A 144,179-nucleotide genomic window follows, 5' to 3' on the forward strand; every position below is an offset into this window, starting at 1 on the left:
GACCTTTATTTGTATTATTCTAGAAGCTCGTGCACTTGTGACTCTAGTTCTGGGATGGTATTTAGGCATCTCTATTATTATGGATTATACACTACATTTCAGACTTTACTTCCGCAATTATTTCTTTGTTATTAATTAATTTAAAATTATTTTTAAATGGATAATATTATTCTAACATTGGCTTGCCTAGCAAGTGAAATGTTAGGCGCCATCACGGTCCCGAAGGTGGAAATTTCGGGTCGTAACACCTTGACCTGACCTCGTTACTACTCTACCGAGGTTAGGCTTGGCACTTATTGGGTACCGTTGTGGTGTACTCATGCTACTCTTCTGTACATCTTTTTATATAGATCTAGGTACTTCCTATCAGCCCAGGCATTAGCTGGGATTCTGCTGCGGAGACTTCAAGGTATACCTACCGGCATCTGCAGGCCTCGGAGTCTCCTCCCTCTAGATCTCTTTATGCATTATCTTTTCAAATATAGACATTGATGTATAGGATTATCCAGTATTTCTACTTAGAATTTGTGACTTGTAATTCGTCGGGTCTCGGGATTTGTATATGATGAGTTATAACGTTTGCTTTATATGGCTGGTGAGTTTGAGACTTAATTATTGTTTCAGTTAATTCCGCATGTTTGTTAGTCTTACCTAGTCTTAGAGATTAGGTACCGTCACGATCAGAGCCCTTGATGCTCATTAATTCCCATCTAATCTTGGGCGTCGCTTCTATTTAGCTATTTACTACTCCTACTAACTAATTCAAAAATTTAAATAGTAATGGTTCATGACAATTCCTTCCCATAAATTACAATCCTTGACCTCAAGGATTAAGAATCGAAATCTGGAAATGTATCTTTAAGGAATTGGTAGTCTTCCCAAGTGGCATCTTCAGGTGAAAGGTTAAACCATTGAACTAACACCTTAACAACAGTGATATTGTTCTTCTTGACCATCTGCCTCTGTAGAATAGCTATGGGCTTAGCCTGGAACTGACCACTTTCACCCGTGAAAGGCAGAGTAATTTGAGCTACCACTTTATTGCCTTTCTTCTTCTTAAGGAATGACACACGGAATACAGGATGCACCTTTGATTTAGAGGGCAATTCCAGCTTATAAGCTACATTGCCAATCCTAACAATGATTTTTTAAGGGCCATAATGTTTAGAACATAGCATCAATTTCTTTCTAAGAGCAATAGATGTTTGCCTGTAAGGCTGTAGTTTCAAGTAGACCATGTAGCTTCAAAGGGAGTGCACTGTAATCCTGCGTGGAAGTTTGTGTTGTCCCACCACTTTGCTGAGGAAAGCCATTGTTTCCACTGAGTAGGCTTGCTAGCATAGATGCATATAAGGTAATTCTCAATGCATCTATTCATCGTCTCAATCTGCCCATCATTCTGAGGATGATAAGCAATGCTATAATTCATTCGAGTGCCCAATAATTTAAACAATCAATGCCAAAAGTTACTCATATGTCAGCGACAATGGATTCTGGGGTGCCATGCAAACTGTGGATCCTCTTCCAAAACTTGTCAGCTACTATTGTAGTAGTAAAGGGATGGGTGAGGGCTACGAAGTGAGCATACTTTGACATCGTATCCACCACCACAAGTATAACATCCTTGTTTTTGGGATTTGGGTAAGCCTTCAATAAAATCCATGCTGAAATGGCTCCAAACTTTGTTAGGAATAGGTAGAGGTTATAAAAGTTCAAGATATGCCACATTTTCCTCTTTGTTTATGTGACACGCATCATAACTAGTCACATGCTGCACCACTATTTGTTTCATTCTTGGCCAATATAACAGTGAATCCAACCTCTTAAAGGTTCCCAATTGTCCAGAGTGTCCTCCAATAGAGGAGTCATGAAAAGCGGATACTAGTTGTTGTCTTAGTCTTCCAGTCGCTCCCACATAGATCTTATCCTTTTCTTCTTAGAATCCCAGAGGAGGAGTGCCATATGTTAGGACCATTCAAGTCCATTATTAGTTGAACAATGAGCCCTTGAGCTTGTGCAATATCTACATAGCTAGCTCATATTTCCTGCATCTATATAGGAACTAAGACACTGATAGTTAGCAATTGTCCAGTGCCATGATCTGTGTAATCATCTGGCTTCTCATGCTGCCTAAAGAGTGCATCAGCCACTATGTTCTTATCCCCCCTCTTGTATTGGACTTCATAATCTAGCCTTAGCAATTTAGTTAGACCTTTTTTGTTGAATAACTGAAGTTACCTTTTGCTCCAAGAGGTATTTTAAATTATGGTGATCTGTTCTCACCACAAAATGTTTGAACTGCAATAGTGTCTCCATTTGTCAATTGCATTTGATAAGTCCATGTATTCCTGCTCATATATGGATTTTCCCATGTATTTCTATGCTAATACCTTGCTAAAATAAGCAATAAGCATACCTTCTTGTATTAGGACAACCCCAATACCGCTGTGACTTGCATAAGTCCCAACTATGAATTCCTTAGAATAGTCAGGTAGTGCTAATAATGGAGTGGAGGTCTTGGCTGTTTTGAGCGACGAAAATGCCATATCAGTTCCAGTATTCCACTTGAAGGAGTCCTTTTTAGCAGATCAGTGAGAGGCCTGCATATAGTGCCATAATTTGCCACATATTTTTTATAGTAACCTGTTAAACCTACGAACCCTCTGAGAGCCTTAACTGAATTAGGCCTAGTCCAATCCATCATAGCTTGAATTTTGACAGGGTTAGTGGAAACTCTATCCTTAGTGATACTATGCCCCAGGTATTCCACCTTAGGTTGTGCAAAGGAGCACTTTGACCTTTTTGCAAATAAAGAATGTTTCCTCAGTGTGCCAAACACAATAGTGAGATGCTGAGTGTGCTCGTCTAGTGATAAGCTGTAAATGAGTATGTCATCAAAGAAAACTAGGAGAAATTTCCTAATTAAGGGTTGAAAAACCCGATTCATCGATGCTTGGAATGTTGCAGGTGCATTGGCTAGCCCAAATGGCATCACCTTGAACTCATAATGACCCAAGTGAGTTCTAAAAGCATTCTTGTGCACATCCTCAACCCTCATTCTGATATGATGATATCCAGCCCTTAAATCCACTTTTGTAAATACCACAGAGCCATAAAGTTCATCCAACAAGTCATCCACAATAGGAATTGGGTACTTGTCTTTAATAGTGATGTTATTTAAACCTCTGTAATCTACATAAAACCTCCAAGTGCCATCTTTCTTTTTAACAAGCAAAGTTGGAGATGAAAAAGGAGATCGACTTTGCTGAATTGTGCCATTAGTAAGCATTTCCTTAACCTACTTCTCTAACTTCTCTTTCTGTTAATAGTTGTGTCTGTAAGGCCTCAAACTAACAGGCATTGATCCAGGTTTGAGTAGAATTTCATGGTCCAAAGACCTGACAGTAGGCAATGATGTAGGCTCAGCAAAAATATCTGTATACTAATCTAACACCCTTGTAACAGCTTCTGCTACTGGTTCTTGATTGCTCACTGAACATGTCTTCAGCATGAATAAGTGAGAAATGATAGCATGACCTTTCTTGATCATTCTTCCCAATGAACCACTTGAAATGATGCTCATCCTTCCTTCTTTGGGAATGCCATAAAGTGCCAGTTTGTTACCCTTCCTCCCAATGGTAACACACTTCCTTTCACGATCAAATTTGGTTGGGTTATGCTTCTTCATCCAATCATTCCCTAAGATAGTATCGCAACCACCAAGTAGAATGATAAGCAAATCTTCTTAAAAGGACTTGCCTTGCATCTTCCACAAGAACCCTTTGCAAATGGAAGTGCACATAACATAGTTACCATCAGCTACAGTAACTCTTACTGGGGGCAATAGCTGGATTGATAACCTGTCTCTTTGATAGTGTTTTCATCGATGAAACTATGCGTGCTACCTGAATCTATCAACACAGTCAGGTTCATATTCTTCATATTTCCCTTGACCAGTATAAAGCTCACTCCTGGATTACTAACAGATAGTGCACTCATACATACAACTTCCTGAACTTCCTGCTCAATTTCCCCTTCTATGACTATCTCAGTTAGTGCTTCAGTAGTATCGATACTAGTCTCGATTTCTCCCACCAAGCAATTAAGTTGCTTCTTCTAGCACTGGTGGCCTGGTATATATTTCTCGCCACACCTGAAACATAAGTGATGTCACGACCCAATTTCTCTCATAGGCCGTGATGACACCCAACGTTACTGCTAGGCAAGCTAAAAGTGAACTAACTCTATGATCAATTCTTTTAGAAATTTGAAATAGATGATTTTTAGTTTGTGCATAAATAAGAAGTAAGAATTTAATAAAAATGAGAGATCAAAATTTTGAAAGCAAGTGAGATTAGTAAAATAACCCAAAACCATCAAGTCTACTAGCATAAATCTCCAAGACCAGGTGTCACAAGTGTATGAGCTACTAGTAGAATATACAAAAGAATACTACACGACTATCTGAAATGAAATAGACAGAAAATAAAGCAAAAGAAAGACTTCGGCTACTGCAAAATGGGTTCGGAAGGCAGCTCACCGCTAAGTCTTATAGTAGTCAAGAATGCGTGCCGGACTGATATCCAGATGCACCTACCTCAGATCCTGCACGATTAGTCCATAAGTGTAGCATGAGTACATAAATAACATGTACCGAGTAAGTATCCAATCTAACCTCAAAGAACTAGTAATGAGGGGTGAAGTATCTAAGATGAGCCTTCCTGTTGTAGTATCATTCAATGGTTTGCTTCTGTGCTGCCATCCTTATTATAGCTGCTTCTCTTCTTTGCTCGAGTAAATCCAAGGTCGTTCTTAACTCTTCATCATTTGATTCTTCTGTTGCTTGTGTGAATCTCGTACTTGGCTCTCCTATTTCAACTGGGATTAAGGCTTCTGAACTATAAACAAGTGAAAATGGTGTTTCTCCCGTGCCTGTGTTTGTTGTTGTTCGATAAGCCCATAATACTCCTGGTAACACCTCGGGCCAATTGCCTTTTGATTCTTCTAATCTTTTCTTCAAATTATTAATAATAATCTTGTTTGTTGACTCAGCTTGTCCATTTGCCACAAGATGATAAGGTGAGGAAGTTATTCGTTTGATTTGCCAAATTTGAAAAAATTTAGTGACTTTCGAGCCTATAAACTGTGGGCCATTATCACATATGATTTCTTTTGGCACTCCGAATCGGCATATAACATTCTGCCAAATAAAATCCATTACTTTCTTTTCTCACACTTGTTTGAAAGCATCCACTAATAGTAAGTCCCAATTAATTTCCATCATTTAACAGATTAATCTCTCAAGCCAATGAAACAATATCAATTATAGTTGGGCTTCAAGAATTACTAAATACAATTATGCCGAGGTCGTACGACCCGATCCAACATACAAATATATAAATTGTGCACTACCGAGAGTCGGACGACATGAACCATAGATGCATCTATTTTATTACTAAGTTGTTCGGCCCGCTCCACAAGAAGGAAAAATAATTTATAAATAACCAATTCAAGAATTATTAAGAGGCTAATGTTCAAGTAAACATCAATTCTCATTAACGGTCAAGTAACCCATCCACAACTCAAGTAAATAAAATTAAACCTTTTATAATTCCTTTATCAAGTTCCGATATGAATTAATCATTTAAGTTAGCAAGTAGAGTGCAACTTTTCGCAAAATTCACATGATTTGGGTCCTAAACTACCAGAACATAAGCATAATTAGTAGCTACGCATGGACTCTCATCAACTCGTGCGCACGTAGCCCCCACAAATAGGAGCACATATTAAATCAATTCACCTATAGGGTTAATTCCCTCTTACAAGGTTAGAAAAGAGACTTACCTCGTCTCAAGCTTACTTTCCGGTCCAAGATTGTGCTTAAACCCTCAATTCGGTGCCAAACGACTCGAAACTAGTCAAATGTTATATAAAATAGTCAATATATGTTCAAAAGTTCATATCCTAACTATTAAAGTGATTAACCAACCCCAATTGAAGAATTCCTAAAATTCACCCCGGGCCCACGTGCCCGGATTTCTGAATTTTTCAAAAAATGTTGTTACCCATAACCTCATGAATTTAAATATATGATTTTCACTAAATTCCATAATCATTTTTGTGGTTAAATCCCATTTTTATCAAAAACTTAGATTTTCATCTAAACCCATGATTTCACAAATTTTACATGTTAAATCAACCCACAATCTATGTATTTAACTCACATTATGTAGAAATTACTTACCTCAAAGTGTTAGGTGAAAATCCCTCTCCAAGAGCTCCAAACAAATCCCAAGGAATGCAATAAATGAGCTCAAAATGCCTAAGTAACGATTAAATGAAGGTTCTGCCTTTTGTGATTTTCGCATCTGCGGTTAGTGGGCTGCATATGCGGTACCGCTTCTGCGGCACCAGGCCCATTTATGTGGCTTCTCATCGCAGAAGCGGGGTCGCTTCTGCGCACACCCCTTCGCTTCTGCGAACCATGACCAAACGCTCCAAGTCGCTTTTGAGGCCAAAATCCAGCATCTGCGGGCTCACACCTACGGCCAAAAGCTAGCAGGTGTGGGCACACCAGAACTGGTGTACCATCGTCCGAATGGAATCCGGGCCTCCCCCTCCCCCGAGGCCCCGTCCAAACATACCAACAAGTTTGAAATCGTAAAACTGTTACACCATGTGCGTCCCAAGGTGACGTAATGAATATTAAACTTGTTAATCATTATTTAGGTAATTTTAAAGTCATAATATGGCTATATATGATTTTTGGATAGAAAATATGAAGTTTGGGAAAAATCGGATTAAAGTTGCGGAAAAACCAACTAAGGATTTGTCCTGTAATAAAGCTTTTTGAGAAATATATTTCATGTGCTATATGAGGTATTTTTGGGACATATTATATACCAAATTGAAGTTCTTGGAATGTAGTTTTCAATGCTCTTAACCGTTCGTTCATACGATATCCGGATAAAAATATATAAGCGTCGGAAGGTGGGCGAATGAGAGGGTGCCAAGCTAGCACCTCTTTGACTTTTCAAAAGTTGATATATATGTCTTAATTCGTCTCTTTCTTCATTTTCACATAGAACCTGACCATAGAACACCATAGAACCTGTCTTTGAGCTCTCTAATAGTGTTTCAAAGAATAGTATCATCCCGACACGAAATCAAGAAGCGATAACATTAAAACAATCCCTACGACGTAAGTATCGCTATATCGCCTCTTTTTTTTTGTAGTTTGAGTTTTGGAAGGTACTTCATAGTTAAGAAAACATGTACTTTCTGTATTTAAGCTATAAAATATCAATGAAGGTTGATAAATTCGCTTCCTAATAGTTAGAACTCACGGGACGGTGATCGGAAGCCGTGAGTTCGAGTTATTTGACTTGTAGTGGACTGTTTTGTGGGTTGTTTTGTGTTGCCTTTGGGTTGTATATTTTTTTACTGTTTAATGTAGTTTTGGAGGATAAATGGTGTGTATAAACACCACATAATGACGGAATGGTGGGCTGGTCGTTCGTCGTTACATTTTTTAAAGTTGTTTGACACTACTTTGGTTGTCGTTTTATGTATGAAGTGATTAGGGTGTGCAGGCTGTTTTGTGGTATATTGTGATGGAGATAAGGTTGGAAAATGATGCTTACATGTTGTTACTTTTGTGTTTTTTGTTGTTGTTGGTATATGGTATTGGAGGAGAGCCTAGTTGTAGGGGAGATGCTGCCCAAATTTACGTAAACGAGCTACTAGTTTAAGTTGCGGACTTAGCCTTTACTCAACACTGATTTTGAATATCCTTATAATGTGGTAGATTTAATTGAATTGTTTGAATAATTTCTTAGAAGGTATTAAGGACTCAACGGAATTAAGGTATGTTAAGGCTATCACTTCTTTCTTTTTGGCATGATCCAAATGATACAAACGAAATGAGCAAAATACGCAAATTTTATAAATGACTCTATTCATAGAAATACTAGGGGTGTCTATATTCTTGATTCCCCATGCGAATTATTATTATATCCTCTATTCATGGGTCTCAGAAAAATATGTATTTGATAAAGTTTGTCCGAAAGGCATATTGATTTTATGATATTCGAGAAATCTTATTAACGTATTTCTTATGCATTTCATGCATTTATACATGTACATTGACCCATGACCAGAAGGTATTATATACGCGTATATTATATGTATATTGGATATGGGAAAAGGTTACAGCATTATATACGCACCACCACCTGATCAGCTGGTATACGTTGATGATTTGCCCATAGTGGCCGAGATGATATGATGGGATGTTCTCAGAGGTTTGATGATATTATGAACGTATATACCTATGCATGGTATGACATTTATACGCATATGCATGACATTATAATATTAATAATTCACAGAGTTGTTCAGACTTACATGTTGAGTCTTTTACTCCATGTTTCTCTCATATCTATTATTTATTGATTTTCATTCCTTACATACTCGGTACATTATTTGTGCTGACATCCCTTTTGCCTGGAGACGCTGTGTTCCATGCCCGTAGGTCCCGATAGGCATGTAGAGAGTCCTCCAAGTGGGCTATCAACTCAGCGGAAGATGTTGGTGCACTCCATTTACTCCGAAGTTACCTATTTGGTCAGTATGATTCGGGCGTGTATTGTTTAGTATGGCGGGGCCCTGTACCGACCTTTATGATATTTATCTACTCTTAGAGGCTTGTAGACATATGCTATGTACGTAAAAGATTATATGGCCTTGTCGGCCTACATTTAGTGTATGAGTGATCATTTTGGTCTTATAGGCCCAAGTTGGTATTACATGTTTTATTCTAGTTTCCTACGACAGCCTTTCCGTCTCATTTACCCATGATAGCATGATACAAGAAGATACATTATGTTGTTATTCGGTTGAGTAAGGTACCGGGTGTCCGTCGTAGCCCATCGGTTTGGGTCGTGACAGAAGTGGTATCAGAGCAGTTCCGTCCTAAGGAGTCTACAAGCCGTGTCTAGTAGAGCCTTGTTTATGGGTGTGATGTGCACCACACTTATAAGCAGGAGGCTACAGGGCATTTAGAACTGTTACTCTTTCTTCTTACTCTAGATCGTGTGGTAGATCTCAGCTGTAAGAAATTCAAATTCCTAAATTCTATTTTATTTGTTATACAACGACATCTACATCCAGAAAGACTGTTGGTAAGAGATTGAATGTGGCTGTGGAAGAGTTGAGTCAGAGGAACTCGATTTTGCATCATGCTTATGATGAATAAATGTAAGGCCTTCAGTAGATGTGTGTGTACTACGACGTGTGAGCCTCTTGATAAGGAGCCCTAAGGCATGAATATCTATCTACCCCTATGGTAAAAAGCAATAAGAGAATCAGAAGGTAGATATAAGTTTCAACAAGTAAAAGAAGCTAGGTGAAGAAGGATACGAGGTACCCAGTTAGTGAAGAATATCTGTATTTATAATTCAGGCAGAGAAATATAAGCATTCTGAGTTACTTTCAACAATAACAAAGATATATTTACTTGACAACACCCATTTCAGTTATGCCCCGTGGGAGCTAACAAATATAATTTAAGAGAAGGATGGGATATCAGCATCCAGCTGGGGTTAGAGTAACCCAAAATTGTGGATGGATTGTTATCATTAGCTCACATTTCCGAGGGATATTGCAAACGTGGTAATGATTCTCCTTGTGAGACACCCAGATGGTGCACTCTAGAATAGTACAATCAGATATGAATACTAGAATGTTCAGAAATTTCAGAAGATTGGCATTGAAATCCTAGAAGGGATAAATATTTACCTTTGTATGGCTCTCATCCCTAGTAAAGAGAGAGTGTTAGGCGACCCGAAAAGCCAGTGAGTTGAATCAAGGGGGACTAAAAGTGAAAGAATGTTTTGAAGAAGTTTTCATAATAAGGTGATATACATAAATATTAGCAGGAGAATAAGAAGAAAGCAAATGAAGCATTATGAGTAAGATGTGATAAATTGATGATAACGGTAAATCAAAATATGACAGGACTACAGATTCTATAGTCAAGTGAAGGAAAAGACAAGAAGTTACATGCCTTGAGGCAATAAAATAGTATAAGCCATAAAGTCATGTCCCCATTTCGAGAAATGAGTTGGTGACTCATACGTAATTACCAGAAGGAAAAGTTAGACCCCCGGAGTAAAAAGAATTAGTATGGGCTAGTGAATAAGATAAACTGAACATGAATTCGGGACCGAAGGATTTGATAATAGTTGACATCGTGAGAATTTCAGAGATCGCGTTCCGGGCGATAATTGAATGGACAACAGAAGAATAATTTTTAAAGGTCATTCAGGAAGACGTTTCCCTAAAACAAGTGCTGTGAGCAGAGTTAAGCTTAAGGGACTAAGTGTACCAGTTACACTAGGTGTCACCTTTATGTGTAAGAAATTAAATTATCCCCGGTACAGAAGGGTTACCGCAAGACAAGTAAGAGCCCGTGAAGATGTGAAAAGACGCCAAATATGAAGAGGTAAAACATTTATAGGTAAATATCCATAGCAATAAATGTTAGTACTCCCCTAAAGGGGGGAAGATGGTGTGATATGGTATTAAGTCGGAGTTATGTGGTTAAGGTAACTATGGAATAGTAAAAGAAGAATGTGGTAGAAAGGCGAAAGGAATGAGATTACATTTATTCAAATCCTACGGATATGATACGACTATAGACCACTATGTAAGCATGACGACGGGGAGAGGCAGTAAGGGTTCCATCACTAGATGTTATTGATAAATAAGTGCAAATGAACACTGGATACATAAGGAGCCAGTATGCGGGGTAAGTTAAGACAAAGGATATAACCCATGAGAGATTACGCAGAATATAGATATGATAATGGACTAATGTGTAGTTAGTACTTGATTCAGGAAGAGCATAGCCATGGCTAAACAAGAGGGTACCGACAAATCAGCAGGTTGTGCAAGATAAACATAGCGAAACCCAACATAGGGAATTCAGTCTCACAAATAATATCATTATAATCCTTGAGAAATATTCAGATAGGAGTTGGGTTGTTAAAGGTACCGTATAAGTGTTACGGAAATAAGAGAGAGTGCCACTAAGGAGACAATCAAACTTTGAGTTCAGAAGTAACCCTACGAGCACAAGGTCACAGATGTATGTAACTAAGGATATTTGTAGGCGAGTAAGAACATCAAAAAAAATTCTTTCAGGTATACGATGTAATAAGCTCGCAGCTTTACAGAAGTCAAAGGGTCTCTCTTAAGTACTACAAAGAAAGAATTGCTGAAGGAATAAGGAAGAAGCCTTCAACTTAAGCATAGTGACATAAGGAAGAATTGGTCTTGTAACAACAGTCTCACAACAACATTGTATGCACTCCATAAGAAACTGGCACCTATCGTGGCTAATGAACAGGAAAAAAAATTAAAATATGATATTTGAGATCATATGAGTTACATAAAATTCCAGTATTTGTGGGCAATGAGATAAGCCATGTATTCATGCAACAAGCGGCAGAATGAGCATGCAAAATAATTACTTATGTTTAAAGATAACTAAGAAAGCACGAGAAGAATTACCCGACCCACGATTTAGAGTTAGCCGCGATGATTCATGCACTAAAGATGTGGAGGCACTATTTGTATGGCATTCATGTTGATATCTATACGGATCATAAAAGCCTTCAATATATACTCAAGCAAAATGAATTGAATTTACGCCAAAGGAGATGGTTGGAGCTACTGAAAGACTACGACGTTGATATTTTATACCATCCGGGGAAGGCGAATGTAGTAGTCGATGCCCTCAGCTGTAGATCTATGGGTAGCCTATCATATTTACAGCCAGAGAAGTGTGGAATAGCCCATGAGATTCATCAGCTAGCTAGTCTTGAAGTTCGATTACTGGACTCAGATGATATTGGAGTTACTATTCAGGACATGGCAACATCCTCTTTAGTAACTGAAGTGAAGGAATGCCAGTATGAGGATCCTATGCTAGCTCATTATAGAGATACATCCCCTCAAAAGGAGAATACACCATTTGAAATTACAGGAGATGGAGTCCTAAGATATCGAGGTCGATTATGTGTTCTAATGTGATAGGGTTGCACCAGCAGGTTATGGGAGAAGCTCACTATTCTCGTTATTCTATTTATCCAGGAGCTACGAAGATGTATTATGATATCAGGGGAATATACTGGTGGGACGAAATGAAGAAGGATATACTAGAGTTTGTTTCTCAATACCCAAATTGTCAGCAGGTTAAGATTGAGCATCAGAAACCCGGTGGATATTTATAGGCTATAGAGATTCCGACTTGGAAATGGGAAGTGATTAATATGGATTTCATCATAGGCTTACCTCGTACCCAACGTAAGTTCGATTCTATATGGTTTATTGTCAGTAGACTTACAAAATCAACCCATTTTTTGCCTGTCAGGACTACTTATTCAGTAGAGGATTATGCAAGGCTTTATATTAGGGAGATGGTACGACTTCATGATGTACCTATATCTATTATCTCGGATATAGGTGCTCAGTTTACAGCTAATTTCTGGAGGTCCTTCCAAAAAGGATTAGGGACTCTGGTAAGTCTTAGTACAACATTTCATCCCCAGACAGAAGGTCAAGCTGAACGTACTATTCAGACACTGGAGGATATGCTACGGGCTTGTGTGATGGACTTCAGGGGTAGTTGGGATGATCATCTTCCACTTATTGAGTTTGCATATAATAATAGTTATCATTCCTGCATTCAGATGGCTCCATACAAAGCTCTTTACAGACAGAAGTGTAGGTCATCTATCGGATGGTTCGAGGTTGGGAAAACTAAGTTAGTTGGACCAGAGTCGGTATAACAGGCAGTTGAGAAAATTAAGCTTATACGAGAAAGGCTATTAGCAGCTCAGAGTCGTCAGAAGTCCTATGCAGATAATCGACGACGAGACTTGGAGTTTCAGGTAGATGACTGGGTATTCCTAAAGGTATCACCGATGAAAGGCGTTATGAGATTTGGTAAGAAAGGAAAGCTTAGCCCTCGGTACATTGGACCTTATAAGATTATATGCTGAGTAGGCCAAGTAGCATATGAGTTGGACTTGCCTTCCAAATTGGAGTCTGTACATCTAGTATTTCATGTGTCTATGCTCCGTATGTGTATTGGAGATCCCTCTAAAGTCATTCCAATTGACGATGTTCAGGTTACAGAGCAACTATTATATGAGGAAGCTCACATTGCTATACTAGATAGACAAGTTCGGAGATTAAGAACTAAAGATGTAGCTTCGGTTAAAGTACTTTGGATTAACAATAATGTGGAGGAAATGACTTGGGAATCTGAAGAAGAAATAAAGACTAGGTATCCTTACTTGTTTCCACTTCCAGAGGATGATCAGACTAAGACATCACAGCCTTTAGGTACGCATATGGTACTTGATTCTTATGTTAGTTATTGTTATTGGTAGTGTGAGGCCATTGGTGTTATTGATGATTGTGGCCCTGTGTGGCTTTGTATTGTTGGGTTTACTATGTGAAAGGTTGATAGTATTACCGTTACAGAGGAGACTCTGCCAAAATTTCTATAAATTTCTAGGAGTTTAACATTCGAGGACGAATGTTTCTAAGGGGGGGAGATTGTTACACCCTATGCGTCCCAATGTGACGTAATGAATATTAGACTTGTTAATTATTATTTAGGTAATTTTAAAGTCATAATATGGCTATATATGATATTTGGATAGAAAATATGAAGTTTGGAAAAAATCGGATTAAAGTTGCGAAAAAATCAACTAAGGATTTGCCCTGTAACAGAGCTTTTTGAGAAATAAATTTCATGTGTATATGAGGTATTTTTGGGACATATTATATACTAAATTGAAGGTCTTGAAATTTAATTTTCAACGCTCTTAACCGTTCATTCATACGACATCTGGATAAAAATATATAAGCGTCGAAAGATGGATGAATGAGAGGGTGCCAAGCTAGCACCTCTTTGACTTTTCAAAAGTTGATATATATGTCTTAATTCGTCTCTCTCTTCATTTTCATAGAACCTGTCTTTGAGCTCTCTACTAGTGTTTCAAAGAATAGTATCATCCCGGGTACGGAATCAAGAAGCGATAACATTAAAACGATCCCTATTCTGGTGAGTGTTCCAAATACCACGTTTAGTCCATTCTTTTCCTTTATGCCTTATTCTCTGTCATCTGAGAGTCCCTCATTCTGGTGAGTGTTCTTCTTCTCCCTCTTTTTATATTTCATCTTATTTTTTGCTGGTTTTTTCTTTCTTTGTTGATTTCTTTTCGTCTCGACTCTTTTGTTTTATTTTTACTTGTTTGCATTCTTGAAGTGCTTGCCTTTTACTTTCATTAAGAAGTTTGAAATTTAAACATATGGTTTGAAATTGAATTTTAAGATATCAATCGAACTCTAATTTCAGTTATGGAACGATATTATAAGTGAAGGTTTTTGGTCGTCCAAGGGTATTCCTGTAATTGAGTCCATTCTAATGTCTTGTAAATACTCTGAGATTAGTACGTGTCAAATTCCAAATACCACGTTTAGTCCATTCTTTTTCTTTATGCCTTATACTCTGTCATCTGAGAGTCCCTCATTCTGGTGAGTGTTCTTCTTCTCCCTCTTTTCATATTTCATCTTATTTTTTGCTGGTTTTTTCTTTCTTTGTTGATTTCTTTTTGTCTCGATTCTTTGTTTTATTTTTACTTGTTTGCATTCTTGAAGTGCCTTCCTTTTACTTTCATTAAGAATTTTGAAATTTAAACATATGGTTTGAAATTGGATTTTAAGATATCAATCGAACTCTAATTTCAGTTATGGAACTATATTATAAGTGAAGGTTTTTGGTCGTCCAAGGGTATTCCTGTAATTGAGTCCATTCTAATGTCTTGTAAATACTCTAAGATTAGTACGTGTCAAATTTCAAACACCACGTTTAGTCCATTCTTTTCCTTTATGCCTTATTCTCTGTCATTTGAGAGTCCCTCATTCTGGTGAGTGTTCTTCTTCTCCCTCTTTTCATATTTCATCTTGTTTTTTGCTGGTTTTTCCTTTTTTTGTTGATTTTTTTTCGTCTCGGTTCTTTTGTTTTACTTTTACTTGTTTGCATTCTTGAAGTGCCTGCCTTTTACTTTCATTAAGAAGTTTGAAATTTAAACATATGGTTTGAAATTGGATTTTAAGATATCAATCGAACTCTAATTTCAGTTATGGAACTATATTATAAGTGAAGGTTTTTGGTCGTCCAAGGGTATTCCTTTAATTGAGTCCATTCTAATGTCTTGTAAATACTCTGAGATTAGTACGTGTCAAATTCCAAACACCATGTTTAGTCCATTCTTTTCCTTTATGCCTTATACTCTGTCATTTGAGAGTCCCTCATTTTGGTGAGTGTTCTTCTTCTTCCTCTTTTCATATTTCATCTTGTTTTTTGCTGGTTTTTCCTTTCTTTGTAGATTTCTTTTCGTCTCGGTTCTTTGTTTTATTTTTACTTGTTTATATTCTTGAAGTGTCTGACTTTGAAGTTTGAAATTTAAACATATGGTTTGAAATTGGATTTTAAGATATCAATCGAACTCTAATTTCAGTTATGGACCAAAGAACTAAAAGGTTCCAACACAAAAAGTTTGTGGAGTTCAAGGGGTATACACGAAGAGAACTGCATTAAAGCTGTTTGATACTGATCTGTCTGTGCCTAATACTGAGAGGTAAGAAAAGAAATTTTCAAATCTTGAGAAAACTATTAAAAATCTTATGTGGTTATTCAAATTCACATCAATGGTCATGAGTTAGTAACTTCGTCTTGGGTTCTTAAGAAATATTCTATTTTCTATATCTGGGGAATTTAAGTCTACGCAAATTGGTGACAAATAAGAACGTACATGTCCGAAATGTGTATCAGAAATGTTGTGTCTTGGTCGCCGAGGCTGCCACTTCCGTGATTGCTATTCACCTTGACTTTGCCGGTGTAAGTCCAATTTGGTGTACCAGTTTGTTGAAATCATATTTCTAGATTCTTGGGAAATGGTATCTTCTTTTACATTCCGGATTAATTATGAGTTATGGTTTGTTAAATTTTAGTATCTGATCATCAATTTCTTAAATTTAAATAAGAATTAAGATAAGTAGGGTAAAAAGTTACTAAAGAATGAAAAAAAAGTATACTTTTGGTTTGGTCGTATAGTTTACAACTTCATCTTAGCTATATCTTTTTATGAATAAAATTTTAAAGGAAAAAAATAAAAAGATAAACAGAGTAAAGAATTAATTCCGTGAAGAGTGCAAAATATTCACTATCACCTCCTCCACCGTCTATTATATTATATAACAAATTAAAGTTTCTGTTGAAATTTATATTAGAAAAAGTTGTATGGTGTTTTCATCATCCATTTGTTCAAATATCCTTAAATTGCAATTGCCTGCAAGGATTACTCTATAATTTTTAACAAGAACACACAAACAAACAAAAAAAATACTTGTACATCAATGTCAGTGAGATCAGGATTGAAGTATGTAATACATATTCAAATTCTTTTAAAAGAAAGAGCTTTATCATTTGTAAAAATTTATTGCAGGTAAATGTGAACTGAATGTAATATGAGATTTTAATTAATACCGTGATGAAGTTTAGAATAAGGAATGCGAAGACGACAAGGAGACGCGCATTGCATCTTTTCTTGAACTTTTGTCCTTCTAATTTTATCTGCTGAAGAAAACTTCTTTCACTATATCAGCCTTGGTGTATTTGCTCCAACGGAGGATGGTTCAAGGATGGTAAGAACATTTTCCTTCCTTCTCATTCCTTCTAACATTTGTTTTTCCATTTCGAAAAATGATATTACTATAATTTTTGGGTGTGTGAAATTACTGATTACTGAGGTACCGATCTTGAATTATATCATGAAGGTGAGCTTTACTCTCTCTGCAAATTTTGGAACTTTCTTTTTTCACCTTGTAGTAATACAATTTTTTATTGGCGTTTCATTTGCGTTTGAATTATTCACCTAAGCATGCTAACTGTTTTCAATTACATTGTGGCTTTAGAGCGTGACTCTTGGTACTAAATATTTATCTTGATTTTTCCAAGCTATTTATTCCATAATAGGGACACTATTTTACAGTTGATTTTTTTGTATATCAAAATTTGGCTTTATGAATCAAAGGTGAAATTAATATTGCACTGTTGTAATGGTAATAGATTTATTATTACATGATTTGTGTTTTTTTCTCTCTTTCAGGTCCAAAACTAAGTTTCTTAATATACAATATTAAACGTTGAGTGTACCTCTTCAATGGATGTATTATACTAACATTATCTTTGACTATTGCAGCCTATAGGTATAATTGGCGTCTTTCAGAATAACAATAACTCAGTAAAGGAATTTTTTGCTAATCTGTTGCTGGAGATGAGGACATTTAGCGAAGCAGGCAAAATAGTACGATCCAATCTACCAAGTAGTAGTATGATCCAATCTACCAAGTGGTTATGATTGGTACAAAGCTTCCTTTTTTTCTCTTTAGTTTTCCTCTGCATTTGTAGTAGAATAAATGGAAAAAATAAAAGATTCACACACAAAAAAAAAATGATTTCCGTAGTTTAGCGAGTTATTGAAGAAATTTTCTCAACCATGTTGACAAGTTCTTTGGAAAAAAAAATAATGGTTGCTTCTGATCAATTAAACGATATCCTTCAACTAATGTTTATCACTCTGAGTACATTTCTGGAATCTTATGTGCAATTTACATAAACAAAAAGTATTTAGGCATATCATTATGAAATTTTAAAAGAAAAATAAAAAGGAAGAGCTACAATAAAAAATATGTAAATTCATGGTAACTTTCCAAAGGAATTATCTTTCACTGAAGAAAAGAAAGTTAAATGCAAAGAAGTAGGAAATAACTAGAATAAGATCCCTACATCCAGGGGCGGCTCAATGTATCTCGTGGCCTAAGGCAAAATCATATTGAGAGGCCCTTAAATTTATTTTATAAAATATTTACACTAACAATAAAATTTACTTTCTAAACAATACATTAATCATTTAAGACAAAAATAAGCGAATTTCAAAAAACAAATAAGAAGAAGAGCACAAAAGATAAAGTGGTGGACTATCGGATATTGAGGTCCACAAATTTTGATTTGGCTATCATCACAAACAAGAAAAAGAAATAAACGTACATAACGTAATAGCTTAAGTTTTGAGCATTAAAGTAAAAAATATTTACTCCTTATGATCAATTTAAATGATAATTGTAGTCATTTTATTGAATAGCACTTATTGGTGAATATCTAAAATAAATTATAAATAACCTAATATAATATGTCGAATTATACTAAAAGAAAACCGGTGCATGAATGCTTTTGTGTTCATGCAGTTTGAGAGAACATTGTAAAAGAAATTCATTATATTGTCAATATATATAACATAATTCCTATATAAAAAGGATAAAATTAAAATTGAAGACAGAAGCAAATATACTAATTAATCAGTAAAGAAAATTATCATAATTTATAAAGTAATTCCTATATAAAAAGGATAAAGTTAAAATTGAAGACAGAAGCAAATATACTAATTAATCAGTAAAGAAAATTATCATAATTTATGAGTTTATTGATATAAAATAACCTCAATCAAATAACAAAAAAAATATATTGTAACACTTTTCTTTATACTAATTATTTATATTATTTATATAATATATAGTAATAATAATAAGAATTTAAAATAAATTCGGGGCCTTCAAATTTTGGGGGCCTAAGCCCTAAGGCGACAACCTCTCTGCCCAAGCCTTTAGAGCCGCCCCCTGCCTATATCTCCTGTTTGCTGAATTGTGGATTTTAAATGAGATTCTAGTCAACCTCTGTGTGTTCTTTGTTAAGTTTTCTTCACGAATGAGAGCTGAAGTACTTGAAACTTTTGTATACTTTGCTTAGTCACATAAGTAACTTTTGGTGCTTTATAAAGGAGAATCCTCCGGGCTATTTGGTGGAGTTTTGGTTATGAGTTGGTGAAATGACTGTGAAGCTGAGAAAGATGAACTTCTTGCCTGCAGATCACCCATTGTTCCAACACCAAATGTAGATCTCAAGTATATGACAGTTATTCAAACTCAAGGCAATCACGAGGCAACAGAATGTGCAGGTGCGGGGGTATATAAGCTTCACAAAGCTGAGTTGCAAGAACTCCTTCACTTTAAGCTGCTAGGTACAGGTTGATCAACATAAAAGTAATCTATACATTCTTTTTTTGTTTGCACATTTTCAATAAATATAATAGAACAATTTGCAAGTTCTATCTATAAAAGAGATTGTTTACACGTCCTTTTGCAAATAGAAAAATGAGAAAGAAAGGTGCTCTTTATGTCAAAGGGCGATGCCAGCAAACGATATTCATATTATCAACTGTACAAAAAATAATCTTTGCTTAGAAAGAACAGATCAAGGGAGATTTACTCTTTTATTGATAATTACCCTTCTTTTGGTGCTGAGTTGATCATTAGTCATTACTCTGATAATCAAGAACCTTCTTTTGTTAAGGTTAGTACAAATTTGCTTAGTTTGCTAATTGAGCCTGACAATCTGCAGATGCCTTTCTCCATAAAAATAAAACTTCAACTCTTTGTAAGTTGAAGGGTAATATAGAATTAATGTTGTAGGATGTCTTTCAGTCTATCTCTTAGTGGGACAAGGTCCTAGTCAAATATCAGAACTCTTCCCTATCTTCTGAATAATTGTTAGCTGCACATTGCACCCTTTTCCACAAATAATCTTAGTTTGTCACTGCTTGATGATCTTTGTCGTGTAATTATTACTATTAATTAAGGGATATTATAAATTGTTGGATGAGGAGAACCTAACAAGAGTGGTCTTTTGTTGCCTTGATTGATAAAAATCATGTGAACTGAAAGACTCATCTTAATACATAAGGAATACTTATAAACAATCTCTTCCTTGTCGGCTACACATGGCATGGCGTGCACTTAACCTACACATCACATATGCACTCTAGCCACTAGATATAACTCATGTGAGGCAATGTAGTGCATAAATAATTCTTCCATTATAAGACCTTGGATCTTTTCAAAGTTCCTCATAATTTCTGTGGAAGTTTTCAATTTTTTCAAAGTTCCTCTTTTGTAATCATGTAGCTGAGTTTGAGGAATTAACCTTTTCATCGGTTTGGGATTTGCAAATAACACAATACGGGCACAACCTATCTAATATATTTTATTAGTAAGCTTTTTTTCTCTCATCGAAAAGAGTATAGCGTCTAAAGATTTTTATTAGCTTGCTGGTCTTAGGAATGTCATACTTCTCTTAAACCAAGAAATTCAAGTATTTTTATGTTCAATTTTACTTGTCCACTATTGACTTTGAGAAAATAAATAAAGTACATAATTTACCATTATACTCATATTAATTGATGCATATTTTTAATGAATTTGAGAAAATGATTTGAAATTAGTAGTTAATACTGTGGGTATAACTGAAAAAAAGAAATCGTTTTCTCTTAATACGCTAAAAGTGACAAGTAAAACTGAAAATTTATTTTTAGAAAACTTGATAAATAAAAGTAAATGGAGGGAATATCATCTAAGCTTTTAATAATGTTGGTTCTTTTACCCTTCTCCTACAAGCAATGTGATTAATGTGTATTAAATTTATTGATAAAAGCAATCATGAAAATTCTCAAGAAACTTTGATAGGCTTTAAAATCATTGCTTTAGCCATTGGAGAGTAGGACTATATTTATAGTGTGCTTTAATTTTTTTTTCCTTTTTGTTTTCTTACTCGTGATTTTTATTATTTTTCTTAAATTTCTTAACTTTGGTTTTTTGAGTTGTAATATTTATATTTGTAGGAGTACTTCTTTTCCGACTGCGCGAAGCAAAGGCAAGTACACTGTAGCTCTATAATTGCAAATAAAAGTTTAAGTGGGACGTGATTAGGGCTGCCTATCGTGCGGATCAGGCTGTTATTTATGTTTAACGGTTCGGCTTATCGGTTATCGGCTTTTAAATGTATTAATACGCTAGCCACCCGATAAGATATCAGGCGGATTTGTATCGGTTTAGCTATTATCGGGCGATTTATCGGTCTATTTTAATTTGTATTACATAGGCCTATTTTGGCAACACACTGATATAGTGATAGGGTGATACCACAGTTGCACAACTTGATATATTAAACTTATTAAACTTTTTCAACATACTGATAGTATCACAAGAGACAACCAATAATGGACAAACATACTTAAACCTTCACACACTGAGGAGCAAGGCAGTAAGCTCCTCGAAATTAGCTAAATGCAGTCAAGCTTATGGCTCTACAGTCTGCACATTCTTTAGCTAACATAGCATTTCCTAACGTGGCAATTACATCCGTCAAAATGAGTCTAGACTTGGCTTGACTTTCACCTTTATATAAGCAAATGGTTTCTTCACCAATCATACGCACAATACACACCACAAAAACCATTCTTAAAATTCCATAAAAGAGATAAACACAACAACATTCAATATCTTATCCAATATCAGTAAGAGCAAGCTCAGGCTATGGCCGTATGGAGGAAACGAGGAGGTGACTTTATTCTTAGAGAAGAGAATGGGAGGCGAGAGCGGCTGGGTTGTTGTTGTGTTGCCTCAACCATCAGAGAGTAGAGAGTAGAGAATGAGCGGCGACGCGAGAGGGCTGTGTTTTGAGATCTGAGTTCACTTCTAACTAGTGACTGCTGGCAAGGAAAATTAGAAATTAGATTTTAGGGTTTCTAATAGTGGATAAATGGAAGGGATATTTAATATACATATAATATAAAAATATATAAATATAAAAATTCTTAACGGGTTAACGGTTTATCCGATAAGAAGATTGATTAATCCGCCCCCAAACCGATAAGCCATTAATAATAAAATTTCAATCTGTTCTCCACCCGTTAATCCGATAACCCGATACCAATAAGCCATTAAGTCACTTTTGCGGTTCGATTTTCGGTTTCGGTTCGATCTTGAACACCCCTAGACGTGACTTATGGTCTGTCGCAAGATTCCGTAGAGAGCTATTTGGACTTTGGGGATAATAGATTCCATTAGAGGGAATTCTGTTTTTTTCCGCTCAATTTGTATATTTTCTGTATATAATATTTAGAAATGTATATATACAAAAAAAATATTTTTTTCAGCTATTATTTTAAGAGCGGTTGCGCAGTGTTATTTTCTTAATTAGAAATTAAAGAAGAGGGTTGGGCCAAATAAGATTCTGTCAGGTCCATTTTATTAATAAGACTACAAGCTAGCCCAGTGCCATGTAGAGCCAAAAAAGAAGTAGGAATGACATCAGATAGCTACTCTAAAGGGCTGCTATTTAGTAATTAGCCAGTGCGTCTTGAATTTCGATTTTTCAGTTTAAGTTTTCAAGATAAAAATGTCCTGGATTTTCTTAAAGTTAAAATTTTTAGTTTAAAATTTCGGAACAAAATAAATACTGGCTAATCTGTAAATAGCATCCCTGAGAATGGCTATTTGTGCACTTGCCCCCCAATAAGTAGTGTATCAGCACATAAGTTGTAATTTTGTTAGGCCCATGAGATCAATTACAAGCTGGCCCACTTCTTCAAACTAAATTAATTTCCACAATGGGCGTGATACTCATGGGTATGAAGTTGTTTACATAACCACATAAATTCACCTGTTTACATCAAAACAACCTTTACATGCACTATAACTTCCTTAATAAATTAATGAAAGAAATACATTAAACAATTTTTACATGAGCTTCAAAACTAGACATATTCTACTAACATTAAGTCTTATTTTATAAGGTTTCAGAAAGAATTTATAATCTAAAAGCAAATTTTTAAGGATATATATATACCAGATGTCTTGATCGAATTGAATACTTTATAGTCACGGATGGTATAGCATCATGATATAGAATAAGAAGAAAAGAAAAATTTTAATCCATTAAAAAATTCATTAATACCCAGGCGTCGAAATCTATTTTTGTAAAGTTGTTATTTATTTGGATTGCGTGTTATAAATTATTGAAATTTTTTTTTGGAGTTTATATTTTAATTTTGAGTTTTGTAAATAGTATTAACCAGAAGCGAGCATATTGAATAGGAAATTTTTTAATCCATTAAAAAATTCATTAATATCCAGGCGTCGAAATCTATTTTTGTAAAATTGTTATTTATTTGGATTCCGTGTTACAAATTATTGGGAATATTTTTTGGAGTTTATATCTCAATTTTGAGTTTTGTAAAGAGTATTAACCAGAAGCGAGCATATTGAATAGGAAATTTTTTAATCCATTAAAAAATTCATTAATATCCAGGCGTCGAAATCTATTTTTGTAAAGTTGTTATTTATTTGGATTGCATGTTACAAATTATTGGGAATATTTTTTGGAGTTTATATCTCAATTTTGAGAAAATTTGATGAAGATTCGAGTTGATATTTGGTTTGTATTTTAGACTGAAACTCCAAGAAGTTAAATAAATTATATATTTTTCATATATCGGGTGTACAAACGCATGCAAAACATATACAACTAGCATAACTATATACAAGTTTGTATATAAATTGTAGCCTTTTGATTTGATTATGTAAAACATATTAGACACAAGTTGTATATAGGTTGTATGTAAATTGTAGGTTTTGATCAGATTTGGTACAACAAAAAATTATATTCAAGTTGTATATAAATTATAGCTTTTGACCGAATTTGTTTATATTTTATAAAAAAAATTAATTACTTCATGTAAATAGAAAAATTCAGATAAACCATGTAAATGTTATCCTAATTTTGTATCTCCAATATTTATGCATGGTTGTGTATGTGATTGGAATAATAATATGTGGGCCGTAGCAACACATGTCCATGTAGGGGTGGCAAACCTAGGGCGGTGTAGGATATGGGCAGGTCAAAAACGGATAATAGAAAAAATGGATAAAATATCTTACCCGACACATATCTAATACAGATAAAAAATAAATTAATCGGTAATAATATGGATATCCATATTATCCATGCGTTCTTGAAATATAAGCACTTTTCAGAGAGTTTCTAGTATCCGTAATTTGAGATCTCCCAATTTTAGTCTATGCAAAGATAAAGGTTAAACCCATTGATTATTCATTGTTTAAGTGGATAATATGAATCTTATCCATATTTGACCCGTTTTTTTAAAAATCATTATTCAACTAATTTCTTAGTGAATAATATGGATGAATAATTATTTTTAGGTAATTTACCTAGCTATACTATAATAGAAATTATTTATCATTTTTATTAAGGTTCATACTTAATTACATTGTATAATTATATTTTTAATTTTGTACAAAACCATAAAAAAAAAGAAAATGGAAGATTCCTTAAATTTAGCATCACATTCTCCCTCTTTCACAACCTCCCCTCCCCTCCTTCCTTAAATATCATCTATTTTTCAAAAGATCAAATTCCATTCCTTCTCCCGCATACTTATCACCCAAAATCGGTACTTCTCTCACAATGCAGGCGAAATGGCGAAAAATTTGCCTCTAAAATTGCAGCAACAAAGAGTTCTTCATTGACATCCATTTAAAAGTTTCGAAACTTTGAATTCAATATTCAGAATTTACGAATTTGTGATTGTTGGATTGGGCGTTCTTGCAAATGGTGGAGAATATACCTTGTAGTTTACATCTCAATTTTGAGAGAAATTAGTTAAGTTTTGACTTGGTTTTAGGTAAAATTTTAGATTGAAACTCGTAGAAAATAAGTGCAAAAATTGTATGATAAATATATCACAATTATCTTAAAATTGTGTCGCATCTGTATCAAAATTGTATGTTACTTGTATCTGATACATCAATATTTAAAAATAAAATACCTGATCTAATGCTAATACAATATTATATCAGATTTTAAGTTTAGAGTTGTGATTGAAATACAAAAATATGAAGATCACAATGTGTAACAATTTTTCAAAAATATTTCGCAATTCGCATCACAATGTATGATAATTATATTGGTATTGTGTCATGTATTATTTTAGGTATTAATGTATCAAATATAAGTTAGACATATTTGTGATACAAATATAATATATTTTATGATACAATTATATTTTAGTTATTGATGTATCAGATACAATTATGATACAATTTCTGCAACTTCTTCTTTTTCGAGTTTCAATATGAATTTTCGCCTAAAATCAACTATATCCTTAATCAGTCTCCCTCAAAATTGAGATATAAAATTCAAAGGATATTCTTAGTCACTTGAAAGAACACCCGATCCAAACAAATCACAAAATTATAAAACCCTAATATCAAATTCAAAGCTTCAAAGTTTTTTTTAATTTAATGTTTAGCAGCTATATTAATTTACATTAATCAAATTTAATGCAATAAACCATATGTATGTTGATGAGTGCCAACCATTATGTGTGATTTTTGTGGAGACCACCATTAAGTGAAAAGTTACATTAACTGATTGCATAGAATAAGAGGGAGAAAGGAGATGAGAGAATAAAAGGAAAGAATATAATTGAATCACTTAACTAAATGTATTAATAACGGATGCGAGAGCATTTTAAGGAATTGTATGTATATAAATTGTTTAAAAAGGTTAAATTATTTATTGAAAATTGAAAAACTATGAAAAAATATTAAATAAGTCCTTACTATAATATATATAGTTTAAAAAAAAAAAATCATTTTGCCACTATGTCCATGCTAGACCTTTGGGCCACGATTCGAAGTCCAAATAAAGTCGGGAACTTTACATAACTATTAAAGTTTAAAAGAAATATAATAAATTCTTAGCATGAAACTCAATATTACAGTTGTGGTAGGAAAATATTTATATTTGTAGCACACATTTCCATTAAAATAGGAATATTAATTATTAATTCCTAAACATAAGCAATTTGAATGGAAAGTCAATAATTCTTTGTACAAAAATCATGTCTTTTTTTCTCTTTATCTATTAACTTTCCTTCTTTTTCTTCATATTCTTAAATTTATTTTATGCCGAAACCAATATATTTTCTAAATTTGTTTCATTCGTTTTCTTTTTAATTATCTTTCTTAAGTTTTTTTCTTCCTTCTTTCTTCATTTCTTAACATAAAGATCTTACTTCGATAATAATATATGCTAATATATACAAAACATATATATAAAAAATATACATTGAATTAACACATATAAAATATACAAAAAATATACATAAAAAATACATCTTCAATTAAGATGGCACTTAGACATGTGAAATATACATAAAAAATATATATTAAATTTAATTAAGTTAATATACAACAATTATATACATATAAATACATTTTGAATTAAAGTGATACTTGATATACAAAGTATAAAAGACGTATAAATCAATACATCTTGAATTTAGGTGGCATTCACATATGCATCAGATTTTAAAAAATGGAGTGAAAAAGATGAATGTCGGAAAGGGAGAGTGAAGATGGACAAGAAAAATACTTCCTGTGATTAGTGAGTCAGTTAACTTATTAAATATTGAGCTTAATTTTTATAATATACTAATAATAAAAAAAATGCTCTCTATGAAATAAATAATAAATAATGCTATTTTTTAAAATAATAGTTAAAAAAATATCCGGTCATAAAAAAGGCAATAAAGTCGAACTGTTCCGAATATGTTAAGAAAGATCTTGGGCTTATCAATGGTATTCCCATCCAAATCCCTGTCAATATAGGATATATTGTACTTGTTATAAATGTCCTCAAAGTCGACACAATAAACAATTATTTTTTCTAGCCCTAGCAGGGTTACATCCTCTTCTTTCTAAGCTATGGCAAATTGGGCAGAACTGCCTCGTGACCTCCTTATTCCGATTGCGCATCGTGTTAAGGTGATTGAAGATTTTATTGCTTTTGGTGCTGTTTGTACCTCATGGCGAACTGCTACCCCCAAGCATAATTTTGATGTGTTTTCGCCCCAAGTTCCGTTGCTAATGCTGGCTGATAAAGACGATGATTATCGAGAATTTTACTCTCTTTCCAAGCAGAAAGTTTCACGCATATTTCTCCCCGAAGTTAGAGGACGAGCGTGTTTTTCGTCGGAAGGATGGATCTGCACCGCGGCATACACTGGAGAGGTAAACTTGTTGCATCCTTTCTCCCGTACCCAAATCCAACTTCCTCCACAAGAGGCCTTATTGGCTTTTGATTGTGACGATCCAGAGGGAGGATATCCGTGCATCGACCAAGCTGTGTTATCTGCTAGCCCTTCTCTTACATCTGATTATGTACTGGTAAGGGTGGCAAGTGGGCCAGGCCCGGTCCTATATGGGTTTCGCGGGCCCGGTCCTATGTGGGTCGGTCCTATGCGGTCCGGTCCTAAATGGTCCCGGGCTTCGCGGGCTTATTGCTGGAACCGATTCGGGACCGGGACCACGAATTAACGGTCCCGGGTTAAGTAGGCCGATCTCGGGCCTAAGTGGGCCTACGGGCCCAAACGGACCTAAGCGGGCCCAACAGAAACTTTCTATTTTTAATTTTTTTTATAGAAGTTACAGGAAAAAAATAGTAATAAATATATATAAGCTATATTCGATTTATATACTATATATACATCTTAAAAAATATATATATATACTATATTATATATACATAGTATACATCTTAAAATATACTATATATATATCTTAAGATATACTATATATACATAGTATACTAGATATACTAGATATAAATATAGTATAGCATAGTAGATCTTAAGATATATATACATCTTAAGATATATAAGCTATATATATATATAGTAAGATGTATATATAGTATATCTTAAGATGTATACTATCGAATATGACTTATAAGCTTATGACTTATACTATCGAATATGACTTATAAACTATATATATATATATATATATATATATATATATATATATATATATATATATATATCTTAAGATGTATACTATCGAATATGACTTATATACTTATCGATATACTCGATATACATATATATATATATATAAGCTTATATATATACTATACTATACTATATATACATCTTAAGATATACAAGCTATATTTCGTATATATATATATATATATATATTATATATATATATATATATATATATATATATATATATATATATATATATATATATATATATATATCACACACACACACTATACTATATATACATAGTATATTTGATATACTCGATATACATATATATATATAAGCTTATATATATACTATACTATACTATATATACATCTTAAGATATATAAGCTATATTCGATTTATATACTATATATACATCTTAAGATATATATATATATATATATATATATATATATATATATATATATATATATACATAGTATATAAGTCATATTCGATAGTATACATCTTAAGATATACTATATATACATCTTAAGATATATATATATATACACACACTATACAGATATATAAGCTATATTCGATATATTCGATATACATATATATATATATATATATATATATATAAGCTTATATATATACTATACTATACTATAATATATATACATCTTACTATATATAAGCTATATTCGATTTATATACTATATATACATCTTAAGATATACTATATATACATGTATATCTACTATACTATACTATATATATATCTAGTATATCTAGTATACTATGTATATATAGTATATCTTAAGATGTATATATAGTATAGTATAGTATATATATAAGCTTATATATATATGTATATCGAATATAGCTTATATATCTTATGAGATGTATATATAGTATAGACTATAGTATAGTATAAATATAAGCTTATATATATATATATATATGTATATCGAATATAGCTTATATATCTTAAGTTGTATATATAGTATATATATACTATACTATACTATACTATACTATACTATATATACATAGTATATAAGCCATATTCGATAGTATACATCTTAAGATATACTATATATACATGTATATCTACTATACTATACTATATATATATCTAGTATATCTAGTATACTATGTATACTATGTATATATAGTATATCTTAAGATGTATATATAGTATAGTATATATAGTATATCTTAATATGTATATATAGTATATCGAATATAGTTTATATATCTTATGAGATGTATATATAGTATAGACTATAGTATAGTATAAATATAAGCTTATATATATATATATATATATATATATATATATATATATATATAGCTTATATATCTTAAGTTGTATATATTGTATATTATATACTATACTATACTATATTATACTATATGTATAGCTTAAGATATATAAAAAGACAAAAATATTGTAAAGAGATATTCAAATCAATGCGTTATATTTTAATTATAGCATTAAAAATCATGGCAATATCTTTCTTAGTCTTCCTCCCCCTATGGAATGAGCACAACAAGGTGCTAATACCACCATTGAGAAGAAAAAGAAACTAATCAAGATGTGCCAAAATACAAGTTACATATTAATTTACATGGTATCTCTTACAAATTTCATAAATCCTTCAAGGTCCGGAGGAATTTTCGTTGGTGGTGGCGGAAATGAAGCTTGGTCATCACCGCTTCCAGGCGAAGCATCATCCTCCGCAAGTTCAGCTAGCATTTCTTCGTAAGCTTCGTCTACCTCTGGTTGTAATTCAGCAAGTCCAAAATTTCTTCTTTCCGAACGGATCCAATCTCTGAAAAGTACTGATTTTTCCAAGCTCTCCCTCATAGACGCTCTATAATCACCGAGTTGAAGTCTTGTTTGACTGAAAACGCTCTCTGATGCCACTGTTGAAGCTTGAATAGTTAAAATATCTCGGGCCATCCTTGAAAGAATCGGAAAGTGTTTTTCTTTGTCCTTCCACCATTCCAAAATATTAAAGGAGCCGTCGGGATTCACTTCCTCAATTCCCTGTGACAAATAAACTTCAAGCTCATTTAGTTGTGAAAAATCACTAGTACTAGAACCTTGAGAACCCCTGAACCCTGCCCAAGCACTAAGTGCTCTTACTCCCGCAGTTCTTTTAGATGATTGAGAACTAGAAGAAGAAGGAGTTGGAACATTTGGTCTAGCATGATCTAATGCAACTTGATAAGCATTATAAATAGTTTGAACATTTATTTTAATTGAGGCTATTGCGTTCGGAAGTTTAGACAACTCCTCATCTTCAAGTGCTAAACCATTATAAACAGTTTCATACCAAAATTGAGGACCTCCTAATTTCATAGTAGGATTGCAGCAATACCATAAATAGGGGGAATAGGGAGAAAATATTTTTTAAATTTTTTTCTCATGGAATCAATAGTAAGTTGATAAATTTCCCCACCCTCTGAAAAATGATCAAACAAATTTGCAAGTTCTGCAATATAAACTAAACAGTTAGAAATAGTAGGATAATATTGCCCAGAAAATTTATTTGTAGCAATATGGAATTTTTCTAAAAAATCTACAAGCATTTTAACATTAGCCCAATCCGCATTTGTAAGGTGCTCATCATCATCACTTACATGAGCATTAAACATTGAGTTTATGGGGTTTCTATATTCATATGCAACAACTAAACTTTCATACATGTAATTCCATCTAGTTGGACAAAGTTTAGGAACCTTTCTTTCTCTTAGGCCAAATTCATCGCATCTTTTAAAATATTCTCTAAGTCTACTTCTACGGTTTGAATAAAAAAGTCAATTAAGAGCCATTTTAACCTTTTCAATTTCAACATTTAAAATTCTCATACCATCACCCACAATTACATGATAAATATGACAAATACATCTAACATGAAAAATGTTATTAATTACAGGACTTAGTGTAGTGGTAAGCAAGGCTACAACATTTGTTGTACTAGTAGCATTATCCATTGAAACTGACATTATTTTATCACTAATGCAAAAATATCTACAAATATCCGCAATCGTGCTAGAAATAAACTGCCCTGTGTGACGTGAATTAATTATTCTATAAGCAATAATGTGCTTTTGCATTATCCAATGCTCATCAATCCAATGACTGGTAACAGTAAGGTAATCACAGTCATTACCACTTCTACTAATATCAGTTGTAATAGCAAGACGACAATTTATATGAGTAAATAAATAGCGCAAATATTGTTCATATTCATGTTTATATTTATAAATATCACTCTTTACGGTTGTGCGAGGAAAACCTTTATAAGTAGGATTATAAACTTTTCTAATATAATGCACAAAGTGGGGGTTAGAAGGAAAACTATAGGGTAAGCACATAACAGTAACCATTTTTGCCAATTCTTCTTGATCTTTTTTTGGATCATAATATAAAATACTACCGATAACAGTATTAATTCCCGGTTAAAATTTATTTGATCCGGTACTAAGGTCAGCCTGACTAGGTGCACTTGTCCCCTCAGCCAAAGCTTTCATACGAAAATATCTAGCTTTATCTTGAGGGTGTAGCAATATATGTCTAGCCAAACTTCCCGTCCCCCCCGACTTCCAACATATTGAAAAACTAACTCTTTGCCACAAGTTTTACACTTAGCCCTATTTTTTTCTCTTAATTGAGTAAAAAATTACCAAACAAGAGATGTTTCTGCCCGTTTAGAAGGTTATCTAGAAAAAGTAGGGGCACTAATAAGAGGGTCAGACGGGGGATTATCTGAATTATTATTAGTTGGGTTAACTTCAGGAGCAGGACTAGTGGGTGTATCGTCATCCAGTTGCGTTTCATCAAAATCTATTTCTTCATCATCATTTTCATCAATAGTTGGATTACCATAAAGAGCATTCATATATTCATGGTTTAATTGTTCACCGGGTGCAATATTATGGCAAAATTGACTCTCGGTAAATTGTAATAAACTATTATCGCTATCAAGAATAGGAGGTGTAAGACGGGTAACATGTTTGGGTCGGGGAGCCGGGGGAAGTGGAGGAGGAACAGATTGGCCACTAGATTCACCATTCTTCGATTTTTCCTTATTTTTACTTAACATATTTTTTAAGGAATAAGCCATCTTAATTAATCAAGCAAAGTAAATAAAACAAACAAAATTATAATATTAAAACTTAAGAGTTGGAACGAGTTTACCAAATTGACGAACAACTTGTTGGAAATTGATTATCGTTGAAGACTTCAATTCACCAACTTCACAATTATTTCACAAATTGTAATAATAAAGTAAGCAATAGTAGCAATTATAGAAGTAAATTAGAGAGAGATTGTGATAGATTGATGATTTTGTAAGAAAAAATAAAATAATGATGGAGCATTTATAGTTGAAAATAGGGAAAAAGTATAATTATAAAAAGATTGGGATTAAAACAAAGTTGGGGGGGGGGGGGGGGGTTAAATGGCTATTTTATAAATAGCCAACGGCTATTTAAATTTTTATTTTTATTTTTAAAAAAAAACAAAACAAATAGCCGTTAGGACCGTTTGGCCCGCTAAGGGACCGGTCCGGTCCCGGTCCCTGGCGAGCCAAACGGTCCCTGGCGGGCCAAACGGTCCCGGGCCTGACGGGCCCAAATCATAGGACCGGCCCACGAGACCGGACCAGGCCCGCTAAAACCGGACCTAACGGTCCTGGCCCGTTTAGCTGTTTGGCTCGCGGTCCCGGGCCGGTCCCGGGCCTGGACCGGCCCACTTGCCAGCCTTATGTACTGGTAGTTTCTTTTTATGGATATAAAAATTGTTTGGCTTTTTGGCGACCTGGAGACCTTAGCTGGACTAATATGAAAATCGACAGATCTATTGTAATTGGTGGAGTTACCAGTCTCAAATACTATAAGGGTAAATTTTATGTTGTGTATTACTCTGGCCAAATCTGGGTTTATGATGTACCAATTGGAGAGCCATGTGATCTTTTTTGGCTTGAGGATGATATGTTTAAACGGCCGTTAGTTCAGTTCTACCTAGTAGAGGTATCAGGTGCACTATTATTGGTTAGCCGATTTGCCTCAGAGGGTCCAAATGGTGGTGCTGTAACCTTTAAATTTAGAGTTTTTGAATTAGATGTAATCAAAGGTTAATTGAAGGAGATTAACACCTTGGGAGAATCATCAATTTTCTTGGGTCGTAATGGAGCAAGTTCTATTGACTCCTCTAAGTTTATCGGAGTCAAGCATAATCAAATATATTTTACTGATGATTGGACTGATTTTTTTCGCACATTAGAAGGAGGGGGTGGAAGAGATATGGGGGCTTACGATCTTGAAAGTGGAAAACTTGAATCTTTTTATCCTGGATTGTCACTAAGTCCTATTTGCCCGCAAACTTGGGTCGCACCATCATTCTAATAATGTGATGGCTTTCACCTCCATGTCTTTGAGATGTTTTTTCTCTTTGCAAGTTATTGTCTCTTTTCAGTTTGGTGATTTCTTATTTTCCAAATTAATAGTTAAGTATTCTGTTTATTTTTCTTCAATGTAATCTTGAATCTGATGTATGAATGTTATCGTACTTATAAGTTTCTTCATTTCTAAATGGATTGTCGCGCACATACACCCCGGTAAATGTTCCTTGACACATTCCATCAAAAAACACATAACAAGTTAATCTACCTCCAAAGGAAATATTCGGCTTCTTTCAGATATCTCAATAACATTTTTGTACACACTTCTATCGTTGAACTTTGCACCCAAAGGAAAGCGCAAATACATGGTAGGAAGTTTTTCATGTTGGGATTTTAAGCTTGTGTAGCTTAAAGAAGGTGAATGAGAAATGGAGGGAAAATAAAATATTTGAGTTTTCCTTGGGAAAGGGACATTGTCCCATATCGGAGAAAGAAAAGGCTTTTGATGGGTATATATATAATTGCTCTTCTTCTAGCTCTTAAAGAGTTAAGAAAAAGGCAAGCCTCGCGCCGCCGTCGTCGCTCGCTCGCTCGGCTTCGGCTTCGGTCAAAGATTGATTGATTAATTTTTTTGGACAAAATTCCTTTCAATTATTTAATTAATTAATTAAATAATTAACGAAAAATTTAATCCGGAATAACCCGTGACCCGGTTCGGTCAGGCCCGTTTTCTTTCCCCAATTATTTTAAATATATTTTTTTCGCAATATTTCAAACACCCCTTTTCCAACAGCCATGGCTGACAACTCTATAAATAGAGTTTGAATCCCAGAATCTTTTCCAGTGTGTTTTACGACCATTGAGTGGTTCGCAGTTCATCAGAGTTTTTGGTACCAATACACTGGTGAGTTAAATCGTTTTATCCTGGGAGGATATATTCCAGCACCTCGGGTACTTGAGGGGAATAATTTCCTTAAGGACACACTGTGTATTCAGTGGGCTCGATTTATTCCTATACTGTTTTTTATTTTTCAGAATCTATTTCGTTAAACAAGTATTACTAACTTTCTGTTTTGTTTTTTCATAAAGTTTAATTGTTTATTACAGCAATACAGAATAATAACAATCTTAAGAAAATTATTTTTTTTATTCTGTATTTTGTTTGTGGAGATTAAAACCTGTGTGGTTTTCTACTCCTTCTGAATTTTACTATTCTGATTTGAAGATATAAAAACTTCATCAGAGTATTGAAATTCGTAAAACGATTTGAAGAACATAAAAACTTCATCGTTTTTCTGTAAAACAGTATATAAAAACTTCGGTTTTATTTATTATACATACTATTTTTTTGTTAATAACAGTATTGTGTACTGTTCTGATTTTGCCATTAATTGAACTCTTCTGTTGTTTACAGTGAGAAATGACAATTGATAACGGAAATTCTTCTGCGACTATTGCGGCAACGACGATAGCCTCGTCAAGCCGGACTGCTATTCCATCGGCAGAGAAATCGGAGAAATTTTCCGGAGCCAACTTCAAAGGATGGCAGCAAAGGGTGTTCTTCTGGCTTACCACACTTGGTATGCAGAAATTCACTAGTGAAGAACCTCCAGTGCCTGCTGCGGACATGCCGAACAGCGAGAAATTCATGATTGTTGAGGCGTGGAAGCAGGCAGATTTTCTTTGCAAAGGTTATATCTTAAGCGCTTTAGAGGATGACTTGTACAATGTGTACAGTGCGATGAATACTTCGAAAGAATTATGGGATGCACTTGAGAAGAAGTACAAGACTGAAGATGCATGCTTGAAGAAGTTCGTGGTTGCCAAGTTTCTAGACTATAAAATGATAGACAGTATAACTGTTGGAACCCAAGTTCAGGAGCTTCAACTTATTTTTCATGATCTTATTGCTGAAGGTATGGTCGTGAATGAAGCATTTTAAGTGGCTGCAATGATTGAAAAATTGCCTCCTTCGTGGAGAGATTTCAAGAACTACCTTAAGCACAAGCGCAAAGAAATGAAGTTGGAAGATCTTGTGATTCGTCTCAAGATTGAGGAAGACAACAAAACAGCTGAGAAGAAGTCTCGTGGAAATTCAACGATCATGGGAGCTAATATCGTTGAGGAGACTGCTCCAAAAAGTAAGAAGAGAAAGAGGTCTTCTGGACAGACTAAGGAGCAGAACAAAAAGAAATTCGAGGGTAGCTGCTACAATTGTGGAAAAACCGGTCACAAAGTCCCTGATTGTCGTCTCCCGAAAAAGTATAAGAAGAAGGGACATGCCAACATAGTGGAGAAGAATTATGACATTGATGATCTGTGTGCAATGCTTTCGGAATGCAACCTAGTTGGAAATCCGAAGGAGTGGTGGATTGATTCTGGAGCCACTCGACATGTTTGTGCTGTCAAGGAAGCATTTGCGACTTACTCTACTGCTGGTCCCGAAGAAGAGCTTTCCATGGGAAATACTGCAACAGCCAAGATTGAAGGTTATTGGAAGATATTCCTGAAGATGACTTCCGACAAGGTGTTAACGCTCAACAACGTTCTTCATGTTCCTATTATTAGGAAGAATTTAGTTTATACTTCTTTGCTTGTTAAGAACGGATTCAAATGTGTATTTGTTTTTGATAAAGTTGTTGTAAGCAAGAATGAAATGTATGTTAGAAAGGGCTACCTCACAGAGGGCCTCTTCAAACTAAATGTAATGGTTGTTGACAGTATGAATAAAATTGCAGCTTCTTCTTATTTATTGGAGTCAAATGATTTATGGCATATTCGTTTAGGACATGTCAATTACAAAACCTTGCGGAAGTTAATTAATTTAGAAGTGTTGCCTAAATTCGAGTGTAATAAATCAAAATGTCAAATATGTATTGAGTCTAAGTTTGTAAAACATCCTTATAAGTCTATTGAAAGGAATTCAAATCCTTTAGACTTAATTCATACTGACATTTGTGATAAGAAGTCGACACCATCTCGAGGTGGAAAAAAATATTTTATTACTTTTATTGACGACTGCACTCGATATTGTTATGTTTATTTGCTTAATAGTAAGGATGAAGCAATTGAAACATTTAAGCAATACAAGAATGAAGTGGAGAATCAATTGAATAAAAAGATCAAAATGATTAGAAGTGATAGGGGTGGAGAATATGAATTTCCATTTGCAGAAATATGTTCGGAATATGGAATTATCCATCAAACTACTGCATCTTACACACCTTAATCCAATGGTATTGCGGAAAGGAAAAATCGGACATTAAATGAAATAATAAATTCTTTATTAATAAGTTCCGGATTACCGCAGAGTTTGTGGGGCGAAGCTATCCTTACAGCTAACCGAATACTCAACAGAGTACCCCATAGCAAAACGCAATCTATTCCATATGAAAAATGGAAAGGAAGAAAACCCAACTTGAAATATTTCAAAGTGTGAGGGTGTCTAGTAAAGGTACAAGTTTCTTTACCTAAAAGGGTTAAAATCGGACCAAAAACCGTTGATTGCGTTTTCATTGGATATGCTACAAACAGTAAAGCATGTCGGTTTTTGGTTCATAAATCTGATAATCCCGAAATTCACATTAATACGGTAATAGAATCAGATAATGCTGAATTCTTTGAAAGCATCTATCCGTATAAAACTGAATGTGAGTCGTTAAGTGAAAGACCTAAATGACCTCGGGAAGAACCAAAGGAAAATACTCCAAGTATAGAAGATCCAAGGCGTAGCAAACGTCAAAAAACATCTGCTTCCTTTGGACCAGATTTTGTGACATTCTTGCTTGAAAATGAGCCTCAAACTTTTAAAGCAGCTATGTCATCTTCTGATTCAACGTTTTGGAAAGAGGCAGTCAATAGTGAGATTCAATCAATTTTGGATAACCATACATGGGAATTGGTAGATCTTCCTCCAGGAAATAAGCCTTTAGGTTCGAAATGGATCTTTAAACGGAAAATGAAAGCTGATGGCACTATTGACAAATATAAGGCAAGACTTGTTGTCAAAGGTTATAGACAAAAGGAAGGCCTTGATTACTTTGACACTTACTCGCCAGTAACGAGGATAACATCTATTAGGGTGTTAGTGGCAATAGCGGCCGTGTATGGTCTTGAAATCCATCAAATGGATGTTAAAACAACTTTCTTAAATGGAGAATTAGAGGAAGAGATTTACATGGAACAACCTGAGGGTTTTGTGATAGCTGGTAAAGAAAAGAAAGTGTGCAAACTTGTTAAGTTACTTTATGGACTTTAAACAAGCACCCAAACAATGGTATGCCAAATTTGACCAAACAATGTTGGCAAGTGAGTTTAAAATCAGCGAGTGCGACAAGTGTATTTACATTAAAAACACTCCAGGTCATGAAGTCATTGTTTGTTTATATGTTGATGACATGTTGATAATGAGCAAAAACATGACAGATATAAATTCTACTAAGCGCATGCTGGCTAGCAAATTCGATATGAAAGACTTAGGAGTTGCTGATGTGATCTTAGGAATCAGAATTCACAAGACTCCACAAGGTCTAGCATTATCACAATCTCACTACATTGAAAAGGTACTTGACAAGTTCAAGTATTTGGATTTCAAAATTGCCAAGACTCCAATTGACGTGAGTTATGCACTTCAAAAGAATGGAGGTGAAAGTGACTCACAATTGGATTATGCAAGAGTATTGGAAAGTTTGATGTATATCATGAATTGTACACGACCAGATATATTATGTGCTATTAGTAAACTGAGTCGGTTTACAAGTAATCCCAATCACATACATTGGATGGCAATGAAACGAGTTTTGGGGTATCTCAAACATACCCAAAATTATGCTTTGCATTATAACAAATATCCCTCCGTGATCGAGGGATATAGTGATGCAAATTAGATCACTGGATCATCTGAAGTTAAATCCACGAGTGGATATGTTTTCACAATTGGGGGTGGAACAGTACCTTGGAAATCATCCAAACAAACGTGCATCACCCGTTCTACAATGGAATCTGAATTCATAGCTTTAGATAAGGCCGGTGAAGAAGCTGAATGGCTCCGAAATTTCTTGGAAGATATTCCATTTTGGCCCAAACCTTTGGCACCTATTTGTATACATTGTGATAGTCAAGCGGCAATAGGCAAGGCATGGAGCGTTATGTATAACGGAAAATCTCGTCATATACGACGGAGACACAATACCGTTAGATAACTACTCTTTAGTGGTGTTATCACAATTGACTACATAAAATCAAGAGATAATGTATCGGATCCACTTACAAAAGGCCTATCTAGAGAGGCAGTTGAAAGATCATCAAAGGGAATGGGGTTAAGGTCTAGGACAAGTCATCATGACGGTAACTCTACCTAGCAGACTGGAGATCCCACGAGATAGGTTCAAAGAGATCAAACAAAGTTATGAATGACGGTTCAACATTGTCAAATAACTCAACCCATTCTCGTGATGAAGACAATGTTCAGAAATCGAGGTAAAACATTAAGGCTTTTTGATGAGTCAACAAAGCTTAAAGGTTTTTTAATGATTTGCTAAGTCTGGCAGGATATGACCAGATAGTGTATCTATAGGATTACACGTTTAGAAATTACCTATGTGAGTGTGAAGTGTAAGCCGCTTCAAGGGGAATGAAAGTAAAGGTCCATTCTCATGAAACCAGGCAATGTTCATGGCTGAAACGAACACAACCGTGAGAACCATAGATGGTTAAGGATTGATTGTGTGACTTATGTTGTCTAGGTATACAACAAAGCTCGACGGTTCAAAGATATCAAATCTACCGATTGACCAAGTATATCCGATATAAGTTCACTACGGAAAGTTCAAAGGGAAACCTACTTATCCAGATGCAATTAATTCTTGCATGTAAAATACACACGCGTCCGTGCATTCCTTTATTTTATAGCCATTCCCCATTCATGTGGGGGATTGTTGGGATTTTAAGCTTGTGTAGCTTAAAGAAGGTGAATGAGAAATGGAAGAAAAATGAAATATTTGAGTTTCCCTTGGGAAAGGGACATTGTTCCATATCGGAGAAAAAAAAGCTTTTGATGGGTATATATATAATTGCTCTTCTTCTAGCTCTTAAAGAGTCAAGAAAAAGGCAAGCCTCGTGCTGCCGTCGTCGTCGCTCGCTCAGTTTCGGCTTCGGATATTCGGATTCGGATTTGGACAAAGATCGATCGATTGATTAATTTTTTTGGACAAAATTCCTTTCAATTATTTAATTAACGAAAAATTCAATCCGGAATAACCCATGACCCGCGACCCGGTTCGGTCAGGCCCGTTTTCTTTCCCGGATTATTTTAAATATATTTTTCCCGCAATATTTCAAACACCCCATTTCCAACAGCCATGGCTGTTTCTGAAAGGTTGCAAACCTTTTCAGAAACAATGCCAGCAATTCTATAAATAGAGTTTGAATCCCAGAATCTTTCCTTACGAAATTTTCTGAGCTTCTTCTTCTTCTTCTTCTACACAATATTTTCCAGTGTGTTTTACGACCATTGAGTGGTTCGCAGTTCATCAGAGTTTTTGGTACCAATACATTGGTGAGTTAAATCGTTCTATCCTAGGAGGATATATTCCAGCACCTCGGGTACTTGAGGGGAATAATTTCCTTAAGGACACACTGTGTATTCAGTGGGCTCGATTTATTCCTATAATGTTTTTTGTTTTTCAGAATCTATTTTGTTAAACAAGTATTACTAACTTTCTGTTTTTTTTTCCAAAAAGTTTAATTATTTATTACAGCAATACAGAATAATAACATTTCCACCTTACATTGCAGAATGACTGCCTGTTGACGGATGTTCTGACCTGTATTAACCAAAACAAGACAACTTTTGGCCACGATTATATGAAGGCCCGAGATTGCCTAAAAAGCCAATAAATACTTCAAATATAGAAGTTGACTCTTCTGCTGAGATACTTCCACCCTATTACCTGGTCCATTACCCACTTGGAAACCTTGCAACCAGTTGGAATTTACATGTTCAGTATTACCTTCCTTCTGGAGCTGCATTAGTGATCACATAGATTTTTTTTTCCGATTACTAAGTATCACATGGATTTCTAAAGTTGGAGAGCCGATTGACGCGATTATATGCTTTTATAAAATCTAATATGCAAAGTAAGGACTTGAATAACTTATGTGTTTCTCGAAAAATAAAAGAATAACTTATGTCCATTCACCTGTTATTTCTGCCAATTAAATCTAATGTAATGTTCCAATGTCACTTTATCTAAAGGAAAGATCGTTTAAGATAGTTCTTGATACTCATTGTGATCTATTGCCATCTTCCTGTGAGGAGTATAAGAAGAAGGAAACTTTGCCGTAAAGCTCTATTTGAGTACATATCTAGTACTATAGGTCAGATTTGGGAAAAGTCAAGTTCGGAAGAAGGATTCATGATGGGTTTTCCTGGTTCACATGGAAGACGTATGTTAGCTTTTCGGTTCTGTTTACGTCTCTCTGTTAGGTGGGCCAAAATTTGTTCCAACTTTGGCAAACTTAAAGGAGAATATGTGCTTAGATGCATAGTTAAAGGATATAAATGAATTTAACCTTGAACATAAAGTACAACTTTGATTAAAAACTCTTGAAAGGTTAGCCAATTATGTCAAAATTTAGATGGGTGCTATCAATCTAAGCAGCAGAATAAAGGTTTGATTTTTGCGTTGTTATTTGTTGTATTTTTGAATTGTAATTTGAGAAATTTCGACGTTCATTCTTTATTGTTGTTTGTATAAAATGTAATTTATGAGGGCCAGATTGACATTCTTACAAATATATTATTACCTTGAAAGATATTATTAGAACTCAGCAATTTTTAGTGTGTGGAATCCGTGGATTTATCAGTGCTTGTTTCCTGGAATAAATTATGGATGCCAGAGTGGAAGGATGGCAGTATGGCGATGTTGATGATGAAGAACTAATGGTTACAACGACCTTTTTCTGAAGAGGAAGTAAGAGAAGTCTTATACTTTTTGAAGGAGATAAGGCGCCTGGCCCCGATGGATTTAATATGGCTTTATTTGAGAGATGCTGGCAGATTGTGGAGAATGACATGATGAAGACTCAAGAATTTTTCTACCAGGAGGGGACTTCTGAGAGAAGTTTTAATACTGATGACTGTATTGATGAGTTAGAAGGGATGTTGTAATTACCTGGGGCTTCTGTTGGGGGCTGCAACTAGCAAAATGCATCTGGTAAGGTGGCAAAAAGGCACAAGAAGCATAAAAGGAGGTGGACTAGGGGTGAGGGATCTTAGTATTCATAATAAATGCTTGCTCTATGTGTAAGACTGTTAAATATGGGAGCAAGTGCTTTTGGAGTAGTTTTGGGACCTTAAACCAATGAACTCTCCTTATGGAGTTGCAGTATCCTTGATTCAAGAATTCGATCAAACAGAAGGTGAGGAATGGGAAAATATCAGACCATGGTTAGATCCTTGATGTGCTGGGGGGATTACCTAAGGACCTCTTCCCTATCATATATATTACTGCGAATAAAAACTGCTTGCTGGCTGATGTTGATGGATACATTCAGTTCAGAAGAGGTCTAAGTGACTGGGAATTTGCTAAAGCAGAACTTTTTATTCAGAAAATTCATTCAGTAACAGCACTGGAAGCAGTGGTATATTTTCTGAACTCAAACAGTACTGCACTGGAAGCAGCGGTATGTTTTCTGAACTCAAACATTACTTCATAGAACTACTGGAACTCCACCTAAACCCTAAGAATAACCTTTCTCCCCTCTCTCTCATGTGCTTCAACTTTTGCGCTGCTCCTCTCCTGATTCTTTCCAGCCCTTCTTCGACTTCACATTGCTGCTTATACTGAACCCGCTGTTGATAGCAGATCATCACCCTACATTGATTCTAACGCGATGCCACATACAGTAAGTGATATCGATAGAAGAGGTACTCTTCATTGTCTAGACGAACTTCTGAACAAGTGTTTTTTAGGGTCCGTGGATCAGTTTGTTGAATTGACATAGAAATTGAGACGTGGAGCATCGCTTTCTCCTCTGGAGGTTTTGGAAGAGTTCCGTTAAGGAGTGATAAGGTGTTTCAAAGCACTGCTGCTTAATCTGCGTTGCTGTTCCAGTGAGTCCTGCTCGTGCAAACAAATCAGTGGTTGGACTTTGCTTCTGGAAAGCAAAAATTTGCACCCTCACCGTCTCAAAAACTAAATTCAAGGATGAAGAGTGTTTAGTTGCATTTCTAAGTCTGTAACTGCTTCAGTTGCTGTTGGACATTGGCCATCACTGATTCACTTCTGCTGAAGGCAGCAGATGTTGAGGCAGCATGAGGGCAGCAAGACAGCGTAAGCCTTCGGATAGAAGCCATTTCCACTCTGAGAATACTTGTTGCTAAGCTTGGCATTGAAGATGCTTTAGTCTTTTTTTTTTGCCTGGAGTTGCAAGTTAAATTGGCAAAGTTATACATATGTCGAAAATATCCATTAGTGGGGCTGATAAAATTGGAACTGCAATGGATGCTTTAATCTGCTAAATCATGTTTTTGGCTGTAGATGGCATCAGAAAATATCCATTAGTGGGGCTGATATTATGTCGTAGATACTTTTTATGTGAAGATGCTGCTGAAACTGGGAGTCATTTACTGTTGCATTGCAAGTTTACCTGGCAGATTTGGTCCTTATTTTGAAAATTATCCATTGGGTAATGCCACAGTAACTGTAAAGAATTTACAATTATACATTAGTAATCACACTACTGTCTCAAGCAAAAGAATTCTGAAGGCTTTACAATTATGTTCCCGGGAAGAAGAGCATAGTTGTTTTATATGCCCCATGGCAAAGGTCGTAAAACGATTTTAAGCGTGGCATTTAGCTTGTGGAGTGTGTCTTCAAAAGACAAATTTGTTATGGTACCATGTTTTAGAAATAATAGTGAATTTCACTTGCACATTACTTTAGTATGTAATTCTGTTTATTGGTTAAATCTGTTTTAAGATGAATAGCATATTATGAAGAGCTTGGCATACTTGACACGAAAAGGAACAAAGAAGTCTACAATAAACAAATTGTTATCTTTCGTTCTCTTTTGTTCTTTTTTCGAGCTATCTATTATCATAATTACTCTTTCTTGTTCTGCCTATCGAAGATCTTCTCAATTTATTATTATTCTATACCCAGTAATATCCCATACTGTGGAGTTTGGGGAGGGTAGTGTGTACGCAAACCTTACCCCTACCTTGTGAGGATAGAGATGTTGTTTCCAATAGACTCTCGGCTCAGAAAGATCCTCTCAAGGCTTTTAATTTTAATTCATTATTTTTGAGACTGGTGTTGGTGGTCATATTACTACTATATGTGCAGTCCAGAAATTAAATCACTCTGGTGTGCTCAAATTTGGTTGATTGTGCCGGATGATAATTCAATCGTAGATAACATTAAAAAACTTAATTGACGTTAGGGCAGAGAATTTTGTGTGGCTTGTTTTATAATATGGAAAAATGATGACCATCGTTAGATTTGAAACTATTATTAGTTGTTAAAAAACAGTTCCCTCAGTCTCATCAGCAGCTACACTAGCTTCGGCGGTGTCAGTATTTTTGTGCTCTTTTTTTCTTTCTTTATGCTTTTCTTTATTTTTCAGTTTATAGCATTTAGAGATAATGTGACCTTTCTTATGACAATAGCGACACTCTAAATTATTGTATCTGGATATGAAGTCGGATTTGCCCCTAACAAACAAGCCAACTTCCGCTTGAGTTCCACTAGCTTCCCCAGTAATATCACTATCTATCTGTTCTTTTGATTTTAAGATAGATTTAATATCCTTATAAGAGATATTATCCTTTGCATAAAATATAGTATCTTTTATATGCTTAAAAGATGGGGTAGAGAACAAAGCAGTAACACGACTTGATCCTCATCTTTAATTTCAGCATCTATATTACTCAAATCCATAAGAATGGAATCAAAGGTGTCAAGATGAGAGAGAATAGAGGTACCTTCACCCATACGAATTATATAAAGCTTCTTTTCCTTCCCTTGTAATGCCAAGTCTAAGCCATCCTGAATTAGGATAGCTTCTATCTTTAATTGCCACATTCCGAAGTTTACACTTCGATCAAATTTCTCAACATAAGTCTTTGTTAAAGTCATATTTGGCTGTTGAAACTATCCCGGTTAGATTCGACTCTGATACCAATTTGTTAGAATAGGGAACCCGGGTAGTGCGAAATTTAGCCAAACAATGTTATAATCACAATAACAAAGACAATGAGAGTTGATAACAACGACAATTAAAGCATATAAAGAAGACACATAAATTTAACGTGGTTCGGTCAAAGTGACTTATGTCCACAAGCGGAGATGAGTAAGAAAATGTTTTCCACAGATAGTACACTTGACTTGGTCGCCACTGGGAGGATCGCGTAGTAATATGGCCCTTCCCCTTTCTGAGAGAAATTCATAACCGTGAGCCGCCATTGATAGTACATGAGAGCTTCTACGAGAGCGAAACAGAAAGGCACTGAATGTTTAGAGAGAGGAAGACTTTTAGAGAGTGGGTTGATTATACAGAATTTTTAGGAGCGCGCCAAAATGTAACGATGACTCTGCAGATTATACAGGAGAAGCACAAGGGACCCACCGGGTCTAATTGGGTTGACTTCCGTCAAAGATCAATTTCCTCAAGTGCCTTAAAATAATATTTAGAAAATTGAAAAAATAGTAGTATGGCGGAACACACAATTTGCTTGATGTTATAAAATAAGGACTATAAAAGAAATAAATTGAAGACAGAGGGAGATTGATATTTTATTCAACTTTCAAAGTTATGTTCATAATGAACTGAAAACTCCTCTATTTATAGAAGAAATGAAGCAGCTGCGAGGCTTTTCAGGAAGCAGTTGCAAGGCTTTTCTTTAGCTGCTTGTAAGTTGTCTGCATGAGCTTGCAATCTGTCTGTTTAATAAGAAGCTGGTGCAAATCATTTCATTGAGTTGCTTGCAACCTGCATGCATTAGCTGCTTGTAAGCTGTCTGCATGAGCTGCTTACAACCTGCATGTTTAATAAGAAGCTGCTGCAAATCATTTCATTTAGTTGCTTGCAACCTGCCTGCATCAGCTGCTTGTAGATAAACTTCAATAGAGTCCTAAATGGAGAATCTTCTTTAGGAAGATTATCTATAGCGGAGTAATGAATGGACATCCACAATATAATATTTTCATAACACTCCCCCTTAGATGTTCATTAAAAGATAATGTGCCTCGTTAAAATCTTACTAGAAAAAACCCAGTGGAAATTTTTTTAGTGAAGCAAAAAGAGTACACATATTTAGTAATACGCAATTCTAGCTGCCTCATTAAAAACCTTACAAGAAAAACCCCATGGGAAAAAATCTTAGTAAGGAAAAAAGTGTACAGTGCGTATTTCACTCCCCCTGATAAAAACCTTGTTTCAAATATTTGAGTCTCCGCATTCCAATATTGTCTACCATCTTCTCAAAATTTGAAGTTTACAAAGACTTAGTGAACAAATCTCTCGGATTGTCACTTGAACGGATTTGTTGCACATCAATATCACCATTTTTCTGAAAATCATGTGTGTAGAATAATTTTGGTGAAATGTGCTTCGTTCTATCTCCTTTTATAAATTCTCCCTTTCATTGGGCTATGCATGCAACATCGTCTTCTTATAAAATTGTGAATCTTTATCACATTCCAAACCACATTTTTCTCGAATGAAATGAATCACTAATCTCAACCATACACATTCCCTACTTGCTTCATGAATAACTATTATCTCAGCATGATTTGTAGAAGTAGCAACAATAGATTGCTTTGTGGAGCACCATGATATGATAGTACCTCCACATGTAAATACGTACCCAGTTTGAGATCGAGCTTTATGGGGATCAGATAAATAACCTGCATCTGCATAACCAACAAGATCTGCACTACCTTTGTTAGCATAAAACAAACCCATGTCAAGAGTTCCCTTTAAATATCGCAAAATATACTTAATCCCATTCCAATGAATCCGTGTAGGAGAAGAGCTATATATTGCTAGTAAATTAACAAAAAATGCTATGTCATGCCTTGTAGCATTAGCAAGATACATAAGTGCACCAATTGTACTGAGATAAGGTATTTCAGGACCAAGGAGTTCCTCATCCTCTTTCGGAGGTCGGAATGGGTCCTTATTCACTTCAAGTGACAAATTCTCTTAGATTTATTTTGTAAATTGAAATGCACTTGAACTCAAAGTTTCTCGCTTCAAATTGCATGGGACGCACTCTGTTGTAACAAATTCTTGTAGTCCTCTTAACTTTCCAAACTATCTGCCCAAGTTTCACACAATTCGGGCTTTAAGTGATCTCAAAATGCCCAAATCTTTACTTGTTTCCCTTAAATGTCTCTGTCATCTTCAAAACTTGTTCAAGTGCTTCATGATTAGACTAACTTTCAAGACCAGACTGAGAATTCTACGTGCATATCATGTCACTAGAGTCACCATGAAAAGAACTATAAAAGGAAAAGAGAACTAAACAAAAACTGACTAGAAATAACAGAAAACAGGAGATTGCATTCGACAGACGGTGAAAGGGTTTGAACAACAAAACAAGCAAAATATACTTGGGTTACAACCCTAGAACAATCCTAGATAACACTAAACGAGGTAACAAGACTCATCGATCTACGCAAAATAAAAGGATAGAAGGGTTTGAGTCACAAGACAATATCCGGATTACAACCCTGAAATAACCCGGACAATAGAAATGATGACAAAAAAAAAACTACCAAGACTCCTCCATGGCTAACCAATAAAGCAGTGTCTTTCCAATTTTCAAGCTCGACATCTTAGCCACTGAGTCGCACATCGACATTACTAGGACCTTCACAAGTCCCCATCACGTTGACCCTAGCAAATAGCTTTTGGGTCCCTTTTTCCAACTCGTTCTTAAGATCAACTTCTGGAACCGAGACTGATAGCACTGAAAACTTTGCGGCAAGTGGCCCTCCAAGGAACTCAGAAGAGTTCTCATATTCCTTTTCAACACAAATCATGCCCACCATATGCGTCTCATTATAAACATGTAATGGATTTTTGCTAGTATCCGCTGCATCTGGATTTTGCATGATAATGTCACCTGCATCAACAAGATTCTGGACTGCTCTTTTCAGATTTCAACACCTTTCTATGTTGTGCCCCGGGGCATTAGAGAAATATGCGCACCTTTGAGAATAATCAAAATTCTTTGGAAGGGGGTTCGACATTTTTATCTGAATTGGCTTCAACATGTCCAATTGCCTCAACTTTTGGAACAAACTGGCATATGATTCTCCAATAGGAGTGAAAGACTTTTCTCTTTGCTATTGCCTTTTCATTTTGTACTTCGTCCTCGGTTGGAACCTTTTGCGGGTAGGTGGTTGATATGCTTGTAGAGGTGGGTAAGATATTTGTGGTGGCGGTGCAAGCCATTGCGGGTCTTGTGGATGTGGAGAATATGACGGTGCATTTTGGATAGAGTACTGGGAAGGTGAAGTATGACTTTGGAGATTTTGTGGAGAGAAGTAGCATTGGGGAGGATAATCTGGAGTACGAGGATATTCATGTGGTCGATATTGAGGCTGAAAGCATTGAGCAGGAACACCCACTGGATCTTATCATTGGTGGGGCTCAACAACATCTTTTCTATTTCTCTTTCTTCCACGCAAACTTACTGAGATGTTCTGAATGTCTTCTGTAATATCTTTCAATGCAGAGTAGCTCATAATTTTGCCTGACTTGATTCCTTCTTCTACTATCTCCCCCATTTTTACCACATCATTGAAAGGCTTACCTAAAGCTGGGATCAAATGACTGAAGTAGGTGGGTCTTGAGATTGTAGCAAAAGCTCAACCATTTCTTCTTCATAAATCGGAGGACTGACTCGAGCAGCTTGTTCCCTCCATCTGAACCCAAACTCCCTAAAACTTTCTTCGGGTTTCTTTTCCATCTTAGATAGGGAGGAGCGGTCTGGGATAATGTCTAACTTGTACTGATAGTGTCGAACAAAATCTTGAGCTATGTCATCCCATGCATACCACTTACTGACATCTTGACGAGTGTACCATTCCAAGGCTGCCCCACTCAAGCTCTCACTGAAATACGCCATCAACAACTCATCTTTCGCGCCAACACTTCTCATTTCACTGCAATAACCCCTCAGATGGGCTACTGGATCTCCACGCCCATCATACAAGTTAAACTTTGGTATTTTAAACCCCATGGGCAGATGAATATTAGGAAACATACACAAGCCATTGTAAGACATGTTAATCTGATTATCCATCCCTTTCATGTTCTTTAAGGATTGTTCTATACCTTTCAGCTTTCTGGATATCTCATCTCGCTCTTCTTTCCTTGTGAACTTTTCATTTTTGACGTGAGGCTCATTCTAAGAGCTATGATTATATGAGTCTGGGACCTGGTGGGCCAACTCTGGGGGGTAGTATTGGATATCAAAAGGTTTGAACTGGTGTTCACTGTTGGATCTATGAAAGAAACATTGTTGAGAAGTTGTGATAGCGGGGATAGTGGATACGACAAGAGGGCTATTTTTGGCAAATATAGTTGGAGGAAGAACAATGGAGCTACTAGGGAGGTTAGGAAAGCTATGATAAGCGGGAAAATCTAGAGAATATGGGGGATCATCTGACATGATTGACCGGGGCTTGGGTGGGAGTGGCATCTAGGAAGCTAGGTGGTGGCAGGGGTGGTGCCTTACCAGTCATCCAAGTCTGATACATGTCCACCACGTGTTGTCTTAACATCCTTACCTCTTCAACCAACCCAATGTCTTGTTCAACTAATTGCTTTTGGGCACTAGTATCAACGAACTCAATTCCGTTGTCGTCTTCCATTGCCTTTCAACTTTATGTTGTAGGGAAGAGTAATAGCTTAAGAACCACAAACCAACCACCCTTATGTTATAATAAAGATAACAAAGAGGAATAAAATAAAGTCATCACATTAGCGTTAGGGCATTTAACATAAGATAATCTCACATTATGTGCAGTGCACCTAGTCACAATTATCGGTTCTAAAATGACTTCGAGGGTACGAATGTCATATTGGCATCATCCCAAGTTCACTCTTCTTGCCCCTTTTTCTCTTCATTTTTCTCATTAACACTCCTTGGTTTGCTCATTTTCTTTCCTCTCTTTTCGTTCCTCTCTTTTTCCTTCTGATTGTCACTCTTTTCTTTCCTCTCATTTCTCATATCCCACAACTTTTTTTTTTTAATTTATTTTTAAAAATATGATTCGATCGAACCCGATGTAGGTTGCCTACGTATCATGTTCCACATGAATCGGACCAAGCGTAGTTCTGGAAAAGTAGTGGACAAAATAAACTAAAAACAAATATCTTTTTGGATTTTCCATTTATAGCTTTTTTTGGTTTACAAATATATCATAGGAATTACGATAACAAAAGATTCGACAAGCTCAACTAGATTACGACAAACTGTGACACCACCTAAACGAATCAGTACTACTGGACAAGATTTATAAAATAAGAGACAAAACATACTCAAAATATAAAAAGTCTCCTCAAACAGCTCCTGAAAGCAACGGTCCTGACTAAGATTGTCCCTGGGGCATCTATCATGCTCAAGCTCCGGTAAATAAATCCACACCTTAATGAGAAAAATAAGATTAAATAGATTTAGTAACTCAAGACACTATGCGACGCCACAACACCTCCTATTGGACACATGCAAGATATGATTGGGCTATTTTGCAAAATGGCCTACGTGGCCAAGGGTGGCTATTAGTGCAAACTCAATTAGGCTGACCTCTAAGACACAGAAAACACCTCACGAGGGCCTATGTAGCCCCAACCTCTTAGGAATCAGGGTCTCCAAAATTACTTTGCAAAAATGGCCCCACTTTGCAAAAATGACCTATATGGAAAAAAATTGGCTAAGCATGCAAATTCAACAGGAATGAACCTTAAACTGGGAGAACATCTTTTTGTGGACATAGGATTCTAAGACATGGGTCACTGAACCATTTTGCAAAAATGGCCCTATTTTGCAAAACGGCTGATGTGGCCAAAATGGCTAGACATGCAAGATTTGGCTACGACCCCCGAAGCCAAGAACTTAACTCACTAGGAAGACTGGACCCTATATGGGCTGCCTACGTATCCCATCTCAAAAGACGAGAATCAGGTATCCGTAGTTCGGGAGGATTAGATATGGGAGAAAGCTTTGAAAACAAATGCAACTAATTTGGAAAAATTGTTGTTTTCTTTTTGGAAAAATGATAAGAAAGTGTAAAATCTTTATTTTATTTTATTTTATTTAGAAAACGGGCAAGAAACTAAAAGTGATAAAACCCTCAATATTCTCTCTTACTTCATTTTTCACCTTCCTTCCCAAACATCAGTCTGACAAATGACCTTTCTACCCTCAAAGATATAACATTTAGCACATAGGATGATTTAATGTCCTTTTGGGCCGGCGGACCCATTTGACACAATTTGGACAGGCTTCCTACAAAGGATACGGTACCTAGGACCAGACCGGGCCCTGCTAGGTCACAAATGATATGATTCAAATAAAAATGAACTAAAGGCTGACCTACGTTTGAGGTTCACTAACAAGGCAATTCGGGGGAGCGTATGGTCGATAGTGACTGCTCAAGCTTTTCACTCACTCCATACGTCCGACGACCCCCACTCCTAAAATAAGGTTGACTCAACGAAGAGTTCGTGTACGCGATGCGTACTACGAGACTTGTTGTAGAAAGAATTGACCGGGTAATGTATATGATGACAGTTATAAAGCAGTAACACATAAAGAAAAACTGTAAACACATAAACAACTAGCAATAATAAAACGACATAAACAAAAATAAAAATCAAATAAAGAAAATAATAAACATAAAAACCTCAAGCGAATTGTAACGACCCGGTCGTTCGTTCTGAGAGTTATAGATCCGTTTTCCCCATCTATCCTTATTTATGTGTTGTTCAGCTGTGTTGAGTTGTATCGGATTAGTTGGTTCGGGTCCGAAAGGAACTCGGAGTGAAATAAGACACTTAGTCTCATAATTGAGAAATTTAAGTTAGAAAAGTGGACCGAATATGGATTTATGTGTAAATGACCTCGGAATTTAATTTTGATGATTCCAATAGCTCCGTATGATATCTTAGGACTTGTTGGTCTATTTGGTTAAGGTCCCTAGGGGCTCGGGATGATTTCGAATGGTTAATGAGAAGTTTGGAAGTTGGAAATTTCATAAGATTAAAGTTTAAAGTGAGTTCGCATAAGACCTAAATTCCATTAAGCATAACTCTCATTATACGAAGTGTAATATGGTGTATTACCTATCAAATTAAATATCTTTGAGTCTAGTTTCTAACGCTTCAAACCGTTCGTCATTTGGACATTCCTACAAGAAGTTATGACCAAATTGCCAAAGGCTGGCGGAGGAGCCTGCGGATGCGAAGCATCCGAGGTCGCGTCCGAAAGAGAGGCTGGCAGTGAAGTGCTGCCATAGCGTCCAGGTCCGCATCCGACCTTCAAAGAGGAGTGAAGTGGGGATGCGAAGCATCCAGGGCCGCATCCGAAACCCAGAAATCTGGGCCTATAAATACAAGGTCGGGGAAGGGGGATATTTTGAGTATTTGTGGGTTAGGGTTCTTGAGGTGAAGGGACGATTTTGAGCTCAAATCATGTCCAATCAACCAAGGTAAGCTGTTAATGATGTTTTGGGTTGATTATTACTCAATATACATGATTTCTAACATCATTCGTACATCCAAATACAAGATTTCATCATCAAATCCTCAAGAACACAAAAATCACCAAAGTTGTGATTTTCAAGATTGATCTACTAGAGGTAATTCCAATGCTTCAAACTTGTTTATTATGAGTAGTTAGAAGTATTTGAAGCATTTGTTACATGTTTTAATGGTTGAAAGATTGGATTATAAAACTCTAGTTCATGGCATGAATAGTACTTTTGAGAATGGTTGGTCACACATGTGATGTTAGGATTATGAGTTGTTAAAGAATGATGGTGGGATGAATTGTTGATAAATGATGGGAGTTGCAAGAACTAATTCTATGGTTAATAAATGTATAAATGTATGCCCACTAGGTGTTTGGTAGATTGTCTAAATGGCTGAAACTATGGAATGGGTTACTAATGTTGGTCCCAATAGATGTTGATATTGTAGATTGAAGTTGCTTAGCATAGTAGATCGTTGTATTATCATTAAGGGGTGAATTTCAGTTTCGGATCGTTGGCATTGAATTGAGAAGACAAGAAAGCATTCAGAGGTGGATATGCACGGAGTGGAAATTTCCTGAGTATTGATTAGCTTGCTCGACATTGGGTTCATCTTGTTGAGGTAAGTAACGATTGTAAATCTAGTCCTGAGGGTATGAAATCCCGGATTTTGTATCATTCTATTATTTTAAAGTGACGCACATGCTAGGTGACGGGCGTGTGGGCGTGCACTGTTGGGGATTTGTGACTTGGTCCGTCCCGTGGCAACTGTAAAGTTGCATACTTTGTTGAAACCGTTGATACTTATATGATTTAGAAAGAACTTTTGTAAATTGGGCCGAATGCCATGTTTGGGCCTTGCGCCAATGTTGTTTGGATCCTTAGGGGCTATTTTGTATCATCCTCTCACTGTTTTTGATTGAAAATCTATACTCAGTCATGGTTATACTTGTTTACTGCATAACTCAGTTTTATGACTCTATTTTGATGCATACAAATGTTTTGGGCCGAATGACTTGTTTTACTGAAATGCCCGAGTGGCTTTAAATATTTATGACTGAGTGTGGCCGAGGGCCTGATTTGTGAGGATGAGTGTGGATCGGGGCTGCCCGCCTGCAGCATACTTGTGACTGAGTGAGGCTGAGGGCCTGATTTGTGAGGATGAGTGTGGATCGGGGCTACCCGCATGCAGCATACTTTATTATTATCGCACGTGAGTTGTCCGTGCAGATTATAGCGCTTGGGATAAAGGATTCCCTCAGGAGTCTGTACACACCCCCAGTGAGCGCAGGTACCTACTGAGTGCGAGTGCCGAGTGCCGAGTGATGAGTGATTGTGAGGTATGCCCGAGTGGCAAGAGTGATTGTTAGGAATGCCCGAGTGGCAAGAGTGATTGTGAGGTATACCCGAGTGGCAAGAGTAATTGTGAGGTATGCCCGAGTGGCAAGAGTGATTGTGAGGTATGCCCGAGTGGCAAGAGTGACTGTGAGGTTTGCCCGAGGGGTTGTTTATGATTTCATCATTTTTACTCACATTTGCTGAGCCTTTGTTTGAAAAACTGTTGGAAAAATATCTTTAAATGATTTTTACTGGAACTGGGTTTAAACGAGATGTTTGATTCAAATCCTGATTTTTAAGAGCATGTGGTATTTTGCTGAGATTTCCTGATATGAACGTTACATGCTTTATTGCTCGTCACTACTGCTCAGTCTTTATTTATTGTTGTTACTTATTGAGTTGGCGTACTCACGTTACTCCCTGCACCTTGTGTGCAGATTCAGGTGTAGCTGGACACGGTAGCGGTTATTGAGTATTCTGGTTGCAGGTTTTCTCGGAGATAGTAAGGTAGCTGTTTTGCGATCGCAGCCCCTGCTCTTCTCCCTCTTATCTTCCTCTAGTTGTATTTAGCTATTTTCCAGGCTGAGTTAGCCTTGACATTGTTAGACAGATCGTAATAGATGCTCATGACTAGTGACACCCCGATGTCGGGCTTTTCTTTTCCGCACTTCTGTTTTTCTTTGATTTGAACTCTTTAAATGGAGGTTTTTAACTTGAAATTATCTTTGAAATGAATATATTGGTTTGTTTTGGAAATGAGTCGGCTTGCCTAGTTCCACGATAGGCGCCATCACGACAGGGTTAGTTTTGGGTCGTGACAGATTGGTATCAGAGCCTAGGTTACATAGGTCTCACGAGTCATGAGCGGGTTTAGTAGAGTCTTGCGGATCGGTACAGAGACGTTTGTACTTATCTTCGAGAGGCTACGAAACCTTTAGGAAGCTTCACATTCTTGTATTCTATCGTGCGAAAATGATTCAGCTTGAGACATAACTCTTTGAATTCCTTCCACGCATCTCGTATGCGCACATGAGCGCTCGGTATCAGTTGTGCATCGCCGGCTTGTGATTCTATGAACAAGGTTGAGATGTGTATTCTGTGTTATGGTGGTGGGCCAGTCTGTAGGACATGAGGCCATGGTTAGACCGCAGCTTAGGCTCGGTAGCTTGAGTTGTAACCTATACATTTGGACTCATATGTCCGATAATGTCACTACGAGTTGAATTGTGGCTCGATGAGCAGTGGAATGGCTTTGTGGTGAGTATGACGTAACTTCTAGAAGTGTTAAGACTATGTGAATGTGACGAGAAATGTTTTATTTGAATGTAAAGGAAGGCCATTGGGTGCTTGGATTTTCATTTTGATGCGACGTACCGTCTCGAGTGTGAATGTTTTGAAGGATCTTTCACATTGTTAAATTTTGGGGCAAATTAAATTCTCATGTATGTCAATGAGTTTGAACTCAAGAAGAGTAAGTGGTTGTGTAGTAATGGTAGTTGCGAATGGGTATTTGATATTGATGGCTTGGGAAAGATAATCTTTGAAGAGACTTAGAGTCGGTAATATTTTATTGGTTCAGGTGCGACAGAGATACATTTCGATTTGATGCAATAGTTGGGTAGAAAATTATGAGGGAAGACATGGCAGGAAGTATTTCGTGGTGGTTGAAGTACTAACAGGTCAAGTAGGAGAAGTAGAGGTTGAGAGGTTTCTTAAAAGAGATGATTTAACCGAAGTAAGAGAGGCAAATTAGCATATGAACTCACTAGTAGGGTAGTCGTGCGCCTTGAGAAAGTGCAGAATGGTTTCGAATCATGTTAGTATGTGAATCGGCCTGCAAACTCTATTTGGAGTGATGGTTAGAGTACAAAGGAAAAATTTAATATGGCAGAAAGGAGTGTGTTTGAAATGAATAGAGGCATGGAGATCTGATTATCATGTCAGGTGCAATATGACTTGAGTTCGGAAGGTATTGTTGACGTATAGTTGATGTCAATAGGGAAAGTGCAGACTTGTACAAATGGTGGGCGAGCATGAACTCAGGAGAATTTACAGATTTAGTGGTCGTTGCACTCAGTGCAGTGTCATTGGAAGATATCGGTAAGGAATTTCACATATAGGTTATCTCATGTGTGCAGCTAGCGGTGGCATGATGTTGATGAAGCGTTTGCGAGGAATATTACTCACTACCCGGTAGGAGTTCGCATATGTGATTTTGGCTGGAGATTCAGAATGTTCATGAAAGGCTTAATAAAAGACTTCGAGAAGTCTGGCAGGTTAACGGTGCGAGACCTTGGTAATTGAGAAGGAGAAATCCTTACAATTTCTAATTTTATATAATAGCAGCTTAAGGCTAAGTGGGGGAGTCTGCTATCGACGAGTTGATTGCACGGTTATGGGTCGTATTATTTTCGGTTCAGGGTATACCGGTGAATCAGTTATGACTTGCAGAGGTCGAGGTCGAGGATGACTCGGGTAAAGGAATTTCTGGACACAAGTTGTATTACGCTCTATGGTTATAGGAGGACTATAAAATAATTGAGTGGTTATTCGCAGAGAATGTAGTGTACATGGAGCGGGAATTTGCTCGGTTACGTAGGAGTGTGGGTTACTTTTTATTCCCTTAGTTGTTGGTGTGCTAATGGGGCACAGGTCGTTTCAGTCCGTTTGGTCGGTTAATTTGAGAATTGAGTAGAGTGGATGACTCTCGAGAATGGTTCCAATGGATTCAAGATTTATAAATATGGCTAGAAAACTGGGAGTTGCATTGAACGGTATTGAGACTCGTGGCATCTTATATCATTGTGAATTATGCATTTCAGTATCAAGAAGGTAAAGGAAACTATTTTAGATTCACCTAAAGTCTCTTCGGAGTAAGTATTTTTGGTTGTGGAACCTTTGGAATACATAAAAAGGGAATTCGGCGGCTTATAAGCCTTAGGGCGGTGCGATTCTATGCTAGAGTTCATGGGGCAAGTTTTAGTTAAGGATAGTAGTGTTCTAATAAGGAAATAAAATAGCAATTTGAAGGCAATTTGGAAAGGACTTGGGGAAATAGTACAGTTTGGAAGTAGGTTGGTGTAGCACAGTAATGGGTATGATCGATTATTTGTGTACTTATGACGTGGCTAGTATCTACAGGTGTTTCGTGGCAATGCTCCCGAATTTGGCAACCTGTGTGGCTTGGTGAAGTTAGAGGAATTCGGTTCAGATAGCTTGATTATGTGCAAATGGATTTCAAAGTGTTCATGATGGGTTCTACCATGGTTTGAACCAGATATTTTCTGCCGATGTACGGAACGTGTTGTGTGTTATGATTTTCCCCTAGAAAGAAGCAAGAAAGAGGTTTCTGACTAATAAGGTATGTAATTTGCTAGTGACTTAGAGTTGATAATGGAATTCTTATGCTTGTCACATGATGGCATAATAGATGTGGTGTGTTGTGCGGGAATAGGATTTACATGTACCAGGCCACAGTTCAGTTTTGAAGGGAAGGACATAAATTCTTAGGGAGCATGAATGATTTCCGATGACTAGGTGGCACAGAAGAAGCTTCAAAGTATTTCTCGTGGGAGGATTGTGTATGAGAGAGGTGTTAGGCATTCGGGCGATGGAGGTGGAATCAAATAGGGTGATTCATGTATTCTATGGAATTGAAGATTGGGAGTTCTCATGAGCAGATTATTTCATGGACTGTGAAGTTGTGGCCGGAGCTAGCCAGATGATAGAAGGTGTTATGATTCCGTCATTGTGGACGTTCGAAGGTTGTTTATCTATTGGTGGCTGACCATAGTTGATTTGAGGCCCATTGGTAGGCCCAATTAGGATGTGTATTCTACACCGATCAGGATTGATTGGCTGCATACTGCTATTGTTGAAGGATGTGCCATTCGGTTGATGTGAAGCTTATTCGTGTTCTGGAATGATTGGTGAGTTACTTTTCTATGCTACGAGGAGTTGTGATTAGTTGGTTATATGCACATATGGTGCGGTTCTATTATGGCCTTATAGCAGAATTTGAGCGAGAATAGTATTGGATATTGCTTGGTTGATGATGTATTGGTCACGTTCTTTCAGATTTTATGTGGCATGGTGTCGTTTGCTTCTCTGTGGTTATAGTAATGTACTTTGGGTACTTGATATCGAATTGCGCATGGTTATTGATTTTAGCAAGGTGACTTGAGGTGTTTCATATGGACCAGTATTTGGATAGGGTCGCGTATTGCAGCAGGGTTATATGGAAATATGATCCCTTGTGTAAGATTCGTATATTATAGTTCTGCGGTGTGTAATGGGTTATTAGCATTGCGTCGGGGTGGTAATCGTTGAGCTTGCAGAACGGTTCTCCTGTTTGGGTCATTATTACGATTGGGTACATTTGGAATGTTGTTATCTGGTGCACGGATTGCACGGGTTGTGGATTTAAATTGTATTGATGTGTCATGTCACTAGAGTGGTCGTGCTGGAGGAGACGAGGTCATTGGGCCTAGAATAGATGCTATCAGATTGATTGTGGTATAATTAGGAGGATAATATCGGAAGTCGGCTTTGAAATTTGCTATAGTTCTTGTAGAAGGAACGGGAGCTCCATGACCTGTTGGTCTAATGAATGGTTATGAATTCGATATGTTTCTTTTATCATCGGCAGTGTACAACGGTTTTAGAACGAGGTTTTGTCTGATATGAGGTTTATTACCAGCACTTGTTGATTTGAGTCGATACTGTGATTTGAAATCATTGCATCGAGCATTCGAGCTATGCGGTATTTGAATTTGAGTATTTGAGTTATGGTTACGGCTTTTGGTACAGCTTGTTCAGACTTATACGGTATGTAGAAGCGAACTTCTAATCTTATAAGAAATTTCGGATGTCGTAAATTTGATTCGAAGGCTTGTGGGCTATGTTGAATTGAGGAATTTCAGTTATGCTGTGCTATCGGACTTGTATGGGTTAGAGTGATGTGGGATCACCCCCGGATATGTGCATGGGAAAGTTACACAGTGATTTGATGGCTTTTGGAACAACTCTGGGCACGTTCGAGGACGAACGTATGTTTAAGTGGGGGAGGATGTAACGACCCGGTCGTTCGTTCTGAGAGTTATAGATCCATTTTCCCCATCTATCCTTATTTATGTGTTGTTCAGCTGTGTTGAGTTGTATCGGATTAGTTGGTTCGGGTCCGAAAGGAACTCGGAGTGAAATAAGACACTTAGTCTCATAATTGAGAAATTTAAGTTAGAAAAGTGGACCGAATATGGATTTATGTGTAAATGACCTCGGTATTTAATTTTGATAATTCCAATAGCTCCGTATGATATCTTAGGACTTGTTGGTATATTTGGTTAAGGTTCCTAGGGGCTCGGGATGATTTCGAATGGTTAATGAGAAGTTTGGAAGTTGGCAATTTCATAAGATTAAAGTTTCAAGTGAGTTCGCATAAGGCTTAAATTCCATTGAGCATAACTCTCATTATACGAAGTGTAATATGGTGTATTACCTATCAAATTAAATATCTTTGAGTCTAGTTTCTAACGCTTCAAACCGTTTGTCATTTGGACATTCCTACAAGAAGTTATGACCAAATTGCCAAAGGCTGGCGGAGGAGCCTGCGGATGCGAAGCATCCGAGGTCGCGTCCGAAAGAGAGGCTGGCAGTGAAGTGCTGCCATAGCGTCCAGGTCCGCATCCGACCTTCAAAGAGGAGTGAAGTGGGGATGCGAAGCATCCAGGGCCGCATCCGAAACCCAGAAATCTGGGCCTATAAATACAAGGTCGGGGAAGGGGGATATTTTGAGTATTTGTGGGTTAGGGTTCTTGAGGTGAAGGGACGATTTTGAGCTCAAATCATGTCCAATCAACCAAGGTAAGCTGTTAATGATGTTTTGGGTTGATTATTACTCAATATACATGATTTCTAACATCATTCTTACATCCAAATACAAGATTTCATCATCAAATCCTCAAGAACACAAAAATCACCAAAGTTGTGATTTTCAAGATTGATCTACTAGAGGTAATTCCAATGCTTCAAACTTGTTTATTATGAGTAGTTAGAAGTATTTGAAGCATTTGTTACATGTTTTAATGGTTGAAAGATTGGATTATAAAACTCTAGTTCATGGCATGAATAGTACTTTTGAGAATGGTTGGTCACACATGTGATGTTAGGATTATGAGTTGTTAAAGAATGATGGTGGGATGAATTGTTGATAAATGATGGGAGTTTCAAGAACTAATTCTATGGTTAATAAATGTATAAATGTATGCCCACTAGGTGTTTGGTAGATTGTCTAAATGGCTGAAACTATGGAATGGGTTACTAATGTTGGTCCCAATGGATGTTGATATTGTAGATTGAAGTTGCTTAGCATAGTAGATCGTTGTATTATCATTAAGGGGTGAATTTCAGTTTCGGATCGTTGGCATTGAATTGAGAAGACAAGAAAGCATTCAGAGGTGGATATGCACGGAGTGGAAATTTCCTGAGTATTGATTAGCTTGCTCGACATTGGGTTCATCTTGTTGAGGTAAGTAACGATTGTAAATCTAGTCCTGAGGGTATGAAACCCCAGATTTTGTATCATTCTATTATTTTAAAGTGACACACATGCTAGGTGACGGGCGTGTGGGCGTGCACTGTTGGGGATTTGTGACTTGGTCCGTCCCGTGGCAACTGTAAAGTTGCATACTTTGTTGAAACCGTTGATACTTATATGATTTAGAAAGAATTTTTGTAAATTGGGCCGAATGCCATGTTTGGGCCTTGCGCCAATGTTGTTTGGACCCTTAGGGGCTATTTTGTATCATCCTCTCACTGTTTTTGATTGAAAATCTATACTCAGTCATGGTTATACTTGTTTACTGCATAACTCAGTTTTATGACTCTATTTTGATGCATACAAATGTTTTGGGCCGAATGACTTGTTTTACTGAAATGCCCGAGTGGCTTTAAATATTTATGACTGAGTGTGGCCGAGGGCCTGATTTGTGAGGATGAGTGTGGATCGGGGCTGCCCGCCTGCAACATACTTGTGACTGAGTGAGGCTGAGGGCCTGATTTGTGAGGATGAGTGTGGATCGGGGCTACCCGCCTGTAGCATACTTTATTATTATCGCACGTGAGTTGTCCGTGCAGATTATAGCGCTTGGGATGAAAGGATCCCCTCCGGAGTCTATACACACCCCCAATGAGCGCAGGTACCTACTGAGTGCGAGTGCCGAGTGCCGAGTGATGAGTGATTGTGAGGTATGCCCGAGTGGCAAGAGTGATTGTGAGGAATGCCTGAGTGGCAAGAGTGATTGTGAGGTATGCCCGAGTGGCAAGAGTGATTTTGAGGAATGCCCGAGTGGCAAGAGTGATTGTGAGGTATGCCCGAGTGGCAAGACTGACTGTGAGGTTTGCCCGAGGGGCTGTTTATGATTTCATCATTTTTACTCACATTTGCTGAGCCTTTGTTTGAAAAACTGTTGGAAAAATATCTTTAAATGATTTTTACTGGAACTGGGTTTAAACGAGATGTTTGATTCAAATCCTGATTTTTAAGAGCATGTGGTATTTTGCTGAGATTTCCTGATATGAACGTTACATGCTTTATTGCTCGTCACTACTGCTCAGTCTTTATTTATTGTTGTTACTTACTGAGTTGGCATACTCACGTTACTCCCTGCACCTTGTGTGTAGATTCAGGTGTAGCTGGACACGGTAGCGGTTATTGAGTATTCTGGTTGCAGGTTTTCTCGGAGATAGTAAGGTAGCTGTTTGGCGATCGCAGCCCCTGCTCTTCTCCCTCTTATCTTCCTCTAGTTGTATTTAGCTATTTTCCAGGCTGAGTTAGCCTTGACATTGTTAGACAGATCATAGTAGATGCTCATGACTAGTGACACCCCGATGTCGGGCTTTTCTTTTCCGCACTTCTGTTTTTCTTTGATTTGAACTCTTTAAATGGAGATTTTTACCTTGAAATTATCTTTGAAATGAATATATTGGTTTGTTTTGAAAATGAGTCGGCTTGCCTAGTTCCACGATAGGCGCCATCACGACAAGGTTAGTTTTGGTCGTGACACGAATATTCTAAAAAACTAACAAGATCAAGTACCAGCTCGAACCTGCAACTCCCCAGCAGAGTCGCCAAAGATATCACACCCCTTTTTTCACCTTTTAACCCCCTTTAAAATATATATAAAAAAGTGATTTAAAAGCTTAAAAGGGTTTTCAAACTGAAAGTGACAAAGAATTATGTTCAGAAGGATTTTTCAGAGTCGCTATCTGACATTTGGTTTCGGTGTGCCAGGTAACCATTTTTTTAAAAAGAATTCATTCAAAACACATTTGACCCTAAAACTGACTGCACCATAAATTCTAAGTAAGGGGTTCATTTGACTCGGGGAGAAGGTGTTAGACATTCCCCGAGTCCCGTAACTAGTACGGTTGCACACTTGATCTAGTCGGCTTTAAAGAATACTAAAACCGAGGCAAAAACACATAGAGAAAATAAACAAACAAGAGGCTCGAGGTTATTCCCACCTAAATAAAAGAAAATAAAATAAGAGCAAAAAAAATATAAAAAAAATACTATACTACGCTTCCATGATGATATCGTCCCATCCTTGGCCTTCATTTACATGTACCTCGGGGCATTCCCCAGATAAAATAATAAACTAAAGGGAACAATCTCTTGCCTCAAAACTTAAACAAAATCCTAAGGCTTGCCTACCCAAGTGTGGTTGGCTTAGGCATGCTCCTAGCGAATAATATAATGTCACGACCCAAAATCCCACCACAAGCGTCGTGATGACACTTAGTCTCTAAGACTAAGTAAGCCGATTTTAATTACAATTCAAGCCATTCTTTTTATATATATCAACATCGAAAATAATTGCAAATATAACAACCTCCCAAGACTGGTAATACTGAGCCACGAACTCTAACTGAATACATGAAATGATCTCAAGGATTGAATACTCAATACTGTTCGAATAATCATTAACAATACAATAAAATGGAAAGACTCCAAGGGACTGCGACGACTAAGCAGCTCTACCTCGAATCCTTGCGATCATACTTTAACTCTGTCCGAGTCCGATATCTCCAACACCTGGCTCTACACAAAAATGTGCAGAAGTGTAGTATGAGTACACCACAGTCGGTACCCAGTAAGTATCAAGACTAACCTCAGTGGAGTAGTGACGAGGTACAGTCAAGACACTCACTAGTCTAATAACATGTGTAATATAGCATACAAGAATAATAGGAAACAAATAACAATGATGGCAATAATAATCAACCAGTGATATAAACATCAGGGCGGCAAGAACACCATAAATATTGCTCAACAAATAATGAATGCAAGTACAACCAATTAATCAAGTCCTTCAAATATAATTCTTTTTCCTATAAATCTTTCAAATAATAATATGCAGGATATAATACTTTCCAATAATTTTATTTCGAATATATTTCCTTCAAATGAATATCTTTCAAATATAATTCTTTCAAATAAAATTTTGGAATATAATTCCTTCAAATAAAAGTCACCTTGTGACACCTCATTTCATATTCATAAAAATATGGGTCTCAGCCCACTTTCATATTTTCACGGTACCTCGTGCCTATATTTCTATCACAACTACACGGACAACTCACGCGCCAAAAATATCAATATATAAAAGAATCTGCACGATCAATTTACTTTAGAAATAGTTTGAGTGAAGAAAATGACATTTGCACTTAAATTAAAGCATCAGATAAACTACTGATTTGGATTTAATACTTATTAATTTAAAACATAATAGAAATTTTCTTTTATTTAAAACAATTCAGTCATAAAAAATCAGTAAAAACCAGAAATATAAATCTTCAGAGTCTCGTACTAAAATGCCAAAGCCAATATAATACAACAAGGAGAACAAAACATATAATAATAAAGTCAACTAGTACATCACCAAAGAAGACAAGAATTTACATATCACGAAAAAATAAAATAACCAAAGGCAAGTGCATCCATAGAAAAATGTCAACAAAAGGGCACTCCCGAGGTACCGCCTCGTAGTCCCAAAAGTAAATATACAAGATATGGGGATCTCCCGGAATACCGTTCTGTAGTCCCAAAGTAAATATGCAGGACATGGGGATCTCCCAGAATACCGTTCCGTAGTTCTAAAGTAAATATGCAGGGGGATCTCCCGGAATACCGTTCCGTAGTCCCAAAGTAAATATGCAAGACAAGGGAGGATCTCCCGGAATACCGTTTCGTAGTCCCAAAGTAAATATGCAGGGGGATCTCCCAGAATACCGTTCCGTAGTCCCAAAGTAAATATGATTTCAACAACTGCACATCAAGTGCTCACATATCACAAATGGATCATCAAGTACTCAAATATTACAACATATCACAAATTTCAATAATATATTATTCTTTTCACAATAAGAAACCCACGGCTCGGCCATAATGAGCACAACATCTTAACAAAATATTCGGGAGTGAATAACTCAACCGAATAATATTTCACTATTCGGCACTTTGCCTCAATATGATTCACAGCCTTCATAATTCAAATTCTTGATAATTATATAACGCTTCGGTTTAAACTTATTTCATTAATTATTTGCAGATGAAAAATTCATAATAAAATTAAATTCCAAGAAATATCAAATCATCAAACTCACGGAATTCACATAAATATACAAGTAATAATCACATCAAATTGTCATATAAAAATAAATTTAACAAATGCGAATTGAGGCATGGCAAATAGATGATTTAATAAATGTCAGCGGTTATACAATTTACTACACAATAGGCCTAAAACTTTAACCCAATATATTTTGCACATATAAGCCCGAGTACGTACTCGTCACCTCGCGTACACGGCTTTTCACATTTCACAAATGGCACATAAGACTCGATGCCTAAGGGGTAATTCCCCCACTCAAGGTTAGGCAAGATACTTACCTTTTTGAAGTTAGGACAATATTCTAAAATAGCCTTCTTGATTGAACTGACCTCCGGACAACTCAAAGCTATCCAAATTAATTGTACAACCTCATTAAAATTTATCGAAAATAATTCTGAATAATAATATGTCGGCTTAAAAAATTATTCCAAAAAAGTCAAAAAGGTCAACGCGGGGCCCGCCTCTCAGAGCCTGACATAATTTTCATGACATCCGAACACCCATTCCGATACTAGTTCAACCATACTAATTTTATCAAATTCCGATAACAACTCGACCTCCAAATCTTAAATTTTCGTTCTTGAAAAGTTTTGCAAAACTCTTGATTTCTTCCATTTCAATCCAAAATAAATGATGAATATAACCATAGAATCATGAAGTATAATCACTTTCGGATATAAAACACTTACCCCAATCCATATAGTGAAAATCGTCTCAAACATCGCTTCAATCCGAGCTCCATAGCTCCAAATATGTTAAAAATGGTTGAAACCTCGAAATATAGCTACTGCCCAGGTATTTGCTCTTTGTGATCGCGGAAAATGCTTTGCGATCGCGAAGCACAACTTTTCTCAGCCCAAAATTTGCCTTTCGCGATCGCTTAAAATGCTTCGCGATCGCGAAGAACAAGTGCCCAACTCTTCCAGATAGCCTCTAGTATAATGATCATAACCTTTGGTACAAAACTCCAAATTGCAAATGGTTTAACTTTCTGAAAACTAGACACCAAGGGATATAACTTTCATTTGTTGCTCATCTCTCAATTCCTTATAGATTGCTAGATATAAGCTTTCAAGTCAGCCTTGTGCAACAGAGATTTTCAAACTCTTCCCATATAGCATATAGTTTATCCACCATAACTTTTTGTACACAACTTCAAATATTAATTGATTTACATTTCTGAAAACTAGACACAAAGAGCTATAACTTTTATTTTTGGATCATCTCCAAATTCCTTATAGATTGTGAGATATAAGCTTCCACAGTCGGGTGAGTGCAGCAGGATTTTCCTCTACGCGATCGCGATTCACAGTGTCCAAACAACAAAATTAATCTTCGCGATCGCGACCGTTTGTCCGCGATCGCGATGCATACCTCTGTGGACAAAAACCAGCAACTAAAAATGGCCTAGAAATGATCCGAAACCACCCTGAAACTCACCCGAGTCACTCGGGACCCCGTTCGAACATACCACACATCCTAAAATACAATACAAACTTAGTCGGGGCTTCAAACTACGTCAAACAACGCTGAAATTACAAATCGCGCATCGAATCAAATTTTGAGTTTTCAAATCTTCCAACTTCTATATTTTGCGCCGAAATATATCAAATCAATCCGGGATGATTTCAAATTTTGAACACAAGTCATAAATGATGTAATGGAGCTATTCCAATTTCCGGAATCATAATCCGACCTCGTTATCAAAAATTCAACCTTCGGTCGGATTCTTCCAAAAATCTTATATTTTCTAACTTTCGCCAAAATGCGTCGAATTGACCTACGAACTTCCAAATCCAAATCCGAATATATGCCTAAGTCCGAAATCATCATACGAAACTATTGCCATCATCGAAATTCTATTCCGGGGTCGTTTGCTCAAGAGTCAACTCTCCGGTGAACTCTTTCCATTTAAGCTTCTAAATAAGAATTGTTCTTTTAATTTAATTCTGAATCTTCAGAAAAATAAACTCAACAACACCCGCGGATCATAATACATATTGCGAAGCTTTTCGAGACCTTAAATCACTGAACGGGGTATTAATTCTTAAAACGACAAGTCAGGTCGTTAGATTCTCCCCCTCTTAAACATACGATCGTCCTCGAACGTTCCAAGAATTATTCTGATGATATTAAATTACCGAGTGCATTATTTCACACATACTCACGGGTGATTCTACGTCACCGTAAATTTAACAGGGGTCCGACAACATCATCTCAGTGGAGATTATTTCTTTTATTCACACTTGTAAGCTTTAAAGCCAATTTCCTTACACTCAAATAAATTTCAAATTCCTCACATCAACACACGGTATTAGTCTCAACCAGTTATAGTAAATCGTGCCTACGCACACATCATACATATGTCCATAGCCACATCTCTGGTCATAATAGATGTTTATAATTAATTTCAGTATCCTCAATTAATCGCATCTTAACCAAAATTTCATATCTAATTCTTCAGAACACTGATGGCAACACGCGAGGCATGAAGAACTCATAATTACTGTCACGACCCAAAACCCATTAAAGGTCGTGATGGCGCCTAACACCGTTGTCAGGCAAGCCAACCTTGACTAATTAATTTAATTACCTATTTTAGTATTTTTGAAATCAAAATTTCCTCAATTAAATAGTAAAGATAGAATTCATAGAGTAAGTGATAAATAATTTAGCAACTGAATTACTAAACAACCCATAACCACTCCCAAAACCCGGTGTCACAAGTGCACGAGCATTTACTAGGGAGTTAAAAAATAAAATAAAGCATCTGTCCAGAATACAAATTAGACAGGAAAAAAATATATAAATAATTCTGAAGGAGACTCTGTTGGATGCGGATCGTAATGTAGAATGCAGCTCACCCAAGTCCCCGCATTTTAACCACACCTCTGCGCCCACAAGGCCGCTAGACATATCTGTGCCTGCACAATAAAAATGTGCAGCAAGTGTAGCATGAGTACGTAAACAACGTGTACCCAGTAAGTATCAAGCCTAACCTCAAAGAGGTAGTGACGAGAGCTCGACTTTGACACTCACTAAGGGTCAATAATATTAATAATAATAAAATAATAATAATAATATTTAAATCGACATGATTCATAGAATTAACATAAATTTTTCTTCAACCAGAAAAAAAAATTAAATTCCTTCAAATGCGACAATTTCCAATTTATTAATTAACTTCACAAGTTGGAATAACATATCCAAGTATCGTATAATTATTATTATTAGGCACGATTTCTGCCGATGTCGTACGACCCGATCTAGAGTGTCGTGTACACTGCCGAGGGACGTGCGGCGCGATCCATAGATGCATCTATCCTGCCGAGGCTTTCGGCCCGCTCCACAAGAAAGGAGGACATTTTCTTATGTACCTCCGGAAGGAGAGTATATTTATATAAGATCAATTCGAGAGGATGGACAATTTCTTTTAACAATTAATTAATTTAAACAGAAAATTAAGCATATGAGATTTTCATCTTTTAATATCTTTCCTTAACAATTCACAATATATATCAAATAATTAAATTAAATAAAAGATACAATTTACACAAGTAATTCATGCTTTGAGTCATAAACTACCCGGACTTTAGCATTAATAGTAACTACGCACGCACTCTCGTCACCTCGTGCGTACGTAGCCCCCCCGTAGCCCCCACAATTAGCAACAATTATTAGTTCAATTCCTTATGGGGTAATTTTCCCCTCACGAGGTTAGACAAGAGACTTACCTTATCACAAAGCCCACTTTCGATCACGATGTCGTGTAAAAATTCCAATTCGGTGCCGAAAATCCGAAACTATCCAAATGTTATACAAAATAATTAGTACATGCTCAATAATTCGAAATGAGGCTATTAATTCAATTACCCAACCCAAAATGGTAATATTTCTAAAATTCACCCCGGGCCCACGTGCCCGGATTTCAGAAATTTTCGGAGGGAATCGTTACCCATAATCTCAAGAACTCAAATATATAATTTCCATCCAATTCCATAACCACTTTCGTGGTGAAAAATCAAAAACACCAATTTCTAGGTTTTTCTTCAAAACTCTAAATTTCTACAAATTTTCATGTCTGAATCCATGTATAAACCTTGTATTTAACTCACAACTAGTAGGAATCACTTACCTCATGATTGATGGTGAAAATGGTGCTCACAAATCGTCCCCAAAATCGGCTCCCATGAAGAAATGGGGTGGAAATGAGTCCAACCCCCGTCTTTAACAGAACACTGCCCAGACCCGTTCTTCTTCGCGTTCGCGACAAATGCCTCGCGTTCGCGAAGGCCAAACGTTCCTACCCCAGCATTTCCTCTTCACGTTCGCGTGACCAGTGTCGCATTCGCGAAGGTCTGTCCATCCAAGGCATCGCGTTCGCGTTCAAGCCATCGCGTTCGCGTAGGCCAAATAGCCTTAGGCCCGTCTCCTTCATTTCTTCTACGCGTTCGCGATTGCCCCTTCTCGTTCGCGAAAGCTCCTTAGGAACCTCTCCGCGTTCGCGAGCCCTCCTTCGCATTCGCAAAGGCAAAAACCAGCACCCCCAAAATTTCTTCTTCGCGTTCGCGAAGAAGGAAACCAGACACCAGAAACAACAGTTCCAAAACAGCCCAAAATGATCCGAAACCACCCGAAGCACACCCGAGGCCCTTGGGACCCCGTCCAATCATACCAACCAGTCCTATAACATAACACAAACTTGCTCGAGACCTCAGATCGCATCAAACAACATCAAAATTATGAATCGCACCCCAATTCAGACTTAATGAACTTTAAAACTTTAACTTCTACAATCAATGCCGAAACCTATCAAATCACGTCCGATTATCATCTAATTTTGCACACAAGTCATAATTGACATTTCGGACCTGCTCCATCATCCGGAATCGGAATCCGACCCCGATATCAAAAAGTCCACTCCCGATCAAACTTCTCAAAATTATCCAAATTTCCAACTTTCGCCAAATGACTCCAAAATGATCTACGGACCTCCGAATCCACTTCCGGATGCGCTTCCAATACCAAAATCATTATACGGAGTTATTCCCAGACTCAGAATCCCAAACGGACATCGATAACTTTGAAATGTACTTCAACCCAAATTTATAAAATTCTTCCAAAATGCCAACTTCCACAATAGGCGCCGAAACACCCGGGTCATCCAAAACTCGATTCGAACATACGCCTAAGTCCAAAATAATCATACAAACTTGTTGGAACCTTTAAATCCCGATTCTGAGGTCGTCTACTCAAAAGTCAAAGTTTGGTCAACTCTTCCAACTTAAAGCTTCCAAATTTAGAATTTTATTTCCAAATCAACTCCGAATTTCCCGAAATTTAATTCTCACCACACGTACAAGTCATAACACCTGAAATGAAGCTACTCAATGCCTCGAACCGCTGAATGACGTGTTAGGACTCAAAACGACCGGTCGAGTCATTACAATTACTTACTCGGATTATTGAGTCACATTTAATGCCAACTGGGCACTCACCTCAAAGGCTAAAACTCAATGTTTACAACACGAAAATGGCTAAATATGCACAAAAAATATACAAGAATTATCAAATAAGCCTAACAGGTATGACTCCCTATTAATACTATAGTATAAATTAAATTTCACAAAGGGAGAATTTTAAACTCATAATTTTTTTAATTTTAATTTTTTTTCCACCACAAGAACTTCGTCCTTATATAACATTAAATATTTCATAGCATATAAAAATGCGAGGATCTCGTTCTCAACTCCGAATCACAAGTATTTTGCACATTGTGCCATTTAAAATTTTCAATTTCCTTTCTTTCTTCTTTTCAATAAATTTCGTAAACAATTTTCACAACACATAATGAACCCTCATCCCGGTAGGGCATATAATTCATAGAATTGAATCCAATTATCCCGAAATCACGTCAAAACGTATTGTAGTGAGTAATAGAAAGCCATTTATTTTGGACTTATAGCCCTCAATAGTGAACAAAAATAAAAATGATAGACACGGGCTAACATTATCAAATACGGATAAACACGTGAGTGGTGTACAAAATTACTAACTCACTATACATGGAGCATGATAGCAGGTCTCACCTCGATAATTGAAATTGAATCAAATAAGAACAGCGCTCCCCTATTACAAATTAAATCATAACTGTAACGACACAATCTGGTGTAGCGGCCTCAACCATACCATATCAATTATATCAATGGGTCGGGCCTCCCCCTCTAGGGCGCCCCCTATGTCACGACCCAATTTCACCTATAGGTCGTGATGACGCCCAACACTACAACTAGGCAAGCCAACTAGTAATTTAAACCCATATTCAATTCTTTTAAAATTAACCGAGTAATTAAACTCTTCTTACTTGCAAGAATTAAAACAATATGAAAAGATCTGGTAAATTAAAATAACCAAGAAAAATAATTAAATCAAAACATTCTACTAGTGTGTGTGCCAAGACCTGGTGTCACAAGTATATGAGCATCTAGTAGATTATACAAAAATTATAGATACTGTCTGGAATGAAATAGACAGAATAAAAATTCAGGAAGAGGCACTAGTTGCTGCAGAATGGCTCAGAAAGCAGCTCACCACTAAGCCTCCGGATAACGCGGGTGCACGCTGATAGGTCCAACGATAGCACATGTCTCAGGCCCTGCACAAAACGTGCAACAAGTGTAGCATGAGTACGTAAATAACGTGTACCCAGTAAGTATCAAGCCTAATATCGAAGAGGTAGAGACGAGATGGCCGACTTTGACACTCACTATGGGTCAATAATAATAATTGAAATAAAACTACGATATCTAAATCGACATGATTCACAGAGTTAACAATAATTTTATTTAACCAACAGAAATAATTAAATTCCTTCAAATGCAATAATTTCCAATCTATTAATTAAATTCACAAACTGCAATTAAAAATATTAAGGCATCGAGTAATTATTATTATTATTAGGCACGATTTCTGCCGAGGTCGTACGACCAGATCCAGAGTATCGTGTACACTGCCGAGGGACGTGCGGCGCGATCCATAGATGCATCTATACTGCCGAGGTGTTTGGACCGCTCCACAAGAAAGGAGAACATTTTCTTATGTACCTCCGGAAGGAGAGTATATTTATTAGAAATTAATTCGAGAGGATGAACAATTTCTTTTAACAATTAATTAATTTAAGCAAACAATTAAGTATATAAGATTTTCATCTTTTACTATCCTTCCCTAACAATTCACAATATATTTCAAATAATTTAATTAAATAAAGGATACAATTTACACACATAATTCATGCTTTGAGTCCTAAACTACCCGGTCTTTAGCATAGATAGTAGCTACGTATGGACTCTCATCACCTCGTGCGTATGTAGCCCCCACAATCAACAACAATTATTAGTTTAATCACCTATAGGGTAAATTCCCCCTCACAAGATTTGACAAGAGACTTACCTTGTCTCAAAGTCCACTTTCCGATCAAAAATGTCGCGTAAAAACCTCAATTCTGTGCCGAAAAATCCGTAACTATCCAAAAATTATATAAAATAATTAATACATGTTTAATAATTCGAAATTCATGTATTGAATAAATTACCCTATCCAAAATGGTTAAATTTCTAAAATTCACCCTGGGCCCACGTGCCCAGATTCCGAAAATTTTCGAATGAAAACGTTACCCATAATCTCAAGAACTCAAATATATAATTTTGATCCAATTCCATAACCATTTACGTGGTTAAAATCTCATTTTTATAAAAATCTAGGATTTTCATCTAAACCCTTAATTTCTAAGATTTACCGATTATAATCTACCCATAATCTATGTATTTCACTCAAGGTATGTAGAATTAACTTACCTTCCAATTGCTAGTTGAAATCCCCTCTCAAATGCTCCAAAATGGCCCAAAAATGGAAGAAATGAGGTTAAAACTGGTGAAATCCCGTTTTTTAAGACATTATGTCTGGTACAGTAAATCCCTTCTTCGCGAACGCGGTCAGTGCCTCGCGTTCGCGAAGGCAAAATTCCACAACCTTAAAATTACCCTTCACGAACGCGACATGGGTCTCGCGAACGAGAAGGCTTACTGGCCTGCCTTTCGCGAACGCGTGATCTCCCTCGCCAACACGTAGGGAAAAATCCCCGCCAGTCCCATTCCTCTTTCGCAAACGCGTGTCTACCATCGCGAATGCGTAGGCCAAAACTCCAGGGCTTCACGAACGTGTCCCCTTCCACGCGAATGCGAAGGGCAAAAGCCCAGCTCCCAATTTTCCTTCTTCGCGAACGCGAGGGTCCTTCTGCGTTCGCGAAGAAGGAAACCAGAATTGGAAATTTCTCGTTTTCCAACTTAGCTCCGGGTGGTTAAAAAACTCACTAGAACCCCCCGGGACCACCGTCCAAATGTACCAACAAGTCTGAAAACATAACACGGACTTGCTCGAACTCTCAAAACACGAAATTCAACAACAAAACTAAGAAATCGCACCCCAAATCCGAATTAGATCAAAATATGAACTTCAAGTTTCTAACTTCCTCCGAACGCGCCGAATCATACTTATACTACTCGGAATGACACCAAATTTTGCGTCCAAGTCTTAAATGACATAACGGAGCTATGAAAATTTCTGAAACTGGATTCCAACCCTGATATCAAAAAGTCAACTCTCCGGTCAAATTTCCAAACTTAAATCTTGTTTTAGCCATTTCAAGCCTAATTTAACTACGGACTTCCAAATAAAATTCTGAACACGCTCCTAAGTCCAAAATCACCATACGGAGCTATTGGAACCATCAAATCCCGATTCCAGGTTCGTTTTCTTAAAATATTGACCAAAGTCAAACTTGGCCTTTTAAAGCCAAACTAAGGAACCAATTATTCCGATTTCAACCCGATCACTTCCAAATTCTGAACCAACCATCCCCGCAAGTCATAAATTATTAAAAGCACATTCGAAAGTTTTATTTGGAGGAACGGGGTTCTAAAAGTCAAAATGACCAGTTGGGTCGTTACATTCTCCACCTCTTAAAGAAACGTTCGTCCTCGAACAGGTTTAGAATTATACCTGGAGTGTTGAATAAGTGTGGATATCTGCTTCGCATGTTTTCCTCGGCCTCCCAAGTCTCTTCCTCGACTGGTTGTCCCCTCCACTGGACTTTTACTGTAGAAATCCTCCTGGGCCTCAACTGGCGAACCTGTTTATCAACAATGGCAATTGGTTCTTCTTCATAGCCCAAACTATTATCTAGTTGAACTGTGCTGAAGTCTAACACATGTGATAGGTCGGCATGATACTTCCGGAGCATAGATACATGGAAAACCGGATGAACTCCTGATAGATTGGGAGGCAAGGCAAGCTCATAAGCAACCTCCCCAACTCGTCTCAACACCTCAAATGGGCCTATAAACCTTGGGCTCAATTTTCTCTTTTCCCCAAATCTCATGATTCCCTTCATCGGCGAAACTTTCAAGAGAACTTTTTCACCTACCATAAAAGTTAAGTCACGCGCTTTCTGATCCGCGTAACTCTTCTGTCTGGACTGTGCTGTACGAAGTCGCTCCTGAATCAACTTTACCTTTTCCAAGGCATCTTTCACCAAGTCAGTACCATATAACTTAGACTCACCGGGCTCAAACCATCCGATGGGCGAACGACATCGCCGACCATATAAAGCCTCAAATGGAGCCATCTCGATGCTGGATTGGTAACTTTGATTATAAGCAAACTCGGCCAAAGGCAAGAAACGATCCCACTGGCCTCCAAAGTCAATCACACATGCCCTGAGCATATCCTCCAAAATCTGAATTGTCCGCTCTGACTGCCCGTCAGTCTGCGGATGAAAGGCTATGCTGAGCTCTACATGGGTCCCCAATTCACTTTGTACTGCTCTCCAAAAATATGAAGTAAACTGAGGGCCTCTATCTGATATGATAGAAATTGGCACACCGTGCAACCGAACTATCTCCTGAATATATATATTTGGGCCAACCTCTCTGAAGTATATGTAGTCACTACATGAATAAAGTGTGCCGACTTGGTCAACCTTTCGACAATAACCCAAACTGCATCAAACTTCCGCAAGGTCCGCGGCAACCCAACTACAAAGTCCATAGTGATGTGTTCCCATTTTCACTCTGGTATAGTCATCTGCTGAAGTAGGTCACCTGGTCTCTGGTGTTCATATTTAACTTGCTGGCAATTTAGACACCTAGCTACATACTCAACTATGTCCTTTTTCATTCGTCGCCACCAATAATGCTGCCTTAGGTCACGATACATCTTCGTAGCACCTGGATGAATAGAATACCGAGAACTGTGTGCTTCCTCTAGGATATGTTTCCTCAGTCCATCCTTATTCGGAACACATAGACGATCCTGGAGTCGCAGAACACCTTCCGCTCCAATAGTAACTTGGCACCACCCCGTAGTACCATTTCTTGAAGAACCATTAAGTGTGGATCATCATATTGGCAAGCCTTGATCTGCTCAAATAGTGAAGACTGAGCTACAACAAATGCAAGAACTCGGCTGGGCTCTGAAATATCCAGCTGCAAAAATCCATTGGCCAAGGACTAAATATCCAAAGCTAATGGCCTCTCCTTTGCTGAAATGAAAGCCAAACTACCCATACTCTCCGCCTTTCTACTCAAGGCGTCTGCAACCACATTTGCTTTTCTCGGATGATATAGGATAGTAATATCATAATCTTTTAGTAACTCCATCCATCTGCGCTACCTCAAATTTAGGTCCCTCTGCTTGAATAAATGCTGCAAACTGTGATGGTCAGTGTAAACCTCACAAGACACCCCATAAAGATAATGCCTCCAAATCTTAAGAGCGTGAACAATTGCAGCTAACTCCAAATCATGCACCAAATAATTCTTCTCGTGGGGCTTCAGCTGACGTGAAGCATATGCAATAACTCGCCCTTCCTGCATTAATACACAACCCAAGCCAATGCGTGAAGCATCACAATACACTGTATACATCCCCGAACCGGAAGACAATACTAACACTGGTGTTGTAGTCAATGCTGTCTTGAGCTTCTGAAAGCTCACCTCATAATCATCGGACCATCGGAACGGAGCACCCTTATGGGTTAATTTGGTCAAAGGTGCTGTAATAGATGAAAAACCTTCCACAACCTCAAGTCGGCCTTAGAGAACACCCTAGCACCCTGCAACTGGTCAAATGGATCATCAATACGCGGCGACGGGTACTTGTTCTTAATAGTGACTTTGTTCAATTGATGATAATCAATACATATTCACATCGTTCCATCCTTCTTCTTCACAAATAATATCAGTGCACCCCAAGGCGATACACTCGGTCTGACGAACCCTTTGGCTAGTAACTCCTCAAGCTGTTCTTTCAATTCTTTCGGAGCCATGCGATACGGTGGGATAGATATAGGCTAGATATCTGGAGCCAAATCAATAAAGAAATCAATATCACGATCAGGTGGCATTTCTGGAAGATCTGAAGGAAATACATCGGAGAACTCTCGAACTACAGGCACTGAATCAATAGTCGGAGTCTCTGCAGTAGTATCCCGAACATAGGCTAGATAAGCCAAACAACCCTTCTCAACCATGTGTTGAGCCTTCATAAAAGAAATAACTCGATTAGATGCACTAACAGACGAACCCTTCCACTCTAGCCTAGGCAATGTTGGAATAGCCAATGTAACAGTCTTGGTATTGCAATCTAGGATGGCATGATATGGAGATAACCAGTCCATGCCCAGGATAATTTCAAAATCGGTCATCTCAAGCAATAGGAGATCTGCTCTAGTTTCATAACCACAAAATGTAATAATACAAGACCAGTAGATCCGATTCACAACAACAGAATCGTCCACATGAGTGGACACATAAAGGGAGTACTCAAGGACTCACGGGAAACACCTAGGAAATGAGCAAATAGAGATGAGACATAGGAATATGTAGATCCTGGATCAAATAATACAGAGGCATCTTTGCCGCAAACAGAAATAATACCTGTAATCACGGCATCTGAGGCCTCTACATCTGGTCTGGCCGAAAAAGCATAGAACCGAGCTGGAGCGCCAACTGGCTGGCCTCCGCCTGGCTGACCTCCACCTCTAGGACGGCCCCTACCCACCTGTCCTCCACCTCTTGGTGGTCGTACTACTGGTGGAGCAACTAGCGCGGTAATCATAGGCTGCTGACCCTGCTGCACTGGCCTACCCCGAAGCCTGTGGCAGAATCTCCGTATGTGACTGGGATCCCCGCATTCATAACAACTCTTCAGTATAATGGGCTGCTGACTAAGAATCTGGCCCTGGTGACCTGAATACCCACTGGAAGAACCCTGAATAGCCGGTGGGCGATAAGAACTTTCTGGTATAGCACTGAAATAAGGTCGCACTGGAGCACCCCGAGGAGGCGGTGGTGCTGGATATGAGGGCCTACTGGACTGCCCTCTCACGAACTGACCTCTACCCCCAGACGGAGCACCTCTGAACTCTCCAGAATATCTAAACTGCTTATCTCTCATAACCTGCTTTCGGCTCCTCTGACACACACCCTCAATCCTTCGGGCTATCTCCACGACTAGCTCATAAGAAGTACCCATCTCAACCTCTTGAGCCAAAGTGGCCTGAATGCCAGTATGTAAACCCGTAACAAACCTCCGCACTCTCTTCACCTCAGTAGGGAGTATCATAAGTGCATGGCGAGATAACTCAGGGAATATCGCCTCATAATCAGTCACTAACATCTGACCCTACTGGAGCTACTCAAACTGAAATCGCAACTCTTCCCTTTGAGAGGGTGGAATATACATGTCCAGGAAGATACGGGTAAACCTGTCCCAAGTCATGGGAGGAAAATCTACTGGTCTGCCAAGAAGATAAGACTTCCACCATCTACGGGCTCTACCCTCTAGCTGAAAAGTAGCAAAGTCAACCCCACGAGACTCCAATATCCTCATGTTGTACCGTCTATCCTTGCACCGATCAATGAGATCCTAGGGATCCTCATGTCACTCACCCCCAAAGACAGGAGGATGAAGTCTAGTCCATCTGTCCAATAGTTTCTGCGGATCAGCGGCTGCAGCTGGACTGGGCTCAGGTGTAGCTGCTGCCACTGACTGGGCTCCACCCACGTGTAGTGCACCCTAGGTCTGATATACAGCAGCTGCCTGCCCATGAGCCTGTACGGTAGGGGTTTGTGCTCCCCCGCCTGCCTGAGATGTGGCTAGGTATGCCGAAAATAAACTGGCCTAAGTCATAGTGTCCATGAACCGCAACATACGACTCATGACATCCTAGAATCCCGGTGCAGATGTGAAATCCACCGGAGCTCGCTCTGCCACAAGCACCTCACCCTGTTCCTCAATAATGGAATTTTTTGCTGGACCTACTGGCGGCATAACTGGAACAGTCCTAGGACATCCTCTCCCCCTACCACGAGCTGGAGCCCTCCCTCGACCTCTACCTCGGCCTCTAGCAACTGGGGGAGTAGCTCTTCCCTGGTCTAGAACCTCATTAGAGCGCGTTCTCACCATCTGTGAGAGAATAAGAGAAAGATATTTTGTACTACATCAGTTGCACGATGGAAGATGAAGAAATGTAGTTTTGTAACACCCAATAACCTCTCGAAGATAAGTACAAATGTCTCCGTACTGATCTGCAAGACTCTATTAGGCTTGCTCGTAACTTGTGAAACCTACTAGAACCTAGTGCTCTGATACCATGTTGTCACGACCCAATTTCACCTATAGGTCGTGATGGCCCCCAACACTATAGCTAGGCAAGTCAACTAGTAATTTAAACCCATATTCAATTCTTTTAAAATTAACCGAGTAATTAAACTCTTCTTACTTGCAAAAATTAAAACAATATGAAAAGATCTGGTAAATTAAAATAACCAAGAAAAATAATTAAATCAAAACATTCTACTAGTGTGTGTGCCAAGACCTGGTGTCATAAGTGTATGAGCACCTAGTAGATTATACAAAAATTATAAATACTGCCTGGAATGAAATAGATAGAATAAAAATTCAGGAAGAGGCACTAGTTGCTGCAGAACGACTCAGAAAGCAGCTCACCACTAAGCCTCCGGATAACACGGGTGCGCGCCGATAGGTCCAACGATAGCACCTGTCTCAGGTGCTGCACAAAAAGTGCAGCAAGTGTAGCATGAGTACGTAAACAACGTGTACCCAGTAAGTATCAAGCCTAATCTCGAAGAGGTAGAGACGAGATGACCGACTTTGACACTCACTATGGGTCAATAATAATAATTAAAATAAAACTAGAATATCTAAATCGACATGATTCACAAAGTTAACAATAATTTTATTTAACCAACAGAAATAATTAAATTTCTTCAAATGCAACAATTTCCAATCTATTAATTAAATTCACAAACTGCAATTAAAAATATCAAGGCATCAAGTAATTATTATTATTATTAGGCACGATTTCTGCCGAGGTCATACGACCCGATCCAGAGTGTTGTGTACACTGCCGAGGGACAAGCAGCGCGATCCATAGATGCATCTATAATGCCGAGGAGTTCGACACGCTCCACAAGAAAGAAGGACATTTTCTTATGTACCTCCGGAAGGATAGTATATTTATTAGAAATTAATTCGAGAGGATGAACAATTTCTTTTAACAATTAATTAATTTAAGCAGAAAATTAAGTATATAAGATTTCCATCTTTTACTATCTTTCCCTAACAATTCACAATGTATTTTAAATAATTTAATTAAATAAAGAATACAATTTACACAAATAATTCATGCTTTGAGTCCTAAACTACCCGGACTTTAGCATAGATAGTAGCTACGTACGGGCTAGTCACCTCGTGCGTACGTAGCTCCCATAATTAACAACAATTATTAATTTAATCACCTATGGGGTAAATTCCCCCACACAAGATTACACAAGAGACTTACCTTGTCTCAAAGTCCGCTTTCCGGTCAAAAATGTCGCGTAAAAACCTCAATTCGGTGCCGAAAAATCCGAAACTATCCAAATATTATACAAAATAATTAATACATGTTCAATAATTCGATATTCATCTATTAAATACATTACCCTATCCAAAATGGTAAAATTCCTAAAATTCACCCCTGGACCACGTGCCTGGATTCCAGAAATATTTGGATGAAAACGTTACCCATAATCTCAAGAACTCAAATATATAATTTTTATCCAATTCCATAACTATTTTGGTGGTTAAAATCTCATTTTTATACAAATCTAGGTTTTTCATCTAAATCCTTGATTTCTAAGATTTACCGGTTATAACATACCCATAATCTATGTATTTAACTCAAGGTGTGTAGAATTAACTTACCTTCCAATTGCTAGTTGAAATCCCCTCTCAAAAGCTCAAAAATCGCCCAAAAATGGAAGAAATGGGGTTAAAAATGGTGAAATCCCGTTTTTAAGACATCCTGTCCGGTACAGTGAATCCCTTCTTCGCGAAGGCAAAATTCCACAACCTTAAAATTACCGTTCGCGAACACGACATGGGTCTCACGAATGCGAAGGCTTACTGGTCTGCCCTTCGCGAACGTGATCTCCCTCGCGAACGCGTAGGGAAAAATCCCCGCCAGTCCCATTCCTCTTTCGCGTAGGGAAATTTCTCGTTTTCCAACTTAGCTCCGGGTGGTTAAAAAACTCACTAGAACCCCACGAGACCCCGTCTAAATATACCAACAAGTCTGAAAATATTACACGGACTTGCTCGAACTCTCAAAACACGAAATTCAATAACGAAACTAAGAATCGCACCCCAAAATGAATTAGATCAAAATATGAACTTCAAGTTTTTAACTTCCTCCGAACGCGCCGAATCATACTTATACTACTCGGAATGACACCAAATTTTGCGTGCAAGTCTTAAATGAGATAATGGAGATACGAAAATTTTCGGAACTGAATTTCGACCCCGATATCAAAAAGTCAACTCCCTGGTCAAACTTCCAAACTAAAATTCTTGTTTTAGCCATTTCAAGCCTAATTTAACTACGGACTTTCAAATAAAATTTCGAACACGCTCCTAAGTCCAAAATCACCATACGGAGCTATTGGAACAGTCAAATCCCGATTCCGGGGTCGTTTTCTCAAAATGTTGATCGAAGTCAAACTTGGCATTTTAAAGTTAAACTAAGGAATCAATTGTTCCGATTTCAACCCGATCACTTCTAAATTCTGAACCAACCATCCCCGCAAGTAATAAATTATTAAAAGCACATTCGGAAAGTTTTATTTATGGGAACAGGGTTCTAAAAGTCAAAATGACCAGTTGGGTCGTTATACCCTACCCGCCTGTCATCCACCCCTAACTGACTATGCATGTGGGGTATTAACTGGAATAGAGCCTGTAGCCTGAGCATTCTGATGAAATCCGCCTCTCCCAAGTCTGGGTCAATCTCTCATGATGTTCCTAGTATCACCATAGCGATAACAACCCCTCTACGGGTTCGGCTGCTCATACTGAGTTTGTGCCGGATAACTGGAACAACCATTATAGGAACCCCGTGCCGGTGGTTCATTAAAAGAATTTACTGGAGCACTCCGAGTATTCTGAAATTATTTCCATGACCCTGCTGATACTGAAATATAGAATTATTAAGGGTGGGGGAATACCACAAGTCCCATCATTATCCCATAGAAATCTCAACTCTTAATCATATACAAGTTTTGGAGAACCTTTCAATACCACATAAATACATCTCAGGCTAAAATTGATATAACACATGACCCTGCAATCTGATCGTTGATAGTAAACTCCCCTCACTTGGCGCGAAGCCATAGGACACAGTGTGATGATGCACAATACTAACCTTCACCGCTCGTACGTCACCAGTCATAAGACACATCAAGTCATTTATTGGGCGCATGTCATCCTCGTGACAGACAAAATTGCTTCCTCGAGTGCCTTGACTGCTAGAATGTACCTTTCACTAAATGAAAATCCCACACACACTACATAGTCTCTAATACCACCAACTATCTTCAGATCTACACCTACCTCGTGACCCTACCATGATTGTGATAATTAGGCAATTAATTAAACCTTCTTAAGATCATATTTATCAACCAGATATCAGAACCTAATGCACCTCCATGTGCACAATTGAATGATCTCTCAATACTTCCGCATCCTCGATCTGGACGACACGTTGTAGGAATGGTTGAGCAACTCTGTCTCCCTTATGACCCCTTTGTAGTATCACGAACCATTAACGCATAGTTGATACCGAGTGCGCAATTTCATACACGAGTGGATGCAAAAGAATATAAGATATATGCTTCAAGTTAAATAAATACCACACGATAAGGAAGGACAGAAGTGAAATTTTTTCCTACTAGCTTTGTAGCCTCTCGAAAAAAAGTACAGACGTCTCTGTACCGATCCGCAAGACTCTACTAAACTCGTTCGTGACTCATAGAACCTATGAACCTAGAGCTCTGATACCAACTTGTCACGACCCAAAATCCCACCACAGGCGTCGTGATGGCACTTAGTCTCTAAGACTAAGTAAGCCGATTTTAATTACAATTCAAGCCATTTTTTATATATATATATATATATATCAACAACAGAAATAATTACAAATATAACAACCTCCCAAGACTGGTAATACTGAGTCACGAACTCTAACTGAATACATGGAATGATCTCAAGGATTGAATACTCAATACTGTTCGAATAATAATTAACAGTACAATAAAATAAAAAGACTCCAAGGGACTGCGACGACTAAGCAGCTCTACCTTGAATCCTTGCGATAATACTTTAACTATGTCCGAATCCGATATCTCCAACACCTGGCTTTGCACAAAAATGTGCAGAAGTGTAGTATGAGTACACCACAGTCGGTACCCAGTAAGTATCAAGACTAGAGTAGTGACGAGGTACAGTCAAGACATTCACTAGTAGAATAACTTGTGTAATATAGCATACAAAAATAATAGGAAACAAATAACAATGATGGCAATAATAATCAATCAGTGATATAAACAGCAGGGCGGAAAGAACACCATAAATATTGCTCAACAAATAATGAATACAAGTACAACCAATTTAATCAAGTCCTTCAAATATAGTTCTTTCACCTATAAATCTTTCAAATAATAATCAACAGGATATAATACTTTCCAATAATTTTATTTCGAATATACTTCCTTCAAATAAATATCTTTCAAATATAATTTTGGAATATAATTCCTTCAAATAAAAGTCACTTTGTAACACCTCATTTCATATTCATAATAATATGGGTCTCAGCCCACTTTCATATTTTTACGGCATCTCGTGCCCATGTTTCTATCACAACTGCACGGACAACTCACGTGCCAAAAATATCAATATATAAAAGAATCTGCACGATCAATTGACTTTAGAAATAGTTTGAGTGAAGAAAATGACATTTGCACTTAAATTAAAGCATCAGATAAACTACTTATTTGGATGTAATACTTATCAATATAAAACATAATAGAAATTTTCTTTTATTTAAAACAATTCAGTCATCAAAAATCAATAAAAACCAGAAATATAAATCTCCAGAGTCTCGTACTAAAAAGCCAAAGCCAACACAATACAATAAGGAGTACAAAACACATAATAATAAAGTCAACTAGTACATCACCGAAGAAGATAAGAATTTACATATCACGAAAAAATAAAATAACCAACGGTAAGTGCATCCATAGAACAATATCAACAAAAGGGCATTCCCGAGGTACCGCCTCGTAGTCTCAAAAGTAAATATGCAAGACAGGGAGATCTCCCGGAATACCGTTCCGTAGTCCCAAAGTAAATATGCAGGGGGATCTCCCGGAATACCATTCCGTAGTCCCAAAGTAAAAATGCAAGACAAGGGAGGATCTCCCGAAATACCGTTCTGTAGTCCCAAAGTAAATATGCATGGGGATCTCCCAGAATACCGTTCCGTAGTCCCAAAGTAAATATGATTTCAACAACTGCACATCAAGTGCTCACATATCACAAATGGATCATCAAGTACTCAAATATTACAACATATCACAAATTTCAACAATATATTATTCTTTTCACAATAAGAAGCCCACGGCTCGGCCATAAAGAGCACAACATCTTAACAAAATATTCGGGAGTGAATAACTCAACCGAATAATATTTCACAATTCGGCACTTTGCCTCAATATGATTCACAGCCTTTATAATTCAAATTCTTGATAATTATATAACGCTTCGGTTTAAACTTATTTCATTAATTATTTGCAGATGGAAAATCCATAATAAAATTAAATTCTAAGAAATATCAAATCATCAAACTCACGAAATTCACATAAATATACAAGTAATAATCACATCAAATTGTCATATAAAAATAAATTTAACAAACACGAATTGAGGCATGGCAAATAGATGATTTAATAAATGTCAGCGGTTATACAATTTACTACACAATAGGCCTAAGACTTTAACCCAATATATTTTGCACATATAAGCCCGAGTACGTACTCGTCACCTCGCGTACACGGCTTTTCACATTTCACAAATGGCACATAAGACTCGATGCCTAAGGGATAATTCCCCCACTCAAGGTTAGGCAAGATACTTACCTTTTTGAAGTTACGACGACATTCCAAAATAGCCTTCTTGCTTGAATTGACCTCTGTACAGCTCAAACCTATCCAAATTTATTGTACAACCTCATTAAAATTTATCGAAAATAATTCTGAATAATAATATGTCGGCTTAAAAAATTATTCCAAAAAAGTCAAAAAGGTCAACGCGGGGCCCGCCTCTCGGAGCCTGACATAATTTTCATGACATCCGAACACCCATTCCGATACTAGTTCAACCATACTAATTTTATCAAATTCCGATAACAACTCGACCTCCAAATCTTAAATTTTCGTTCTTGAAAAGTTTTGCAAAACTCTTGATTTCTTCCATTTCAATCCAAAATAAATGATGAATATAACCATAGAATCATGAAGTATAATCACTTTCGGATATAAAACACTTACCCCAATCCATATAGTGAAAATCGTCTCAAACATCGCTTCAATCCGAGCTCCATAGCTCCAAATATGTTAAAAATGGTTGAAACCTCGAAATATAGCTACTGCCCAGGTATTTGCTCTTTGTGATCGCGGAAAATGCTTTGCGATCGCGAAGCACAACTTTTCTCAGCCCAAAATTTGCCTTTCGCGATCGCTTAAAATGCTTCGCGATCGCGAAGAACAAGTGCCCAACTCTTCCAGATAGCCTCTAGTATAATGATCATAACCTTTGGTACAAAACTCCAAATTGCAAATGGTTTAACTTTCTGAAAACTAGACACCAAGGGATATAACTTTCATTTGTTGCTCATCTCTCAATTCCTTATAGATTGCTAGATATAAGCTTTCAAGTCAGCCTTGTGCAACAGAGATTTTCAAACTCTTCCCATATAGCATATAGTTTATCCACCATAACTTTTTGTACACAACTTCAAATATTAATTGATTTACATTTCTGAAAACTAGACACAAAGAGCTATAACTTTTATTTTTGGATCATCTCCAAATTCCTTATAGATTGTGAGATATAAGCTTCCACAGTCGGGTGAGTGCAGCAGGATTTTCCTCTACGCGATCGCGATTCACAGTGTCCAAACAACAAAATTAATCTTCGCGATCGCGACCGTTTGTCCGCGATCGCGATGCATACCTCTGTGGACAAAAACCAGCAACTAAAAATGGCCTAGAAATGATCCGAAACCACCCTGAAACTCACCCGAGTCACTCGGGACCCCGTTCGAACATACCACACATCCTAAAATACAATACAAACTTAGTCGGGGCTTCAAACTACGTCAAACAACGCTGAAATTACAAATCGCGCATCGAATCAAATTTTGAGTTTTCAAATCTTCCAACTTCTATATTTTGTGCCGAAATATATCAAATCAATCCGGGATGATTTCAAATTTTGAACACAAGTCATAAATGATGTAATGGAGCTATTCCAATTTCCGGAATCATAATCCGACCTCGTTATCAAAAATTCAACCTTCGGTCGGATTCTTCCAAAAATCTTATATTTTCTAACTTTCGCCAAAATGCGTCGAATTGACCTACGAACTTCCAAATCCAAATCCGAATATATGCCTAAGTCCGACATCATCATACGAAACTATTGCCATCATCGAAATTCTATTCCGGGGTCGTTTGCTCAAGAGTCAACTCTCCGGTGAACTCTTTCCATTTAAGCTTCTAAATAAGAATTGTTCTTTTAATTTAATTCTGAATCTTCAGAAAAATAAACTCAACAACACCCGCGGATCATAATACATATTGCGAAGCTTTTCGAGACCTTAAATCACTGAACGGGGTATTAATTCTTAAAATGACAAGTCAGGTCGTTAGATTCTCCCCCTCTTAAACATACGATCGTCCTCGAACGTTCCAAGAATTATTCTGATGATATTAAATTACCGAGTGCATTATTTCACACATACTCACGGGTGATTCTACGTCACCGTAAATTTAACAGGGGTCCGACAACATCATCTCAGTGGAGATTATTTCTTTTATTCACACTTGTAAGCTTTAAAGCCAATTTCCTTACACTCAAATAAATTTCAAATTCCTCACATCAACACACGGTATTAGTCTCAACCAGTTATAGCAAATCGTGCCTACGCACACATCATACATATGTCCATAGCCACATCTCTGGTCATAATAGATGTTTATAATTAATTTCAGTATCCTCAATTAATCGCATCTTAACCAAAATTTCATATCTAATTCTTCAGAACACTGATGGCAACACGCGAGGCATGAAGAACTCATAATTACTGTCACGACCCAAAACCCATTAAAGGTCGTGATGGCGCCTAACACCGTTGTCAGGCAAGCCAACCTTGACTAATTAATTTAATTACCTATTTTAGTATTTTTGAAATCAAAATTTCCTCAATTAAATAGTAAAGATAGAATTCATAGAGTAAGTGATAAATAATTTAGCAACTGAATTACTAAACAACCCATAACCACTCCCAAAACCCGGTGTCACAAGTGCACGAGCATTTACTAGGGAGTTAAAAAATAAAATAAAGCATCTGTCCAGAATACAAATTAGACAGGAAAAAAATATATAAATAATTCTGAAGGAGACTCTGTTGGATGCGGATCGTAATGTAGAATGCAGCTCACCCAAGTCCCCGCATTTTAACCACACCTCTGCGCCCACAAGGCCGCTAGACATATCTGTGCCTGCACAATAAAAATGTGCAGCAAGTGTAGCATGAGTACGTAAACAACGTGTACCCAGTAAGTATCAAGCCTAACCTCAAAGAGGTAGTGACGAGAGCTCGACTTTGACACTCACTAAGGGTCAATAATATTATTAATAATAAAATAATAATAATAATATTTAAATCGACATGATTCATAGAATTAACATAAATTTTTCTTCAACCAGAAAAAAAAATTAAATTCCTTCAAATGCGACAATTTCCAATTTATTAATTAACTTCACAAGTTGGAATAACATATCCAAGTATCGTATAATTATTATTATTAGGCACGATTTCTGCCGATGTCGTACGACCCGATCTAGAGTGTCGTGTACACTGCCGAGGGACGTGCGGCGCGATCCATAGATGCATCTATCCTGCCGAGGCTTTCGGCCCGCTCCACAAGAAAGGAGGACATTTTCTTATGTACCTCCGGAAGGAGAGTATATTTATATAAGATCAATTCGAGAGGATGGACAATTTCTTTTAACAATTAATTAATTTAAACAGAAAATTAAGCATATGAGATTTTCATCTTTTAATATCTTTCCTTAACAATTCACAATATATATCAAATAATTAAATTAAATAAAAGATACAATTTACACAAGTAATTCATGCTTTGAGTCATAAACTACCCGGACTTTAGCATTAATAGTAACTACGCACGCACTCTCGTCACCTCGTGCGTACGTAGCCCCCCACGTAGCCCCCACAATTAGCAACAATTATTAGTTCAATTCCTTATGGGGTAATTTTCCCCTCACGAGGTTAGACAAGAGACTTACCTTATCACAAAGCCCACTTTCGATCACGATGTCGTGTAAAAATTCCAATTCGGTGCCGAAAATCCGAAACTATCCAAATGTTATACAAAAGCTCCTTCTCGTTCGCGAAAGCTCCTTAGGAACCTCTCCGCGTTCGCGAGCCCTCCTTCGCGTTCGCAAAGGCAAAAACCAGCACCCCCAAAATTTCTTCTTCGCGTTCGCGAAGAAGGAAACCAGACACCAGAAACAACAGTTCCAAAACAGCCCAAAATGATCCGAAATCACCCGAAGCACACCCGAGGCCCTTGGGACCCCGTCCAATCATACCAACCAGTCCTATAACATAACACAAACTTGCTCGAGACCTCAGATCGCATCAAACAACATCAAAATTATGAATCGCACCCCAATTCAGACTTAATGAACTTTAAAACTTTAACTTCTACAATCAATGCCGAAACCTATCAAATCACGTCCGATTATCATCTAATTTTGCACACAAGTCATAATTGACATTTCGGACCTGCTCCATCATCCGGAATCGGAATCCGACCCCGATATCAAAAAGTCCACTCCCGATCAAACTTCTCAAAATTATCCAAATTTCCAACTTTCGCCAAATGACTCCAAAATGATCTACGGACCTCCGAATCCACTTCCGGATGCGCTTCCAATACCAAAATCATTATACGGAGTTATTCCCAGACTCAGAATCCCAAACGGACATCGATAACTTTGAAATGTACTTCAACCCAAATTTATAAAATTCTTCCAAAATGCCAACTTCCACAATAGGCGCCGAAACACCCGGGTCATCCAAAACTCGATTCGAACATACGCCTAAGTCCAAAATAATCATACAAACTTGTTGGAACCTTTAAATCCCGATTCTGAGGTCGTCTACTCAAAAGTCAAAGTTTGGTCAACTCTTCCAACTTAAAGCTTCCAAATTTAGAATTTTATTTCCAAATCAACTCCGAATTTCCCGAAATTTAATTCTCACCACACGTATAAGTCATAACACCTGAAATGAAGCTACTCAATGCCTCGAACCGCTGAATGACGTGTTAGGACTCAAAACGACCGGTCGAGTCATTACAATTACTTACTCGGATTATTGAGTCACATTTAATGCCAACTGGGCACTCACCTCAAAGGCTAAAACTCAATGTTTACAACACGAAAATGGCTAAATATGCACAAAAAATATACAAGAATTATCAAATAAGCCTAACAGGTATGACTCCCTATTAATACTATAGTATAAATTAAATTTCACAAAGGGAGAATTTTAAACTCATAATTTTTTTAATTTTAATTTTTTTTCCACCACAAGAACTTCGTCCTTATATAACATTAAATATTTCATAGCATATAAAAATGCGAGGATCTCGTTCTCAACTCCGAATCACAAGTATTTTGCACATTGTGCCATTTAAAATTTTCAATTTCCTTTCTTTCTTCTTTTCAATAAATTTCGTAAACAATTTTCACAACACATAATGAACCCTCATCCCGGTAGGGCATATAATTCATAGAATTGAATCCAATTATCCCGAAATCACGTCAAAACGTATTGTAGTGAGTAATAGAAAGCCATTTATTTTGGACTTATAGCCCTCAATAGTGAACAAAAATAAAAATGATAGACACGGGCTAACATTATCAAATACGGATAAACACGTGAGTGGTGTACAAAATTACTAACTCACTATACATGGAGCATGATAGCAGGTCTCACCTCGATAATTGAAATTGAATCAAATAAGAACAGTGCTCCCCTATTACAAATTAAATCATAACTGTAACGACACAATCTGGTGTAGCGGCCTCAACCATACCATATCAATTATATCAATGGGTCGGGCCTCCCCCTCTAGGGCGCCCCTATGTCACGACCCAATTTCACCTATAGGTCGTGATGGCGCCCAACACTACAACTAGGCAAGCCAACTAGTAATTTAAACCCATATTCAATTCTTTTAAAATTAACCGAGTAATTAAACTCTTCTTACTTGCAAGAATTAAAACAATATGAAAAGATCTGGTAAATTAAAATAACCAAGAAAAATAATTAAATCAAAACATTCTACTAGTGTGTGTGCCAAGACCTGGTGTCACAAGTATATGAGCATCTAGTAGATTATACAAAAATTATAGATACTGTCTGGAATGAAATAGACAGAATAAAAATTCAGGAAGAGGCACTAGTTGCTGCAGAATGGCTCAGAAAGCAGCTCACCACTAAGCCTCCGGATAACGCGGGTGCACGCTGATAGGTCCAACGATAGCACATGTCTCAGGCCCTGCACAAAACGTGCAACAAGTGTAGCATGAGTACGTAAATAACGTGTACCCAGTAAGTATCAAGCCTAATATCGAAGAGGTAGAGACGAGATGGCCGACTTTGACACTCACTATGGGTCAATAATAATAATTGAAATAAAACTACGATATCTAAATCGACATGATTCACAGAGTTAACAATAATTTTATTTAACCAACAGAAATAATTAAATTCCTTCAAATGCAATAATTTCCAATCTATTAATTAAATTCACAAACTGCAATTAAAAATATTAAGGCATCGAGTAATTATTATTATTATTAGGCACGATTTCTGCCGAGGTCGTACGACCAGATCCAGAGTATCGTGTACACTGCCGAGGGACGTGCGGCGCGATCCATAGATGCATCTATACTGCCGAGGTGTTTGGACCGCTCCACAAGAAAGGAGAACATTTTCTTATGTACCTCCGGAAGGAGAGTATATTTATTAGAAATTAATTCGAGAGGATGAACAATTTCTTTTAACAATTAATTAATTTAAGCAAACAATTAAGTATATAAGATTTTCATCTTTTACTATCCTTCCCTAACAATTCACAATATATTTCAAATAATTTAATTAAATAAAGGATACAATTTACACACATAATTCATGCTTTGAGTCCTAAACTACCCGGTCTTTAGCATAGATAGTAGCTACGTATGGACTCTCATCACCTCGTGCGTATGTAGCCCCCACAATCAACAACAATTATTAGTTTAATCACCTATAGGGTAAATTCCCCCTCACAAGATTTGACAAGAGACTTACCTTGTCTCAAAGTCCACTTTCCGATCAAAAATGTCGCGTAAAAACCTCAATTCTGTGCCGAAAAATCCGTAACTATCCAAAAATTATATAAAATAATTAATACATGTTCAATAATTCGAAATTCATGTATTGAATAAATTACCCTATCCAAAATGGTTAAATTTCTAAAATTCACCCTGGGCCCACGTGCCCAGATTCCGAAAATTTTCGAATGAAAACGTTACCCATAATCTCAAGAACTCAAATATATAATTTTGATCCAATTCCATAACCACTTACGTGGTTAAAATCTCATTTTTATAAAAATCTAGGATTTTCATCTAAACCCTTAATTTCTAAGATTTACCGATTATAATCTACCCATAATCTATGTATTTCACTCAAGGTATGTAGAATTAACTTACCTTCCAATTGCTAGTTGAAATCCCCTCTCAAATGCTCCAAAATGGCCCAAAAATGGAAGAAATGAGGTTAAAACTGGTGAAATCCCGTTTTTTAAGACATTATGTCTGGTACAGTAAATCCCTTCTTCGCGAACGCGGTCAGTGCCTCGCGTTCGCGAAGGCAAAATTCCACAACCTTAAAATTACCCTTCACGAACGCGACATGGGTCTCGCGAACGAGAAGGCTTACTGGCCTGCCTTTCGCGAACGCGTGATCTCCCTCGCCAACACGTAGGGAAAAATCCCCGCCAGTCCCATTCCTCTTTCGCAAACGCGTGTCTACCATCGCGAATGCGTAGGCCAAAACTCCAGGGCTTCACGAACGTGTCCCCTTCCACGCGAATGCGAAGGGCAAAAGCCCAGCTCCCAATTTTCCTTCTTCGCGAACGCGAGGGTCCTTCTGCGTTCGCGAAGAAGGAAACCAGAATTGGAAATTTCTCGTTTTCCAACTTAGCTCCGGGTGGTTAAAAAACTCACTAGAACCCCCCGGGACCACCGTCCAAATGTACCAACAAGTCTGAAAACATAACACGGACTTGCTCGAACTCTCAAAACACGAAATTCAACAACAAAACTAAGAAATCGCACCCCAAATCCGAATTAGATCAAAATATGAACTTCAAGTTTCTAACTTCCTCCGAACGCGCCGAATCATACTTATACTACTCGGAATGACACCAAATTTTGCGTCCAAGTCTTAAATGACATAACGGAGCTATGAAAATTTCTGAAACTGGATTCCAACCCTGATATCAAAAAGTCAACTCTCCGGTCAAATTTCCAAACTTAAATCTTGTTTTAGCCATTTCAAGCCTAATTTAACTACGGACTTCCAAATAAAATTCTGAACACGCTCCTAAGTCCAAAATCACCATACGGAGCTATTGGAACCATCAAATCCCGATTCCAGGTTCGTTTTCTTAAAATATTGACCAAAGTCAAACTTGGCCTTTTAAAGCCAAACTAAGGAACCAATTATTCCGATTTCAACCCGATCACTTCCAAATTCTGAACCAACCATCCCCGCAAGTCATAAATTATTAAAAGCACATTCGAAAGTTTTATTTGGAGGAACGGGGTTCTAAAAGTCAAAATGACCAGTTGGGTCGTTACATTCTCCACCTCTTAAAGAAACGTTCGTCCTCGAACAGGTTTAGAATTATACCTGGAGTGTTGAATAAGTGTGGATATCTGCTTCGCATGTTTTCCTCGGCCTCCCAAGTCTCTTCCTCGACTGGTTGTCCCCTCCACTGGACTTTTACTGTAGAAATCCTCCTGGGCCTCAACTGGCGAACCTGTTTATCAACAATGGCAATTGGTTCTTCTTCATAGCCCAAACTATTATCTAGTTGAACTGTGCTGAAGTCTAACACATGTGATAGGTCGGCATGATACTTCCGGAGCATAGATACATGGAAAACCGGATGAACTCCTGATAGATTGGGAGGCAAGGCAAGCTCATAAGCAACCTCCCCAACTCGTCTCAACACCTCAAATGGGCCTATAAACCTTGGGCTCAATTTTCTCTTTTCCCCAAATCTCATGATTCCCTTCATCGGCGAAACTTTCAAGAGAACTTTTTCACCTACCATAAAAGTTAAGTCACGCGCTTTCTGATCCGCGTAACTCTTCTGTCTGGACTGTGCTGTACGAAGTCGCTCCTGAATCAACTTTACCTTTTCCAAGGCATCTTTCACCAAGTCAGTACCATATAACTTAGACTCACCGGGCTCAAACCATCCGATGGGCGAACGACATCGCTGACCATATAAAGCCTCAAATGGAGCCATCTCGATGCTGGATTGGTAACTTTGATTATAAGCAAACTCGGCCAAAGGCAAGAAACGATCCCACTGGCCTCCAAAGTCAATCACACATGCCCTGAGCATATCCTCCAAAATCTGAATTGTCCGCTCTGACTGCCCGTCAGTCTGCGGATGAAAGGCTATGCTGAGCTCTACATGGGTCCCCAATTCACTTTGTACTGCTCTCCAAAAATATGAAGTAAACTGAGGGCCTCTATCTGATATGATAGAAATTGGCACACCGTGCAACCGAACTATCTCCTGAATATATATATTTGGGCCAACCTCTCTGAAGTATATGTAGTCACTACATGAATAAAGTGTGCCGACTTGGTCAACCTTTCGACAATAACCCAAACTGCATCAAACTTCCGCAAGGTCCGCGGCAACCCAACTACAAAGTCCATAGTGATGTGTTCCCATTTTCACTCTGGTATAGTCATCTGCTGAAGTAGGTCACCTGGTCTCTGGTGTTCATATTTAACTTGCTGGCAATTTAGACACCTAGCTACATACTCAACTATGTCCTTTTTCATTCGTCGCCACCAATAATGCTGCCTTAGGTCACGATACATCTTCGTAGCACCTGGATGAATAGAATACCGAGAACTGTGTGCTTCCTCTAGGATATGTTTCCTCAGTCCATCCTTATTCGGAACACATAGACGATCCTGGAGTCGCAGAACACCTTCCGCTCCAATAGTAACTTGGCACCACCCCGTAGTACCATTTCTCGAAGAACCATTAAGTGTGGATCATCATATTGGCAAGCCTTGATCTGCTCAAATAGTGAAGACTGAGCTACAACAAATGCAAGAACTCGGCTGGGCTCTGAAATATCCAGCTGCAAAAATCCATTGGCCAAGGACTAAATATCCAAAGCTAATGGCCTCTCCTTTGCTGAAATGAAAGCCAAACTACCCATACTCTCCGCCTTTCTACTCAAGGCGTCTGCAACCACATTTGCTTTTCTCGGATGATATAGGATAGTAATATCATAATCTTTTAGTAACTCCATCCATCTGCGCTACCTCAAATTTAGGTCCCTCTGCTTGAATAAATGCTGCAAACTGTGATGGTCAGTGTAAACCTCACAAGACACCCCATAAAGATAATGCCTCCAAATCTTAAGAGCGTGAACAATTGCAGCTAACTCCAAATCATGCACCAAATAATTCTTCTCGTGGGGCTTCAGCTGACGTGAAGCATATGCAATAACTCGCCCTTCCTGCATTAATACACAACCCAAGCCAATGCGTGAAGCATCACAATACACTGTATACATCCCCGAACCGGAAGGCAACACTAACACTGGTGTTGTAGTCAATGCTGTCTTGAGCTTCTGAAAGCTCACCTCATAATCATCGGACCATCGGAACGGAGCACCCTTATGGGTTAATTTGGTCAAAGGTGCTGTAATAGATGAAAAACCTTCCACAACCTCAAGTCGGCCTTAGAGAACACCCTAGCACCCTGCAACTGGTCAAATGGATCATCAATACGCGGCGACGGGTACTTGTTCTTAATAGTGACTTTGTTCAATTGATGATAATCAATACATATTCACATCGTTCCATCCTTCTTCTTCACAAATAATATCAGTGCACCCCAAGGCGATACACTCGGTCTGACGAACCCTTTGGCTAGTAACTCCTCAAGCTGTTCTTTCAATTCTTTCGGAGCCATGCGATACGGTGGGATAGATATAGGCTAGATATCTGGAGCCAAATCAATAAAGAAATCAATATCACGATCAGGTGGCATTTCTGGAAGATCTGAAGGAAATACATCGGAGAACTCTCGAACTACAGGCACTGAATCAATAGTCGGAGTCTCTGCAGTAGTATCCCGAACATAGGCTAGATAAGCCAAACAACCCTTCTCAACCATGTGTTGAGCCTTCATAAAAGAAATAACTCGATTAGATGCACTAACAGACGAACCCTTCCACTCTAGCCTAGGCAATGTTGGAATAGCCAATGTAACAGTCTTGGTATTGCAATCTAGGATGGCATGATATGGAGATAACCAGTCCATGCCCAGGATAATTTCAAAATCGGTCATCTCAAGCAATAGGAGATCTGCTCTAGTTTCATAACCACAAAATGTAATAATACAAGACCAGTAGATCCGATTCACAACAACAGAATCGTCCACATGAGTGGACACATAAAGGGAGTACTCAAGGACTCACGGGAAACACCTAGGAAATGAGCAAATAGAGATGAGACATAGGAATATGTAGATCCTGGATCAAATAATACAGAGGCATCTTTGCCGCAAACAGAAATAATACCTGTAATCACGGCATCTGAGGCCTCTACATCTGGTCTGGCCGAAAAAGCATAGAACCGAGCTGGAGCGCCAACTGGCTGGCCTCCGCCTGGCTGACCTCCACCTCTAGGACGGCCCCTACCCACCTGTCCTCCACCTCTTGGTGGTCGTACTACTGGTGGAGCAACTAGCGCGGTAATCATAGGCTGCTGACCCTGCTGCACTGGCCTACCCCGAAGCCTGTGGCAGAATCTCCGTATGTGACTGGGATCCCCGCATTCATAACAACTCTTCAGTATAATGGGCTGCTGACTAAGAATCTGGCCCTGGTGACCTGAATACCCACTGGAAGAACCCTGAATAGCCGGTGGGCGATAAGAACTTTCTGGTATAGCACTGAAATAAGGTCGCACTGGAGCACCCCGAGGAGGCGGTGGTGCTGGATATGAGGGCCTACTGGACTGCCCTCTCACGAACTGACCTCTACCCCCAGACGGAGCACCTCTGAACTCTCCAGAATATCTAAACTGCTTATCTCTCATAACCTGCTTTCGGCTCCTCTGACACACACCCTCAATCCTTCGGGCTATCTCCACGACTAGCTCATAAGAAGTACCCATCTCAACCTCTTGAGCCAAAGTGGCCTGAATGCCAGTATGTAAACCCGTAACAAACCTCCGCACTCTCTTCACCTCAGTAGGGAGTATCATAAGTGCATGGCGAGATAACTCAGGGAATATCACCTCATAATCAGTCACTAACATCTGACCCTACTGGAGCTACTCAAACTGAAATCGCAACTCTTCCCTTTGAGAGGGTGGAATATACATGTCCAGGAAGATACGGGTAAACCTGTCCCAAGTCATGGGAGGAAAATCTACTGGTCTGCCAAGAAGATAAGACTTCCACCATCTACGGGCTCTACACTCTAGCTGAAAAGTAGCAAAGTCAACCCCACGAGACTCCAATATCCTCATGTTGTACAGTCTATCCTTGCACCGATCAATGAGATCCTAGGGATCCTCATGTCACTCACCCCCAAAGACAGGAGGATGAAGTCTAGTCCATCTGTCCAATAGTTTCTGCGGATCAGCGGCTGCAGCTGGACTGGGCTCAGGTGTAGCTGCTGCCACTGACTGGGCTCCACCCACGTGTAGTGTACCCTAGGTCTGATATACAGCAGCTGCCTGCCCATGAGCCTGTACGGTAGGGGTTTGTGCTCCCCCGCCTGCCTGAGATGTGGCTAGGTATGCCGAAAATAAACTGGCCTAAGTCATAGTGTCCATGAACCGCAACATACGACTCATGACATCCTAGAATCCCGGTGCAGATGTGAAATCCACCGGAGCTCGCTCTGCCACAAGCACCTCACCCTGTTCCTCAATAATGGAATTTTTTGCTGGACCCACTGGCGGCATAACTGGAACAGTCCTAGGACATCCTCTCCCCCTACCACGAGCTGGAGCCCTCCCTCGACCTCTACCTCGGCCTCTAGCAACTGGGGGAGTAGCTCTTCCCTGGTCTAGAACCTCATTAGAGCGCGTTCTCACCATCTGTGAGAGAATAAGAGAAAGATATTTTGTACTACATCAGTTGCACGATGGAAGATGAAGAAATGTAGTTTTGTAACACCCAATAACCTCTCGAAGATAAGTACAAATGTCTCTGTACTGATCTGCAAGACTCTATTAGGCTTGCTCGTAACTTGTGAAACCTACTAGAACCTAGTGCTCTGATACCATGTTGTCACGACCCAATTTCACCTATAGGTCGTGATGGCCCCCAACACTATAGCTAGGCAAGTCAACTAGTAATTTAAACCCATATTCAATTCTTTTAAAATTAACCGAGTAATTAAACTCTTCTTACTTGCAAAAATTAAAACAATATGAAAAGATCTGGTAAATTAAAATAACCAAGAAAAATAATTAAATCAAAACATTCTACTAGTGTGTGTGCCAAGACCTGGTGTCATAAGTGTATGAGCACCTAGTAGATTATACAAAAATTATAAATACTGCCTGGAATGAAATAGATAGAATAAAAATTCAGGAAGAGGCACTAGTTGCTGCAGAACGACTCAGAAAGCAGCTCACCACTAAGCCTCCGGATAACACGGGTGCGCGCCGATAGGTCCAACGATAGCACCTGTCTCAGGTGCTGCACAAAAAGTGCAGCAAGTGTAGCATGAGTACGTAAACAACATGTACCCAGTAAGTATCAAGCCTAATCTCGAAGAGGTAGAGACGAGATGACCGACTTTGACACTCACTATGGGTCAATAATAATAATTAAAATAAAACTAGAATATCTAAATCGACATGATTCACAAAGTTAACAATAATTTTATTTAACCAACAGAAATAATTAAATTTCTTCAAATGCAATAATTTCCAATCTATTAATTAAATTCACAAACTGCAATTAAAAATATCAAGGCATCAAGTAATTATTATTATTATTAGGCACGATTTCTGCCGAGGTCATACGACCCGATCCAGAGTGTTGTGTATACTGCCGAGGGACAAGCAGCGCGATCCATAGATGCATCTATAATGCCGAGGAGTTCGACACGCTCCACAAGAAAGAAGGACATTTTCTTATGTACCTCCGGAAGGATAGTATATTTATTAGAAATTAATTCGAGAGGATGAATAATTTCTTTTAACAATTAATTAATTTAAGCAGAAAATTAAGTATATAAGATTTCCATCTTTTACTATCTTTCCCTAACAATTCACAATGTATTTTAAATAATTTAATTAAATAAAGAATACAATTTACACAAATAATTCATGCTTTGAGTCCTAAACTACCCGGACTTTAGCATAGATAGTAGCTACGTACGGGCTAGTCACCTCGTGCGTACGTAGCTCCCATAATTAACAACAATTATTAATTTAATCACCTATGGGGTAAATTCCCCCACACAAGATTACACAAGAGACTTACCTTGTCTCAAAGTCCGCTTTCCGGTCAAAAATGTCGCGTAAAAACCTCAATTCGGTGCCGAAAAATCCGAAACTATCCAAATATTATACAAAATAATTAATACATGTTCAATAATTCGATATTCATCTATTAAATACATTACCCTATCCAAAATGGTAAAATTCCTAAAATTCACCCCTGGACCACGTGCCTGGATTCCAGAAATATTTGGATGAAAACGTTACCCATAATCTCAAGAACTCAAATATATAATTTTTATCCAATTCCATAACTATTTTGGTGGTTAAAATCTCATTTTTATACAAATCTAGGTTTTTCATCTAAATCCTTGATTTCTAAGATTTACCGGTTATAACATACCCATAATCTATGTATTTAACTCAAGGTGTGTAGAATTAACTTACCTTCCAATTGCTAGTTGAAATCCCCTCTCAAAAGCTCAAAAATCGCCCAAAAATGGAAGAAATGGGGTTAAAAATGGTGAAATCCCGTTTTTAAGACATCCTGTCCGGTACAGTGAATCCCTTCTTCGCGAAGGCAAAATTCCACAACCTTAAAATTACCGTTCGCGAACACGACATGGGTCTCACGAATGCGAAGGCTTACTGGTCTGCCCTTCGCGAACGTGATCTCCCTCGCGAACGCGTAGGGAAAAATCCCCGCCAGTCCCATTCCTCTTTCGCGTAGGGAAATTTCTCGTTTTCCAACTTAGCTCCGGGTGGTTAAAAAACTCACTAGAACCCCACGAGACCCCGTCTAAATATACCAACAAGTCTGAAAATATTACACGGACTTGCTCGAACTCTCAAAACACGAAATTCAATAACGAAACTAAGAATCGCACCCCAAAATGAATTAGATCAAAATATGAACTTCAAGTTTTTAACTTCCTCCGAACGCGCCGAATCATACTTATACTACTCGGAATGACACCAAATTTTGCGTGCAAGTCTTAAATGAGATAATGGAGATACAAAAATTTTCGGAACTGAATTTCGACCCCGATATCAAAAAGTCAACTCCCCGGTCAAACTTCCAAACTAAAATTCTTGTTTTAGCCATTTCAAGCCTAATTTAACTACGGACTTTCAAATAAAATTTCGAACACGCTCCTAAGTCCAAAATCACCATACGGAGCTATTGGAACAGTCAAATCCCGATTCCGGGGTCGTTTTCTCAAAATGTTGATCGAAGTCAAACTTGGCATTTTAAAGTTAAACTAAGGAATCAATTGTTCCGATTTCAACCCGATCACTTCTAAATTCTGAACCAACCATCCCCGCAAGTAATAAATTATTAAAAGCACATTCGGAAAGTTTTATTTATGGGAACAGGGTTCTAAAAGTCAAAATGACCAGTTGGGTCGTTATACCCTACCCGCCTGTCATCCACCCCTAACTGACTATGCATGTGGGGTATTAACTGGAATAGAGCCTGTAGCCTGAGCATTCTGATGAAATCCGCCTCTCCCAAGTCTGGGTCAATCTCTCATGATGTTCCTAGTATCACCATAGCGATAACAACCCCTCTACGGGTTCGGCTGCTCATACTGAGTTTGTGCCGGATAACTGGAACAAACATTATAGGAACCCCGTGCCGGTGGTTCATTAAAAGAATTTACTGGAGCACTCCGAGTATTCTGAAATTATTTCCATGACCCTGCTGATACTGAAATATAGAATTATTAAGGGTGGGGGAATACCACAAGTCCCATCATTATCCCATAGAAATCTCAACTCTTAATCATATACAAGTTTTGGAGAACCTTTCAATACCACATAAATACATCTCAGGCTAAAATTGATATAACACATGACCCTGCAATCTGATCGTTGATAGTAAACTCCCCTCACTTGGCGCGAAGCCATAGGACACAGTGTGATGATGCACAATACTAACCTTCACCGCTCGTACGTCACCAGTCATAAGACATATCAAGTCATTTATTGGGCGCATGTCATCCTCATGACAGACAAAATTGCTTCCTCGAGTGCCTTGACTGCTAGAATGTACCTTTCACTAAATGAAAATCCCACACACACTACATAGTCTCTAATACCACCAACTATCTTCAGATCTACACCTACCTCGTGACCCTACCATGATTGTGATAATTAGGCAATTAATTAAACCTTCTTAAGATCATATTTATCAACCAGATATCAGAACCTAATGCACCTCCATGTGCACAATTGAATGATCTCTCAATACTTCCGCATCCTCGATCTGGACGACACGTTGTAGGAATGGTTGAGCAACTCTGTCTCCCTTATGACCCCTTTGTAGTATCACGAACCATTAACGCATAGTTGATACCGAGTGCGCAATTTCATACACGAGTGGATGCAAAAGAATATAAGATATATGCTTCAAGTTAAATAAATACCACACGATAAGGAAGGACAGAAGTGAAATTTTTTCCTACTAGCTTTGTAGCCTCTCGAAAAAAAGTACAGACGTCTCTGTACCGATCCGCAAGACTCTACTAAACTCGTTCGTGACTCATAGAACCTATGAACCTAGAGCTCTGATACCAACTTGTCACGACCCAAAATCCCACCACAGGCGTCGTGATGGCACTTAGTCTCTAAGACTAAGTAAGCCGATTTTAATTACAATTCAAGCCATTTTTTATATATATATATATATATCAACAACAGAAATAATTACAAATATAACAACCTCCCAAGACTGGTAATACTGAGTCACGAACTCTAACTGAATACATGGAATGATCTCAAGGATTGAATACTCAATACTGTTCGAATAATAATTAACAGTACAATAAAATAAAAAGACTCCAAGGGACTGCGACGACTAAGCAGCTCTACCTTGAATCCTTGCGATAATACTTTAACTATGTCCGAATCCGATATCTCCAACACCTGGCTTTGCACAAAAATGTGCAGAAGTGTAGTATGAGTACACCACAGTCGGTACCCAGTAAGTATCAAGACTAGAGTAGTGACGAGGTACAGTCAAGACATTCACTAGTAGAATAACTTGTGTAATATAGCATACAAAAATAATAGGAAACAAATAACAATGATGGCAATAATAATCAATCAGTGATATAAACAGCAGGGCGGAAAGAACACCATAAATATTGCTCAACAAATAATGAATACAAGTACAACCAATTTAATCAAGTCCTTCAAATATAGTTCTTTCACCTATAAATCTTTCAAATAATAATCAACAGGATATAATACTTTCCAATAATTTTATTTCGAATATACTTCCTTCAAATAAATATCTTTCAAATATAATTTTGGAATATAATTCCTTCAAATAAAAGTCACTTTGTAACACCTCATTTCATATTCATAATAATATGGGTCTCAGCCCACTTTCATATTTTTACGGCATCTCGTGCCCATGTTTCTATCACAACTGCACGGACAACTCACGTGCCAAAAATATCAATATATAAAAGAATCTGCACGATCAATTGACTTTAGAAATAGTTTGAGTGAAGAAAATGACATTTGCACTTAAATTAAAGCATCAGATAAACTACTTATTTGGATGTAATACTTATCAATATAAAACATAATAGAAATTTTCTTTTATTTAAAACAATTCAGTCATCAAAAATCAATAAAAACCAGAAATATAAATCTCCAGAGTCTCGTACTAAAATGCCAAAGCCAACACAATACAATAAGGAGTACAAAACACATAATAATAAAGTCAACTAGTACATCACCGAAGAAGATAAGAATTTACATATCACGAAAAAATAAAATAACCAACGGTAAGTGCATCCATAGAACAATATCAACAAAAGGGCATTCCCGAGGTACCGCCTCGTAGTCTCAAAAGTAAATATGCAAGACAGGGAGATCTCCCGGAATACCGTTCCGTAGTCCCAAAGTAAATATGCAGGGGGATCTCCCGGAATACCATTCCGTAGTCCCAAAGTAAATATGCAAGACAAGGGAGGATCTCCCGAAATACCGTTCTGTAGTCCCAAAGTAAATATGCATGGGGATCTCCCAGAATACCGTTCCGTAGTCCCAAAGTAAATATGATTTCAACAACTGCACATCAAGTGCTCACATATCACAAATGGATCATCAAGTACTCAAATATTTCAACATATCACAAATTTCAACAATATATTATTCTTTTCACAATAAGAAGCCCACGGCTCGGCCATAAAGAGCACAACATCTTAACAAAATATTCGGGAGTGAATAACTCAACCGAATAATATTTCACAATTCGGCACTTTGCCTCAATATGATTCACAGCCTTTATAATTCAAATTCTTGATAATTATATAACGCTTCGGTTTAAACTTATTTCATTAATTATTTGCAGATGGAAAATCCATAATAAAATTAAATTCCAAGAAATATCAAATCATCAAACTCACGAAATTCACATAAATATACAAGTAATAATCACATCAAATTGTCATATAAAAATAAATTTAACAAACACGAATTAAGGCATGGCAAATAGATGATTTAATAAATGTCAGCGGTTATACAATTTACTACACAATAGGCCTAAGACTTTAACCCAATATATTTTGCACATATAAGCCCGAGTACGTACTCGTCACCTCGCGTACACGGCTTTTCACATTTCACAAATGGCACATAAGACTCGATGCCTAAGGGATAATTCCCCCACTCAAGGTTAGGCAAGATACTTACCTTTTTGAAGTTACGACGACATTCCAAAGTAGCCTTCTTGCTTGAATTGACCTCTGTACAGCTCAAACCTATCCAAATTTATTGTACAACCTCATTAAAATTCATTGGAAACAATTATGGATAATAATACATCGACTTAAAAATTTATTCCAAAAAAGTCAACAAAAGTCACGCGGGGCTCGCCTCTCGGAACCCAATATAATTTTTATGAAATCCGAACACACATTCCGATACTAGTTCAACCATATAAATTTTATCAAGTTCCGATAACAATTCGACCTCCAAATCTTAAATTTTTGTTTTTGAAATGTTTTGCAAAAATCTTGATCTTTTCCATTTAAATTCAAAATAAATGATAAATATAACCATAGAATCCTGAAGTATAATCACTTTCGGATATAGAACACTTACCCCAATCCATATGGTGAAAATCGTCTCAAACATCGCTTCAATCCGAGCTCTATAGCTCCAAATATGTTAAAAATAGCTGAAACCTCGAAATATAGCTACTGCCCATGTATTTACTTTCTGCGATCGCGGAAAATGCTTCGTGATCGCGAAGCACAACTTTTCTCAGCCCAAAATTTGCCTTTTGCGATCGCTTAAAATGCTTCGCGATCGCGAAGAACAAGTGCCCAGCACTTCTAGATAGCCACTAGTATAATGGTCATAACCTTTGGTACAAAACTCCAAATTGTAAATGGTTTAACTTTCTGAAAACTAGACACCAAGGGATATAACTTTCATTTGTTGTTCATCTCTTAATTCTTTATAAATGGCTAGATATAAGCTTTCAAGTCAGCCCTGTGCAACAGAGATTTCCAAACTCTTCCTAGAAAGCATATAGTTTATCCGCCATAACGTTTTGTACACAAATCCAAATGACAAATGGTTTACCTTTCTAAAAAATTAGACACAAAGGGCTACAACTTTTATTTTTTGGATCATCTACAAATTCCTTATAGGTTGTGAGATATTAGCTTCCAAAATCGGGTGAGTGCAGCATGATTTTCCTCTATGCGATCGCGAAAAGGCTTCCGCGATCGCGATTCACAGTGTCCAAACAGCAATATTGCTCTTCACGATCGTGACCGTTTGTCCGCGATCGCGATGCATACCTCTGTGGCCAAAAACCAGCAACTAAAAATGACCTAGAAATGGTCCGAAACCACCTCGAAACTCACCTGAACTACTCGGGACCCTGTTCGAACATACCACACATCCTAAAACACAATACAAACTTAGTCGAGACTTCAAATCACGTCAAACAACGCCGAAATTACGAATCGCGCATTGAATCAAATTTTAAAATTTTCAAATCTTCCGACTTCTATATTTTGCGTCGAAACATATCAAATCAATCCGGAATGACTTCAAATTTTGAACACAAGTCATAAATGACGTAATGGAGCTATTCCAATTTCCGGAATTGAAATCCGACCTCGTTATAAAAAATTCAACCTTCTGTCGAATTCTTCCAAAAATCTTATATTTTTCAACTTTCGCCAAAATGCGTCGAATTGACCTACGGGCTTCCAAATCAAAATCCGAACATGCGCCTAAGTCCGAAATCATCATACGAAGCTATTGCCATCATCGAAATTCTATTCCGGGATCGTTTGCTCAAAAGTCAACTCTCCGGTGAACTCTTTCTATTTAAGCTTCTAAATAAGAATTATTCTTTTAATTTAATTCTGAATTTTTCGAAAATCAAAATCGACCATACCCGTGGGTCATAATACATATTGAGAAACTTCTCGAGTCCTTAAATCACTGAACGAGGCATTAATTCTTGAAACGACAAGTCGGGTCGTTATATATAATAAATAAAGTAAATAAAAGAGAACTAAATAAAAGGAAATTTTAATTCATGCTCGTATCCTCTTACTTATCCTTTTCATGTATTTAGACCGAACCCAATCATAAAGCATGTAAACAGTTTAATCACTAATGGGCCTGGCCTTTAAACTTCTCCCACAGTCTAATTTCATTCCAAACGAATATATACCAAAATGACAAATGAAACACCTAAACATACGAACATCCTAAGCATAAGAAAAGGGAACAACAAAAACAGATTTAAAAGGTGACTTAAAATATGGCACTGGCCATCATAGCTTTAGATTCAGAACTGACTTCCACATAATGAGCACTCTACTCTTGAAATCATTAGCAAAGGACAAAATTCAAAATAACTTTCCATGAGAAAAGAATATGTGTGTTAGCCCAGCAGAAGCATCACGTGAATTAGATTAATGTGCCATCATTTTTCTTAGTAAATTAACTTTTAATATTCAGCACAAATTCAACACTAACAGTTGTATAGAATTGGAGATCATAATATATTTCTCTTTAGAAGTAAAAATAAAGTAAGTTCAAATATATAGTAAAAGCATCATACAGAAGGAAACTAAAGAACCAATGCTCATGAATAAAGTTCAAACCCAAAATTTTCGATTAATGAACTAAATCCAAAAACCAGAATTGAGACGTATAATAAACTCGACGAACACATATAAAATCAAAAAAAACTAAGAGAATAGGCCAGCAACATATTTCAATCACAACCACGAAAGTAACATCGCAAATAATAGAGAAGAGGAGAAAAGATGGACCTGAATTGCTTTCCAATATATTTGAATCTCTGACAGATTACAACTTAATGAGAATTTCGACGATTGAACTCGAAAGGAAGATGAAAAACAGCAGTAACAAAATCGAGCGGGGACCGCAAACCAGTAACAAAACTCGAACGGCACCGAAAATCTGGAGCTCGAACACGATCAAACCTCAAATTTCAATCAAACTCCATTTTTTCGCAACCAAAATTGAAATAGAAAAGAAGAAACATAAAAGGTAAAAAAATTGTGTTTTTGTTGTTTTTCTGAAATTTTAAAGGATCGAAAACTAAGGAAAGGAGCTTGAAGAATTCTTGAAACCCAAGTTTCCTCTCAATTTTCTGTCCGATTTTTTCTCTCCCGAAATCTCTTATTTTTGGACTCTCACTCTTGCTCTCCGTTTCTTTCCTCTGTTTTTGCTGTTCTTTTCCGCATCCTCTCTTTAGCTCAAACATTTTTGTCCTCTAATCTCTCTAATGTCTATCCCCCAATTATGTATGTGAGTGTGTGTGGCCGCCGGTCCTAGGTCCTTGGGGTATTCGATTTTTTGGGGAGAAAGCTAACCTTTGGGAGTATTTGATTTTGGAAATTGGGGGCGGTAGAGGTGTGGAGACTTTTTGGGGTGCGGCTTCTAGCTAGTTCTTAGGATTAGGGTCTTGGGTGTTACATTAGGTATTTGCATATGAGTGGGAATTAAATGTGGGATGTTGGGTCTTAGGGGAGTGGAGGGTTGAGATTAAAAGAGGGGAGGAAGATGGGTCAGGCGGGTATGGGCTAAGAGAATTGGATTAGGTTGGTTGAATTGGGCTTAAAACAATACGGATATCCTAAAATTGAAACAAGACAATACCAGCCCAAGCATCTTAATCTTACTTCTAAATATAATATAAAATATATACTATAAAATACAAAAGTAATTCTAATTAATTAAAATAAAAAATATTATATTGTGAAACTATTTTTGGTATTCCTCAAGATTATATAAAAATAAAAGTAGAGAAAAATAAAAATCCTAGTAAAATAGTATGACTACAAAAACATTAGTGAAACTATATTTGTGTTTTTTAAAAGATCACACTAAATAAAAATAGATAAAAATAGGTAAAAATAGTATTACTACATAAAATACTAATTAAACTTGAATTAAAATAGACTTGAAACTATTTTTGTGTTTTTGATTATTTTTTTTAAAAAAAAATACTAAAATAGACCAAATAAAATAACAATTAAAATAATATATTACAATCTTAGAAAAATTAAAATAACTCAAATAAATATAAAATATGTGAAACTACTAATATAGTTTGAAGACGTGGCAGGTCAAATATTACGTGCTTACAACTGTCCCTCTTTGCTTGGAAACACAAAGTGTTTTTGAGCAAAGAAATAAGTAAGCGACGTAATTGATTTCTCACCCGATACTTATTCAAAAGAAAATAAAGATGGATAAAAGATTGTGACCGAGCTCTAGTATTTGAGCTGCCTACATATCCTTGGCTATAAAGGAATCATGTCATGTGTTATTGAGAAGTAAGAAAAGTGAGAAGGATACCGAGGTGGAGAGTCGAGTGAAGTGTTGTGCCGTCGAGGTTCCGGTCCGGGGTCCCTGCTATTACATCAAAAATAAAAGAAAAAGTACAAGATCCTATCTACTTCTTGTCTCGAATCTTCCTTGAATATGTACTTGAATCTTCAACATGAGATAGAAAATCAACCCTATTCTTCAGGTGGGAATCCTGCTGACTTGAACTTGAAGAAAACTGGAAGTTGACCCTATTTTTCAGGCGGGCTCCTACTGCTTGGACTTGAAATAAACTTGAACTTGGAGTAGACTTGATCTTGCAGACCTTATTTTTTAGGCGGGCTCGTGCTACTTCTGATTTGAACTAAAAAAACTAGAAGTTGACCCTGTCCTTTAGGCGGGCTCCTGTTGCCCATGTCTTGAACTTGAAATATGAAAGTTGACCCTGTTCTTCAGGCGGGCTCCTGATACATATGACTTGAACTGAAAATTAAATGCTGACCATGTACTTCAGGTGAGCTCCTGGTACTTCTAAGTTAAACTAGAAATTGACGGTTGATCTTGTTCTTCAGGCGGGCTCCTGGTGCTTCTAACTTGAACTTGAAATAAGCTTGACTTTGAAGTAGGCTTGCGCTTGTAAACCTGCATTTTCAGGTGGGCTCCTGCTTCTTAAACTCGAAAATTGAAAGTTAACCCTATTCTTCAGGCGGGCTCCTGGTGCTTCTCTGATTTGAACTTAAAATCAATTTCTGAAATATTGACCCTTGTTCTCCAGGTGGGTGCCTGCAATCAAAACAAACAAAACGAACAAAATTTTCTGCCCCAATTTGTACTAGGAAGAATTGTGAGTTGTTAGCAAAACTGTAAATCACATATGCTATTGATGAAGGATGCAATGATGAGATTAAAACTAAAGACTCGACTAGGATGTGTGTCTTCTGTGAGTAAAACCAAGAAAATTTTAACTAGCAAATACGTCTACTAAAAGTAAAACCTGAATGACCCAAACTAGGAAGTGCGTCTCCTAGGGGTGAAACTTCAATGGCTCAAATTAGGATGCGTGTCTCCTAAAAGTGTAGCCTAAAAGACTTAAACTAGGAAGTGCTTCTCCTAGATGTGAGATTGAACTTGAGGAAAACTAATAATTGACCATATTCTCCAGGCGGGACTCCTGAACTCAAGGACAACTAAATATTAACAACTTAAGAAAACTAAAAACTGACCCCTAGGCGGGACCCCTGAACTCAAAGAAAGCTAAAAATTAATTAATTAAGGAAATTAAAAACTGGCTCTATTCTCCAAGCGGGACTCCTGAACTTAAGAAAAACTAAACAGTAACATCTTAAGGAAACTAAAATGAACCTATTCTCCAGGCGGAACCCCTGAACTAGAGATTAGCTAAACATTAAAAACTTAAGAAAACTAAAATCGACCCTATTCTACAGGCGGGACCCCTGAGCTCAAGAAAAAACTAAAGATTAATAACTTAAAGAAATTAAATACTGACACTATTCTCCAAGCGGGACCCTTGAAATAAAGGAATGCTAAAGATTAAAAATTTAAAAAAACTAAAAGTTGACCCTATTTTCAAGACGAGACCCCTAAACTCAAGTAAAACTAAATACTAACAACTTAAGGAAATTACAAACTAACCCTATTCTCCAGGCGGGCCCCTGAACTCAAGGAAGGCTAAAGATTAATAACTTAAGAAAACTAAAAACTGACACTATTCTCCAGGCGAGACTCCTAAACTTAAGAAAAACTAAAGAGTAACAACTTAAGGAAACTAAAAATTGACCATATTCTCCAGGCGGACCCCTAAACGTAAGGAAAACTAAAGATTAACAACTTAAGAAAATTAAAAACTAATCATATTCTCTAGGCGGGACCCCTGGACTTAAGAAAAACTAAAGACTAACACCTTAAGGAAACTAAAAATGAATCTATTCTCCAAGCGGGACCCCTGAACTAAAGGAATGCTAAAGACTCTTCCAACTAGGGAGAATGCCTAGAAGGTACTATTCTTCTCAACTAGGAAAACTGCCTAGGAGGTGATGGTCTTCTCAAGTAGGGAAGAGGTAGTGATCTTCTCAACTAGGGGAATGTCTAGTAGGTAAAAACTTTCTCAAACAACCTTTGTGCTAACAAAATTTGGGCATGACACCTGAAAAATTCATGCTTCCAAGCTTTGATTTGGACATAGTCTTCGTCCCTGTTTCAAACAAAGAAAAATTGTGAGTTTAAAACATAGTGGTTGGTTTGTGGCCTCGACCTTGAGGGAGATTGCCCCTACACTTTCCATGATAACTTTGATTTCAACTTGGAAGACCTTGCTTGTTATTGAATAACCACTTTTCCTGCCAACCCTTATCACAAAAAACACCTCTGATCCGTTCAATCCCAATACCCTCTATCTCTTGCATTGTGCTCATCAATTGATATTTACCGAACCTTTGCATTTCACATGAATCCCAAAGCACGTCAATTGTCACCAACTCAGTGTGCATACTACTCGTTCCTTACTTATGCCACTTTGATGCGCTAGCCAGACTCCACTTTGTGTAATTGGAAAGATGGTAGCAAATTTTGAAGTCATTTCTCACTTGTTCTGACAAACCAGACTCAAAAAGAGGACTTAAACAAATCAAGAGAAACTTAATAAGGGGACAATGGAAAGAGATGATATCTTATAAGAGAATTACAAAGTAGAAACTTATTTGATGTGGATACCAACTCTAATGACCATGACACATATTTTGGATTAAGCGGCCTAATCTGTCTAGTAAATCTAACTTTCAATTCTTGTCATACCTTCAACCTTTGGAACTGGGCTCCAATGTCCAATTGTTCTATTAGATTCACAATCCTTATTCGACTTGTGGTTCCCCGAAGGGTTTTCACCATAAAAAATCTCTCATTTTGTTCTTTCTCTCAACTCACCGTCGCCTTATGGTACCCGTGAGGGTTTTCACCAATAAGACTCTCTCATTTTTTTTCTTCTTATTTCCTCTGATTCTGTAGATGATAAGGCATTAACCATGATAATAATATCATATGTTCCTGGTATGTCTAACTCGGCACCCTCAAACATACCAGGATAATAATATCCTAGTATGTTCCTGATAATAATATCATATGTTCCTGGTATTTTCTCTAATTCTAATTTTTTCTTTTTTGGACTGTAATGTGACTTTTGCAAAGGGTTAGAAAGAAATAAAGGCACGAAGGATCAAATTCAAACTAAGACAAAATGAGGTACAACTTTACAACTTTTGGAACCGTCTTTTATAAAAAACAAAACTTCTGCCGTAATTTCTTTTGAAGTGAGGAATTTTAGAATTTTTAACTTGGTGTGACCGAACCTTAGAGTAAGGCTGCCTACGTATCTTGTTGACACAAGAATCAGGTCGAACGTAGTTCAAATGAATACTTTTTGTTGTTATTATTTTTCTTTTTATTCTTTTTATTTTCTTCTTTTCCCTTTTTTTTCTTTTTTTTCTTTTTCTCTTTTTTTTTCTTTTTGACTTCTTCTCTTTTTTCTTTATCTCTTTTCCTTTTCTTCTCTTTTTTCTTTATTTTCCTTTGGGATGTACTTCTAAAACAAATCTTATGAGGACGTGAATTTTTTTAGTGACTCTAACTTGATTCCAAAAGAGGGGAGGTCAGAGAAATTAATATAGGTTCAAAAGGGGTACCGAACGGTATAAAGTGTTTGGGTAGCTGAAAGAGGGCCTCCTAATCTCTGAAAATGCCAAGTATAACACATGCAACTTGAGGATGAAAAATACAGATCATGCATAGCATTTCTTTTGCAGCATTAGCATTGATATCACAGATATGCCTTCCACCTTTCTTTAGTGCCTTGTCAAGTACATAACTCTTGTTGGATGATTTCTTATTCACAATGGATGTCCTCCGTTAACCGTCAATTTGGAGCGAATTCCCTTGGATTTATCTTGAAAATTGAAATGCACTTGAACTCAAAGTTGCTCGCTTCAAATTGCCCGGGATGCACTCTCTTGTAACAAATACTTGTAGTCCTATTAACTTCCCAAACTATCTGCCCCAGTTTCACACAATTCGGGCTTTAAGTGATCTCAAAATGTCCAAATCTTTACTTGTTTCCCTCAAATGTCTCTGTTATCTTCAAAACTTTTTTTAGTGCTTCATGATTATACTAACTTTCAAGACCAGACTGGGAATTCCACATGCATATCATGTCACTAGAGTTACCATGAAAAGAACTATAAAAGAAAAAGAGAACTAAACAAAAACTGACTAGAAATAACAGAAAATAAGAGATTGCATTAGACAGACAGTGAAAGAGTTTGAACAATAAAACAAGCAAAATAAACTTGGGTCACAACCCGAGAACAATCCTAGTTAACACTAAACGAGGTAACAAGACTAATCGATCTAGGCAAAATAAAAGGATAGAAAGGTTTGAGTCACAAGACAATATCCGGATTACAACCCTAAAATAACCCGGACAACAGAAATGACAACAAAATAAACTACCAAGACTCATCCATGGCTAACCAAGAAAGGAGTGTCTTTCTAATTTTCAAGCTCGACATCTTAGCCACTGAGTCGCACATCGACATTACTAGGACCTTCATAAGTCTCCATCACGTTGACCTTAGCAAATAACTTTTGGGCCCCATTTGCCAACTCGTTCTTAAGATCAACTTCTGGAACCGAGACTGATAGCACTGAAAATATTGCGGCAAATGGCCCTCCAAGGAACTCATAAGAGTTCTCATATTCCTTTTCAACACAAATCATGTCCACCATATGCGTCTCATTATGAACAGGCAATGGACTTTTGCTAGTATCTGCTGCATCTGGATTTTGCACGATAATGTCACTTGCATCAACAAGATTCTGGACTGCTTTTTTCAGATTCCAACACTTTTCGATGTTGTGCCCAGAGGCATTAGAGAAATATACACACCTTTGAGAATAATAAAAATTCTTTGGAAGGGGGTTCGACATTTTTATCTGAATCGGTTTTAACATGTCCAATTGCCTCAACTTTTGGAACAAACTGGCATATGATTCTCCAATAGGTGTGAAAGACTTTTCTCTTTGATGTTGTCTTTTCATTTTGTACTCCGGCCTCGGTTGGAACCTCTTGCGGATAGGTGGTTGATATGCTTGTAGAGGTGGGTAAGACATTTGTGGTGGCGGTGTAGGCCATTGCGGGTCTTATGGATGTGGAGCGTATGGCGGTGCATTGTGGATAGAGTACTGGGAAGGTGAAGTATGACTCTGGGGATTTTGTGGAGAGAAGTAGCATTGGGGAAGGATTATCAGGAGTACGAGGATATTCATGGGGTCGATATTGAGGTTGAAAGCGTTGAGCAGGAACGCCCACTGGATCTTGTCGTTGGTGGGGCTCAACAACATATTTTCTATTTCTCTTTCTTTCACCCAAACTTACTGAGATATTCTGAATGTCTTCTGTAGTATCTTTCAATGCAGAGTAGCTCATGATTTTGCCTGACTTGATTCCTTCTTCTACCATCTCCCCCATTTTTACCACATCATTGAAAGGCTTACCTAAAGCTGGGATCAAATGACTGAAGTAGGTGGGTCCTGAGCTTGTAGCAAAAGCTCAACCATTTCTTCTTCATCAATCGGGGGACTGAACCGAGCAACTTGTTCCCTCCATCTGAACCCAAACTCCCTAAAACTTTCTGCAAGTTTCTTTTCTATCTTAGTAAAGAGGAGCGGTCTGGGATAATATCTGAATTGTACTGATAGTGTCGAACAAAATCTTGAGCCATGTCATCCCATGCATACCACTTATTGACATCTTGAAGAGTGTACTATTCCAAGGCTCCCCCACTCAAGCTCTCACTGAAATACGCCATCAACAACTCATCTTTCCCGCCAACACTTCTCATTTCACTGCAATAACCCCTTAGATGGGCTACTGGATCTCCACGCCCATCATACAAGTTAAACTTTGGCATTTTCAACCCGTGGGCAGATGAATATCATGAAACATACACAAGCCATTGTAACACATGTTAATCTGATTTTCCATCCCTTGCATGTTCTTTAAGGATTGTTCTATACCTTTCAGCTTTCTGGATATCTCATCTCTCTTTTTTCCTTGTGAACTTTTCATTTTCGACGTGAGGCTCATTCTAAGAGCTATGATTATATGAGTCTGGGACCTGGTAGGCCAACTCTGGGGGTAGTATTGGGTATCAAAAGGTTTGGACTGTGTTCACTGTTAGATCTATGAAAGAAAGGTTGTTGAGAAGTTGTGACAGCGGGGATATTGGATATGACAGGTATGCTATTTTGGGAAATATAGTTGAAGGACGAACAATGGAGCTACTAGGGAGGTTAGGAAAGCTATGATAAGCGGGAAAATCTGGAGAATATGGGGGATCATCTGACACTATGACCGGGGCTTGGGTGGGGGTGGCATCTAGGAAGTTAGGTGGTGGCGGGAGTGGTGCCTTACCAGTCATCCAAGCCGGATACATGTTCGCCATGTATTGTCTTAACATCCTTACCTATTCAACCAACCCAATGTCTTGTTAAACAAATTGCTTTTGGGCACCAGTATCAACTAATTCAATTCTGTTATCGTCTTCCATTGCCTTTCAACTTTATGTTGTAGGGAAGAGTAACAGTTTAAGAACCACAAACCAACCACCCTTCTGTTATAATGAAGATAACAAAGAGGAACAAAATAAAGTCATCACATTAGCGTTAGGGCATTTAACATAAGATAATCTCACATTATGTGCAATGTACCTAGTCACAATTATCGGTTCTAAAATAACTTCAAGGATACGAATGTCATATTGGCATCATCCAAAGTTCACTCTTCTTGCCCCTTTTCCTCTTCATTTTTCTCTTTAACACTCCTTGGTTTGATCATTTTCTTTCCTCTCTTTTTCCTTTTGATTGTCACTCTTTTCTTTCCTCTCATTTCTCATATCCCATAACTTTATTTTTTTTTTAAAATGATTTGATCGAACCCGATGTAGGTTGCCTACGTATCATGTTCCACATGAATCGGACCAAATATAGTTCTGAAAAATTAATGGACAAAATATACTAAAAATAAATATCTTTTTGGATTTTTCATTTATAGCTGTTTTTGGTTTTCAAATATATTATAGGAATTACGATAACAAAAGATTCGACAAGCTCAACTAGATTACGACAAACTGTGACACCACCTAGACGAATCGGTACTAATAGATAAGATTTATAAAATAAGAGACAAAACAGACTCAAAATATAAAAAGTCTCCTCAAACAGCTCCTGAAAGCAACGGTCCTGACTAAGATGGTCATGGGGCGTCTGTCATGCTCAAGCTACGGTAAATGAATCCATATCTGAATGAGAAAAATAATACTAAAAAGAGTTAGTGTCTCAAGACACTATGCGACGCCACAACACCTCCTATTGGACACATGCAAGACATGATTGGGCTATTTTGCAAAATGGCCTATGTGGCCAAGGGTGACTATTAGTGCAAACTAAATTAGGCTGACCTCTAAGACACAGAAAACATCTCACGAGGGCCTATGTAGCCCCCAACCTCTTAGGAATCAAGGTCTCCAAAATTACTTTATAAAAATGGCCCCACTTTGTAAAAATGACCTATATGGCCAAATATTGGCTAAGCATGCAAATTCAACAGGAATGGACCTTAAACTGGGAGAACATCTTGTTGTGGACATAGGACTCTAAGACATGGTTCACTGAGCTATTTTTGCGAAAATGGTCCCATTTTGCAAAATGGCCGATGTGGCCAAAAGTGGCTAGACATGCAAGATTTGGCTATGACCCTCGAAGCCAAGAACTTAACTCACTAGGAAGGCCGGACCCTATATGGGCTGCCTATGTATCTCGTCCCGAAAGACGAGAATCAGGTATGCGTAGTTCGGGAGGATTGGATATGGGAGAAAGCTTTGAAAAAAAATGTAACTAATTTGGAAAAATTATTTTTTTCTTTTTTGAAAAATGATAAGAAAATGTAAAATCTTTTTTTATTATTTGTTATTTTTTTTTAGAAAACGGGCAAGAAACTAAAAGTGATAAAACCCTCAATATTTTCTCTTACTTCATTTTTTTACCTTCCTTCCCAAATATCAGTCCGCCAAATGACCTTTCTACCCTTAAAGAAGCAACATTTAGCACATAGGATGGTTGAATGTCCTTTTGGGCCAACGGGCCCATTTGACATAATTTGGACAGGTTTTCAACAAAGGACACGGTACCTAGGACCGGGCCCTGCTAGGTCACAATGATATGATGCAAATAAAAATGACCTAAAAGCTGACCTACGTTTGGGGTTCACTAACAAGGCAATTCGGAGGAAGCGTATGGTCGATAGTGGCTGCTCAAGCTTTCCACTCACTCCATACGTCCGACGCCCCCCTCCTAAAATAAGGGTGACTCAACGAAGAATTCGTATATGCGATGCATACTACGAGACTTGTTGCAGAAAGAATTGACCGGCTAGTGCATATGATGTCAATTATAAAGCAGTAACACATAAAGAAAAACTGTAAACATATAAACAACTAGCAAATAATAAAACGACATAAACAAAAATAAAAATCAAATAAAGCAAATAAAAATATAAAAACCTCAAGCGAATATTCTAAAAGGCTAACAAGATCAAGTACCAGCTTGAACCTACAACTCCCCACCAGAGTCGCCAAAGCTGTCACATCCTTTTTTTCACCTTTTAATACCATTTAAAATATATATATAAAAAGGTGATTTAAAAGCTTAAAAGGGTTTTCAAACTGAAAGTGACAAAGAATCGTATTCAGAAGGATTTTTCAGAGTCGCCACCTGACATTTGGTTTTGGTGTGCCAGGTAACCGTTTTTTAAAAAAGAATTCTTTCAAAACACATTTGACTCTAAAACTGACTGCACCATAAATTCTAAGTAAGGGGATTCATTTGACTCGGGGAGAAAGTGTTAGACATTCCCCGAGTCCCGTAACTAGTACAGTTTCACACTTGATCTAGTCGGCTTTAAAGAATAGTCAAACTGAGGCAAAACACACAGAGAAAATAAACAAATAAGAGGCTCGAGATTGTCCCCACCTAAATAAAAAAAAAATAAGAGGGAAAAAAATACTATACTACGCTTCCATGATGATGTCGTCTCATCCTTGGCCTTCATTTACATGTACCTCGGGGCGTTTCCCAGATAAAATAATAAACTAAAGGGAACAACCTCTTGCCTTAAAACATAAACAAAAATCCTAAGGCTTGCCTACCCAAGTGTGGTCGGCTTAGGCATGCTCCTAGAGAATAATATAATAAATAAAGTAAATAAAAGAGAACTAAATAAAACAAAATTTTAATTCATGCTCGTATCCTCTTACTTATCCTTTTCATGTATTTAGACCGAACCCAATCTTAAAGCATGTAAACAGTTTAATCACTATTGGGTCTGGCCTTTAAACTTCTCCCACAGTCTAATTTCATTCCAAACGAATATATACCAAAATGACAAATGAAACACCTAAACATACGAACATCCTAAGCATAAGAAAAGGGAACAACAAAAATAGATTTAAAAGGTGACTTAAAATATGGTACTGGCCATCATAGCTTTAGATTAAAAACTGACTTCCACAAAATGAGCACTCTACTCTTGAAATCTTTAGCAAAGGACAAAATTCAAGACAACTTTCCATGAGAAAAGAATGTGTATTAGCCCAGCAGAAGCATCACATAAATTAGATTAATGTGCCATCAATTTTCTTAGTAAATTAACTTTTAATATTCAGCACAAATCCAACACAACAGTTGTATAGAATTGGATATCAGAATATGTTTTTCTCTTTAGAAGTAAAAACAAAGTAAGTTCAAATATATAGTAAAAGCATCCTACAGAAGGAAACTAAAGAACCAATGCTCATGAATAAAGTTCAAACCCAAATTTTTCGATTAATGAACTAAATCCAAAAATCAGAACTGAGCCGTATAATAAACTTGACGAACACATATAAAATCAACAAAAACTAAGAGAACAGGCTAGTAACATATTTCAATCACAACCACGAAAGTAACATCGCAAATAACAGAAAAGAAGAGAAAAGATGGACCTGAATTACTTTTCAATATATTTGAATCTCCGACGACTACAACTTAATGAGAATTCTGACAATTGAACTCGAAAGGAGGATGAAAAATAGCAGTAACAAAATCGAGCAGGGACCGCAAACCAGTAACAAAACTCGAACGACGCCGGAAAACTGGAGTTCGAACACGACCAGACCTCAAATTTCAATCAAACTCCATTTTTCGAAACTAGAATTGAAATTTAAAAGAAGAAACATAAAAGGTAAAAAAATATTTTTGTGTTTTTGTTGTTTTTCTGAAATTTTAAAAGAATCAAAAACTAAGGAAAGGAGCTTGAAGAATTCTTGAAACCCAAGTTTCCTCTTAATTTTTTGTCCGATTTTTTCTCTCCCGAAATCTCTTGTTTTTGGACTCTCACTCTTGTTCTCCGTTTCTTTCCTATGTTTTTGCCGTTCATTTCCGCCTCCTCTCTTGAGCTAAAACGTTTTTGTCCTCTAACCTCTCTAATGTCTATCCCCCTATTATGTACGTGAGTGTGTGTGGCCGCCGGTCCTAGGTCCTTGGGTATTCGATTTTTTGGGGAGATGTCTAACCTTTGGGAGTGTTTGATTTTGGAAATTGGGTGCGACAGAGGTGTGGAGATTTTTTGGGTTGCGGCTGCTAGATAGTTCTTAGGATTAGGGTCTTGGGTGTTACATTAGGTACTTGTATGGGAGTGGGAATTAAATGCGGGCTGTTGGATCTTAGGGGAGTGGAGGGTTAACGTTAAAAGAGGGGAGGAAGATGGGTCAGGCGGGTATGGGCTAAGGGGATTGGATTAGGTTGGTTGAATTGGGCTTAAAAGAACATGGATATCCTAAATTTAAACAAGACAATACCAGCCCAAGCATCTTAATCTTCCTTCTAAAAATAATATAAAATCTATACCATAAAATACAAAACTAATTCTAATTAATTAAAATAAACAATATTATATTGTGAAACTATTTTTGGTATTCCTCAAGATTATATAAAAATAAAAGTAGAGAAAAATAAACATCCTAGTAAAATAGTATGACTACAAAAATATTAGTGAAACTATTTTTGTGTTTTTTAAAGGATCATACTAAATAAAAATAGATAAACATAGGTGAAAAATAGTATTACTACATAAAATACTAATTAACCTTAAATTAAAATAGACTTGAAACTATTTTTGTGTTTTTGATTTTTTTTTAAAATATTAAATAGACCAAATAAAATAACAATTAAAATAATATATTAGAATCTTAGAAAAATTAAAATAACTCAAATAAATATATAAAATATGCGAAACTACTAATAAAGCTTGAAGATGTGGTAGGTCAAAAATTACGTGCTTACAACTGCCTCTCTTTACTTGGAAACACGAAGTGTTTTTGAGCAAAGAAACAAGTAAGCGACGTAATTTATTTCTGATCCGACACTTATTCAAAAGAAAATAAAGATGGATAAAAGATTGTGACCGAGCCCTGGTATTTTAGCTGCCTACATATCCTTGGCTATAAAAGTGAGAAGGATACCAAGGTGAAGAGTCGAGTGAAGTGTCATGTCGTCGAAGTTCCGGTCTGCGGTCTCTACTATTACATCAAAAATAAAAGGAAAATTACGGCAAAAAATAAAAATAAAATTACAAGATCCTATCTACTTCTTGTCTCGAATCTTCCTTAATTCTCTACATGAATCTTCAACATGAGATAGAAAATCAACCATATTCTTCAGGTGGGCATCCTGCTGACTTGAACTTGAAGAAAACTGAAAGTTGACCCTATTTTTCAGGCGGGCTCCTGCTGCTTGGACTTAAAATAAACTTGAACTTGGAGACTTGAACTTGCAGACCTTGTTTTTCAGGCGGGCTCGTGCTACTTCTGATTTGAACTAAAAAAACTGGAAGTTGACCCTGTCCTTCAGGCGGGCTCCTGCTGCCCATGTCTTGAACTTGAAAACTGAAAGTTGACTCTGTTCTTTAGGAGGGCTCCTGATACTTCTGACTTGAACTGAAAATTGAAAGCTGACCATGTACTTCATGTGAGCTTCTAGTACTTCTAAGTTAAACTGGAAATTGACGGTTGACCCTGTTCTTCAGGCGGGCTCCTGGTGCTTCTAACTTGAACTTGAAATAAGCTTGACTTTGAAGTAGGCTTGCGCTTGTAAACCTACATTTTCAGGTGAGCTCCTGCTTTTTAAACTCAAAAATTGGAAGTTGATCCTGTTCTTCAGGCGGGATCCTGCGGCTTGAACTTGAAGGAAACTGAAAGTTAACCCTGTTCTTCAGGAGGGCTCCTGGTGCTTCTCTGATTTGAACTTAAAATCAATTTCTGAAATATTGACCCTTGTTCTCCAGGTGGGTGCCTGCAATCAAAACAAACAAAACGAACAAAATTTTCTTCCCCAATTTGTACTAGGAAGAATTGTGAGTTGTTAGCAAAACTGTAAATCACATATGTTATTGATGAAAGATGCAATGATGAGAGTAAAACTAAAGACTTGACTAGGATGTGTGTCTTCTGTGAGTAAAACCAAGAAACTTTTAACTAGCAAATGCGTCTACTAAAAGTAAAACTTGAATGACCCAAACTAGGAAGTGCGTCTCCTAGGGGTGAAACTTCAATGGCTCAAATTAGGATGCGCGTCTCCTAAAAAGTGTAGCCTAAAAGACTTAAACTAGGAAGTTCTTCTCCTAGATGTGAGATTGAGCTTGAGAAAAACTAAAAATTGACCCTATTCTCCAGGCAAGACTCCTGAACTCAAGAAAAACTAAAGATTAACAACTTAAGAAAACTTGAAACTGACCCTAGGCGGGACCCCTGAACTCAAAGAAAGCTAAAATTTAATAACTTAAGGAAACTAAAAACTGACTCTATTCTCCAAGCGGGACTCCTGAACTTAAGAAAAATTAAAGACTAACATCTTAAGGAAACTAAAATGGACCTATTCTCCAGGCAGAACCCATAAATTAGAGATTAGCTAAAGATTAATAACTTAAAGAAACTAAAGACTGACCCTATTCTCCAGACGGAACCCCTGAACTTAACGAAAACTAAAGATTAACAACTTAAGAAAACTAAAATTGACCCCATTTTACAGGCCGGACCCCTAAATTCAAGTAAAACTAAAGTTTAATCGACTTAAGAAAACTAAACATTAACCCTATTCTCCAGGCGGAACTCCTGAACTTAAGAAAAACTAAAGAGTAACAACTTAAGGAAACTAAAAACTAACCCAATTCTCCAGGCGGGGCCCCTGAACTTAAGGAAAACTAAAGATTAACAACTTAAGAAAACTAAAATTGACCTCATTTTATAGGCTGGACCCCTGAACTTAAGAAGAGCTAAAGATTAATAACTTAATAAAACTAAAAACTGACACTATGCTACAGGCGGGACCCCTAAAATAAAGATTAACAACTTAAGAAAACTAAAAGCTGACCCTATTCTCCAGGCGAACTCCTGAACTCAAGTAAAACTAAGGAAACTAAAAACTGACCCTATTCTTCAGGCGGGACCCCTGAACTCAAGGAAGGCTAAAGATTAATAACTTAAGCAAACTAAAAACTGACCCTATTCTCCAGGCGGGACTCCTGAACTTAAGAAAAACTAAAGAGTAACAACTTAAGGAAACTAAAAACTGACCCTATTCTCCAGGCGGGCCCCCTAAACTTAAGGAAAACTAAAGATTAACAACTTAAGAAAACTAAAATTGAGCATATTTTACAGGCGGGACCCCTAAACTTAAGAAGAGCTAATGATTAACAACTTAAGAAAATTAAAAACTGATCCTATTCTATAGGCGGGACCCCTGAACTTAATAAAAACTAAAGACTAACATCTTAAGGAAACTAAGAATGACCATATTCTCCAGGAGGGACCCCTGAACTAAAGGAATGCTAAAGACTCTTCCGACTAGGGGGAATGCCTAGAAGCTACTATTCTTCTCAACTAGGGAAAATGCCTAGGAGGTAATGGTCTTGTCAAGTAGGGAAAATTCTTAGGAGGTAATGATCTTCTCAACTAGGGGAATGTTTAGGAGGTAAAATGTAATGACCCGACCGATCGTTTTGAGCTCTAGCGCATCGTCCAGCGGCTTGAGGCCATGAGGAGCTTCATTTCAGGTATTACGACTGGTACACGTGGTCGGAATTGAATGTCGGGGAGGTCGGAGTTGATATTGGAAAGAAAATCCTTATTTCGAAAGCCTTAAGTTGGAAGAATTGACTAAGATTGTATTTTTTATTAAACGACCTCGGAATCGAGATTTGAAGGTTCCAAAAAGTTCGTATGATGATTTTGGACTTGGGCGTATGTCCGGGTCGAATTGTGGATGACCCGAGAACGTTTCGGCACCTATTATTAAAGTTGGCATTTTTAGAAGGATTTCTTAAATTTGAGTTGAAGTGCATTTCAATGTTATCATATCCGTTTGGGATTCCAAACCTGGGAATAGCTCCGTATGGTGATTTTGGTGTTGGGAGCGTGTCCGGATGTGGATTTGGAGGTCCGTAGGCCATTTTGGGGCCATTTGGCGAAAGTTAGAAATTTGAAGGTTTTTGAGAAGTTTGACGGGGAGCAGACTTTTAGATATCGGGGTCGGATTCTAATTTTGAAAGTTGGAGTAGGTCCGTAATATCGAATGTGACTTGTGTGCAAAATTTGAGATCAATCGGACGTAATTTGATAGGTTCCGGCATCGAATATAGAAATTTGAAGTTCTAAAGTTCTTTAAGCTTGAATTGGGGTACGGTTCATGATTTTGATGTTGTTCGGTGCAATTTGAGGCCTCGAGCAAGTTTGTAATGTGTTATGGGACTGGTTGGTATAATTGGTTGAGGTTCTGGGTGCCTTGGGTGTGTTTCGGGGTGGTTTCAGATCATTTGGAGTTATTTTGGAACTGTTGATTTTGGTATCTGGTTTCCTTCTTCGCGAACGCGAAGGAAGTCCCGCGTTCGAGATGAAGAAATTTTGGGTGTGCTGGATTTGGCCTTCGCGAACGCGAAGCAGTGGACACGAACGTGAGGTAAGGTCTGGTCAAGCTTACGCGAACGCAACGCAGTGGTCGTGAACGCGAAGAAAGAAGGGGAATCGGGACCCTGAGCCATTAAGCCTTCGCGAACACGAAGCTTAGACTGCGAACGCGAAGAAGGAGGGCAGATGGCTACCGCGAACGCAAGAGCTTGAACGCGAATGCAATGCTGTGTATGGTCAGGACATCGCGAATGCAACACTGGTCATGCGAATGCAAAGAAGAACGGGTCTAGAACGGGTCTGGGCAGATTGGATTTAATACGGGATTTGGCTCATTCTCTCTCATTTTTCACTGAGATGGACGATATTAGGAGAGCTTCAAGGGGAGATTTTCATCATCTATGCCAAGGTAAGTGATTTCCACCTATTGCAAGTTAAATACTTGGTTTATATATGGATTTAAACAAGGAAATTAGTAAAAAATTTGAATTTTGAAGAAAAACCTAGAAATTGGTATTCTTTGATTTTTGACCACGAATTTGGGCATGGAATTGGAAATAAATCATATATTTGAGTTCGTGAGGTTATGGGTAATGGTTATCTTCAAATATTTTCAGAATCCGGGCACGTGGGACCGAGGGTTGCTTTATCGATTTTTCTAGCGGAGTTAGAAATTGTTATAAATTGATTAATTATGAGTATTAGAGCATATTTTGATTGGGTTGCAACTTATTTGAATAGTTTTGGAGCGACGGGCATCGGTTTGAGGTGTTAGGGAGGCTTTGGAGCCGGTTTCGGAATTTCAGAGCGAGGTAAGTCTCTTTTCTAACCTTGTAAGAGGAAATTTACCCCATAGGTGAAATAATTCAATATGTGCTTCTATTCGTGGGGGCTACGTACCTACGAGGTGACGAGAGTCCGTGCGTAGCTACTATTATGCTTATATTTGGGTAGTCTAGGACCCAAATCACGTTATACTTGCGATGCTTGCATCCTACTTATTAATTTAACCGTTTAAAATAGATTGGAACTTGATAAAGGAATTTCAAAAGGGTTAGACTTCACCTACTTGGGTTTTGGACGGGTTGATTGACCGTTAATGAGAAATGATATTTCTTTAAACATCAAACCTAAATAAATCCTAGATTTGGTTGTCTGAATGTGTTTATATTTTGTGGAACGGGCCAAACGCCTCGGTAGATTAAATAGATGTATCTATGGTTCGCGCCGTTCGACCCACCAGTAGTGCACAGTTTAATATTATGTTGGATCGGATCGTACGTCCTCGGCATGATTTGCGCATAACTTAATTGATTATTTTGGAATTATTGATAATTGATATGGCCCCATTGGCTGGAGATATAAATTGTTAAAAAATGAAAATAAATTTGGAAATCCCCTATTAATAAGAGAATTATTTACCTGCCTCATGTTATTGTGTTTACCGTTGCCTCATAAAATCCATAGTTTATCATATCATTGGTATATTAATTATAGCCCATAGTAAGTGTCTGAGTCGATCCCTCGTCACTACTTCTTCGAGGTTAGGCGGGATACTTACTGGGTACGCATTGATTTACGTACTCATGCTACACTTGCTGCACATTTTTGCACAAGTACACATATGTTTAGCGGCCTTGTGGGAGCAGAGGCGCGATTATGACGAGGACTTAGGTGAGCTGCATTCTATATGATGCTCCGCAACCAACAGAGTCTCCTTTAGAGTATTTACATTTTTCCTGTCCAATTTGTATTCCGGACAGCTGTTGTATTTTATTTTACATTCCTAGTTAATGCTCATGCACTTGTGACACCGGGTTTTGGGATGATTATGGGTTGCACTGTATTGAAATTTTTAAAGATATTATTATGTATTTTGTAAACTCCATCTTCTACTATTTAATTGAGGGGAAAAACTGTGATTTCAAAAATATTAAAATGAGACCTGAATTAAGTATTTAGTGTTGGCTTGTCTGATAGCGGTGTCCGGCGCCATCACGACCTTTAATGCATTTTGGTTCATGACATAAAATCTTTCTCAAACAGCCTTTGTGCTGACAAAATTTGGGCACGACACCTGAAAAATTCAAGTTTCCAAGCTTTGATTTGGACATAGTCTTCGTCCCTGTTTCAAACAAAGAAAAATTGTGAGTTTAAAACATAGTGGTTGATTTGTGGCCTCGACCTTGAGGGCGATTTCTCCTACACTTGCCATGATAACTTTGATTTCAACTTGGAAGACCTTGCTTGTTATTGACTAACCACTTTTCCTGCCAACCATTATCACAGAAAACACCTTTGATCCGTTCAATCCCAATACCCTCTCTCTCTTGCATTGTGCTTATGAATTGACATTTATCGAACTTTTGCATTTCACATGAATCCCAAAGCACGTCAATTGTCACCAACTCGGTGTGCATACTACTCTCTATCCTGACTTATGCCACTTTGATGCGCTATCCAAACTCCGCTTTGAGCAATTGGAAAGTTGGTAGCAGATTTTAAAGTCATTTCTCACTTGTTCTGACAAACCAGACTCAAAAAGAGGACTTAAACAAAGCAAGAGGAACATAGTAAGGGGACAATGGAAAGAGATGATATCTAACAAGAGAATTACAAAGTAGAAACTTATATGATGTGGATACCAACTCTAATGACCATGACATGCATTTTGGATTAAGCGGCCTAATCTGCCTAGTAAGTCTAACTTTTAATTCTTGTCATAACTTCAATCTTTGGAACTGGGCTCCAATGTCCAATTGTTCTATTAGATTCACAATCCTTATTCGACTTGTGGTTCCCCGAAGGGTTTTCACCATAAAAAGTCTCTTATTTTGTTCTTTCTATCAACTCACTGTCGCCTTATGGTGCCCGTGAGGGTTTTCACTAATAAGACTCTCTTATTTTTATTTTTTCTTATTTTCTCTAATTCTGCAGATGATATGGCATTAACCATGGTAAAAATATCATATGTTCCTGGTATGTCTAACTCGGCACCCTCAAAGATTATCTGGGAGGTCTTTTTTGGACTATAATGTGGCTTTTGCATAGGGTTAGAAAGAAAGAAAGGCATGCAGGCTCAAATTCAAACTAATACAAAATGAGGTTTAACTTTACAACTTTTGGAACCATCTTTTATAGAAAACAAAACTTCTGCCGCAATTTCTTTTGAAATGAGGAATTTTAGAATTTTTGACTTGGTGTGACCGAACCTTAGAGTAAGGCTGCCTACGTATCTTATTGACATAAGAATCAGGTCGAACGCAGTTCAAAGGAATACTTTTTGTTGTTGCTATTTTTCTTTTTCTTCTTTTTATTTTCTTATTTTCTTCTTTTCTCTCTTTCTCTTTTTTTTTTCTTTTTGACTTTTTTTTTTCTTTTATCTCTTTTCCTTTTCTTCTCTTTTTTCTCTATTTTCCTTTGGGATGAACTTCTAAAACAAACCTTATGAGGACATGAATTTTTTTAGTGGCTCTAACTTGATTCCAAAATAGGGGAGGTCAAAGAAATTAACATAGGTTCAAAAGGGATACCAAACGGTATAAAGTGTTTGGGTAGCTAAATGAGGGCCTCTCAATCTCTGAAAATGCCAAGTATAACACATGCAACTTGAGGATAAAAAATACAGATCATGCATAGCATTTCTTTTGGAGCATTAGCATTGATATCACAGATATGCCTTCCACCTTTTTTTAGTGCCTTGTCAAGTACAGAACTCTTGTTGGGTGATTTCTTCTTCACAATTGATGTCCTCCATCAACCGTCAATTTGGAGCAAATTACCTTGGATTTATCATGTAAATTGAAATGCACTTGAACTCAAAGTTGCTCGCTTCAAATTGCTCGGGACGCACTCTCTTGTAACAAATTCTTGTAGTCTTCTTAACTTCCCAAACTATCTGCCTCAGTTTCACATAATTCGGGCTTTAAATGATCTCAAAATGTCCAAATATTTACTTGTTTCCCTTAAATATCTCTGTCATCTTCAAAACTTGTTTCAGTGCTTCATGATTAGACTAACTTTCAAGACCATGCTGAGAATTTCACGTGCATATCATGTCACTAGGGTCACCATGAAAAGAACTATAAAAGGAAAAGAGAACTAAACAAAAACTGACTAGAAATAACAGAAAACAGGAGATTGCATTAGACAAACGGTGAAAGAGTTTGAACAACAAAACAAGAAAAATAAACTTGGGTTATAACCCTGGAACAATCCTAGATAACACTAAAAGACGTAACAAGACTAATCGATCTAGGCAAAATAAAAGGATAGAAGGGTTTGAGTCACAAGACAATATCCGGATTACAACCCTGAAATAACCCGGACAACAGAAATGATGACAAAATAAACTACCAAGACTCCTTTATGTCTAACCAAGAAAGGAGTGTCTTTCCAATTTCCTAGCTTGACATCTTAGCCACTGAGTCGCATATCGACATTACTAGGACCTTCACAAGTCTCCATCACGTTGACCTTAGCAAATAGCTTTTGTGTCCCTTTTGCTAACTCGTTCTTAAGATCAACTTCTGGAACCGAGACTGATAGCGCTGAAAACTTTGCGGCAAGTGTACCTCCAAGGAACTCAGAAGAGTTCTCATATTCCTTTTCAACATAAATCATGCCCACCATATGCGTCTCATTATGAACAGGCAATGGACCCAGGGCATCAACATTCTGGACTGCTCTTTTCAGATTCCAACACTTTTCTATGTTGTGCCCTGGGGCATTAGATAAATATGCTCACCTTTGAGAATAATCAAAATTCTTTGGAAGGGGGTTCGACGTTTTTATCTAAATCGGCTTGAACATGTCTAATTGCCTCAACTTGTGAAACAAACTGGCATATAATTCTCCAATAGGTGTGAAAGACTTTTCTCTTTGCTGTTGCCTTTCCATTTTGTACTCCGGCCTCAGTTGGAACCTCTTGCGGGTAGGTGGTTGATATGCTTATAGAGGTGGGTAAGACATTTGTGGTGGCGGTACAGGCCATTGCGGGTCTTGTGAATGTGGAGCATATGGCGGTGCCTGTGGATAGAGTACTGGAAGGTGAAGTATGACTTTGGGGATTTTGTGGAGAGAAGTAGCATTGGGGAGGATTATCTGGAGTACGGGGATATTCATGGGGTCGATATTGAGGCTGAAAGTGTTGAGCAGGAACGCCCACTGGATCTTGTCGTTGGTGGGGCTCAACAACATCTTTTCTATTTCTCTTTCTTCCACCCAAACTTACTGAGATATTCTGAATGTCTTCCGTAGTATCTTTCAATGCAGAGTAGCTCATTATTTTGCCTGACTTGATTCCTTCTTCTACCATCTCCCCCATTTTTACCACATCATCGAAAGGCTTACCTAAAGTTGGGATCAAATGACTGAATTAGGTGGGTCCTGAGCTTGTAGCAAAAGCTCAACCATTTATTCTTCATCAATCGGGGTACTGACCCGAGCAGCTTGTTCCCTCCATCTGAACCCAAACTCCCTAAAACTTTCTTCGGGTTTCTTTTCCATCTTAGATAGGGAGGAACGGTCTGGGATAATGTCTGTTAGTGTCGAACAAAATCTTGAGTCATGTCATCCCATGCATACCACTTACTGACATCTTGACGAGTGTACCATTCCAAGGTTACCCCACTCAAGCTCACTGATGTCTAGACCCAAATCCTTCCTCCGTGAATCGTCATGATGTCACCTAGTCTCTACGACTAGGTAAGCCTAACACTTACGGAAATGAAATGAAAAACATGAAAATTAACAACTAACAGTAACAGATATTTTTAATAAGCAATTGAGATGCCACTCAGCATATACAATAATCAACGCTCGAAATATACATAACACTACCAAGACCCGGAACACCGCAAGTCACCAGCTTCTATGAAGTTCTAATTATTCTATACATCAGTGTCTATAGAAATAAGAGAAGAATCAACATAGGGGGATAGAGGGGGACTCCGAGGATCTGCGGGCGTAGGCAGATGTACCTTGAAGTCTCCGATAAACAGTAGCGACTGCAACTAAGGACGAGACTGGTAGGAAGAACCTGGATCTACACATGAAAAATATGTGCATAAAAGGGCGTGAGTACACCACAATGGTACCCAGTAAGTGCCAAGCCTAACCTCGGTCGAGTAGTGACTAGGTCAGGTCAGGGCCCTACTGGTATACAAATAATAGAGCAAGGCAGAATAAAATATCACAGTAAAATAAAGACTGAAATTTAGCAAAAATGAAATCATATGAAGGTAACAGCTCAGTACACAACGATGACAACAGGGGATCTCCCGAGATACCGTCTTGTAGTCCCAAACGAAAATGTGCAGGGGGATCTCCCGGAATACCGTTCCGTAGTCCCAAAGTTAATATGCAGGGGGATCTCCCAAAAAACCATTCTGTAGTCCCAAAGTAAATATGCAGGGGGATTTCCCGGAATACCGTTCCGTAGTCCCAAAGTAAATATGTGAGGGGATCTCCTGGAATACTGTTCCGTGTTCCCAAAGTAAATATGCAGCTCAAATAACAGAACTTAACAGCTACAACACGAAATCCTATAATTAGACTAAGTATAAGTCAAGGGAAAACAGGAAATGCACTAGACATGCTGTGCGAAGTTCAGATAAGCAACTAAGGCAAGTAGACATGTTATTCTAATCTAACAGGATACTACACATGCTAATATGACTCAAACAAGAAGGAAACAGGTTATTACTTAGTAGCAATCAGGGTTTAACTACAATTAGCCCGTCTACGTACTCGTCACCTCACATACACGGCGCTCACACATCAAAACAGTATCAAATCCTAAGGGGAGTTCTCCCACACAAGGTTAGGCAAGCCACTTACCTTGAACCAAGCTCAATCAATCCGTAACAATTCTGTTTCCACAAAAATTCGACTTTGAATGGCCCAAATCTAGCCAAAATCAATTACATATCATAAATATAACTACAAGGAACTAATCTAGCTACTGAAATCAAAGCTAAAGCAAGAAATAGGAAAATCACCCCAAAACGTCTCCCAGAGCCCACGTCTCGGAATCGGGTAAAAGTCACCAAATATGAACACCCATTCACTCACGAGTTCACTCGTACCAAAATTATCCAAATCCGATGTCTAAATTCCAATCAAAACTCAAAAATTCGGTTGAAGAACTTTTCCCCCATTTTCCCAACTTTCTCAAACAATATCCTTAATTTAATGAAGAAAACAACTATAGATTAATGAAATACAACCAAAAACGAGTTAGGAATCATTACCCCAAAGCTTCCTCTGAAAATCCCTCGAAAAATCGCCAAATTCCGAGCTCTCAAGTCCGAAAATGAAGAATGAAATCAAACCATCGCACTTACCATTTTTTCTGCCAGTGATCTCGCTTCTGCGAGCCTTCCACTGCATCTACGGTCCCGCTTTTGCGGCTAAGGTCCGCACCTGCAGAGTTTCATTAAACTCCCTGGCTTCGAACCTGTGCACTACCTTCTGCATCTACGCACGCGCTTCTGTGCTCACTCGTCCGCTTCTGCGGAACCTTGGCCACCTCAGCTTCCTCCCAAAATCTGCTTTTGCGACCACCACACCGTATCTGCGGATGCGCAGATGCATCCCTCATCTCGCATCTGCGCTCACAGGCTCTCATGACCAAAAGTGCACCTACGCCTTTCTCTTCGTATGTACGAGTCCGCACCTGCGGTCTCCCCACCACAGGTGCAAAACACCAGAAACCAGCAACATCAGAAATTGCATAAGTCAAATTTTCCATCCGTTAAGCATTCGAAATACACCCGAGGCCCCCGGGACCTCAACCAAACTTACCAACCAATCCTAAAACACCATGCGAACTTAGTCGAGCCTTTAATTCACATCAAACAACGCTAAAAACCCGAATCATCCTCCGATTCAACTTAAAGAACTTGAAACTTCTAAATTCGACAATCGATGCCGAAACCAACCAAACCACGTCCGATTGACCCCAAATTTTGTACACAAGTCATATTCAACCCTACGGACCTACTCCAACTTTCGAAATTGGAATCCGACCCCGATATCAAAAAGTCTACTACTGGTCAAAATCTCCAAAACTTCGACTTTCGCCATTTCAAGCCTAAATGAGCTACACACCTCCAAAACACAATCCAGACACGCCCCTCAATCCAAAATCACCTAACAGAGCTAACAAAACTGATGAAACACTATTCCGGAGTCATCTTCTCCACTACGGTCCAAATCCTAAGGCTTAAACCTCCATTTAGGGACTAAGTGTCCCAAAATACTCCAAAAACCAAAACGAAACCTCCGGGAAAGTCACAATAGCAGAAATAGATATGGGAGAAGCAGTTAATAGGGGATTAGGGCTATAACTCTCAAAACGACCGGATGGGTCGTTACATCCTTCCTCTCTTAAAACAATCGTTTGTCCTCGAACGAGCATAAAGACATACCTAAAGTGGTGAAAAGATGAGGGTAACGACTGCGCATAACATGCTCGGTCTCCCAAGTCACCTTCTCGACCGGCTGACCCCTCCACTAAACCTTCATGGAATCAATGTTCTTTGACCTTAGCTTTCTAACACGCCTGTCCAAAATATCCACTGGCTCCTCAACATAAGATAGATCCTTGTCAAACTGGACTGAGCTGAAATCCAACACATGAGTTGGATCGTCGTGATACTTCCGGAGCATAGAAATATGAAATACTGGATGGACCCCTACCAGACTGGGAGGCAACACAAACTCATAAGAAACCTCCCCAATGCATCGCAATACCTCAAATGGGCCGATAAATCATGGGCTCAGCTTGCCCTTCTTCCCGAACCTCATAACGCCCTTCATAGGCGAAACTCGGAGCAAGACTCACTCTCCAACCATGAATGCAACATCGCAAACCTTTCGATCCGCATAACTCTTCTGTCTGGACTGGGCTGTGCAAAGTCGATTCTGAATCACCTTTACCTTATCCAGGGAATCCTAAACTAAGTTTGTACCCAATAATCTAGCCTCGCTCGAACCAACCCACTAGAGACCGATACCGCCTACCATACAGAGCCTCATACGGTGTTATCTGAATGCTCGACTGATAACTGTTGTTGTAGGCAAACTCTGCAAGTGGCAAGAACTGATCCCAAGCACCCCCAAAATCTATCACACAAGCGCAGAGCATATCCTCCAGTATCTGAATAGTGCGCTCGGACTGTCTGTCCGTCTGAGGGTGAAATGTTGTGCTCAACTCAACCCGAGTACCCAGCTCCTGCTATACAGCCCTCCAGAACAGTGATGTAAACTGCGTACCCCGGTCAGAGATGATAGATACAGGTACGCCATGAAACCTGACGATCTCGCAGATGTAAATTCGAGCCAGTTGCTAGGAAGAATAAGTAGTCATCACAGAAATAAAATGCGCTGACTTGGTCAGCCTATCCACAATCACCCAAACTGCATCAAACCTCCGCTGAGTCCGTGGGAGACCAACAACGAAATCCATAGTGATCCGCTCCCATTTCCACTCCGGAATCTCTAACTTCTAAAGCAACCTACCCGGCCGCTGATGCTCATACTTCACCTGCTGGCAATTTAGGCATCGAGCCACATACTCCACTATATCCTTCTTCATCCTCCTCCACCAGTAATGCTGCCTCATCCTGATACATCTTCGCGGCACCCAGATGAATAGAGTGCCGCGAGCTATGAGCCTCCTGAAGAATCAACTCATGCAAACTATCTACATTAGGCACACATAGCCTGCCCTGCATCCTCAATACGCCATCATCCCCAATAGTGACCTCCTTAGCATCACCGTGCTGAACCGTGTCCTTAAGGACAAGCAGGTGGGGGTCATCATACTGACACTCCCTGATACGATCATAAAAAGAAGACCGAGAGACCACACAAGCCAACACTCGACTCGACTCAGAAATATCCAATCTCACAAACTGGTTGGCTAAGGCCTGAACATCCAATGCTAAGGGTCTCTCTGCTACTGGAAGATATGCTAAACTCCCCAAACTCTCCGCTCAGTGACTCAAAGTATCATCCACCACATTGTCCTTCCCCGGGAGGTACAAAACGGTGATATCATAGTCCCTAAGCAACTCCAACCATTTCCGCTGACGCAAGTTAAGATCCTTCTGTAGAAACAGATGATGCAAACTCCGGTGATCGGTGTAAATCTCACAAGGAACATCGTACAAATAGTGCCGCCAAATCTTCAGGGCATGAACAATAGCTGCTAACTCAAGGTCGTGGACAAGATAGTTCTTTTCATGCACCTTCAGTTATATGGACGTGTAGACAATCACCCTACCATCCTGCATCAACACTACATTGAGACCAATCCGCGACGCATCATAATATACAGTATAAGACCCCAAACCTGTAGGCAATACCAATACTGGGGCTGTAGTCAAAGCTGTCTTGAGCTTCTGGAAGCTCTCCTCACACTCCTCTGTCCACCTGAACGGAGCACACTTCTAGGTCAGCCTGGTCATAGGTGCTGCAATAAATGAGAATCCCTCTACAAAACGACGGTAGTAACCCGCCAAACCAAGAAACCTCCGGATCTCCATAGCCGATGATGGTCTAGGCTAACTCTGCACTGCTTCCACCTTTTTCGGATCCACCTTGATCCTATCACTCGATACTACATGGCCCAATAATGCCACTGAGTCTAGCCAAAACTCACACTTAGAAAATTTTACATACAACTTCTTTTCTCTCAAAGTATGAAGCACAGTCCTAAGGTGCTGCTCATGATCTTCCCGAGTCCGGGAGTACACCATAATGTCGTCAATAAACACAATGATGAATGAATCAAGATAGGGACGGAACACACTGTGCATCAAGTGCATAAATACTGCTGGGGCATTGGTCAGCCCAAAAAACATCACAAGGAACTCGAAGTGACCATACTGAGTCCTGAAGGCAGTCTTCGAGATATCTGGCTCCCGAATCCTTAACTGATGATAGCCTGAACGTAAGTCAATCTTGGAGAACAGTCTGGAACCTTGTAATTGATCAAATAAGTCATCAATACGAGGCAATGAATACCTGCTCTTCACTGTAACTTTGTTCAACTGGAGATAATCAATGCACACACGCATAGAACCATCCTTCTTCTTCACAAATAAGACAGGAGCACCCCATGGTGACACACTAGGCTGAATGAAGCCCTTATCATGCAACTCCTGTAACTGCTCCTTCAACTCAGGAGGATCCATACGATATGGAGGGATAGAGATAGGCTGAGTGCCCGATAACAAATCAATGCCAAAATCAATATCTCTGTCGGGCGGCATGCCCGGAAGATCAGCTGGAAACACATCTGGAAAGTCCCTCACTACTGGGACTGACTCAACTGTAGGGGTATCAATACTGACATCTCTCACATAAGCTAGATACGTGTCACACCCCTTCTCAACCATTCGTTGAGCTTTAAGAAATGAAATAACTCTGCTGGGAGTATACTCTAAGATACCTCTCCACTTTAATCGCGGTAATCCTGGCATAGCCAGCATCACGATTTTTGCGTGACAATCAAGAATAGCATAATGGGGCGTCAACTAGTCCATGCCCAAAATAACATCAAAGACTACCATACTGAGCAATAATAAATCAGCTCTGATCTCAAAACCACTAAGAGCAATCAAACACGACCAATACATGCGGTCCACAATAAGAGAATCTCCCACAGGAGTAGACACATAAACAGGGGAATTTAAAGAATCTCGAGATACGCCCAAATATGGGGCAAAATAAGAGGACACGTAAGAATACGTAGATCCTGGGTCAAATAAAACCGACGCATCTCTATGACAGACTGGAACAATACCTGTAATGACAGAGTCAGAAGCAACTGCCTCTGTACGAGCCGAAAGAGCATAATACCTGGCATGGTCTCCCCCTCTAGGGCGACCTCGACCTCCCCGACCTCCACCTCGAGCTGGTTGAGCAGGTGGGGCGGTAGATGGTGCTGGAATCATGGCCTGAGGACCCGGTGGAGCACGTGGTGGCTGAGGAATCTGTGGAGGTGCAACCCTCCTAAGTCTGGGGAAATCCATCACCATATGGCGGGTGTCGCCACAATCAAAACAACCCCTCGTAGGGCGTGGCTGCTGTGACTGACTCGGGCTAGGTCTGCTGGACTGGCCGCTAAAAGCACCCTGAGCAGGAGGCACACTAGATACTGGCAATGCATAATAAGGCTCCTGGGGTCTAGCAGGGGCTGGAACACCACTAGCGGCTGGAAGAGCTGAATGTATGGGGCGACTCACATAACCCCTACCATGATGAGCTGTTGGGGCACGAGCTCCAGAATAAAAACCAGTCTCTCAAGACCTCTTGGCCTCTCTCTCCTCTCGGTCCCGGGCAAGCATGCCCTCTAATATCTTAGCAATACTCATAACCTGCTGGTAAGGAATATCCATCTCCAGCTCCCTGACCATACTAATCCTGATACTGGGGTGGAGTCCCTCAATAAACCGATGAACCCTCTCTCGAACTGTGGTAACCAAGGCCGGTGCATGTTGGGCCAAATCACTGAAACAGACTGCATACTCTGACACAGTCATAGCACCCTGGCACAGCTACTCGAACTCCGCGCGCCATGATCCCCTGAGGCTCTGAGGGACATACTCTCTCAAAAATATATCTGAGAACTGAGTCTATATAAGTGAAGTTGCCTCAACCGGACTGCTCAACTCATAAGTACGCCACCACTGATAGGCTGCTCCTCTAAGCTGAAAGGTGGTAAAAGAAACCCCACTCGTCTCTGCTACGCCCATAGTACGGAGAATACGATGACACTCCTCCAGAAAACCCTAAGCATCACTTGTAGCCAATCCGCTGAAGGTAGGTGGATGGTACTGCTTGTACCTCTCAAGTCTGAGCTGCTCCGCCTCAAAAGCGGTTGTACTGGTCTCATGCTGAACCAGAGCTACCGGCGACATAGGAATGAACTCTGGGGCCTGATCAACCTAGACCCTCTGCTCAAGAGTGCAGGCTGCGGGAGTCTGTGTCCCTCCCCCGGGGCTGAGATATGGCGGGAGCTAATGGAATCAATCTAGCCTGAGCTAAGTTGCTGAACATGCTCATGAACTGGGCTAGAGTTTCCTGGAGGGCTGGTGAAGCAATAGGAACCTCCGGTGCCTGCCCTCCAGCTGGAGCAGCTGGGGGCTCCTCTGTCGCAGCTCACGCGGGTGCTCTGGCTGCACCGCGTGGTCGTCCTCTACCCCGGCCTCTGGCAGCTCTAGCAGGGGGCGTGGGTGCCTGGTCGTTAGATCTCCCGGTACGGGTCCTCACCATCTATGAGAAAGAATAGAATAGAGAATTTTAGAATTTGATGCCAATAGCTCGCACGATAAAGGATCAAAAGAAGTATGATTTTTCCCGACAGTTCCATAGCCTCCCGAAGATAAGTACAGACGTCTCTGTACTGATTCGCGAGACTCTAATAAACCGGCTTGTGACTCACGACACCTATGAACCTAGAGCTTTGATACCAACTTGTCACGACCCAAATCCTCCCTCTGTAAATCATCGTGACGGCACCTAGTCTCTATGACTAGGTAAGCCTAAAACTTGCAGAAATGAAATGAAAAACATGAAAATTAACAACTAACAGTAATAGATATTTTTAATAAGCAATTGAGATGCCGCTCGGCATATAAGATAATCAACTCTCGAAATATACATAACACTCCCAAGACCCGGAACACCGCAAGTCACAAGCTTCTACGAAGTTCTAACTGTTCTATACATCGGTGTCTATAGAAATAAGAGAAGAATCAACATAGGCGACTGCAACTAAGGACGAGACTGGTAGGAAGAACCTTGATCTGCACACAAAACCCATGTGCAGGAAATGGCGTGAGTACACCACAATGGTACCCAATAAGTGCCAAGCCTAACCTCGATTGAGTAGTGACGAGGTGAGGTCAGGGCCCTACTGGTATATAAAGAATATAGCAAGGAAGAATGAAATATCGCAGTAAAATAAAGACTGAAATTTAACAAGATTGAAATCATAGGAAGGAAACAACTCAGTACACAACGATAACAACAGGGGATCTCCCGAGATACCGTCTCGTAGTCCCAAACGTAAATATGCAGGGGGATCTCCCGGAATATCATTCCGTAAAAGTGTAGGGGGTCTCTCAAGTCCAAAAATGAAGAATGAAATCAAAACCTCGCACTTAGCCCTTTTTCTGCCAATGATCTCGCTTCCGCGAGCCTTCCACCGCATCTGCGGTCCCGCTTCTGCGGCTAAGGCTCCGTACCTGCGGAGTTTCATTAAACTCCCAGGCTTTGCACCTGCACACTACCTTTCGCACATGCGCACACGCTTCTGTGCTCACTCGTCTGCTTCTGCGGAACCTTGGCCACCTCAGCTTCCTCCCCAAATCCGCTTTTGCGGCCACCACACCGTATCTGCGGATGCGCAGATGCGTCCCTCATCTCGCATCTGTGCTTACAGGCTCTCATGACCAAAAGCGCACCTACGCCTTTCTCTTCGCATGTTCGAGTCCGCACCGCGGTCTCCCCACCACAGGTGCGAAACACCAGAAACCATCAACATCGAAAATTGGATAAGTCAAATTTTCCATCCGTTAAGCATTTGAAACACACGCAAGGCCCCCGGACCTTAATCAAACATACCAAATAATCCTAAAATGCCACACAAACTTAGTCGAGCCTTTTATTCACATCAAACAACGCTAAAACCCTGAATCATCCTCCGATTCAACTTAAAGAACTTGAAACTTCCAAATTCGACAACCGATGCCGAAACCAATCAAACCACGTCCGATTGACCCCAAATTTTGCACACAGGTCATATTCAACCCTACAGACCTACTCCAACTTTCGGAATTGGAATCCGACCCCGATATCAAAAAGTCCACTACCGGTCAAAATCTCCAAAACTTTGACTTTCGCCATTTCAAGACTAAATGAGCTACAGACCTCCAAAACACAATCCGGACATGCCCCTAAGTCCAAAATTACCTAACGGAGCTAACAAAACTGACAGAACTCCATTCCGGAGTTGTCTTCATACAATTCCAACTACGGTCCAAATCCTAAGGCTTAGACCTCCATTTAGGGACTAAGTGTCCCAAAATACTCCACAAACCAAAACGAAATCTCCCGACAAGTCACAATAGCAGAAATAGGTATGGGAGAAGCAGTTAATAGGGGAACGGGGCTATAACTCTCAAAACGAATGGTCGGGTCGTTACACTGAAATATGCCATCAACAACTCATCTTTCCCGCCAACACTTCTCATTTCACTGCAATAACCCCTCAGATGGGCTACTGGATCTCCACGCCCATCATACAAGTTAAACTTTTGCATTTTAAATCCCGCGGGCAGATGAATGTCAAGAAACATACACAAGACATTGTAAGACATGTTAATCTGATTTTCCATCCCTTGCATGTTCTTTAAGGGTTGTTCTATACCTTTAAGCTTTCTGGATATCTCATCTCGCTTTTCTTTCCTTGTGAACTTTTCATTTTTGACGTGAGGCTCATTCTGAAAGTTATGATTATATGAGTCTGGGACCTGGTGGGCCAACTTTGGGGGGTAGTATTGGGTATCAAAAGGTTTGAACCGGTGTTCACTGTTGGATCTATGAAAGAAAAGTTGTTGAGAAGTTGTAATAGCGGGGATAGTGGATATGACAGGAGGGTTATTTTTGGGAAATGTAGTTGGAGGAAACAATGGAGCTACTAGGGAGGTTAGGAAAGCTATGATAAGCGAAAAAATCTAGAGAATATGGGGGATCATCTGACACTATGACCGGGGCTTGGGTGGGGGTGGCATCTAGGAAGCTAAGTGGTGGCGGGGGTGGTGCCCTACCAGTCATCCAAGCCTGATACATGTACGCCATGTGTTGTCTTAACATCCTTACCTCTTCAACCAACCTAGTATATTGTTCAACCAATTGGTTTTGGGCACCAGTATCAACTAACTCAATTCCGTTGTCGTCTTCCATTGCCTTTCAACTTTATGTTGTAGGGAAGAGTAACAGTTTAAGAACCATAAACCAACCACCCTTCTGTTATAATGAAGATAACAAAGAGAAATAAAATGAAGTCATCACATTAGCGTTAGGGCATTTAACATAAGATAATCTCACATTATGTGTAATGCACCTAGTCACAATTATCGGTTCTAAAATGACTTCGAGGGTACGAATGTCATATTGGCATCATCCCAAGTTCACTCTTCTTGCCCCTTTTCCTCTTCATTTTTCTCTTTATCACTCCTCGGTTTGCTCATTCTCTTTCCTCTCTTTTCATTCCTCTCTTTTTCCTTCTGATTGTCACTCTTTTCTTTCCTCTCATTTCTCACATCCCATAACTTCATTTTTTTTTGAAAAATAAAATTAAAAATAATTCTATCGAACCCGATGTAGGTTGCCTATGTATCATATTCCACATGAATCGGACCAAGCATAGTTCTGGAAAAATAATGGACAAAATAAACTAAAAACAAATATCTTTTTGGATTTTTCATTTATAGTTTTTTTGGTTTTCAAATATATCATAGGAATTACGATAACAAATGATTCGACAAGCTCAACTAGATTACGACAAATTGTGACACCACCTAAATGAATCAGTACTGCTAGACAAGATTTATAAAATAAGAGACAAAACATACTCAAAATATAAAAAGTCTTCTCAAACAGCTCCTGAAAGCAACGATCCTCACTAAGATGGTCCCTGGGGCGTCTGTCATGCTCAAGCTCCGGTAAATGAATCCATACCTGAATGATAAAAATAAGACTAAATAGAGTTAGTGACTCAAGACACTATGCGACGCCACAACACCTCCTATTGGACACATGCAAGACATAATTGGGCTATTTTGCAAAATGGCCTACGTGGTCAATGGTGGCTATTAGTGCAAACTCAATTAGGCTGACCTCAAAGACACAGAAAACACCTCACGGGGGCCTATGTAGCCCCCAACCTCTTACGAATCAGGGTCTCCAAAATTACTTTGCAAAAATGGCCCCACTTTGCAAAAACGACCTATATGGCCAAAAATTGGCTAAGCATACAAATTCAACATGAATGGACCTTAAACTGGGAGAACATCTTATTGTGGACATAGGACTCTAAGACATGGGTCATTGAACCATTTTAACAAAAATGGCCCCATTTTGCAAAACGGCTGATGTGGCCAAAAGTGGCTAGACATGCAAGATTTGGCTACGACCCCCGAAGCCAAAAACTTAACTCACTAGGAAGACCGGACCCTATGTAGGTTGCCTTCGTATCCCGTCCCGAAAGACGAGAATCAGGTATGCGTAGTTCGGGAGGATTGGATATGGGAGAAAGCTTTGAAAAAAATGCAACTAATTTTTCTCTCTTACTTCATTTTTCACCTTCCTTCCCAAACATCAGTCAGCCAAATGACCTTTCTACCCTCAAAGATGCAACATTTAGCACATAGGATGGTTGAATGTCCTTGTGGGCCGGCAGGCCCATTTGACACAACTTGGACAGGCTTCCTACAAAGGACACTGTACCTAGGACCGGGCCCTGCTAGGTCACAATGATATGATGCAAATAAAAAATGACCTAAAGGCTGACCTACGTTTGGGGTTCACTAACAAGGCAATTCGGGGGAGCGTATGGTCGATAGTGGCTGCTCAAGCTTTCCACTCACTCCATACGTCCGACGGCCCCCTTCCTAAAATAAGGGTGACTCATCGAAGAGTTCGTGTACGCGACGCGTACTACGAGACTTGTTGGAGAAAGAATTAACCGGGTAATGCATATGATGATAGTTATAAAGCAGTAACACATAAAGAAAAATTATAAACACATAAACAACTAGCAAATAATAAAACGACATAAGCAAAAATAAAAATCAAATAAAGCAAATAAAAAACATAAAAACCTCAAGCGAATATTCTAAAAAGCCAACAAGATCAGGTACCACCTCGAACCTGCAACTCCCCAGTAGAGTCGCCAAAGCTGTCACACCCTTTTTTTCACCTTTTACCCCCCTTTAAAAGAGTCCCCACCGGACATTTGGTTTCGGTGTGCCAGGTAACCATTTTTTTTTTAAAGAATACTCAAACAACACACAGAGAAAATAATATTTTTCCTTTTTTTTAGTTTTTTAAGGTAGAGGTGGTTGGTGCAAAGGTGAAAAAGCATATTCCGCTACTTTGTGATTTTATTCTATTTTTAATGTAATTTACTTTTGTTTTATTGAAAGAGGTGAGGGGTTATTACCTTGGTAGATTTTGGGCAATAATGAATTGTAATTTTGACCACAAAGGTGTGTACAAATGATTGAAATCTCTTTTTCTTACCTTCTTATCGAACTTATTACTCCACTTCTAAGGTTAATACTTAATAGAAAAAAATTAACCATGCATTGAAAAGATTGGAAACATCCTCTCCCGAACAAATTCTACTCGCTTCAATTTCAAGTCTTCCAACATGATAATATAAGTTTGTCTTCCAACCTTTGATAAATAGTTAGTCCGTCTTTCTATTCTTTCTGTTAAAATATCAACGTTTGTTTGTGACGGAATTTAAACTCGCGTGTCTAACTACCACGTAACATGTTACGCTCTTGCCACTGGACTAAGCCTTAGCCTTGAAGGCCCCAAACCATCTTATTCTTGGTTCACTATTTTTATGGATCCTAGCTTATCAAAGTAAATCGTCATACAAAGGCTTCCAAAGTTGATTGAATTCCAGCGAAGTAGTTCATATGCTAACTTCTTTCAAGCCATATATTTTCAATATTTGACACACCAAGACTCCTCAATGGTTACAAATCATGAGGTCAAGCAGATCTATAGATTTTGATTCAATGTAACAATATTTTTTTAGTGTACAATATATATTTTTTTCCTTTCTATTTTTTGCTCTTCTATACTAGCTAGCATCATACACAACTCAAGAAAATGTCTTTTTAAGGCTTCAAGAGGGGACTGCCTTCCTTGATCAACACAAATACACTGCCTCCATCTCCTCTGGAAATCCTAAGCTCATGATCAAGGTATGTTGTCAGCAGCCAAGATTGTGCATTGCTGTTGGAAATAGGAAACTTAATTGGTGGTTGACTGGAAATGGACTTGGCTACTGAAGAAGCTGTGTCCTGGACTGAATTAACCAAACCTTTGAAAGGGCTTAGATCAATTTTTTGTCCCAAGAATTCGATGTTCTCAGGCAGCTCAATAGAGTCTGTCAACTGGGGTGTTCCAATTATGCCTTCATCAAATTTAATCTGAACCACAAAACACAGTAAAACATGAGACTGAAATGATGATTAAATAAAAGGAATGATGGACTAGACTATAAAAATGCAGAAGAAGATAATGACCTGGACACGCTTAGGACTTCTGACTTCGAATTTGGCATTGGTAGTAATGGAAGTTGTAGCTAAAGGTCCAGCAAAGACAACAGAGTTCTGAACAGTGAAAGCCTCAGAATCGATGGTCTGGGAAATCTCCTCGACGCGAACCAGAGGCAGTGTGCCCCTTGACAACAAGGGGAACAGGCCAGAAAAAGATGTGTACCTGCAGTGTTCCAGTAAACAATTCCAAGTGTTCATGCCAACAAGCGCGAGTATATTACATTTACAATGAAGCACGAACGTTTAACAATCTTAGTGCACTAAAGAATGTCCTTGTTTTCATCAAAAGATAATGATTAGCTACAAATCAACAAGCCACCAGTGATGGTGGTGAAAAGATAGCACCCTTAGAAAGTGATTCTCAAAAAAAAAATTAGTCTCTTCACATCAAACTATTATAATCTCCTTCAACTTTGCTGCATCTCAAAAAAATTAGGGGTGGATGTATGTTTGATGTATGGTCATGGCAACATATATGGATGCAGTAATATCTTTAATGTGTATATTTAGCTGTGATATTTAGCACCCATAAATTTAAAACTTTATGTAACCTTTATCGAACACGGCAGTGAAGGGATATCACTAAAATCCTGATATGTGTTAGGGATACTTGTAGTTTTCCGGTGCACAAAGTATCCCGCGTTCACGCAGGTCCGGGGAAGGGCCGTACCGCAAGAGGGGGTGATGTAGGCAGTCTATCCTGATGCAAGCATCAATGGCTCGAACATGACATGTAGGTCAAACGGAGACAACTTGACCTTTGTTCAAGGCTCCCCTTCCTGATACTTCTAGTTTTCAAGGTACCAAAAACTTTTATTATCTTTCCTTTTGTATTCCAGATAGACAGGAGTGTTAGCTCAAACTCGATTATTGAATAAATAAACTATGATAGTTTTTATTTAACAAGAGAATCCGATTGCTTAGAGCACAATAATCAACATACACAACATGTAATAACTAAAAAATATTGGAAGCTAGTGAAGCAGTTAGTCATGTGAGTCAATCCATACTGCTCAAGTAACTCATCCAAAAGATTCATCAGCCTTAAACTACCCCTTCAATTAACTGAGAATTGTTCATAAAATCAACAGAAGTTGATAAACAAAATTATTCTCCGTTTTACCAAAGAATAACAGAATCCAGCTTACCAAAGAGAAAAAAGAAATTAATTTTTTGGTATAAATTCGGAATATTAATTCCTTTCTTTCTGACAATATTGTAGTTTGAGAAAAAAAATATTTTTTCATTTCACACATAGCAATATGGACCACACAAATAAATGAAAAAAAATAGTAATAGTATATTTTTCATGGTGCAGGTGAAAACAGGAACTTACGCAAGAATCCATTTGCCATTGAGAAGAGGCAACGCCTCGGTAGGAGCAGGAGTTGGGTTCTTGGATTCAAGCTTAGTGATGAGTTCAACGATCTCAGCCCGAGTTTCACTGCTAGCACTCAAACCCCTATTGGTTCCATAAAAAGAATCCACCAATTGTTTCTTGAGCAACTCAATTTCACTCGGCTCCTCCTTTGGTGGTTCTTCCTCTGCTACCGATACTCCTCCTCCACTTGGCTTTATTTGCTCCACCTCTGGACCCCACTCGTCTTCCTTGTCGTAGTTCTTGGCTTGTGCTGTGAATTTTGGTTTTGGGTTTGTGAATTCTTTGACTGAAATTGATGGGAAGTTTGTGGAGGTGAGGGGCAAAGTGGAGATTTTTGAGGTGGATTTTGAATATTGGGATGTAATTTGCAGAGTTTTGCAAGGAATTTGATTTAGAGAAGAGATGGAAGCCATTATTTTGAGAGAACAAATGAGTGATGAAAACAGGGGAAGGTAGATGGAAAGTGTTACATTTGCTACTGTATGATGCGGTTTATATGAGTCTGGGGCCTTTTGGTTATGCTGTTGCGAAAAGACATATCTGCCCTTAAATATTTTTCCGCCGGTGCAAAATTAATTGAGATCTTTTTGTTTTTTACTTTGATATCTGTTTCGTAAATATTACTTAAGAAATTATGTAAATTTTAGATTGTGTTAATATGAGAGTTAGCTTAAAAGCTCTACGTCATCCTACAAAAAGGAACATGAACTTATGTGAAATATTCATATAAGGGTTTGAAAGACTACTACTAGTAATTCTTTTTGCATATTTATGTATGTATATCTAATTTTCACTTTTTGAAATTTTACAAAGGGCGGACTTACTTGGTACTTAACATGCAAACCAAATTTACTGAATCTAATATTATGAGTTACTATTAAATAATTAAAAGAACACTTTTATAAGTAATATAAACCTTTAAAATAATTACTCCCTCCGTCCAAATTTACATTAAATTTAAATTTTGAGAGTCTTCTTAATTTTGATTGTGAATTCAAACTTAGAAATTTTTATTTTTGAAATAAAATTTACGTATTTTAAAACTACATAAGAAATATTATAAATCATACTTATTAATTAACAATTAATTTTTTAAAAAAATATTTAAAAATATTATGGCCAAAGAAAAACTCGTGTGACTCTCAACATCCAACCTATATCACATAAATTGCGGTAGATAAAGCATTTTGTATGTTATATTTTCACATCTCATAAGATTAAGATTTTACATTATTTCTTTTGTTGATGGTGAACTCATACTCTGAATACTATTTTAAAGTATTTCATTCTGATAATATTTTATATTTTATTGTATCATGATTAAATCATATTAATTTCTTTGTAGAAAAAAAATAGGCGGAATAAATACGGTGACACCTAAAGTGGCACAATTTCATTTAGATACTTAAACTGGATTTCGTCCTATTTGAACACTTGTAGTAAGCATATAATGTACCAATTAGACACTTTTGTTTAGGTTTATGGATTCACCAAGCCCGTGCCTGAAATCTCTGCCTACGTGGAACAAATAGCCACTAAAATCGTGCCCCGTCATACAATTGTCTACTTCATCTATATAGTCTTATTTCCAATCAAACACACAAATAAACTAAATTAGCTCCGTTTCTTTTCTGTCGATGCAATGTCGAAAAAACCAGCGTTGCCCTAAAATATTCTTCTATTTTCCGCCATTGGTGCTCGTGTCTACTATCCTCTGCTGATGTCGTATGGCATTTTTAATGCTTAAGGTCCAATCTCTTCTTTATTTATTGTTTATTGCTGCAATTATGATTTTATTTTTAAGTTTCTAATAAAGCTAGTATTTTTTCTAGGTTTTCCTTTGTGCTAGTCCTTTGATGTTTTATCTAAGGACAT

At 38.0% G+C, this 144,179-nt stretch overlaps 5 protein-coding genes and 4 long non-coding RNA genes across 11 annotated transcripts in view; 4 read left to right on the forward strand and 5 right to left on the reverse strand.

The window, feature by feature from the left end:
- Positions 1-830: 830 nt before the first annotated feature.
- Positions 831-2,372, reverse strand: LOC138905192 (uncharacterized). The gene is made up of 3 exons (XM_070193697.1): positions 2,284-2,372; positions 1,236-1,418; positions 831-1,134 (listed from the first exon to the last, which is right to left on the reverse strand). The coding sequence occupies exons 1-3, from the start codon at positions 2,370-2,372 to the stop codon at positions 831-833; spliced, it is 576 nt and encodes a 191-aa protein (XP_070049798.1).
- A 9,247-nt stretch (positions 2,373-11,619) lies between these two features.
- LOC138905193 (uncharacterized) lies at positions 11,620-15,541 on the forward strand. The gene is made up of 5 exons (XM_070193699.1): positions 11,620-11,975; positions 12,437-12,584; positions 12,756-12,848; positions 13,197-13,413; positions 15,468-15,541. The coding sequence occupies exons 1-5, from the start codon at positions 11,620-11,622 to the stop codon at positions 15,539-15,541; spliced, it is 888 nt and encodes a 295-aa protein (XP_070049800.1).
- An 845-nt stretch (positions 15,542-16,386) lies between these two features.
- LOC117276199 (uncharacterized) lies at positions 16,387-19,316 on the forward strand. Of its 2 annotated transcripts, XR_011414032.1 has the most exons (3): positions 16,387-16,785; positions 17,343-17,504; positions 19,066-19,316. It is a non-coding gene; the product is annotated as an uncharacterized lncRNA (long non-coding RNA). The 2 variants fall into 2 exon arrangements; XR_011414031.1 differs by lacking the exon at positions 16,387-16,785 and having other exon boundaries at positions 16,925-17,504.
- A 7,507-nt stretch (positions 19,317-26,823) lies between these two features.
- On the forward strand, positions 26,824-42,615 carry LOC138905194 (F-box protein At3g56470-like). Its single transcript, XM_070193700.1, has 4 exons — positions 26,824-27,285; positions 41,852-41,980; positions 42,111-42,202; positions 42,549-42,615. The coding sequence occupies exons 1-4, from the start codon at positions 26,824-26,826 to the stop codon at positions 42,613-42,615; spliced, it is 750 nt and encodes a 249-aa protein (XP_070049801.1).
- Positions 42,616-46,838: 4,223 nt separating this feature from the next.
- LOC138906575 (uncharacterized) lies at positions 46,839-111,171 on the reverse strand. Its single transcript, XR_011414035.1, has 2 exons — positions 110,960-111,171; positions 46,839-47,034 (listed from the first exon to the last, which is right to left on the reverse strand). It is a non-coding gene; the product is annotated as an uncharacterized lncRNA (long non-coding RNA).
- LOC138904964 (uncharacterized) lies at positions 70,450-78,410 on the reverse strand. Its single transcript, XR_011413494.1, has 2 exons — positions 78,144-78,410; positions 70,450-70,731 (listed from the first exon to the last, which is right to left on the reverse strand). It is a non-coding gene; the product is annotated as an uncharacterized lncRNA (long non-coding RNA).
- LOC138906574 (uncharacterized) lies at positions 96,605-105,656 on the reverse strand. 2 transcript variants are annotated; one of them, XR_011414034.1, is made up of 3 exons: positions 104,961-105,656; positions 102,346-102,413; positions 96,605-96,886 (listed from the first exon to the last, which is right to left on the reverse strand). It is a non-coding gene; the product is annotated as an uncharacterized lncRNA (long non-coding RNA). The 2 variants fall into 2 exon arrangements; XR_011414033.1 differs by lacking the exon at positions 96,605-96,886 and having other exon boundaries at positions 101,269-102,413.
- Positions 111,172-140,332: 29,161 nt separating the features above from the next.
- On the reverse strand, positions 140,333-142,788 carry LOC104118628 (light-induced protein, chloroplastic). Its single transcript, XM_009629911.4, has 3 exons — positions 142,260-142,788; positions 140,891-141,086; positions 140,333-140,794 (listed from the first exon to the last, which is right to left on the reverse strand). The coding sequence occupies exons 1-3, from the start codon at positions 142,715-142,717 to the stop codon at positions 140,480-140,482; spliced, it is 969 nt and encodes a 322-aa protein (XP_009628206.1). The 5' UTR covers positions 142,718-142,788; the 3' UTR covers positions 140,333-140,479.
- The window catches only part of LOC138905195 (uncharacterized), a 3,610-nt gene continuing 2,171 nt past the window's right edge, over positions 142,741-144,179 (forward strand). Inside the window, exon 1 of the mRNA XM_070193701.1 lies at positions 142,741-142,756. Within this exon, the coding sequence (XP_070049802.1) occupies positions 142,741-142,756 (16 nt within the window). The remainder of the gene's footprint in view (positions 142,757-144,179) is intronic.

This window comes from Nicotiana tomentosiformis, chromosome 2 (assembly GCF_000390325.3).
Source record: "Nicotiana tomentosiformis chromosome 2, ASM39032v3, whole genome shotgun sequence".
Classification (NCBI taxonomy): domain Eukaryota; kingdom Viridiplantae; phylum Streptophyta; class Magnoliopsida; order Solanales; family Solanaceae; genus Nicotiana; species Nicotiana tomentosiformis.

What these genes read in the sequence shown, in the direction of transcription:
- LOC138905192 (XM_070193697.1), bottom strand. Translation starts at nt 2,372, where the DNA reads ATGGGAAAATCCATATATGAGCAGGAATACATGGACTTATCAAATGCA. An exon ending in TGCAGTTCAAACATTTTGTG is followed by an intron (nt 1,419 to 2,283) that starts GTGAGAACAGAT and finishes AATGAATTATAG; the next exon opens with CATTGCTTATCATCCTCAGA. An exon ending in ACTCCCTTTGAAGCTACATG is followed by an intron (nt 1,135 to 1,235) that starts GTCTACTTGAAA and finishes AATCATTGTTAG; the next exon opens with GATTGGCAATGTAGCTTATA.
- LOC138905193 (XM_070193699.1), top strand. Translation starts at nt 11,620, where the DNA reads ATGTGGAGGCACTATTTGTATGGCATTCATGTTGATATCTATACGGAT. An exon ending in ACTGAAGTGAAGGAATGCCA is followed by an intron (nt 11,976 to 12,436) that starts GTATGAGGATCC and finishes TTTGCCTGTCAG; the next exon opens with GACTACTTATTCAGTAGAGG. An exon ending in AGTTAGTTGGACCAGAGTCG is followed by an intron (nt 12,849 to 13,196) that starts GTATAACAGGCA and finishes GACGATGTTCAG; the next exon opens with GTTACAGAGCAACTATTATA.
- LOC138905194 (XM_070193700.1), top strand. Translation starts at nt 26,824, where the DNA reads ATGGCAAATTGGGCAGAACTGCCTCGTGACCTCCTTATTCCGATTGCG. An exon ending in TTACATCTGATTATGTACTG is followed by an intron (nt 27,286 to 41,851) that starts GTAAGGGTGGCA and finishes GGATACATTCAG; the next exon opens with TTCAGAAGAGGTCTAAGTGA. An exon ending in GTACTGCACTGGAAGCAGCG is followed by an intron (nt 41,981 to 42,110) that starts GTATGTTTTCTG and finishes GATTCTTTCCAG; the next exon opens with CCCTTCTTCGACTTCACATT.
- LOC104118628 (XM_009629911.4), bottom strand. Translation starts at nt 142,717, where the DNA reads ATGGCTTCCATCTCTTCTCTAAATCAAATTCCTTGCAAAACTCTGCAA. An exon ending in AATGGCAAATGGATTCTTGC is followed by an intron (nt 141,087 to 142,259) that starts GTAAGTTCCTGT and finishes GGAACACTGCAG; the next exon opens with GTACACATCTTTTTCTGGCC. An exon ending in GAAGTCCTAAGCGTGTCCAG is followed by an intron (nt 140,795 to 140,890) that starts GTCATTATCTTC and finishes TTTGTGGTTCAG; the next exon opens with ATTAAATTTGATGAAGGCAT.